The 143490-nt window shown below is 40.7% G+C and overlaps 10 protein-coding genes and 1 pseudogene across 12 annotated transcripts in view; 6 read left to right on the forward strand and 5 right to left on the reverse strand.

Moving 5' to 3' along the window:
- Window positions 1-2827: 2827 nt before the first annotated feature.
- LOC115373266 (uncharacterized) lies at window positions 2828-6080 on the reverse strand. Its single transcript, XM_030071561.1, has 3 exons — window positions 5757-6080; window positions 5161-5492; window positions 2828-4462 (listed from the first exon to the last, which is right to left on the reverse strand). The coding sequence occupies exons 2-3, from the start codon at window positions 5358-5360 to the stop codon at window positions 3940-3942; spliced, it is 723 nt and encodes a 240-aa protein (XP_029927421.1). The 5' UTR covers window positions 5361-5492; window positions 5757-6080; the 3' UTR covers window positions 2828-3939.
- A 52-nt stretch (window positions 6081-6132) lies between these two features.
- Window positions 6133-14740, reverse strand: LOC115373265 (neurogenic locus notch homolog protein 1-like). Its single transcript, XM_030071559.1, has 9 exons — window positions 14452-14740; window positions 13107-13251; window positions 12095-12427; window positions 11412-11632; window positions 9881-10208; window positions 9144-9319; window positions 7189-7250; window positions 6843-6972; window positions 6133-6270 (listed from the first exon to the last, which is right to left on the reverse strand). The coding sequence occupies exons 1-9, from the start codon at window positions 14501-14503 to the stop codon at window positions 6233-6235; spliced, it is 1485 nt and encodes a 494-aa protein (XP_029927419.1). The 5' UTR covers window positions 14504-14740; the 3' UTR covers window positions 6133-6232.
- A 626-nt stretch (window positions 14741-15366) lies between these two features.
- Window positions 15367-20846, reverse strand: LOC115373878 (uncharacterized). Its single transcript, XM_030072494.1, has 5 exons — window positions 20633-20846; window positions 20154-20261; window positions 19904-20050; window positions 17421-18056; window positions 15367-16461 (listed from the first exon to the last, which is right to left on the reverse strand). Exons 1-5 carry the CDS (start codon window positions 20676-20678, stop codon window positions 15539-15541), a joined length of 1860 nt encoding a protein of 619 aa, XP_029928354.1. The 5' UTR covers window positions 20679-20846; the 3' UTR covers window positions 15367-15538.
- Window positions 20847-22208: 1362 nt separating this feature from the next.
- On the forward strand, window positions 22209-31960 carry tap1 (transporter 1, ATP-binding cassette, sub-family B (MDR/TAP)). Of its 2 annotated transcripts, none has more exons than XM_030071992.1 (13): window positions 22209-22471; window positions 23017-23349; window positions 24590-24785; window positions 25681-25795; window positions 25926-26056; window positions 26665-26870; window positions 27131-27328; window positions 27512-27640; window positions 28515-28709; window positions 28870-29043; window positions 29320-29482; window positions 30561-30697; window positions 31218-31960. In XM_030071992.1, exons 2-13 carry the CDS (start codon window positions 23029-23031, stop codon window positions 31440-31442), a joined length of 2190 nt encoding a protein of 729 aa, XP_029927852.1. In that variant the 5' UTR covers window positions 22209-22471; window positions 23017-23028; the 3' UTR covers window positions 31443-31960. The 2 variants fall into 2 exon arrangements, with proteins under 2 accessions (XP_029927852.1, XP_029927854.1); XM_030071994.1 differs by lacking the exon at window positions 22209-22471 and adding an exon at window positions 22577-22591.
- Window positions 31961-33422: 1462 nt separating this feature from the next.
- brd2b (bromodomain containing 2b) lies at window positions 33423-51091 on the forward strand. The gene is given in 13 exon segments (XM_030071991.1): window positions 33423-33560; window positions 38985-39273; window positions 40014-40151; window positions 41070-41118; window positions 41121-41213; window positions 41561-41724; window positions 42199-42696; window positions 43887-44015; window positions 44340-44585; window positions 44897-45150; window positions 46629-46936; window positions 49119-49247; window positions 49446-51091. Coding segments are annotated over 13 exon segments (2457 nt in total). The 5' UTR covers window positions 33423-33528; the 3' UTR covers window positions 49574-51091.
- Window positions 51092-59738: 8647 nt separating this feature from the next.
- On the reverse strand, window positions 59739-62746 carry LOC115373712 (uncharacterized; annotated as a pseudogene).
- A 3290-nt stretch (window positions 62747-66036) lies between these two features.
- LOC115373812 (vitelline membrane outer layer protein 1 homolog) lies at window positions 66037-73515 on the forward strand. The gene is made up of 4 exons (XM_030072386.1): window positions 66037-66246; window positions 67514-67629; window positions 71450-71756; window positions 73446-73515. The coding sequence occupies exons 1-3, from the start codon at window positions 66037-66039 to the stop codon at window positions 71754-71756; spliced, it is 633 nt and encodes a 210-aa protein (XP_029928246.1). The 3' UTR covers window positions 73446-73515.
- Window positions 73516-93940: 20425 nt separating this feature from the next.
- Window positions 93941-96535, forward strand: LOC115373713 (vitelline membrane outer layer protein 1 homolog). The gene is made up of 3 exons (XM_030072214.1): window positions 93941-94150; window positions 95412-95527; window positions 96148-96535. The coding sequence occupies exons 1-3, from the start codon at window positions 93941-93943 to the stop codon at window positions 96533-96535; spliced, it is 714 nt and encodes a 237-aa protein (XP_029928074.1).
- A 6059-nt stretch (window positions 96536-102594) lies between these two features.
- Window positions 102595-107937, forward strand: LOC115373783 (H-2 class II histocompatibility antigen, A-U alpha chain-like). Its single transcript, XM_030072356.1, has 4 exons — window positions 102595-102802; window positions 103371-103628; window positions 104843-105127; window positions 106370-107937. The coding sequence occupies exons 1-4, from the start codon at window positions 102748-102750 to the stop codon at window positions 106501-106503; spliced, it is 732 nt and encodes a 243-aa protein (XP_029928216.1). The 5' UTR covers window positions 102595-102747; the 3' UTR covers window positions 106504-107937.
- Window positions 107938-111431: 3494 nt separating this feature from the next.
- Window positions 111432-120178, forward strand: LOC115373905 (vitelline membrane outer layer protein 1 homolog). The gene is made up of 4 exons (XM_030072538.1): window positions 111432-111830; window positions 114021-114133; window positions 118077-118383; window positions 120042-120178. Exons 1-4 carry the CDS (start codon window positions 111618-111620, stop codon window positions 120042-120044), a joined length of 636 nt encoding a protein of 211 aa, XP_029928398.1. The 5' UTR covers window positions 111432-111617; the 3' UTR covers window positions 120045-120178.
- Window positions 120179-122491: 2313 nt separating this feature from the next.
- The window catches only part of rftn1b (raftlin, lipid raft linker 1b), a 110278-nt gene continuing 89279 nt past the window's right edge, over window positions 122492-143490 (reverse strand). For both annotated transcript variants that reach the window (XM_030072469.1, XM_030072468.1), the window contains exons 8-10: window positions 132589-132692; window positions 128430-128505; window positions 122492-127662 (exon numbers count right to left, since the gene is read on the reverse strand). In XM_030072469.1, the coding sequence (XP_029928329.1) occupies window positions 126976-127662; window positions 128430-128505; window positions 132589-132692 (867 nt within the window). In that variant the 3' untranslated portion in view covers window positions 122492-126975. The remainder of the gene's footprint in view (window positions 127663-128429; window positions 128506-132588; window positions 132693-143490) is intronic.

The raw sequence follows: 143490 nt of genomic DNA on the forward strand, positions 1-143490 counted from the left end.
ATTGAATTAAGTGACTGTGGCTGTTGTGGCACCAAGTTCCCACGTCGTCATGGCGCAGTGAGACATGAGCGCGAGCCAGTTAATGTTTGGACAAAAAGTGTGTGACCCTAAAAAAAAAAGGAAGAGATATATTTTAATAAGGCTGCTTTGGTGGCTCATATCAACCCTATAATCGCATTTAGGCATGTGCGTAAAAGCTGCGCCCTGCATGCGTAAAATCGTTCTTTTATCATTTCTTGATGCCAGTTGCCACCCGGGTGTAATTTCCCAGACTGGCCAAAGTGTGCGTGTGGGAACAGGACAGCCACCTCCAGCCTAAACCCCACTCCTTTAACGATGTATCGATTCTAACAGGTAATAACGTGTGAACAGAGACCCCGGCTCCCTTTTCCCACGAGAAAGAGTCAGAGGACTTTCTCCCACGTCTGCCAAACCGTAGCAGCTAAACTCCAATTAATTCCCATGAGAAATATTAGGAGGACCCTCCGCCGCGTCTAGGAAACCGGATCAACTTGGGCTAGAAGGCAAACAGGATTACATTAACCCATTCAGTCTGGAAAACTGGCTGCCACACGCCACCCATGCAATAAATTACAGCAAGTTTATCCTCAGGCCCACCGCTCAGGCTACCCACTGCTGTCTCTATAGGTCAAACACACGTCTTCTTTCCATTATTCATATTTAATGCATTTACTGTTAAATAATGTATTATGCATTACACAGAATACTACAGGCTAGTCAATGTAAATACACCATTATTTGTTATTTGTTGCTGAATGTTGATTTACAGGAACATCTGCACCGAAAATGCAGATTGAGAGAAAAATCCAGCACCAAGTTGGCACTCAAGTCTTTTATTTATTAAATGAATCAACAACAGCTTCTATAGTGGACAAATGTGATGAGTCACCCGAAATGAAATGATCACCAAGGTGTTAGGACGCGCTTGTTATGGCTGCGGCGCCTGCTGGGTGTCTGATGACTCCGCAGGTTGGAAAACCTCAAGCTGAGCGATAGAAAAACCTCAGCAGCTTTACATCAACTAACGAGACAGAACATCATCAATTAATGAAAGAATAATATATTTTAGGAGGAGGAGGTTGAGGGCTGTTTCATGTTGCAGGCGCATTTTCAAAGCTTTGTATCCACGTTTCATCTCCTGCCCCACAATACTGACACCTAGGTGAGGGAGCAGGGATCCACACTTCACACCTGTGGCTCAGACGTGTGCCACAGCAAAGACGACACCCTGCAGTTTACAGTTAACTGAAGGCTGTTTAAGATTTTCTGCCTTAATCCCACCACACTCACCCACAACACTTAATCCCACTCAGTTACATTAATCCAAGAGGCAAAACTATATTACTACATCTACATTCATTATCATTTCAAGGTAAACATCACATCAGTCGGCTGTTATTATGTTCAGTTTATTATGTTAAAAACTCATTTTTATTAATCAATAAGGTGATATAAAGTTACACTGATAATTTGCATAAGATCATCATCATGAAGCCACTTTTATTTCCTGAAGTGTGGCAAACAGGGTTTCACTACACTGCTGCTTCCTGTGAGAAGGACAAATGAGGGCTATGAAGTGTTAAAGCGCATCTACCACGTGTGCGCAAATGTGCCTGCCCAGTGAGCGTGTGTGTGTGTGTGTGTGTGTGTGTGTGTGTGTGTGTGTGTGTGTGTGTGTGAGAGAGAGAGAGAGAGAGAGAGAGAGAGAGAGAGAGAGAGAGAGACTTTTAACACCTACGAGGTGTTGGCGACAGTATTGAGGCCACCAGGCGCCGTGTGCCGACGGGAAACAACACCTCCCCCCGTCAGCAGCAGCCTCTTAATTATTCTAATAGAATAAAGTCTGAATTCTGGCAGCTTGTAAAAATCATTTGGTCTTCTTCCCAAGGGAGAGCAGTGGAACAGAGGTTCCCATCGCCTCACCTCACCGCTCACCTCAGTATCAGCTGTCCACTGAGGTGAAAAGGTTGAATCACGTCGATCAGACATTAAATACTAAGAGCTGGTTTCTCAGGATAAGACAAAGGGGGAAAAAATAAATAAAGCGGATGAATATGCATGAGGCCCCATACTCATCCCTGTATGGAATGAGTATGGGGTTTAAATGAGTTTAAATTTCAGCCAAGTTTTATCATTATTATTATTATTATTATTATTATTATTATTATCATCATCATCATCATCATCATCATCATCTGCAGTGTGTCTATCACCCCAGCTGAGGGGAACTGGTGAACTGTGACAGCCATACATTTGGAAAATTTATTTGACCAAACCAATTTGGTCTCACCTTCACATTTGGGTTAAACATTCCTTCAGTCTGAATATTTCCGTCACACCCTCACCTTGGCCACTTGGCACAAACTGTCACCTGCTTGGAGGACATATTTACATTATCAGAAGCATCACCAGGATATGTCACACTCACCCGCCCACCCACCGCCATCTGGCCCTTTTCAAAGATATGATGTGTGGACTACAATACACCAGATCATGTTTACAAATTTTAGATGAAATGAATGAGCTACAGTGGCTGCTGCTGAGTTGCAGGACAATGCAGAGGAGCTGTTTCATAACACTAAACTTTTATTTTATCCAAAAGCTTCAGAAGTGCAGCCATACTATGTGCCACAAAGCTATACATATATAAAATACTGAATTTACTGTTTAGAGAGTGATGATAATGAAAGTCCCAACAGTGCTGCATTTATCAATGTCATCAACAGAAATGTTAACATTTCTTCTTTTTAAAAATTCTTTTATTCTTTGAGTTTCTTTATACAAAATGACTGATTCTGATCTAGGACAAGACTGACATTCAATTGAAGGTGTGTTTGACTTAAAAAAGTCATCAGGTTATTGCATGTATTAGCAAGGATTTTGACAATTACAGTATGTGCAATTATACACACAAATGTATTTTAAGTCACACTTTAATATACTGCATTTATAATGTGAACACAATCTGTAACATGTCAAGACAACATGCATATATTTGGTACCAAAAAATTCAGAAAACTGTTTAGCATTTCTGCCACACACACTGGCTTTCATCACACAGACAAGTTGTCAAGTGGTTTTATAAAAAGTGATAATTAAGCCATGAAAGAACTGGTGCAAGAAGCACTAAAAGTAAGCAGTAGCTGTTAATCTTTGGAACAGATAAGAGTGCTGAGCGTCTCCAGATACAAAATCATTTTTATCTTCTGTCTGTTATCTGCGTGCTTTGGGTTGGCATAACATGTGCAAAGAAAAGTGCCCAATGCAGGTTTAGCAATGTTTTGAATAATCTCAACAAGTTGTAATTGGTCAGGTTCAGCAAATCAGTTTGGCTGTGGTGATATCAAGAACAAGACACCTCCCTGAAGTGTGTGTGTTTCTCTTACACCCACCAACATTAGGATAATGAGATCTGCCTGGCAGTAAATCCAAAGGAGTAAACCAAGGAAAAAAAAAAAATCATAAACGAGAAAATTAACAAAGTAATCGGGGAAGGATCGACTCCAAGATTTCCATACTGATGTGACAGGGATGCAGCAAAAAGCCTGAATTACACACAACAAGCAAATCTCTCAGACAATACCAAACACATGCATGTTGGGGAATTGTTTGGGTGCCACGATGATGAGTTAATCAAGACATTCTGGGACTCCCTCCAGTTTTGGGCCCTAAAAAGTAATCTTTCTTCACTTCCTCATATTGTGTTGCTTGGCCTGTGTTTTTGCATTGGGCTGAGCAACAAAATACATCTAATACCTTACTATAACCCAGGCCTTCCAGTCATTAGAGCTTACTATAGCGCTGCAAATTGCTGTATTGTTCCAATCATTTGTTTTTCGGTGCTAATGTCATGGACTGAATGGAAAGGAAACAGGCGCTGGAAAAAAACTGAGGAAATTCATTGCTTGCTCATCTTCTCTACAAGGCCGTTTGTGTGGAGTCGGCACTGTTGTTCAGCCTCTCACTCCTCGGCTTCTGCTCTGAATTTGTGGCGCTCGTCGGCGCCTGCTCAACTCTGCTGGGATTGTCGTTGCTATCTACAACTGGCTGACGATCTGGTTGGGCGGCAGCATCTGTGGGAGGGGGAACAATCACTCTTCCTATGGGCTCGCTGGGTAAAGTTTTGTCTGTTACTATTACGTAATTGGGCTCAGGCTGGGGGGCACTGGAGCGACGCTGCAATGCATGCTGGGTGCACGAGAAGGAGCGCTGCCGAGGCGCAGGTTGGGGTGTGAGGAAGTGAGGCGTCACCGCTCTGGGGACGTCCTGCACCCGCTCGCGATCCTCATCCTCGGCCTCTGAGGTCACCTCCTGTAACGTGCTGATCGGTCGAGGTGAGCGGCCCATGACCCTCGGAGGGACCAGCGCTGTTGTTGATTGGTTGAGCTGTGGTCGCCAGTTCTGCTGGGCGGGGTACTGCACTCGGCCCATGGACCAATCACTGACAAGAGAGGAAGGTAATTAGATTGGGACACATGAGCAGGAGCATCAGCAGAATCACTTTGCAGAAGGATAATGAGTACAGAATAAAACTCATAATAATAATAACACTCTGCTCATAACACAATTAGTAAACATCTCACTAAATCCTAAGGTACAGGAGTATCTGTAACTGGTGCATGTATTGTATTTGAAATAGGGCTGGATGATAGGATGAATATATTGGATTGTGCAATGAGCTGAATCCATTCCATGGCTAATGGAGGGTTGTTTTCACTTTGCACTTCTCAGATCCTGTCTGCAGGTCCTCAGGGTTTCCTCCTAATGTATTGAACTTTGGCAGCGTGCCACAGTTCAATTTCTACCACGAGTTTCAGATTCATGAGAAACAAAAAATTGCAGTCACAGTATTTCACAAAAATACCATACGGCTAATCTATGGCACACTGCTGCAATACTGACACAGCCACCACAAAATAGAAAGGTTGTTAATATATAGTATTGATTTAAATAGATCTCTCAGCTAAGAAAGCGAAAGTAAAGCTTACATTTCCACAGTTGTCCAAACTCAGATGTGTTAATGACAGTGTTTATTAACAGTAACTTAATAATTCATAATCCATACACCGGCAGTTGGGGGTGACGGTGGCTGATGGGAATATTGTGACACATCACTAAATCCCTGGTTTGAAACTTTACCTTTGTGGTGGTGGGGTCATGTCTCGATGTCCTATGACCCCAGAGAAGGAGGCGCTTCTCCCCGGCAGGCCCGGCGATCCGACCCAGGGAGTGTACATCAGAGCGCGCTCCTCCCACAGCATGTCGTTGGCCGGCTCCATGGGAACAGGCCCTCTCTGGACTCGGTGAGCCAACAGGAGCTCCAGGACCTGGTGGTGCATCCCTTCTCTGGCCACATCGATCGGACGACGTCCCCTCCGGTCGTGCAGTTCGAGATTGGCGCCGTTAAGGAGCAGGAGCCTGGCGGTATCATAGCAACCGTGGAGGGCGGAGAGGAATAGAGGTGTCTCGCCCTATCAGAGAGAGAGCGGCCTCATGATCATAACAAAGTCCGATGGCATTTGAGGAATGAAACAGGACAAGGATGTGTAACTCTGGCAAACCGAGGAAGTACTTTAAACAAAATACTAATGGCTTTAAAGCTGCACAAGGCAGAATTTATTATTATCTTTTTTTTTTTTTAAATGGAACGTGCAGCTTTTAAAGATTGGGGTATGCCAGTCAGAAATCTTTGGTTGCTTTTACAAACACAGGAAAAGACAGCATTCAGATATTACCTTGTTGTCCTGCAGGTCCACAGCGGCCCCATAGCGAATGAGCGTTCTTGTTAGGGAGAGGTGGTTTACTGAGCATGCCCAGTGCAGGGCTGATCTCCCTGGGAGAGAGAGAGTGCGTTCAGAGTGGAGGGAGGTGAGGGGGGAAAGAGGGGAGGGAGGGAGTAAGTCAGCCAATGAACAACCAATACACAACAGAGTCAAGCCCAGATGGTTAAGAGAGGGAGATGGAGGGATCTGGAAATGAATTGTTTCAGCCTGAGTGAGAAAGAGAAACAGAGAGAGAGACAGAACATGACATAAAAAAGTGGAATAGATGAGGAATGGAGAACAAAATGAGGAGACAGAGAGGAGAAGAAAGAGATAGACAGAGATAGAAGAACAGCTCGAAGAGACAGCAAGATCGAACGGAGGGAGGATGAGGGGACAAGCAGCAAAGTTAATATGTCCGTCGAAACAAGTTTGGGCACTTGAGCACATTAACTTTGTTCTGAGTCAGAGGAGGGCAGCAGGGGTGCTGGAGACGGAGAGGAAGGAGGTAGGGAGGCCATGGAGAAACAGAGCAGGAGAGGTGGGACACAAAAAGAGGACGTGAGAGAGACGGGGTAAGTTACAGCAGTTACTCAACCCCTCAGTGCGTCAGAATTAATAGACTGGTCATGAGCCGTTACGATAAGGCATTGATGTATTTTCCTCAGCTATCGATATGTCATTTTTCTTCTCTGAGATGTAATTTATAACATATTTTCCTTTGGGTCTTATGGTGGGTTTTACCTTGTTTTACCCTGTTTTATCCTGTTTTACCCTGCTGGGCTTGCCAGGTGCATGATGTTTGCTTCATCTTGGCAATTCAGGGGTCAATTTTCAACCATTTTCAATCAAAGGAACTCTCAAATAGTTTCATGAGATCAGGTAAACTTTAAGATACTTAAACTGTCCGACGCTGCAACCCGTATTTGCTGTTTTCAAGCAGGTAAAAACCAACAAACACCGAGCATTAATGCAGATACAATCTGATCCAGGTTTGCGGTTCAGGCAGACACTCTGGTGTGCTACTATTCTTTGGTAACTGGGAAAGTGGGGCAATACCAGTGTGATCTGTGTTGTTGACGGGCACTCCTGCTCGCAGCAGCTCCAAAACGACTCTGTCCAGCCCGCTACGCACCGCCCGGATCAGAACCACGGAGCCATCGGGACCGCACCACTGCACAGGGGCCGACTGTCAACAAAGGCCAGCCATGATTAATGTGTGACACACTGCACAAAACAACACTTATTCTAAAATGCAATGATAAAAATACACAAGAGAGAAAAATATAATTTAGTGACACTGGAAATCTAAAGGACCAATAGAAATATCTCAGAAAACAAATCGAAAATAGCACCAGCTGCTCAGAAAAGGCATGTCAGCCTGTAAAGTAAAAGTAGGACAGACCTGCTGGGGAGGACTGAGCAGAGGAGGAGGGATGGCGCTTCTCTCCCATCCTCGGGGCGGAGCTGAGGGAGAGCAACAATCATTTCAGGTGAATCTGCAGCTCAGACATTAAGGCTATAGATACTCACATGAATACTGAAATCGGAAAGTTTATATGTGGGAGATGAAGCACTCATACGTCCTTGTACCGTGTTGTGAAACTCCAAGATGCCTACATTTATTGCACCTGGTGAAGAAAGTGACTGTTCTGATAGATGGTAAATAAGGAAAAGTCATAGCATTTATTGTCAGTGTCATATGTTGCATGTGCGAGCAAATGTATTGTCACGTAAATTCGGTTGTTGCACTGTTGGTGTGAAGCTGACTTTGTTCACCTCTGTACACTGCACATCTGTGGTTGAACTATTAAAAAAATATAAGATATAACTGTTTATGTTTATATTTATATTTATATAGGCTGTTTATATTTATCCATATATACTGTTTATAGTGATACATACTGTTTATACTTATACATAGTGTTTATATTCATATATACTGTTTATACTTATATATCTTATTTTTTATATTTACACTTCTTTTTTTTTACCTTGCTTTATTTATTTATTTAGGCTTATACCGGGACCTGAGTCCTAATTTCGTAACACTAACATGTAAATGTGAGCTGGTATGACAATAAAGTTCCTTGAATCCTTGAATCCTTGAAAAAAAAGCCAGCCTTCAGAGACTACAAGTGGCATACAATGACGCTCTAAGGATACTTTTAAAAAGGCCCAGATGGACTAGTGCGAGTGAGTTGTTTGTGAGTGCTGGAGTGAACACGCTGCAAGCGGTTCTGAGAAATGTAATGCACAGGTTCATCTGCCGGTTAAATGATTCTGAGAATCAAATTGCTGTGGCACTGGTGAACATTATGTACAGTGACACACGCTGCATATCTCACTTCTGGGGGCACTGGTATAAATGCCTCAAAATGAGTCATTAGACTATTCTTTTGATTTGATTTGATTTTTTTTTTTTTTTTGTATGGACCTTGAGTCTGGAATAAAGCATATCTATCTATCTATCTATCTATCTATCTATCTATCTATCTATCTATCTATCTATCTATCTATCTATCTATCTAAATGTGTGCAATGTGCCATAATTTATCTCATGATAGGGAAATATGATGTGGGTACAGTCCAGCACAGCAAAATCAAATATCACAATATCTTTGACCAAACACTTCAATTTTGACATTGTGACAATATCATAGGGATAAGAGATTTTTGCTGGACAATCATCAGCTTGGTCATGTGTGATGATCAAGCAGGTAGAGACAAATAATATAACAGCTAGAACAGTTTTATACGTCTGCATTGGCTTTAAAACCAGGAAAAGACATCAGTTGCGCTGTATCACGATATTTCAGCATCTGAAATCCCAGACGATATCTAGTTTCACAAGATATCGACACATCACCCTACTATTTATTGCGATGTTTTATGTTTTAATGTCATGTTTTTAGGTAATTTATTTCATTTTACACATTATAAAATATAGTTGTTATAGTGGTTTGTTTGTTTACTTGTTTATTTTTTTCTCGCCCTTTCTGTTTTCTCTTTTGTTATTTCATGTATGTAAATTAAGAGAGAGCAAAGTTTACCGGAGTCAAATTCCTTTTATGTGAACGCATACTTGGCTAATAAAGCTGATTCTGATTCTGATTCTGATTATTTATTGGTTGAACAAGTGAGAGTGAAGGGATTTCTGTGGGATTTCATCGTTTTAAACACTTTGCTGTTTTAAGCATACGACAACAAATCTGCTTTGTTGTTTTTTCCTGTTTGAGAACTCTGGACACTTGAGTCAGGCAGGGAATCACAAGTGGTGTGTTTATCCAGTCAGTCAGTCAGTCAGTCAGTAAAAAACATCCACTCCTCCTCACTCCACTCTCCGAGAAGTTTCCTTACGCTGAATGTTCCTGCGGGGCTGCGAGTGGCCGGGCCGGTAGTGTTTCTGCTCCTGGCTTCTGTGGTCACAGATTGAGGCGTCCTCCTGCCGCCTGGAGCATCGCGCACTGATGTCCTCCATTGAACTCTGGGTAAAGTCCGTGTCACTTCCTATATCCAGGTCTCGTTTGAGCGGTCTGAAAGCCAAGCGGAGTTTTGGTGTGAGGCCGTGAGAAAAAAAGGCAGTCTGCTGCGGTGGCAGGCCGTTCTTTCCTGCTATTGTTTTGTTTTAGTTTTAATTTATGCACTTGGGGAGACACTGGAGAGCAATGAAACATGCATAAACACGCATGCACAAAGGATTATTGTACTAGTATTTTAGTGGTAAATTCTCCTAAAAATAAACTTCCCTGGTGGGATTATAGCTGTGGAGGACATGGGCATACTGTGACCCTACTCTCTAGACATGTTTTTAATAATGGCATGTTATTGTATTGTCCTGTTTTGTTGAATTTGTATTGAATATGTGTCTCTTACTCTTGATTCTATACGTTTTAATATAACAAAGAGTTGATTAAAAGAGGCACAATCTACTAGGCATTTTGTTATTTATCATCCAGGGTGAACTCCTAATAGAATAAACTAAATAAAAAAAGAAACCAGTGTATAAATACATTCTGTGTCTGTCTGCAGTGACATCATTGTTCTCACAGACAAAACATCCGCTCTTGTCCGTCCTCCAGACGAGCTTCACTCACCGCATTCGGATGGCGTCCTCCCCCAGCGGCTCCCTCCTCCTCTTCTTCTCTGCCTCCTTTGCTTTTTTCTTCTTCTTCAGCCCGTTCCTCTCCTTCTCCCGGCTGGATCGGACCCTCTGCTCCTGGTGGGCCGCGTGCTGCGTCCAGGCCTTGGCGCTGCCATCGTTGTCGGTCACAGTGGACCGGTGTCTCACCCTGTTGCCGCCCTCCCTCTCCGCACGCCGCTGCCTCACCCTCCTAATCACCAGGAAAACCACCAGGGCCAGCACCAGGGCCAGGCCTATCGCTATGGCGACCACGGCCCATAGCCACGCAGGGGTCGCATCTTCTAGAAATTGGATGGAAATTTCATTTTATTAATTACTGGATAGAATAGTGTTCAGTTATAGGTATTACAGGTATTAAAGGGATTGATTGTTCAATACCTTTAAGTCAGATCATATGAAACATGGGGACATAAATTTTATGTGGGCCGCTCACATTAACTCTGAATGAAATGATGAATATGTGCACAAACAAAGTTAAAAAGGCTCTGTACTTTTGTCAATAATTCAGAAAACATCCCCTAAAAGAAATGAAGATGAGGAGACGTTCTCTCTGTTCCCTCTTTTTACAATGCATGATAAAAAGAACAAGTAATAATTTGTGAGGGAGGAGACATTTATTGGCTCTTCTTGGCTAAAATCTTAAAATTCGTCCTAACTGGCGATTACATTTTCAATACACATCCATGGAATCCCACTCTGTTATTTATTACATGTAGTTTGCTGCTTGGTCTTAACTATTGCACAATACAGACAAACAGATGTAACCCTTCTCTTTCTCGTCATTATTTTTTAAAAATTTTATGCTATTATTATCTTTATTATGTATTTCATATAATTTTGGGGTGTGACGTGCTGGATGGAGCTGTAGAGACACTTGAATTCCCCTTGGGATTAATAAAGTATTTGTTATCTTATCTTCTTAACAAAGCATGAATACTTGAGAACAGCTGTAGAACAACTGTTATCCTAACTTTATCCAAATAATTTAGATATCCACATTTGTGATGAGATAATTCTTTAACAGGATGAAGATGTGGTTAAAATAATGAAGTGCTCTTGCTACTGGCTCAAAAATGTAATCTTGATACTAAGTTGTCAAGGGTAGAGTTAGACTAACTAACCATCCAAGTCCAGGAATAAATATAAAAAATAAGTTACATATATTTATATTTTGACCATCTTTACCATTCAAGTTGTGGTTTTTTGGCCCCGCCCACTGAGGTTAAACTCAACTAATGGATTTTTTTTCTGCCTCAGAGAAATATTGCAAAACCAAAACTCCAGCCTGTGACAATGAACATCCACACACTGGAAATGGTTCGGTGTTTTATATTGTTTTAGTTGGATGGAATTCAAAGCTGGATGTGTGTGTGAGAGAGTATGCCTGCTTTCACACCCATACACACTCACAAGTGGACTCACACACACACACACACAGTCTACACAGGACACGTTTATGCGAGAGACAAGACGTGTTGGTCTACCTTTGGTTTCCATTTCCACCTTTTCCTCCTCTCTACTTCCTATTTCCTCTCGGACTCCTCTAATATTGATGATGGCCTTTAGCTCGGGCAGGGAGGGGAGCGTCCTGGGCTTCGGCGACATGACGGCACGCAGGAAGTTGCCTGCCTCGCTGGCGTGGGGGAAACAGGTAGAGGGAAGACGGGAGCATGGCCTGTTGTCCACTTGGAGGAAAAGGAGGGAGCTAGGAAAGAGAGAGAGAGAGAGAGAGACGGAGAGAAAGAGAAACAGTAGGAAAGAGAAGAGGATTCAGAATTAATAAAGTCCATAATGTGGATGAGCTGCTTGAATACATGCAGCCATCAAGTGCTACTGCAACACAAATATATAAAGAGTTTTAAAGGATTCTGTCATCCACCGTATGTAAAAAGTGACCCTTACAATGATTGGGTTCACAGAATATTATAATGTAATAATATAATTAAACAAAATATTGCACACCTGGGACTGGGTTGCTAACATACACCCTTCCTTGGAAAAACAACAAACCTTTACTCTTCAGAACTTCAGGCATATTTATGTTATTTTTCAGCACATATGTTAAACATATAACATTTTGTTGGAGTATTCCTAAAATGACAATACAATTTAAGCCATTTCTTATTAAAATATCTTTTTTTTTTTTTTTAAACATTTCCACACTCACCCATTTGAGTCCACTGACGACGCCTGAGCCAGCAGGTCAGCAAGCTGCTGGGGGGTGAAGGCGAACAAGTCCCTGTTGGCGGCGAGGGGGGCGGAGCCTCGGAGTTTGAGTGACGTCTGGAGGAGCACACTGAGGGCCCAGAGCAGCGAGCTGTTGGTGAAGCTGCCGCGCTGCAGGGGGATGTGGGTGTGAAGGACCAGGGTGCCTTTGGCCCACAGGGGCTTCTGGTTTCTGAAGCAGTCGCTTCCGTCCCAGCCACAGGGGGCGCTGTTACATCCGTGCTCACAGTGGGAGTTGGCGTAGTGGTCGCGGCAGTACTGGATGTGACCCGGGCTGAGGCCAGGAGGAGAGAGACACAAGTAGGGAGCAGACGGATGATTATGATGACTAAATGATTCACTTGTGTTCATAATTTTCAAGGTTTCATAGGTTTTCATAAGTTTTCCACTAAACAAAGTACAAATAAAATAAAAATAAATAAAGTAATAGTAAATAATACACTAAACAAAGTGTAAAATATTGCTAATAGTAGTGATCATGCATTTGATACTACTATAACATAATATAATGTCCTCTTTGGTACAACATACATTTGTATTTTTTATTTATTTATTTTTTTTTTAAAAAGCAACATGCTGTATGTTGTGTTTATATCATCATAAACACATTATCATTAACATGTATTGAAAAGTAACACAAACATGCCTTGTCCTAAAGAAGACACATACATGTGTAAAAAATGAGTGTGCTAGTGCTATTACTCATCATCATCATCATCATCATTTCTGTAGTCCTTAAAACTTTTTTTATGGTGCCAAGAGGATTATGAAGGACAAACATAATTTTGGTATACACTGACTAAAAAAAAAAAGAACACAACAACAACAAAAAAATCTTAATCTTTGTCTATGAAATGTGTTTGTTAATGAAAGACAGTGATCAAGCTGAAACAGACGTTGGGTTTCTCTGACTAGAGATGGAGTCGGAGACTAAAGGTTTCGGGTTTCCTCACTTGCAGTGGCCCTGGGCCTTCAGGCAGTCGAAGCCGTCTCTGAGACACTCGGGGTGCAGACACTCTTCGTCACATGTCTTGTCTCCAAACTTGGCCTGACAGTGTTTGGCGGTCACACACTGGCTCCACGGACTACTAGAGGCAACTGTGGAGGCAAATACAAATTAACACAGAAAACTGGCATCACAGTCGCATATAAACTGTGGACTCCTAACTTAATGTTTTTGTTGTTAAGGTGTGTATGAGGTGAATTTGCAGGGATATGTGGAATAAACGTGCAGTGTTGGATTATATGTGAAATCCTTTTGTCTCTGGCCTGTGTGCTGGCATGGGCTAAGTATGGTATCTTGCCAGCAAAGTGCATCTGATCAATAATATTGGCCCTTCAGACGGAGTAATAGGACGTAGACTGAAAATGATGAGACGTTTTTGACTTTTAGTTTAGTTTTCTGGACCCAATAAGATGCTTCTGGTTTCTAAGTCAGCAGTGTTAATTTAAATCAACGTCTCAGACATGGAACTAGCTGGCCTACATATTCCAGCCACACATTGTCTGAGAGCATTAGCAACTATTCATAACAATGCAGGCCAAGCCATGAAAGGTGGGTCCTGATATGGACCGTTAAAGGGAACAGGAAATGGGCCTGACACAAACAGGAAGTTTCCAGAAGGAGCGAATAGCAACAGGAAATGGAGTGGGCCGGGACTTGATAAGGGTCGAAGGTCATCGCTGTGGCAATGAGGAATGTGATGGAATTGGACAATGGACTTGGCAGGTGTGTGCGGGAACATAAAATCACAACCGCGAGAGAGCATGAACAATGGAGCTGAAATTAGAAATGATTTATATATTCTTTTTTTTTTTTTTTTTTTTTACATTTTATCAGCAAAATGCACCTTCGTGGTACATGGGGAATAATTAAACACTGACAATGACATAAAGGGAAAAAAGACACAATTGAAAACTGTGGACAAGCAAGCCTGAGAGATCTGTCCAAAGAAAATGAATCGTTTTCTTGAAAATACACACTTTTAACCAAGTTTTATCTGTATCTTTGAACAGACCATCAACTAGGAGTGTATGGTTATGGACTCTCATGGCATTTAGGAAAAAAATTTCCATAACATCTTCAAAATATATGGTTTCATTCCGGACAAATTCTATAATTGGGTTCAGTTTTTATATAATAAAAGCATGTGGCTCCTTCATTCGCTGTTACCGAAATGGTGGGCTGATGCTGTTTTAACCCTCCAAGCTGCAGTTTGTCGACACTTGTAACAGGTGGCATGCATCATGATATACAGGATGGATCATAAACATCTGTAGATAGGATGATTCACTCACCTTGGCATATCCTGTTCAATCCCAGGAGAAAAAACGTCCACAGAAGCAACATCTTTGGGCCGCTCGGATGCCTAACAGCAGGACTTTTCTCTCTTTTTTTCCCCCTCCGGACAGCGGGATCAGGGGTCCGGTCCAGTTGTTTGTTTCGACTAAACCTGGTTATGACCTCCAGAAGCTCGGTGGTGACTACCTGCAGGTCTAGCTACACTCCTGCTGGTTTTCACAGTGAAACCCGTGTGAACAGCCGACTCAGTGTGTATCCTTCACCACCACCACCTTCCAGTGCTACCTCCCAGCCCACTGTGTCCACTCACTCTTTTTCAGAGGCCCTGCGGATATCTGGACAACTTCCTGCCACTGTGTGGAGAAGAATAGGAGGGCGACGAGCGTGTTAGTGTGCATGGGTGTGTGTGTGTGTGTGCACTTGTATGCATGTGAGCATGTGTGTATTTGCGCTTGTTACTGTGTCTTGTTTGGATTCAAACGCGAGTCCAACACAGAGGATCCAACACCTGTTATTTCAATGCACAGAACGCAATTGGATATGAGAGGGCGGCTTGGCTTGAATTTGACCTTTCACGTGACATTTATTGAAATTCTAAATAGGTCGTAAATGTCGGAGTAAGATGAATATGTATTAAAGTATAGTTTAACACAGACACGGTTTTCCTTTTATTCACAAACCGATCATAGTGACTAAGAACGAACCTCAAAGATTTGAAATCTTATTTGACATAGCCTTTTCCGTTACAAAAAAAAAAAAAAAAAAAAAAACATCTTTCACACAATAGCTCTTAAATCATTTCACAGAACTAAAAAATCCGTTCGGTAAGGTTAAGAGCATGTGACTGTTTCAGATCTTGTGAAACAATCAAGCGGCAATCGATTTTCGGTTAAGGTAACCATTACCCATCGCCTTTTTAATCTCATTGAGGACAATTAATCTGGCAAAGTCACTGCCTCCATGAGACACATAGAGGGTTCTGCTGCAATGTGTATATGATCATGCTGTATCTAATGAAGTTATACTGACGCTTACTTAGCATGTAACTCCATATATAGACCTTTTTTCTCCATACTACCACCACTATGGGTCACCAACTTTGTCCGGATGTGGCCCTGGACCTTCTCTTTCCATGCAGTATTCCTCCCAAAGTTCGTTAAACAAGTTCCCTGTCGCATTATAAGAGCAACCTTGATCCTTCTTGGGATCGCACAGTCTCAAGTCCATCTTTTTGAACACAGCGCAGAACACCTGTCGAGAGAGCGGGGTGGTCTGCTTCTCCAGGCAGTGGCTGTGGTAATGCCTGTACACCTCAGACATGTTTGAGAACACGGGCTCTAGATACAGCTTGGAGATGGATGTCCCGCAATAGTACGATGGCACCTTCGGTAAACTCTCCAGGAAGTCCTTGAGGAACGAATGCTCCGAGGCTTTGCGAGACTTCCTTGGCAGTCGCTTCTTAGCGTTGTCCTCTGAATCCTCCTGCTGGGCCACTGCAGTTTGTGCCCAGTTAAGCACCGACCACTCTCCAATCCCCAAGGTGGAGAGGAACATCTTTTTGCAAACTTGTTTTCTCTCACCGTCGACTAACAAATGATACCGCAGAGAGACAGATCTTCTTGATTGAGTCCATGGAGCTCGGGTTCTTTCCACAGGGTCCCGGTCGACTAGTCCGGCCACGTAGACCTTTCTCTGAGACCAGTTCATGCGCTGCCAGAACCCTTCGAACAGCGACTGCCTAGTTTCTTCACTGATGTCAGCGCAGAAGCGATTTGATGCCCTTTTGCAAGCGTTGGACGAGCATCTCGGTCCCATTGACCTCTTGTCTTTCGTCACCGTTGCGCCATCTTTTTTGCGCTTGCTGATGTACGGTTTGCCCTCCATCCTAAGCTGCTTCTGCCGGTTTTGCTTCCATGTAAGTGGCTTAGCAACCCTCGATTTCTTTCTGGCCGGCCCATCTGGTTCTGGTGTTGTGCTTTTTTCTTTGTCAGTGGCATTATCTTCCTCTGGAAGAGATGTCAATGTCATTAACATTAAGAAGCCGTTACTGTGACAAACTGGGCTGTATTAGAGCACTATGTGTGGAAATGTGTTGAAAATGTTATATTAACAACTAAGCAGGGAAATGTAAAGTGTATGTTTTTTACTAATTCTAACATTGCTCTATCTCTACATTAGCCTGTTAATTACATTAGAGATGAGGTCTTGTGACTGGATAGTTGAATCTCCAGAAAAATCCCCAGACCAGCTTGGGAAATCTGGACAGGGAGAGCGGATGAGTAAAACTCTTCATCAACAACTAAAGTTGAGATGCCAGTGAGTATCTGACTTTTACTGTGTCTACACCGAGCAGAGCAAATTTCAAAAAAACATTTTTGTAATCCATCCACACTATACCACACTGTCATTTTCAGGGATTTTCCAGAAGCCCACCATCCACATCAGAACACCCCAAAATGCTTATAGTCCTGTGCAGAGCTGGCACGGGTTTACATGCATGGCCCGTGCATGACCAATACCAGATTACAACCAAGATCACACGACAATCCCATGTCAGCATTTTCAAAAAGCTTGTTATTTGTCCTATACAGGCTACAACGTGGGACTGGCATTTTAAAATCCAAACACTGGCATGTTTTTGCAGGTGTAAAACATTGGCTTAGTGTGGAGAGAAGGCCTCTGCGCCTCTAATGTGTGCAAAACCAATGACATAACCCCTGACTGGTCAAGATTGTCTTGTACCACTAGAAAATTTTAATTCTGACTTTGAAAACTGAAAATATTTTAGCACTGACTAAAGATTTGACCAAATCTGCACTTAATTATGGACATGGCCTCATGTGGACAGTAACAATCAGAAACCAAATTTATCACATATATTAATGTGGATTAGTGCATGGATTAGTATACAGAGCATACTCACACACTCCTCTTTATAAATGAAGAGTTTTTGAAAAACACTCACCTTCCTGGGTCTTTTCCTCAGTATTACTGACGGCAGGAGCAGGGTTCAGTTGTGGGCACGGTGGGATCACCTGCTTTTTTTCTATTTTATTTTCATTTGAGTCACTCTTTTTTGTCAATCCTTTTTGCGACCAGTTGAGAACGGACCACTCTCCTACCCCCAATGTGGATAAGAACATGTTTTTACACACTTGTTTCTTTTTGCCATCCACCATCAAATGATAGCGAAGTGAAACTGATCGTCGTGACTGTGCCCCCACCGCTCGAGATCTTTCCACGGGCTCCCGGTCAACTAGTCCTGCCACGTACACTTTCCTCTGAGCCCAGTTCATGCGCTGCCAGAATTCATCAAATAGTCTCTTCCTGGTTTCTTCAGTTATGTCGCTGCAAAGCCGGTTTGATACCTTTTTACACGTGCTAGAGGTGCATCTCGGTCCCATTTCCCTTGGTTGTTTTATCACAGTCTCGCCATCTTTTTTTCGTTTGCTTACATATTCTTTTCCCTCCATCCTCAGTTGTTTTTGCTTGTTCTGTTTCCACTTTGATGGTTCTGCCACTCTGGCTTTGGATTTCTTCCTGGCAGGACCTGCCTTCTCCACAGCGGGGTTTCCATTTTTGGCAGCCGTGTTAAGGTGCGCTGTAAAAGAAATAGCTGGAGTCATTACTGGGGTTCAGATAAAAGCAGCGCTCCTCCTAAGAGTTGTGCAGGCAGTAGTGTAAAATAGATCGGTTCTGTTTTGAAGCAAAATTTTCTTTAGTGCATAAACATTCGCTGAGTGAGTCAGGTACATTTCAAAATGAACACCTGGGGCAGTTATGCAAAATCATACATTGGAAATGATTACTTTTTAAGACTAAATCAGGACTTTTTTGTGATGAAAGAATTAATAATGGTTTTCATCATTCTGTTACGCATCTAATACTGCAACATAATCCCACCCATGATGAATGTTACTAATTTTAAGAATTTTAAGCTTGTACATGGCTATATTGCCTAAAATTTGTAGAACTACTTTTTCTATTTGTTCCATGAAACATCCATAGCAATGTCAATTAAATTAAGAAACTCTGCATGCAATAAAAAAAACACAAATGTGGAGGACATGACAACCCAGCAGATCTCGCAAAGGGTTATGTGTTGAAATGTCAACCTAATAAATCAATAACATGTGATAATATTGTGGCTGCGGGAAGTCTGTCCTTGTTTGTTTGTTTGTTTTTTTCAAGGTGAATCACTGCCTGCACCACAGAGAAGACAGAAAGTAGTGTGTGTGTGTTGCTCTTTATCACGCAGCAGTTTCAAAACAATGTCAAAGAAATACATGTAATGTCACTACAAGGAATTCAGGAAGATCAAAATGTCAATACTGACTTTTACTCGTTTGAAATGAATCACCTAAATTGATGAAAACAATAAATACACAGAGACTTGTATGGTGACATTGCTGCAAAAACTAGATTGCACATACAGCATCTACACACTGACACTCATGGTAGAACAAAACTAGGGCCTCACATACAAAGAATGGCATATTGTGCATGCACTAAAACACATATACGTATACATATTCAATAGCTGTAGGTGCTATGCATTGAAAGAGTTATTTTCAAAGTGATAATATAGAAATCAACCTAATAACTACAGCAGCTTAATGCTAGCTGAGCGTGCTTGTTTCAAGTTTGGATATTGATCTGGATATCAGAGGGCATTGTTTAGCAGTTGATCCATGTCATGTGATAACCGCATGGATAATCTCATGACCTGATTATGGTAAACTTGCATGTAACTGTAACTCGTAGAGTGCAACCTCAAGACACTTTATCTCATTTTCTGTGAGTCTCTGCAGCCTGGGGGACTTCTGTTTCTATAGTCACATTCAGAGTACGCTGTTAAATCATATATACATGCAGGGCTATATGTGGTGGGTGATAAAGATGCATATACTTAGGCTTACTGTACAGAACAAGAGGTAATAATATTTATTCAGTGCTTCCACTATTGCAATTAAAACACAATCTAACCACCTTCAAGACACTACTCTAAAAATGTGGGTCTATAAGTTGTATTTAGGGCTGCAACTGTTTCTTTTTATTGTCAGGTAATCTCTCAATCATTTGTTCAGTCACTTACTTGATTGATTAATTGATAATTTAGTTCATACCATGTCAAAAATCTTGACAAATGCTCATCGGGTGTTGGTAGAGCCTTCCTTTAGTCTAACCAGCAGCCAAAAAATCCAAAGTATTAATCTTATGATATGAACAGAGAAAAGGAAGACAATTTTAATATCTTAGTGATCTCACTGAAGATGTGATTAGCAAATTCTTGGGATTTCGATGTGATAAATGACTCAAACAATTCATTGATTATCAAAACAATAACTGATTCATCTTCTATCCAAAGATTGATTGATTAGTGGACTAGTTGTGTCAGCACTAGTTGTATCTACTGTGGCATAGGACTTTAATTACACTCTTACTTACTGGTATCAGTGGCCAGAGGCACTGGGTTCTGTGGTGGGCACTGGGGAATCATCTGTGGCTCTGCGATTACTGACTGAGACCTTTTCTTGGAAGGTCCATCTTTCTCCAAATCAAATTTCCTGTTTGCGTCAGTGAGATGTGCATGGTCTGGGGAAACAGCACATGACACCTTGTTATTATTACATGGCACTTTTTGCTGTGTTGCACTTGAAAGTTTATCACAAGACCCGTTTGTTTACCTCATACCGACCTGGTGGGACGTGGTGCAGCCCAAACGTCTCAGTGACTGTAGGTCTGTGTACGGGGGGGTCATTGGTAGGTTTTGGAAGGACACCAATATCCTCCATTGCTGCAAAGGCTAAAAGCGAGGAAACAGGTTGTTTTTAGCCTATTGCATCGAGTAAAACACTGCTTTCATGATGCAGATTATTTAACAGTCAGCGACTAGCCAGCTTGTCTATCCATTCCCAGCCTGACGCCTATTAAAACATGTTTTTTTTTTCATCCATTTTTTGACAACAATGCGAAGGTTCAAATCCAAATCCAGATGTTACCGAGCGCAGAAGTAGGCGCTGCAGGCCTGGGAGCAGTGGACAAGGTAAAGCAGAAAACTCTAATGTTAGCCGGAGCACATAATTCTCCATTTTTCCTCCTGGCAATTTCCGAGCAATTACTCCTGTGCACTACAATAAAGCCATGAACATATTTTAGTCTGGCGCATATGCTTACACAGTGTTATACATTTGAAAACGTCTCGTAGACCCGTCGGTTCCATCCAGATCGAGGCTGCGCGCAAATCAGGATTTGCCCTCTGCCGTTTTTATTGTTTTTTAATTTTCTCACTCCATTATTGTTGTGACAGAGTGAAACCCAACATCTGTCAGCGCTGTGCTGCGGGGTAAATGCTGACAAATATCTCAAGTGTCGGATATGAGGTGCTTCCCACTGGCAGCTGCCATGTCGGAGCATGCGCACCAGCGTCCGAGGTGGGAGCGAAATAAATAAATAAATAAATAAACAACATCCAGCCTGTCCGTGCTTTACCACTGTGAAAATAAACGAGTGAAATAAAATAAAACTGAATAAGAAACTAGAAATTAAACATATTCTGCCACTACTGCTACTGCTACTACTATTTATAAGTTTCATGTAGTCAGACAATGTTTTATTTTGTTTTATGTCAAAGTTTAAACTGTATTTGTATTTTCTTCACATGTTGGAAATACAATTAATTTAATTTATGGAAATATGTGAACTTTTACACACACACACACACACACACACACACACACACACACACACACACACACACACACACACATATATATACATACATATATATATAAAACACCATCTATGTGCCAGAATCCAACATAGCCTGTATTCTGGGCACTCAAAGTCAGGCCACATACTATTAAAAGCTTATTATTATCATGTATTATATCATAACACATACTGTTGCAATAATTCTGATACTACTACTACTATTACTACTACTAGTAGTAGTAATATTACTACTACTAATACTACTACTACTACAAATAATAATAATAATAATAATAATAGTAATAGTAGTAGTAGTAATAATAATAATAATAATAATAATAATAGTAATAATAATTAATTCGATTCTATATTTTCAGCATTGTTTAATGGTCTTTCATTTTTAATAATATTTCAAAACATACAAAAGCTGAGTTTTTACTTGTTCATGCATATGGCAGCTTTAGACTGCAGTAACACATTCTCAGAAGGCTGCATTTTGTTTGAAACTATATTTCTCTCTCACTCTCTTTTTCTCTCTCTCCTTGCAACGTCGTTACTTAAAATTGTTTTGCCCATGTCATCCGTCTCACATCAAAGGAGGACTTTTGGAAAAGGAAGGAAACTATAAAGGAAGTCCAAAGTTTCTGGTGGGGTCTCTAGTTCCTGGGTTATCTTAATTGGCCACAAAGGTTCAACTGGCAACTTGTGCATTTCTTTGAGGTTAAAAATATAAAACCTCCATCATGTTTATGGTATAACAAAACGATAATTAACTGTTTTTTTTTTTTTTTTTTTTTTTTTCTTTTTGTGTCCATGAATGGCAAAATAACGTTTAAACCCCACGCAACAGTTAATGAATGTTGACATTTCTCGAATCCCCACTGAAATATTCGCAGATAGATAGATAGATAGATAGATAGATAGATGCACTGGAATATTGCATTGAAAAAAAAAAACAAAACAAAAACCAAATGCAGTTCCAACGCCTCGCCGCTTGATGTCGCTGTTGGACTGGACATTATCTGCCAGTCACAAGATTCACAACACGACAACGTGCGTACCTCTGCTTATCATTTCCCTAGCCTTTTTACATTACAGTTTTCCACTTTTAAGCATTTCGGCAGAAGAAAATGGATAAATTAAAATGCTAAAAACAAGCTGAGGGTTCGTCCTTGGTTCTCCGACGCTGCGGCAGAGCACAGGGGCTTTCCGACGGCCTCCATAAAAGGTCCACTTTCGGTTTTGGTCTCCTAGTAGCCGGCTCCACTTGGCGGCGAAAGCAACGTGAACTAGAAAAGACGTGTGAGTATATTAACTATCTTAAAATTAATCTACGAATAGGATTTTAATTCGTCTGGCGCTGAGACTTTAGTCGTTTCAATGTCTGAGATGAGCGACAAACTCGGTTGGTCAACAGGAAAAGTAAGTCGGACTTGATCTGCTGCAGTTACAGTAGCGTGAGAAACACTCCTCCAGTATATAACTGGTTTTAGCCTAGTTTTGACTTGATTATGCGGGTATTTGTAATTGATTTTTGCTTGGCTTATGAGTTTGGATTAGTGTTGATGTCCTTACAACGCAGTGTTTCCGAGAAATTAGACTCGCAAGCTTGCAAGTGAAAGCGAAAGTAGTCGCAGAATGCAGTCTGGTGGCAAACAAAAGTAAATTAATTCACCTAAATACCAGTGAAGGGTATTTCCAGGTTCAGCTTGTGTCCACATTCTAGTCTTTGCTCTTACAAGGAGTCAATATCCCAGATAACCATGTACTGTATTCTCTAATGACCACTGTGTGTGTGTGTGTGTGTGTGTGTGTGTGTGTGACCCTCATTGTCCTTGTATTTGCAGAGCCTGTGCATTATGCAGAAGATGAGCTACTTCTGCCCTTTGCTCTTTGTCTGTGTGGATGTGTGTGTGGTGCACGCCATCCGCCTGACCCAGCTCTCACCTCTCCTCCACCCCCATCCCTTCATCACCTTGTGGGGCGGAGGGCTGCTGAGGGCCTGGCTCCTCCTCATCCTCATCTTCAACTACCCGGGAAGCCCGCCCTGGATGAGCAGCTTCAAGGGGCTGCAGACCCTAGCCGTGCTGTGCTTCCACTACCCAGCGTACATCAGCCTGCTGTGGGCGCTGGGGCAGCCCGCCCTGGAGGAGCTGTGGGGGTGGCACTCCTGGCAGAGGGTGGGTGGCTTAGCTTTGCTGTTGTATGGCGTCGCTGTGTTTGAAATCGAGGTTGTTTCTACCATGACTCACATCCTACCAATGACAAATGTAGCGGAACGACAGGTGGCACTTTGCATCATTCAGTCTCAGTAAAGCAGGGATCTAAGAAAGTCACCCATGATGCATTTTGGGCCCTGCAGCATGATTTAAGTATGCATTCATGTGCTGCTGGGTAAATTCGACACCTAGAACATGCAAGTTTGGTGCCAAAAGGCGACATACATAGTTGATCTTGCAAGTAAAATATAATTTAATCTAGCTAACAGAGTAATAAAGCTGCTTGTAAATGTCTTTTATTGCTGCTGACTGACACAAAACTTGATTTTTATTTTTATTTTATTTTTTTGGGTTAGGGTTAAGCTGTGTAGAGAACGTTACAGGTTATAATTGCATCTTAACAAGGAAGTACAAGAAGCAACATTTTCTCTGACTCTGTCAACTTTAACAGCCGATATTGAATATCATTTGTGGGAAATTGGCAAACAATATATAAATATATATTTTCTGATATATTTGACTGTACACAAACACAGGCAAGAAACACTTTTTTTTGTATCATCAGTTTGTAGAAATCTGAGACACTGGCACAGTACAAGTGTTGTTTTTACATAGTTATCTGCCACATACTCAGTCTTAAAATCTTGCTTTCTTTTATGAAAAAAATGTGCCAGTGGTGTGAGATATAATGTCTAAAAGGTGGCATCACAGTAGACAAGTCCACTATCAATCAAGACACTGCAACTTAAAAAAAAAAAAAAAAACTTTAAATGAGCTGATTTTTCATACGAAACAAGCAGATTTATCTCACCTTGTTTGTAGGTTTTTGTTACATTTACTTTAAGTGCAAGATCTCAAGACTCACTACAAAAAAGGATGACTTGTTTTGTCAGGGAGGGTAATGAGATTCAAACTGGAACAAGACTGAAACGGAAACCAAACTTTGCTGGAGGCGTTCATTCCAGAATGAGAAATCTGCCATTTCAAGGAAACGTAGACATCCAAGTAAAGCTCATTTGCCAAACACAATAAAACAAAACATAAAAGTTAGCAATCATTATAAAATCTCCGCCCTCTGCTGACCAACATTTCTCATGAGTCAGCTGGTTTGCTGAAGCACGGACTGATGCGTTTGGTGGAACACTGTTTGTTTTTGTGGATTTAAGACATTTTTGTGCAAAGCCTGTGATTTGTGTTGCAGTTGTTGCAGAGCTATGGTGTGACGGTGGTGGCCTGGCTGTACTGGAGCCAGTACGTGTCCTCTCTGTTCAAGAGGAAGACCTCGGGGGGGTCCAAGGAGAACACCGGCGCCTCCCTGAAGAGACTGATGGGATACATGCTGCCCTTCAGTAGGCGCTTCGTAGTTGTAATTGCTTTCGTGGTTCTCTCTTCTTATGGTAAGTTTGGCCTCACCTGCCCATAAATGGATGTTCAGATAACATAAGAGAAGCCAGAGGTTTTAACACAGTTTACCAACAAACCCAACAGTGTATGGAGCCCCAAGCCTCATTTTGAAGATTATTTAGTGATTTAGGCTTTGAAGATAACTGGGAAGCTTTAAACGACTGCAGTCAACTCATCTTTCATATGGCAGAACCATTCACTGAATTAAGGAAGCACAGAAATCTGACTGGTTGTTGATGGACTGTAAAAACTTTAGCCATCATTTGCTGATGAGATTTCCATGTGGTATCATTTCCAGTACAGTTCTGTGCAAGATATGCCTACAAGGCTTAAAATTTGGGTTTTGGTTACATGAGGGCTTTTGTCATATCAAGGCAGTTTTTAGCAAATGGGCAATATTTGCATATCAGTTTTCTTTGGGATTCATAATAACACATTACTTGTGCTGACTTGCTGATTGCATTTCTTGCAGTGTGAAGACAGTGTGACGAGTAGGATTAGGAGTTTCCACTCTGATTGCTCTGATTGAGGTGTCTTGGACTGTCACCAAATGGCATTTATTAGTCTTGTTGTGGTTAATGGTGCCGTTATAACCTTTGATGCAGCATTTTGCAGCATGCTTTTCTCTGCAAAGAAAAATTCACCCTATCACCAGGAAGTTGTTGCTTTGCAGATTCCCCTTGCAACAATGATATGCATTTAACCCTTTAACACACCCTGCTGCCAGACAGAGGGGCCGGAGTGCAGAATTGGTGCCTCCAGACACCAACACTGATCCTGAAGTTTTGATGTCGATGGATTTAAGTGATGATTTAAACCTGCAGTGACAGAACAGTGCGGCCAGGCCTCGCTGTTTCTCCACTTACAACCTGTGCTTTCTGACTTCAGGTGAAATGGCTTTCCCTCAGTACACCGGTCGCATCTCTGAGTGGATCACAAATGAAGAAGAGTCTGGTGCATTCACAAACGCCATCATAACCATGACGCTGCTGACCATCGCCAGGTAATGACGCTGCTGTTGCATAATAAAAGAGCCAGAGATACAGCTGAAGTGTTTCAGAGGGTTTTCCACTGAAATGATTTGATCTTGTCTTTATTCTCTTTCACCCCACCTCCCCCCACGTCTCTCACAGTGCTGTGCTTGAGTTTTTATGTGACCTCACCTACAACGTCACCATGAGCCGCGTACACACCGCGGTCCAGGGGCTGGTCTTTCAGGCTGTGATCAAACAGGACATTGCTTTCTTTGACTCCATTCCTACAGGTGAGCTATGTGCCCAACACACTGCACACAGGACACACAGGATGCACACACACACACACACACACACACACACACACACCTCATTAAGAGTGATCTTTCTCTGACAATACAAAGGAGTGTAGGACACAGAGGAGTTTCAGTCACAAATGAGTTGTCAACCTATTTTTGCACCATGGTCATTAGAGTTTTGCATTTTTCATTAGTTTCTATTTTTATTTCATTGTGACTTTTTGTTTTCAATTTCATTGTAGTTTTAATTCATTTTTAAAGAAGGTTTGCTAGTTTTGTTTTGAAAATGGTTCATTTTAGTTTAGTTTTTGTTTGTTTCAGGGTTAATTTTAGTCATTTTCTGTAATATATGGTATTTGTCAGGGTTAGAAAAGAGTTTTAAAAAGTCAGACAAACTGTTGCATAATAATAACTCAACAAAACAAACATCATGACGTTTAAAAAAATATTCACAGATGAACAACAAAATAAATTGACTAAGACAAAAAACAAACTAAATTTTCTCTGTGATTTTGTTTTAGGTAGTTTTGTAAACACACTATTTAGTTTCAGTTAGTTCAAGTCCTTTTGACAAGGCTAACTCTCATTTCACATCCTAGGTGACATGGTGTCGCGTGTCACCACGGACACCAACAAGACGAGCGAGTCGCTGAGCGAGGAGTTGAGTCTGCTGATGTGGTACATGGCCCGTCTCAGCTTTCTCTTCATCTTCATGGTGAAGCAGTCCTGGAAAATCTCTCTGCTCACTTGCATGGGGCTGCCCATCGTCTGGGTCATACCAAAGCTGACTGGCTACTTCCACCAGGTGAACATGACTCTGTTAGCTTGCATACATCTGTCGCCTGTTTGGTGACGCATTTTTCTTACAGAGACACTTTGAACAATCATACAAAGAGATAAATGCATCATAGAAAAGTATATAGTAGTCAATGCAGCCACAAGATATGTTGCATTTTGACTAGTGCTAGGAAAATCACTAATTTAAGCAGAAGTAGATTAGTATTTTATAAACATTCCTTCATTCAGTCTGTCAGTGTTTTTTAATCATTTTAATCTGTGTGTCAGGTTATTGCAGTAAAAGTTCAGGATTCGCTGGCCAAAGCCAACCAAGTGGCCACAGAGACTTTCTCCTGCATAAAGACGGTGAGGAGCTTTGCCAACGAGGATGGCGAGACAGAGCGGTACAGACAGAAGCTGGACGACACTTACGCCCTTAATAAAAGGGAGGCAGCAGCCTACGCAGCCTCCACCTGGGCCAACAGTGTGAGTAACAAACTGACCTGGATCATAAAATGTTTGGGAAAAAGTCTTTCAGTCTGTGGCAAGCCCCACTTATCTACTACTTCAAGAAGTTTAACACATGTTTCAAGGCTTTCCAGTTTCTTTAATGTACATACGCAAATTGTGAGTGGCATTGAACAAAGACCATTGATTTCATCCTCCCAGATGAGCAGTTTGGCCCTGAAGGTGTGTATTCTGTACTACGGCGGGACGCTGGTGACCAGTGGGACAGTTAGCAGCGGAGACCTGGTGTCATTTGTCCTGTATGAGCTGCAGTTCGCCTCTGCTATTGAGGTGAGGCCACACATGAGGATAAAGGAAATAAACTAGAGGGGAAGACCTTGCACATCATATTCCCATTTGACTGGCGACTGCAATTAGTTGACTTTGAAGTAAAATCTACATTGTCTCGTTCCATGTGTGGGAAATGGAAGCAAAACCTTTTTTGTCATCTTTTATTTTGAGGCACCCTATCAGCAAGTCTTTGACCTTCACCAAAACAGAAGCACCATGTTTGAGTGATAAAATGTACAATGTCAGCATGACCTTATCCTATTGCTTTCTCTCACACTTATTCACAGCTAGACCCAGCACAAAGTTTAAAAAGTTGAAAAAGCATGAACACAGAAATATTACTTAAATTGAGGTAATCTGCCATTTTGCAGAAAACATGAACATAGCTGTTTGATACTGTTGCAGATTTGCATAATTTCCATTCATACATCCAAAAAAGTGTGCTGTTAGATGTCATGTTATCACATATATGACATCTAAATGCACTCATATGTAAATAAAGTGAGTTTTTTTTTCCTTGGTTAATTATTAATCAGAAGATCGAATCATAATTCTAACTGTAAAACATCACCCTTTGGTAACATGTTCTCCTTCTTCCTTATATTTAAGCTCCTTCCAAAAATAAGTTGGCACCACTAGAAATAGACATATCAAAAAGAAGCTAGCACCAAGCTTGCATCATTATTTCTAACTATTTTCATAACGGACATGCCAAAATGTGGGTTTCACTTTGCCCCTGCTCAAGCATTAGAAACAGCATTTTTTTGCCAGGGAGAATTCAGTGTTCTGGGAAAAAAAAAAAAAAAATAAAATAAAAAAATAAAAAAAAAGATGACCCTACTGTGCTCCCTGTTCATTGCCACCTCTCTTGCAGGCTGTTATGCGTTATTACCCGGAGGTGAAGAAGGCGATCGGTGCCTCTGAGAAGATCTTTGAATATATGGATCGAAAGCCTGAGATACCCCCAGACGGCACTTTAGCTCCTGAAAATCTTATGGGACACATTCAATTCAAAAACGTCACATTCACCTACACTGGCAGGAATGAAAAGGACAATCCTGTGCTGAAGGTACACACACACACACACACACACACACACACACTGCATTTTTCACTTGGTCCACTTTTGTCCTTATCTGTCTCTGTGTGCATCTAGCCATCGATTGTTACTATTCCTGTAATTAAAGAGATTCAGCTTAGGTCTGCTCTCCACTCTCTGTTCACACCAGGATGTGTCTCTAGAGATCAAGCCCGGCCAGATCACCGCCCTGGTGGGGCTTAACGCGTCAGGGAAGACCACCTGCGTCAAGCTGCTGGAGAGGTTTTACCAGCCACAGAAAGGACAGATCCTCCTGGATGGAAAACCACTGAATAGCTACAAGGATGAGTACCTGCGCACCAAGGTAACTGCTCAACAGCATGAAAACACGACATCTCTTCTTGGTTATCACAGTCTGGTTACAAAAATATTGTGAGTGCGCTATGGCCCTGACAGTGGCACTTTTTTACTCCTGCGCTCATTGTAAGCGCATTCTGCGGAACAGCTTCAGCTAAATGCCTAAAATTAAAATCAAAATGTGCATTTGTAAAGATGTGCTTAAAGGGAGAGGGGTTAAGGTAACATCGGAAACTACGGCTGGCGGTAACTGATTTTTCCTCTTCTTCCCTCTTGTTTTCAGATCTCTGTGGTGAGCCAGGACTGTGTGCTGTTTGCTCGCTCCGTGAGGGAGAACATCAAGTATGGCTGCGAGAGCATGTCTGACGACGAGATGCACAGGGCTGCCAGGCTTGCTAGTGCCCACACATTCATCACCACTGATCTCTCTGACGGATATGAGACAGGTCTGGGCCAGAAACTGAGGGTTTAGTGCAGTGGATCCCAAAGTGGCTTCCATGATCGGTTTCAGAGAGACCCAAGCAAAACAAAGAATAGTTCAATTTTACTTTCAGCTTACTAGAAGTTAATATGGATGTATAAAAAATGCATGAGGCGATGACTATGTTGCTCCGTGCCCTCTCTTAACATAGTATTTCTTAATATATGAATTTGTTGACATTAAACATTTAAGGCAGCCCTGCTTGCTGTACCAAATCTGGATGGCATACTAAGTCTTAGTGGGCATAAGACTGATTCTTTTAACTGACTTGATTCTTAAACGCTGTATGACAGTAGTGAGTCAATTAATAATATCTAATATCAATATCTAATATCCCCAAAATGTTGTTGGATAGAGGATGATACTGGGCAATTTTGATGACCCTGTGACCTTTCCCGTGGCACCACCAGCAGGCCCACTGAGGCACATGATTTTGAAATAAAGCCTCTTGTTACTGTGCCTTTTGCCAGATGTTGGCACTGACTGCAGGCCTGGACAGCTCATTCTGGCGCTGGGCAATATGGCCAAAAAACCTTTCACTGCTGACCATTTTGATTTAGATTTTTCTTGTTTTTTACTCTCTACTGCCACTAACTGAGGGGAATCATTGCAGGTGTGATCATGTGATCATTTCTGGGCATGCAAATCGTGTGCATGAGTGAATTGGGGCTTGTTTGACAGAGTGCTCGTTGTCTATTATAATGTTATAAGATAAGAAGTCAAAATCTTGACTCTAGAATTCAAACGTTTTATGTATCAATTGGAAATATACATTTGAATTCATTGATTCATCGCATAACACAAGTTCACTCGGTCTGAAACAATGTCTGATTCAGCAACTGAATGCCCGCTAACTCAGCAAACAAACTGCATGGTGTGGAACTTGCATCATGCATTTTGTGAATTGATTTTACATGTTCACTTTTAGTAAGAATGGGGTCTTTACTGTGATTTGGGCCCTTGAGCCATTATGCACAAGACAGCTGTATTGCAGATATGTTAGTATGTGCTGCACATTGACTCTGTGTCATGTTGTTGTTTAGATGTTGGGCAGTCGGGTGCCCAGGTGTCTGGAGGCCAGAAGCAGCGCATTGCCATCGCCAGAGCTTTAATCAGACGGCCTAAAATCCTGGTGCTGGACAACGCCACCAGTGACTTGGACGCAGAGACTGAATATCAGGTAGGAAAAACTTCAGTGGTTGCATATTATGTGTATTGGTTCATCAGAATCAGAATCAGAATACTTTATTGATCCCCAGGGGGAAATTACTTTTTGTTACAATAACAACTCCCACTCCAAGTGTACAAGTAAAAAGAGCAAATAGTCAAGAAAAATAAAGAAAGGAATATAAATATAAATATATAGAGAGTAAAAAAAAATGTACAAGTGCAAACATGGACAGGAGTTATTGCACTATAGGTTATTGCACATAAGTATGGTATTGAATATGGATTATTGCACAGAGGGAATTTGCACAAGAGTTAGTTTATGGGGCCAGCCCACTGACTCAGAGTGTCTGACACTCAGAGTGAGGAATTGTACAGTTTGATGGCCACAGGCAGGAATGATTTCCTGTGTCGCTCTGTGGTGCATCGTAGTGCGATCAGTCTGGTGCTGAAAGAACTCCTGTGTCTGACCAACTCAAGTTCATGTTTTGCTCTTGTCCTTTAGGTAACACTGAGTGTTTCTTATTCCACAGGTGCAACAAGCTTTGCTAAATGACACCAACCACTGCTCGGTGCTGCTGATCTCTCACAAGGGAGTGGAGAAGGCCAACCACATCGTCGTGCTCAATGAAGGGATGGTGCATGAGGAGGGAAGTCACGATGAGCTGCTGAGGAAGGGCGGACTTTACGCTGACCTGGTCAGAAAGCAGAATCAGGCTTTTCATGGCAAACAGGATGACAAGAGAGATGCACACTGATTCTCCCACAACTCTGGAGGTGGTGGGCCAGAGGTCAGAGGAACAGGCTTGTGGCAGGATGGTTGCTGGGTGGATGCACAACCAGTGCACGACCAGTTCTGCAGGCAGCTCTTATATGTTGGTGTAAATGAGAGCGAACACACTTCAGCTTACTCAAACTTTTTTTTGTTGTTTCCTTTTCTGCAATATTACTGTTAGGAGAAAAAGGCCACACCAAACACCCCATATTTCTCAATAACTTTTTTTTAGATTTGCTTCGCTTTGCAGATTTCTTTAAACCACAGCTTAATGAAATCGGAATCAGTTACTCGTCCATATACAATGTTGTTGTTTTTTTGGTAACTGTAATAAATGTATTTATTTTTCAGATTTGTCCGTTTGTTACTTATTTTATTTGCATTTCCAGGTATGCTCTACATTTCCTTAGTTGTGTAAATATTGTTTATCCTTATTTCCATTACACACACCTCCTTGTGTGCTGTGAAAGTGATACATCTGAGAATTTGTGAAAATAAACTGCTAGGACTCTTCCTGTCCTTGTGGAAAACACTTTTGAATCTTTAAAATGACAGAGTTGAGAGGGTGTTTAGTCTGGTTTTGTGTTTGATTTCAAGCTTCACTTGTACCCAAAACACATGAGCCATACACACTAAGGTAAGTGTTTTATCAGTTATTTCAATTTATTATAACTGTTGACCAGAGGTATTATGGTTTTGTAATTTTCATGTTTTTTTTTTTGTTTTTGTTTTTTTTTTTAAATTTCAGTTAAGTTTCAGTTTGTTTCCAGATGGTGTTTGCTCATTTCAGTTTCATTTTTGTTTAAAAATGTTTAGTTTTAGTTTTATTACTTTCAGATTTATTTGATTCATTTAAAAAAAAATATATATATTAAGGGTGGTATTTGTCAGGGTTTGTGAAGGCAGACTCCCACTCATGTCGACGTCCCAGTCTCAGCATCAACGCCTCCTCATGCTTGTGGTGTGCATAAATTTCACCAAAATGTCAAAGACTAAAACTAAAAACATTTTCTATATATTTTTGATTTTGTTTGTTTTGTAAGTACACAAAAATGTCTCATTTAGTTTTTGCTTCTTTGTAGTCTAGTTTTTAAGTTAAACCATTTTTTTTTTTACACACATTTATAGTTTTTAGTTTTACTTAACTATAATATCTTTGCTGATAACCAATGCGTCACATTTAATAACTTAAGAAAATGAATTTTGACTACTCTGACATACAGTCCTGGCTTTTAACTTTCACTCTTTCTCAGCTTGTATGGTTTTGAGATTTTGGTAATCAAGGTGAGGAGAACTTAGGGTTCATATCGCAGAAAATAATTCTAATGCACCCAAAATGAACTCCAGAATCACATGCCAGATCTTATATTCAGAAACAAACAATACAGTTTGGGGGTTGAAAAAGCCTGAGAGGTCTTTGCCACCACCTGGTGTGTACAAGAGCACATGGCTCCGTTGTCTGCAGCCCACGTATTGTCGGCAGTTCATGGCTAAATGCACAATGTGACATACATTACAGTGCTTTATTCCCACGTTGCCGACAAAAATACAACCTTTCATGGCTTTGACAAAACCTGCGTCAGAGGATAACTTCAACAACAAAGGCTCCAGTGGGAACTCATCCCCCTGTCCTCCCATGCAGAGAATAAAAACACAAATCACTCCTCAAATGGCTCGGCTATGCGATGGATATTAATTGTGCGTAAAGCATGGAGCCATACTCTCAAATCTGCGACAATTCACGCAGCGCAACAAACACTACCTTTGTGTTTCTGCAGCTGCAACATGCAAGCGTCATGAGAATAGTACAACATGTTCCGCGGAGCGACTGCTGGGCGTGTGCCTCGGCGTGACGGACGTGCGTGTGTGGCCAATGAAAACGCTCCGTGACGCTGGTCGTGACCGGATGTACGCGGCACTGCCACGTGGGGGGTTTATATAGCGCCAAACGGAAGCATTTAGGCGCCATTTCGCTGCGGAGAGTGGCTCTTCGCACGTCAAACAGAAACACAGCGTCAACAGTACAGAGAAAAAAAATTGGATCGTAACAACAGTCCGGATCCACCCTGATGGAAGCGGCCATCAACCCGCCTAGAGACAGGTACCACCGGCGACATTAAGGTGTATATCTGTGCTTAGGGGCAGATTTTTATTATTATTATTATTATTTTTTTTTTTTAGCTTTGCATTTTTGCAGCCTCTGAATCTGGACTGAATGTCAGCATCTCTGGCTCAGTGTTAGCTCTCCGTTAGTAACGCTAGCTTGTGAGTGAATGGGCTGATTTGCAGGTTAACTGCTGAGTTAACTCATCTTAGTGCTGACTGTCTAGCCCGTTCAGGTGTTGTTGTTTTGTGTCTCTGTCGTCTTATGAAGCCGGTGTCTTCAGTTTAAGTAAAAAGCCCAAGCGGCAAGGCGAGTGACAGCTGCAGCCTCACCGGTCGGGTCAACCGGCTGCAGCCGCCGGCTCTGTGTCAACTTGCCCATTCATTGCTAACGCTCCGTGCTAACTAACCGGCCAGCCCCTGTGGCTGTCATGTACGCTAACTGGTAGTAAGTATTGCGTCCAGTTGTCTCTCCAATGTCTCCACACACAGCCCCCTCTAACCTGCCCTCAGTGACTCATTAGATATTGAAGTATTTGTTGCTGTCAGATGACACTAGCTAGGCTGTTAGCTTATAGCTGTTAGCCCGCAGCTCATGCTCCACAGCCGGCGAACAAAAGTCTGTGTGCCACGGGCAGCGTGATGGATGTCAGTAACACGCTGGCATGATGACGGTCTGACCTCCTTGTAGTGGTTAAACAAGAGCTTATTCTCTGCCTCTGTGGTACAACGTTGCTCTGCTGTGATTTTTTTTTTCGGCTCTGTCATTCCGGGGCTGTGTTTACAAATAACGGCGAGGGCGGGGCGTCGGAGCCACGCGATCTCCAGCTGTTGGGATTTAAATGCTAAGGCTAATGATTTTTTTTTTTTTTTTTTTATATTCCTAAGACACAATAATTAGTCATTAAGCGTTTGATTTTGATTCACTGAGTAGCCTCTATTGCACGGGTGTATTCCTCATGGCTTGGATGTTTTATTAGGACGGGTTATTTTGGTTGAATGGTGCGCCTGCATGCAGGTGGAAACGGAAGAGCGCACCTCAGGCGCCAACAGGGAACTGGGCAGCTGGATTTGTCATATTATCACTAGAGCTATTATTAATTACAGTGGTAATAATAATGATAAGGGATGTCATTCACGTTTTTACTCTCCAAGAATCGCGATAATGTCTCTTATATTATATGATGGCTGATGGCCTACAGGTATTTACCGCATAATGACTTATTTTGAGATATTTCTTAATCCTAATGTAAGGAACTGCTGCATGTCGGCATTGAGAGTCTTGTTGGAGTTGAAAATGAGCTCACAAGCTCAGCCCCTGTTTGTGTGTCACTGGGACAAATCTGGATCACATGCTCTACATGGAGGGGAGTATAGTAAGAAGGGATGATGGGGTTTATGGTGGAGAGGTAGCTTTCCCACATACAGCCCTAGAGACCTCCATGCTCCATGGAGAAGTGATGCAGGACAATGCTGCTTTGACAGCATGGCAAAGTTTTACATCTCATGTACCCAGTGTACATACCCAGTTTCCCCTCGGGAATCGATAAAGTATAATTCTGATATAATATCAAGGTTTTTTTTAGTCCTACAATTCATACTTGAGGCTAAAGGCAATCATGTTTTGCCTTCAGGGCCCCTTGTCTGGTTGTATGCTAAAGGGAGAAATTTTTGTTATATTAAAAAAAAAAACTCAGGTCTTGTCTTCTATCATATTTGATTTTGAACCACTTTCTTTTGACCGTGTTTACTGTTTTGTACCTCCTTATATTTTGTTTTATGTTTCCATGTAAATTATATTGTAAACAGAATGAGTGTTGTTGATAGCAGTCAGATCCGTGCAGAGTTTAACTGACAGAATTTTAGACACATAGCTGTCTCCATCTGTGTCCTTGTTGCATAACATTTTACAATGCCATCACCGAGGAGCATAACTGTAGAGTGTCCTCACCTGTGGCTCTTCCTGTTACATGTACACATTAGGCTTTTTCTGGACTCTGCAGTCTTATTTCTCCAAGTAGGATATTTGCTCCAGCATAGAAAAACTTTGAAGCTTACTCATGAAATGTTGTAGAATGATAAATGAAAGTATTTCACAATGCCCATCCCCTCTGTGAATGACAAGCTCCATACGTGCACCTCAGGTGTTTCTCTATTGTGTTGGCATGAATTTATTTTTCGGAACGTAGATTTCTTGTAAAGTGTGAGGACTTTCGATCTTTCATTTAGTTGACACTTTTGTCCAGAGAGACAGGAACTGCAGATGGCATGGCATGGTAGACCCGGGTCATATGCGATGAATTGAATGTACACGTGGAAGACAGGAAATAGGATGCATGTGTGTGTTTGTGTATCATGAGTTGTAATAATAATCTGCTGTTTGAGCAGCTAGACACAAAACAGTTTAGTTGATGGTCAGTTTATCAAACAGACATGGGAGTTGTCTGAGGTGGACAGGTATATGCTTATTCCCCAGCTAACCAAATGCAGTTGCCAATATAGGCCTAGTCGTGATGATACAGTAACTTGGCCAGTGTCAGTGCTCTAGAGTTAACCTTGTGAAGAAAAGATTCACACAGGATGGGAGATAGTTGTGTCTCGAGGGATGTTTTCTTTATGGCTGTCTGACAACAGTCTGTCTCGTCCAGGTGGTACGGTATCTGTTGCTTATGTAACCAAGTGACATAGAGTCAAAACTTCTTTAACTTACTTTGAGAAATTTACCTACATGAGATCCTGTCTGTTACTCTTCTACATGATGCATACCATCCTCCACATCACACACACAAGATTAGAGACATTATGAATCTCTCCCCAACCTGATACAGCTCATAGTTTTATGTCTGGTAAAAGATTACCCCACTGTGCTATGCTCTGCTCTTGCAGAAAAACTACAGTACCTCTGTCTGCCTTGTTCAGTCTGTAAGCTTGATTCCACACAGTCAAAATGTGTGGAAATAGCCAGGCTAACGAGTGCTGAACCTGCCAAATCTGAAGTAGGGACAGTGTGGCAATTTGAAATAAAGGTCTTGCACTGAAAAATGACTGTCTGCCATCGGGGCACACTTTGGCTTTGCCAGACGTAGTATAGAATAAAGCAAAATTAACTGTAAACACCGTCAGAGGCAGTGGAGATTATGAGAGGGAATATTAGAAAGTTAATACAACCACCTGATACAAGACTATATATTGAGTTTATGACAGAAAAAAAGATGCAGCTGCCAGGGTGTGCTTGTTTATTCTGAAAATTAAAAGATGTGAGGCACACTCATTGTTGGTTTCTACCACAGGCATAACACTAGTTGTAAATAGGGCTGGGTGATATGGGCAAAATCAAATATTGCAATATTTTTGACCCAATACCTTGATATTGATATTATGGAGATGACTACTGGTGCTTCACTAAATATTTGCACAATGACATTTTTGATAAATAATCATCAGTAATGCATTTTATAATAACTAAAAGAATAAACCCAAATAATAGTGCTGCTTGAACGGTCTAGTAAGTTCTGGAAATTACACCACCTTACTGTAATTGAGCCTTTAAAACCAGGAAAAGACAGCAATACGATACACATAATCCCAGATGATAGCTAGTGTCATATCACAATATCGATTAAAATATTGATATATATTGCCCAGCCCTGGTTGTAAATATATGTATACTGTATATTACCTTGATTCATGAAGTGTTTATGAACTGGTGCGATAAAGCGACAACCAATAGTTTGTTTTACCATGATCAAGGTAAATGTAATTTTAAGTCATATGGATTTGGGGTCTTACTGCAGCCTTATTATTTATAAAAGTACTTTTGTGTACTCCATTCAGCTGACGAGGATCCATGCTGGCGGTTCCTGTGACTGAGCTAAAAGTAGCAGCCTGTTGATAGAGTCCTAGTTTCCTTGACAGTGGGATAATCAAAGTCTTATTTTCACTGGCCGTGTAGTTTTCCTCAGTGAGTCGTGAGTAGCCAGCACCTTTGACGTCAGCAGATCTTCTGTGTGTGAGTGGGGAGGAGTGGGTGGCAGATTAACCAGTTGTCACATTGATAAAGTCATGCAGCAGTCTACTTTGCTTTACTGTGGTTAACTAGTGCTATTTATTTCACCAATGCATCTCTCTCTCTCTCTCTCTCTCTCTCTCTCTCTCTCTCTCTCCCCCCCCCCCTCCCTCCCTCCCTCCCTCCCTGGTCCTTCCTTTTCTTTGTATCCCCAAGGAAACATGGGTACACTGTTTTCCATTTGGGAAATTGACCTTTCATTCAGTAAAATCATGATTTTTATCAGAAAAACCTATCTCACATAGTAGAGAGGATCAGTTTTCAGTTGTTTTTCATTTGTTAATATATTATGGACTCTATCAATTTCTGTGCCATTTGCCATTCCTGCTGTGGTATGAATGAAAAAAATCTTCCTTCATCGTTGTGTCCTAGAAATTAGGGCTGCATGATATTGGGGGTGGGGGGTGGGAGGGACTGACATTGTGATCTTTTTAATTCCCTGTGATATATATTGCAATATGAAAAAATACAGGAATTTTCACCAGCTACATGTAGTGTGTTATTATTTAAATACAGATATACAATTAAAATAACCATAATTTTCATCATTTGGGTACTTCAAAAGTCTATCCTCTTCTAACAAAACAACCCTTCCCCAAACTTCTACCACACATGATTCAGGATTCCTTCACTTTCACTTTCATGTATACGACTTTGACACCAGCATCAACAAGCGGAGAGGGAACAGGTGACAGACTTGTGTCTCAGTTGTGTTATTTACATGTAACAACAGATTTATGTATAACCACCGGCTTTTAACCAGCACCGGGGTGACGTGCCACTGATAACTTGAATACACACACAAAAGCTGCCTCACGTAACTGAACGCCTGGTTCTATCATCCAGGCAACATTATCTGTGACAGTAGCAGCATAACATGCATGTTTACAGGCAGGAGACACACAGGCTCTGCATGTACAATGAAGCTCCAGTCACAATCATTTTTGATCAGTTTGTCAAACAACCAAATCAGGCAGCGCTCATTTTCAGGTTGTGGCTGCTGACTGGTGTCGTTTCGCTCGTTTGATAAAGTGATCAAGTGCACTCCCTTCACCAGAGCACAGAATGAACTGATCGCTGTCAATGCAGAGCCTTTGTGTCACTACAGACAAACTCTGTGTATCAAAGAACCACCAAATCAGACTAAATTATGTTACATCAGACAGACTTCTCTTTTAGATTAGTCATGGAAAATGAGAACCTTAAAGCTTTCCTTTTTGTATCAAGCAACAAAAAACGTTGTAGCGTGATGGGTTTGAGTTAATTTGCCTTCCTAAGTATCACACATCCTGCAATCTGTGCATGTCGAAACAATGTATCATGCATATATTTTACTTGTCTCCCCTTTCCTCTCAGCTCTCTAATTGGGCTGTCCAGTGGCGGGATGGAGCAGCACAGTGGCCCGGGAAAACGCATCCGCAAGCCTTCCCTGCTGTACGAGGATTTTGAGAGCCCCTCTCTGCCCCTCACGACGCCCCAGGTCCCCCCAGCCCCGCCACAACCCCCTGTGAGGGACCCCGGCCGGCAGGGCCGCATGACGAACCAGCTGCAGTACCTGCAGAAGGCCCTGATAAAGTCTCTGTGGAGGCACCACTTTGCCTGGCCCTTTCACGAGCCGGTGGATGCCTACAGGCTTAACCTACCAGTGAGTTAAATACAGGAGCTTTAGCAAGGAAAGATGGTTCCTTCACATTTGATTTGAAATTTTTTCCCCCATCTGTGTTCTGATGTGAAATGTTAAATGAAAAAAAGGAAGTATTGTGATTTAATTTGTTAGTCTACTGACTTTCCTCTGTTTTCTACTTAAGTTTGTAATTCCCTACATTTCTCAGAATGACTCTCAGCAACCAGGGCATGAACTTGCTCATCCCAAGCACAGACTATTTATGCCATTTTGCTCCAAGAAGTTAGATTTTGCCTTGTCTCACCTGCAGGGTTGCCATCAAGAATGAGTATTGGGTTGTCATTGCAGCCAGAGCCCTCACTCAAAACACAAAAGGTCATGTGGTAACATTATGGTCCACTGTGACTGTACATTATAAATCTGAGATGAAAGCTTTGGGAGCACTGTGTGGGAGGATACTGTGAGCTGACTCCATTTTTCAAGTTTGATCTTATATCTGTCCACTCTCTGCAGTTAAATCTTGAAGATGTGCTTGTTTTGATGAAGTTATTCATCAAAACAAGCCCATCTTTTTAGTTTGACAGGTAAACACACATCACTCAGAAGTTCCAGTCTGTTCGGGAAGTTCATTTGTCAGGCTGAAGTTGCTGAATTATGGATTTTGTCCACTTCTGTGGCTGATTCATAATATCAGACTCTCTGTTTGAAGCTTACTCTCCCTCTCCTCTGTTTCTCTCTCATTCTCCTTCTCCATTTCCCAGGATTATCATAAAATCATCAAACAGCCGATGGACATGGGGACCATCAAAAAGCGCCTAGAGAACAATTACTATCGCAGTGCCAGTGAGTGCATACAGGACTTCAACACCATGTTCACCAACTGCTACATTTACAACAAGGTAGGGACATTTTCCCCTTAACTCTACTTTTTATTTCTTCTTTTTTGTTTACCCTCTTTTTTCTCTCTTATAGCTATAATGGCATAACACACTCAAACACTGCAGTCTGCATTGTGCATTGTTGTAGAGAAAGTCAGTGAACAGCTAGGATCTACATTTCACACCGACACACTTTTTTACACCTTTTTCGATAGATTAAAATGCACAATATTATATTTTTATTATTTTATTATATTTTAAAAAAACAACAGCAAAACTGATTTCAGAAAAAATGGCATATCGAAAATTGAATTTAAAAAGACATTTTTAAAAAAAAGACTTTTTGTCTTTATTTGTAATTTTTTTATTTATTTGCATTTGTTTTGGTAATTTTCATGGACTTTTAACTTTTGTCTGTATAATTTTATGGTATTTATTTCTTGTCTTTTTAAACCCATTTTTGCTCATTCTCTGGCAATTTTTGTTTAGTGTATTTTTAGGTTATTTTCTTGTTGTTTTTACTAGTTTCTTGTTCATTTTTGACTAATTTCTTTCTATTTTGGTCATCACCTTCCCCCCCCATGTGTTTGAAAGAAAGCAAGTGAATTTGCTCAGGTTTCAAAGGGTTAATGGGGAGTCTCCTTTTTATATTGTGTCTACATTTCCTGTTGTGTCCTCCTTTGCTCGCCTTGCTTTATCCTCAAACTGGACACAATCTGTACTTTTTTTTTTTTTTTTTAACCGTTTATTTGAGAAAGCTATCCAAGCATGCGTACCTTTTGTCAGTGCAGTGATACTTCATTCTCAGACACATTCAGTTCTGAGAGAAGCCCAGTATAATTCACTATGTACTGATAGCAACTAATGTGAACTTCCATAAATGACACCATGAGGATTGCTACATCTTTTTTTTTTTTTTTTTTTTTTTTTTCTGGCCAGCCGACAGATGACATTGTGCTGATGGCTCAGTCCCTGGAGAAAATCTTTCTCCAAAGGTGGCTCAGATGCCCCAGGAGGAAATTGAACTGCCTCCTCCCGCTCCACGAAACAAAACCAGCAAGGGCAAAGGCCGCAAGTCTAACGGTGAGTCAGTTGCTGTGTGAGAATTTGAATAAAGCCTATTGTATCAGTGGAAAGCTTGGTGGGCATGCTAATGCTTGGATGTCAGTAAGGGAATTGGAGACCTCCTCAGTCTACTGTCAGTTTCTTTCCAATTTGATTACAACTGCTGCAGCAGTTATTTTCTCATATCTGTGTGCCACAAACAAATAAATGCAAAAGTAGATTTCAACAATTTGATGGAAAGCCTCATGTCTCACATGATAAAGGGCTTTGTCAAAACTGTTTAGCATTATATTTGAAAGCAAGGACTTTTGTTGCACATTATCCTTCAACCCAATTACATTTCTCCACTTTATTATGTCCCTCAGCATCAAGGGCTCACCAGGTGCCAGCAGTGTCCCAGTCAGCATACTCCCCTTCTTCCTCGGACACAGGAGAGTCCATGTTGGCCAGTTCTCCCCAGACTGTACTGACCAAAAGCCTGCCACCTGCCAACATTATGGGCATGCCTCCCACACAGCCCACCACCAAGGTACGGCCACAATGCACAATCATGATAAACATAATTTGTAGAACTGTCCAAAACACATTGCTTCACAAACAGTGAACTGGTAAGTAAAACAATAAGGTGACTTACAAAAGCATTTCTAGGCATCAGTTGAAAATGGTGTTAAAGATTTACTGGAGACACATTACACAGATTTATGTTGGGGATGTATTAATGCTTTCTAAAAGGCAGAGTGGCCCACATATGTAAGTTTATAAACAGTTTTCAGTGTTTTATTTTGTTAAGAAAAAATGTGTAGGTCAGTTGAATTGGCAGGGAAATGACTGTAGCAACATCATAACCAGAAACCAGCCACAATGTTGTCATTAACTTTCTTTTTTTTTCATAGGAATAATATCTCTTGTCTTTTTTGTAGTAATTGCTTTTGGTTGTATCACACTTCTGCCATCCTGTATATACAAAGCAAATGATTTTCCACCACTGTCATTCTCTCTGTAGAAAAAAGGTGTAAAGCGGAAGGCAGACACCACAACGCCGTCCACTATGGGCCTGACTGTGGGCATGTCGGGTGGAGCCCGCATGGTGGGTTTGGGGAAGGGAGGCCACGGTGGCCAGGTCCACGAGTCCTCCCCACTTACCCTCTCTTCGTTGGGGAGCATGAACATGGAGACGCCTCCTGGGATGGGTCTGGTCAGAGGCCCCACAGGTCCTGTCCTGCTCCAGCCCATGATGGCCGGCACTGGACGCAGAGTGGGCAGCGGACGCCCCATCAAACCCCCAAAGAAAGACTTACCGGATTCTGTCCAGCTCCAGCCCTCGAGGAAGGGCAAACTGAGCCCACAGCTGAGGTACTGCAGTGGACTACTGAAGGATATGTTGTCAAAGAAGCACACCGCGTATGCCTGGCCTTTCTACACGCCTGTGGATGCAACCGCACTGGGGCTTCACGACTATCATGACATTATCAAGTTTCCCATGGATCTCAGCACTATCAAGGTAATGTCTGACATAGTCTTAAGTAATGGATAGACTCGTAGAAAAACAACATTACAAATGCCAGTGTTTCCCCTTGAGTTTATTAATTGGTTAGTTGGATATTGAGTTGACTATAACATTAATATCTTCAAACTAATAAAACTGGCACAGCTGTGTTATCAGTGGATTAGTTAGGTGAAAGTGTGATAACTTATTAGGTTCCATTTTGTAGAACCACTGCTTGTATTTTTGGTCCTACAGCCAAGCTGGACCCACCCTGACACGTGCTGTGATGGCCTTGTGCCTGGACTCGGCACTTGGCACTGGCATTGCCGATATTTCTGCCTGACTTGCATCTGTTTCTGCCTGTAAGCTGGTCCATTTCAGTTTATATGCTGCAAAGTGCATAATGTAGACTGTGGTGGACAGCAAACGATGAAGGTGCACTGTAGTCAGATGTGTCACTCGTAGTTCACATCACTGTAGTTTGCTTTGTATTGAAAGTTCAGTTATTGTGGCGCCCCGGTAGCTTATCTAGTAGACCATAGTACTTGCCAAGGCTGAATCCTGAATGCAGCGTTCTGGGTTTGAATCCGAGCCCAGGCTGTGTGCTGCATGGCATCCTCTCTCTCCTCCCTGTCTTTCCTGCCTCTCTCTACTGTAACTATCAAATAAAGCAGAAATGCCAAAAATGTAACCTAAAAAAGGAAAACAAATATATGTTACTGAAACTCGGTGCGAGTGGTGGAAATGCATGCTTAGGGGACAAAAAAAAATTTTTCAAAAGATTTTCACTGTGTTCACTCATACTATGAGCCGTGTCACTGCAATTGAGTCAACAGCAGAGTGCAGCATGATAGCCTGAGCTGAATCTGCTGATAGATTTATCATAAACAGACAGATTTTACAGACAAATAAATAACAAAAGAGGTTGTGAAAATTCTGTGATACAACAAATTGAAGTTTACATGGGCGTATTTTTCTATTTAGTGGAAAATCATTGTTTAAAATCACTGGCTTTTGTCGGGATTAGGGGATAGCAGTTTGGGATATCTGTGGTAGGGGAAATACTGCTAGTGTTGTAGTTTTGATATTATGTAATATTGTTTGGGGAACAGAGGGCGCTGGAACAATAAGGAAAGTCAGATAATGTATTTCTTGTCCAGATGCTAACTGTGTTGGTCCTCTCTCCACTCTAAATGTTTCATCAGAGGAAGATGGACTGTCGTGAGTACCGGGATGCCCAGCAGTTTGCTGCTGACGTCAGACTCATGTTCTCCAACTGCTACAAATACAACCCACCTGACCACGATGTTGTGGGCATGGCACGGAAGCTGCAGGTCAGCTTATGAGTCAGATTCTACCGTCATGTCACCTTTTAAAACTATAACAACTGAGCCACATTGCTTTTGCAACATGTAGAAAGTAATTTGTGGATTACATAACTTATGTTATTGCTTCTAATGCTTACTGAGACTCCTATAAACCTCAAAGGTTTTTTAATCTCACCTGCACATCTTCTATGTTTTGTTTTTATATGTGCCAATAAATATAATTTAAAAAAAAAATAATAATGAAAAGAAATTACATTATATTTTCAGAAAGTTAAGTCTTTGCTCTCTATCCTTTTCTGTTCTCTCCTGTTTGTCCATCATGTCCCTCAGGATGTGTTTGAGTTTCGTTTCGCAAAGATGCCAGATGAACCGCATATGGAGCACACACCCATGTCAATGAGCGGCCACCCCTCCTCCTCATCATCCTCTTCTTCCTCCTCGTCATCTACATCCTCCTCGTCCTCTGAGAGTGAGCCCAGCAGTGAGAGTGAGGAGAGCGAGAGCAGCCCGAGCTCCGACAGTGAGGAAGAGCGAGCACATCGCTTGGCTGAGTTACAGGACCAGGTGTGCACACAGGTAAGACATCTTTGCTTTCGAATAATGATGATAACATTTATTTATACAGTGTGTTTCAGAATACAGCAAAAATGCAAGACATGAACCAGGAAAAAACGCAGCAAAATATGTAAAAGCCAGGCTGTTGAAATGTGTTTTGTGGATTTAAGATGATACTGCTTTGCATTATCATCTTGTTGCATTATTACCATCGAAAGGCATGTTAAATAAGCATAAATGTGCTTTATACATTCTATCTGATTTCCTTTTAGTTCAGTCATAGCATCTTACCTTCTACATAAATAGTCTTGTGGTGTTTTTCCTCTTCACAGCTCCGAGCAGTGCATGAACAGCTGGCTGCTCTCTCCCAAGGCCCCATCGTCAAGCCCAAGAAGAAAAAAGAGAAGAAAGACAAGAAGGAGAAGAAGAAAAAGAAGAAGCCAGAGAAGCATAGCCGAGGAGTCCGGGGTAGAGCTGGCTCGGAGGAGTGGAAGATGCCAGGCAAGACACTAAAGACCAAGGCTGCTAGAGGAGTTTCCACCCCGGGGAAGAAAGGCCCAGGGAAGAAGAGCAACAAGAACAGCAAGTCAGTTCAAACTTATATCTAATCTTGACTCTTATGAAACGTCCAAACTTTTTCTGCACCAGTTTCTCTGGTGTTGTTTCCGATTACCAATTGAAATGATGCATTGCATATTAGAGTTTAGACTTACAACAAGCATAAATACAAATTTACAAATATAGCATTGTATTTGACAGATTTACACATCTTGCCTATCTGTATATCAATTCTTAGTGCTTTTTCAAATGTTGCTGCTGGTAGCACATTAAAAGTTTATCATTGCAGCTGCTTTTTGTCCAGTGCATTAACATGCTTCTGATCTATGATCAGAGGCAATGAAACTCAAAGCACACTGGACCTCATTTATCAAAGTTGTGTAGAAAGGAGTGTAGATTTGATCATCAGGAAAGACATAAGAACTCCTCCACGTGCGATACATCAAACAGTCGCACCTCTTCAAAAGTGACCTGATTGAAGTTAAATCTGAATTCTCTTGTTGCCTATTGTTGCAAATTGTTTTGTTGAGTAGGCTGTACAGGCCGCTACGCCTCTTACAAGGCAATAACAAGCTCTGCCAGTAAGGCTGTACAACATGAAAATTCCCACCATCCTCTAATAATTATAATAAATGTAATGTAATAAAAATATGCCACATTGAAACATCACTTACCACTTCATTTATAGAACCTGCAACCATAATACTACATCTGCCCAAAAAAATCTTAAGAAAAAAAAAAAGAAAACAGAAATTATGCATGATTTCACCATTCTCATCATCTCTCATCCTCTCATCATCTCTCATCATCTCTCTCTCGCTCTCTCTCTCTCTCTTGCTCTGTCTCTCTCACAGCACAAGAGCTAGGGCATCACCTGTTGATCATCAGAGATTAGAATAAGTATGCAAGTTTATTTATTGACAAAATAAATAATTTTGTTAAGAAAAAAAAATCAGCTTTGAGAGTTGAGAAGTATGGACATCTGTTAAAATGTACTGAAGGTGCTGGATCAAAAAATAATTCATTTAGAAACAACCATTTTTCTGGCTTGCTCATCTGTTATTCTCTCCAACCAGACATTAGTTTGATCTTACCAATACGACAAAAGCGTAACTTGATAATACCGATCTTGTCAGTGAAATAAGTGCACAACCATTTTACACTCAGATTTGCTTCCTCCACTTTGATAAATGAGAATCAATGTCACTATCAGAAACTGTCACATCGTGTTTATAATATTCTTAACCATGACCTGGCAAAGGGACAACAAATGAAACTAAGCTCTTGGCTAACTCTGATCGAGGCCATCAAAAGGCAACATTTATGTCAAGCCCTGTGCATGGCCGCTTAACAATAAATAAACAAATACATAAAGTTTTGGTAGTTGAAATGGTGCTGAGCTGTTCACTGATGACTTTTTTTAACATCATGATCATTTATTGACTGGAGCAGCCCTACTTTTTTTTCCATCTTGCACTGACTGTATCTCCTCTTTTCATTCCACAGGAACACAAAGAAGCCGTTCTACACCCCACCGGCCTCCACGATGTTGCCCCACTATGACTCAGAGGAGGAGGAGGAAATCGTGCCCATGTCGTACGATGAGAAACGGCAGCTGAGTCTGGACATCAACAAGCTGCCGGGAGAGAAACTGGGTCGTGTGGTCCACATCATTCAGTCGAGAGAGCCCTCGCTAAGGGACACCAACCCTGAGGAGATTGAGATTGACTTTGAAACGCTCAAGCCGTCCACACTGAAGGAGCTGGAGCGATACGTCATGACCTGTCTGAGGAAGAAGCCCCGCAAGCCTTATGGTGAGTAAGGGAGCTGACGCAAGCCAGACAGGCAAATAGGGGCTTGTTTTGGTTTGACGGTGTCTTTTTAAGTCATTGGCACTAAGCTTTTTTTTGTTTGTTTTTGTAGTCAGTAATGGTTTGGGTATTGTTCATAGACAGCTCTGTAAATATGGGGACAGTTTATCAATACACAGCATCTGATACAACTATCCTATCCCTGCGTTCCAAATCGCATACTTATACTTTTTACTTTTAGTATGTACTGCAGCTGCCCTTACAAAGTATGTAGTTTAGTATGTATTGGGACATACTAATTCTTTTTTTCCCTACTAAATAGTATGGTAGTATGGGTATTGGAACGCAGGGAAAGTGTTATTTTTGGGTGTGCACCAATATAGGGTCCAGACTTTCTAACCTTACGCTTTTGCTGCAACTCTTCTTTTTTGCATCTCTGTTTTCTGGTACCAGTTGTAACTGTAAAATACACCCAGAGTTTTTTTTCCCCCCCTGACCAAATTTAACATAAAAATCAAACATAACTGAGGCTTGACACTAAAATGACTTGACGGTTAGGCTACATGTCATTTTTTCCCCCAGCCAATTAGTGTTCTTGACTTTGCTGCTGTATGTCCCCCCTCTTCTTCCATTCAGTTGTCTTGTCAGTCTCTCAGACACTGACTGACAGGCTGGTTTTCCTCACGAGTCGATAATGCTCGTTAGGAGCTTCTGTACTGAGGCCAACACAGGGTTATGAGAAGGCAATTATGAGTTAATTAATGATAGATGAAGCAAAAAATAAGTTTTGATGAAGTAAGCTTTTTATGACATGTGGTGGTTGGTATAACATTCAACCATTTCATGAAGATAATTTTCCAACAACACCAAGCAATGCAATTTACTAGGGTAACTTGGTTCAGACTGCAACTAATGTGCAGCCAGATGTATTTATCCCTATACCCACTTGTAGCCAAAGGGTAAAATGAAAGGATACAAGGAAGTTTATTGGTCATTATACAACAGGTTGTATAATGAAATTAAAGTGTGGTTCCCTCTTGATTGATTAATCAAGGAACCAATCATATATAACAGAAGACTTTGCACTTGGTGGCAATGATAATAAATTATATATACACATTTTTTCCCCCTAAAATGCACTGTATGCGTTATGTGTTTTTGTATTGTACACATACATTGAGCTAGAGCAATTTCAGCACACACTGTCAGTGGCACTCCAGAACTTCCTTTAAGTTCGAGTTTATTTAGTGCCCTTAATCAGATTTACAGGCCCACAGTTTAGAGAAAATCTAATCTTAATCCTCGATTTATTTATTTTATATATTCTAAATACTGCAAATATGAACTACTTCTTTGTAAATGTCATAACAAATCTGGAGTCTTTTTGTTTACCAGAAATGGTATTAACTAGCAAGGTTCCTAAGGATATCTTTTGTTGTGGGTGCAATGTATGCATGGGGGAAACGAGTTGGTAGGCAAGGTTTTGGGCGTGGTGAAGCCAGAAGCTTGGCACACACAGAGTGGTGATGGGGGGGTGAGTTTGATGGCAGCATTCATCAGTTCCTCCATCTCGTCTGTGAACTTCAAACGGGGGGTAGGTGACCTGGGACTGAACTGTTGCTGAGATTTGGACTGTGGTGTACCATCAGGACAGAGGTATAACTGACTAAGAGAGTGTAGAAAGTTGTCCTTTTGTAATTGAAGACTTTTTTTTTGGAGGAAGGCCATCTGCTCTTAAAAGGTTTCTGCAGCCCCAGAACAAATTAAAGTTGTCAATATCGTTCAGTCTTTTTAAACTGCTGGTTAGACAAAGTTATGCATTCAATTCACGCCGTCTGCTAAACTTATTAATTCCTCTTTCAACAGCTGGTAATGGCCTACTGATAAATGATTGAAAAGTTTTCGTAGTCTTTTAAGTAGTTCAGTGAAATCCTGCTTCAGACGCTCTGATTGCCCTCTGTGAATATTGTTGCTGTGTACATGCAGAATTAATTTATTACGTTCACTGATGGTTGGTTTAATTTGTCCCACAAAGCTCCAGAAGAAAGTTCTGGTGTCCCCAAACCACCCCTCCCCAGCACCGGCTCTGACTGCTGCTCTCATCTGCACTACCCTGTATTTACATTTAGGGGCACACTTGAACCCGGGTCTTGAGCAGCCTCACTTTCCTCTTTCTTTTGTTCAGCAGCGAAGAAAGCCAGCAGTGGCAAATCCAAAGAGGAGCTGACTCTGGAGAAGAGGAGGGAACTGGAGAGGAGGCTGCAGGATGTCAGCGGGCAGCTCAACTCTGGCAAGAAGCCCCCAAAACCTAAGGGTGAGCTTTCACATCCTCTTTACAATTCTCAATAGTCCTCTCACAACATACATGTTCCTTTTTTTTTTTTTTTAGATGTAAATGGTTGTATAATTATTGTCTTATAAAACATTTTATTACACTGTTTTGGAAAAGTAGGCTCTGTCTGTTGCATCAGTAGAGCTATAACCTTTTCTCGCCTCACTCTTCTCATCTCAGTGGAAAAGCCGAGCACTGTAGAGACTCACGCCCAGCCCTCGCGACTCAGCGGCAGCAGCTCCAGCTCGGACTCTTCCTCCTCCTCATCGTCCTCTTCCTCAGACACAAGTGATTCAGACTCGGGTTGAGAACCTTGCCACTGGTTAAACGAGGAAACACTAATGTCTCCCGATAGAACTCAGGGACTTGGGCTGGCCCAGGACACACAACACACCCTGAAACAGTAGTGGGCTGAGAGGGCGCCCCTGTTGGACACGACGGCGCCAAGCAAAGAAGACGAAGATGAAGATGGGGGGTTTTGTATGTGGGAGTGAGGGATGTGACAGAAGGTTTCTGTGAATAATTGTTGAACCCAAACACTAAATGCCTTGGTTTCTCCTCCACCCTCTATAAATACTTGTACAAAACGTATCTGTTTCTTTTATAAAGAAGAATTTTATGGTGAAGCCCCCAAAGAGGGAGGTGGAGTAATGAAACTATGTGGAGAGATGAGCCTTACTCCAAATCAACCCCTAGCCTCAGTCTTAATGACCTAGATTGTTGTCAGTAACAGCAAATTTATTTAAAAGAATAGAGTTGTTAGCAATTTGGCAGTAACCTCCCTGGAGCTCTGTTTCTCTTGCACTTAAACCCAGCTAATTTCCATCTGCACAACAGTGACTGAGCAGCAAATAATGGAAAGCCTAAGGGTCATTTTGGTATCTGCCACATGCAAGGCAAAATCTCTAGGGTTGGTTAGAGTTCAAGTTTGAGTAAGATTGTTGCTCTGTTATGTTTGCACCCATTGTTCTTGCTAAGTCTCATTCAGTTTGACATGAAGCTTAATGCTGCAATGTGGTAGACAGTCGTGAGAAACTCTTACTTTTGGCATTATCATAATTTACAGATTTTGTATTTAATTGATTTACTCATCCACTTGGTCTGGATTTCATGGGTACACTACACTGTAAAAAACCCACCAGCTTTTTTTTTTTTTTTTTTTTACATCATCTTATAAACATGACACTAATCTAAGCACTGTCTTGAACATTTTGCCATCAGTTCAAGTTCCCTTCTGATATTGTTCTTAACCTCTGGGTTTCTCTCATGTTACGTCACATGGCTGTTTCTTAGAGAGCAGAACGTAGAGCACTGACTGTATCTAAATATACTGTAGGTCTAACTTAAAGATATTTATGACCTGAGTGTGTAAAGTATTATGTTACCATTTCTTAAGACATTTGCCGTGCTAGAAAACTTGAAGGTTTCTAGGAGAGATGCTCTGGATGCTCGACGCTCAGAGCCTACAGCGTTCCTGTAGACAGAGACAGACTGGAGTTGAATCGGCCCAGTCCTGCCAGACCATACATAGTACAAGCTGTTGTTGAATGTTCTCTGAAGAAGAAACACTTGTATATACTTAAACTGTATTTGACTGTTGTACAAACAATTGTATTTCTTAATTTTCCTGTTGTCTTGGTTCCTTTTTTTACATGCCACACTTCCCATTTAAATTTCTGTAACTTTTAGTCCCATTATCTTTTCCTGGAGAATATTTCTTGAGCATTACTGGCTCTGATCGACTCTGATCGACTGGATTGCTGCCTCTCAGAAGCCTACCTACCTTTCATTTGACAGCTGTGTATATTAAAATAATCTGTTCTGTATAAAGCCTCGGATTCCTTGTGCACTGGAGTGAATGGGGGTTTGATATGCACATCTTAAATCAGGCTTGATCAGCTTCTCAAAGTTTCCTTTCATAAACCACATCAACCTACCTCTTTTGCATTTATGCTGCATTTTCATGTTAAAGAATTGACAAAAATGCTGTAATAAATACAAAAAATATAAATTAACAGCAGTATACTGTTACTGAAGTATACTGAAGGAAAATCATTGCTTTAAACTAAAGAAAAACATCACTCATGCAGTATAAGGCATGGTGTAGCTGCTGATTGACTTAGAAGAGGCATCCACAGTCAACAAACTGCAAAAATCCTCTATTCCCTGTGAGGTTTTGGTCAGATCTTCAGGTCATAAGAAGGCAATAAGTGCATAAAGCAATACTGGGGGTGTGGATCAAGTCCCTTAATTGCCCTGATGCAAAACACCCGTCATCACAGTTCATGACCGTGGAGTGTAGTCCCAATCCACGGTATAATAAGAAGCACTATACCTTTACACTCCTAGATGTGGTACTTATCCCAGTTCTACAGTAGGTGGCAGCAGTGGGTTATGTTACCAGATGAGCCTTTACTGAAGTGCCCTATCCATTTGCTGAGTGGAAACACTGCTGGCATTGAAGACAAGCAAACAGTAATTGGTTTCAGGCATGAAGAAGTTATTTCAGAATTTCGACCCTTTGTGTCACTGTCATGTAGACAGCGATAGTCTCAGCAGAGTGCGCCTGGCAGCACTGAGTCAGTTTCGGGTCCTGAAAGCCCTCGTGTGGAGTAACGGGGTCCGGAGTGAAAGCTCTTATAGGTTTCTTCTCGTGTCCAAATATGGCCCGATGAGGCCTCGGTACTTATCTGAGTGAATCATTTAGACAATATTTATAATGTTCAGCAACAACAGCAACTAGTGCCAGTGCAAATCATCCTCTGATACCAGGTCACCAAATATCAAAGGTATGTTTGTGATCAAACACAGTGTTTGCGATGCATTTAATCCTAAAGTATGTCCTCCACACTCAAGGTTAATATTCGTTGGTTTGTTTTTCTGTTCCAGATAGCCATAATCAAAAGCATATAGCCTATTTAACAAGCTTTCTTTAGAAATGAAATGTTCAATCAAATATAGAAAGAATAATTTGACCTCATATTTACCAACACCTTCCAAAATATCATGAATGATGTCAACAGCATAATTTTCTGCAGTAATGAAATATTGCAATGTATTGAGTATGCTCTTGATGCCAAATGAACAGGTTAATGTAGGATCATCTACCAAACTAGTATGATGTTGACCATTAAGAACTGGTGATCTTAAAGTCAAATGTGGGTCATCTTCTGAGAAAACTGACTGAGCTGAAGATTTGTCAGTTAAGCAAAATCTGCAGAAATTATTTGCACTAAATGACTCCAAGAACCCAAGAATGCTATGTATACCCAAGATATCGCCAGTAATTTGTGCAAGGGTGCCACGTACAGAAACCTCAGCAAATGGAACAGCTACCCCAGTAGTCTCTAATATTTTTAAGTCCTTAACTAAGGATTTGAGTATTTCATCAATTCCGTATTTCTTAGCATCTTATGCATGAAACAATGACACCAGATGGATGCTCATTAAGGTGGAAATCACCCTGGGGGGAAGATTTCTAAGGATGAAGTAAAGGCAGCCGACTTTTGCCCCTTTTCCACTAGTACCTACTCAGCTCGACTCGGCTCGACTCTACTCTGTTTAAGAGCTTTTCCATTAGGTGGTAGTACCTGCTAGCAGGTCCCATTTTAGCACCTACTCAGCCGGGGTTCTAAGCGAGCTGAGTCGAGCTAAGTCGAGCTGAAAATGTGACGTAAACGCCGTGCAGGCAACTGATTGGACAGGGAGTGACGAGAGCGACTCCTGCACGAAAACAAAACCTGACATTACAAAAAAAAAAAAAAACGGCAACAGCGGCCGTGCGCATTGATCGTCAGTGAAGTTGTCAAAGTCGGAAAATGGCAAGCAAACCGCTACCGCGGTCAAATAAAGACGTGGAGACTTTTCTGTGCTTGGTGGCGGCCCAAAGAATCCAGAGGGAGCTGGACGGTGCGCCGCCTTGCTATGACGACTCCACCCACGGCGAGGTGCTACTCAATTGTAATGGAAAACCACCTAAACCGTGTCGAGGCGAGTAGAGTTGAGCCGAGTCGAGCCGAGTAGATACTAAAGGAAAAGGGCCATATGTATACCTTTTTTTGAACTAAGAGAATTTGCACACTCAAATTCGTCATAATGCAGCATAATACAGCTGGATTTGGAGGGCAAACTTATTACTCGAAAACAAAGGATGACTTTTGAAGTAGCTGCCATCACTGAAGTCCTCATATTTGTCACTCTGAGCACATGTTTGCGTCATCTCACAAATATCTCCATTCTTGAAAATGAACTGGAGTGTTTTCAGTATTGGAATATATATGAACTTGTCATTGATTGGAACTTGCTCATAGTTTCCAGTTTTGCTATTCCTTCTGGAATAATAACTTACTCCTAGGTGCAGTTCAACTGGTTGTACTGTATCACATTATCTTTGAAATATTTCTTCCATTTGCTATCAGAATTCAACTGGCTAAAAGGGTTGTCCATGCTTTGGAACAACTCTTCTATAGCTGATCTGGAGGGATTGTCATCTGGGAGTACTCTTTGGGCAAACTGAATCGTAGGCAACTGGACTTGTATTTGTCTTAGGCAAGGCAAGGCAAGTTTATTTATATAGCACAATTCAACACAAGGTAATTCAAAGTGCTTTACAGAAACATTAAAAGCAACAAGACACAATTTAAAACAATAAAAACAGTCAATAAAAAAGGGGAATAGAAATTTAGAATGATAGGGAGGGTTAGGAAGGGTTAGGGTTTCCTAAGACAAATACAAGTCCAGCTGCCTACGATTCAATTTGCCCAAAGAGAACGATGACCTGGATAAATGAGAATATCCATAGTCATCTGGGAGTAAGTTCAATACTTGGTCCTGAATATTAGACTGGAAATCTCCCACAAATTCCTCTAAATTCTCAGTTGTAGAAAGAAGTACAGTATTTGGCACCCCGCTTCCCAAAGGTTTGGCTATAATGGAGGCACACATATCTTTTCTGTGAGATGACGCTGAAGGACCTGCTCCAATACTTTGCTTAAAATTTGGTTTGAGGTGCCTGAATAAAAGTAAAGCTACAAATTTAATGTTATTTTCATCAAGCTTCTTACCCTTCCTTCTTGCCCGTCTGGCAAGGAACTGATGCCTTTTACATTTTCAATTTATGTGGAATATTTATATATATGGAAGAAGAACTGGGTAGTTAGGCCTAACATGAGCAGCGCTAGACACCATGACTGTAAAAAAGACATCACTGTACTGGACACATTGTTTGACTAACGGGTGATCAGGTTGGGTTTCCATTATGCATGCCAAATGGTGCCAATCTCCTTTGATCTGACATCAGATGTGACGGGACAGTCGATATGGAGATAAATTTATGTGCTGATTGAAATAGTAGCATTGAATAGTGGTTTTTGTGGGTATTTATTGCATTGTTAATGTGCCTGACATTCTGGACACCTGCCTGTGAGATTTTGGTGACGTGTGCGCACTGTGCGCCGGTCAGCCAAACTTCCACTACACCAGCTGCGCTCCCCCTGCGCTGACAGTAGACCTGGTTTCCACTGGCGAGCTTTGAGTGCACCTCAGTGAAGCCTTTTGGCACGAAACACTCACTACTATGCCAAGCTGAATCTGTCGACATCTCCCCCTGCTGCAACGCCACTCCCATCTCAGCGCACCTCGGTGTGCCAAACTACCAAACTGATCGCGCCTCGGGTTGCGCTCCTCGAAACTAGCAGCACAGCCCAGTGCGGTGATGTCCAGTACGGTGATGTCTTGTTTCCAGTCATGGAGCCTGGCGCTGCTCATGTTAACTACCCAGTTCTTCTTCCATATATATAAATATTCCACACAAATTGAAAATGTAAAAGGAATCAGTTCCTTGCCATTTAGAACAGCGAATGTAAAAGCTTTTATGAACCAGATTTTGTTTAAATCTCTAGTGTGTTGTTGCATCAGTAAGTGATGGAGTCGAAAGTTGCAAAACAAACATGTATTTATATGAAGATGGCAAGGATTATCCTTTGAGGTAAAAACATTCATGAAAATTGGGGGCTTCACAGTTAAATTTATATTTGCTCATAAAAATCAATAACTTGAACAGACGGTGACAGAACTGGAAAAAGAGAGATGTGAGGCAGGTAGGTAATGGAACGACAGGGGAATGAGGAAGACGAATGTAAGGATAGATGCATGGATGGGTGGATAGATGGATGGCAGGTAGCTCCAGCAACATTCCAGAAGCCAAGACTGGCCTCATTGTCCTGAGTGTGTGTTGCTGCTGCTCTCTTCCTCCATGTCAATTGTGTAAACTTTCATTATGCCTTCGCGCAGTACATTTAAAGGTGAGGATAGGGGCTCATTTGATTGGTTTAATGTGAATCGGCTGTGTCAAACCCACTCCACGCCTTCTCTCCTCCCTTCCGCCAGTAGCAGGGACAGAGGTGGGAAAGAGGAGTACCTGCGCCAGCGTACATGGCGTGCCAAATTTGCAAAATCCACCTGTCCACACCCAGTTGGCGAAGCGCAAAGTAAATCCTTGGTTTACTTTCAGTAGTGTAATGGTAGTCTTTCTCTTTTTTATTAGATTGTACAAGACTTCTTGTTGATGTTTGGAGCAGAGACAGCCTCCAGGTTCCTGGGGCACTGGTTTTAAAGACAAGGCCATTTGAAATTTCCCCACTGTGGGACTAATAAAGGAATATCTTATCTTATCTTATCTTATCTTATCTTATCTTATCTTATCTTATCTTATCTTATCTTATCCGAGAGGCCAGGACCCTCAGAGAGACATCTATTCTGAAAAAACTGCTGATGTCTGTCCTGAATGAAGTCTGTCCTGAATTCAGATAATTAATGTGCCACCTTTGTCTCTCTGTGTGAGTGTGTGTGAATCGTTGATGTGTGTTTGTCCGAGTGCATGCTCTGTCTACTTCAGATCCAGGTCGTCGTGGTGTAGGTGGCTGTGTGGCCCGGGTCCCTGGCTGCTCTGGTGCATCCAGCTTGCCTTGGCGTCATCATCCCTCATCCGCCACCTATCTATCCTCATACATTTTATTGTTTGTTATCTGTGTTTACAACATCTATTGCACGTCTGTCCGTCCTGGGGAGGGATCCCTCCTCTGTTGCTCCCCTGAGGTTTCTTCCTATTTTTCTCCCTGTTAAAGGGGTTTTTCAGGGAGTTGTTCCTCATCCGATGTGAGGGTCTAAGGACAGAGGATGTTGTATTTTTCTGTAAAGCCCTTTGAGACAAATTTGTATTTGTGATTCTGGGCTATACAAATAAATGAAATTGAATTGAATTGAATTGAAAATTGAATCTGACACTGCTGATGAGCCAGGTAGTAATACAACAGTCATACTTCATTATTTTAGTAATGAACTGTCAAATAATCTCAACAACTTACAGATGAAAAGGAGCATTTGTGAAATTTCCCCAGATACCTTTGTTCTGCCTTTTAATAATAAATAACTATTAACAAAACATTTACATACACTGCAAAATTTTTCGCTGTGAATTCACAATAAATTATTTTTTATTTGCATGAGTTTTGCATGACTTTCACAGTAAGGATTACAGCAATATACTGTGAAATGTACTCACAGCAATTTACTGTAATTTCACATCTGTGATATTACAATGCATTGCTGCGCAAGCACAACTGTGTACTGTAACTTCACAGTTTCAATGACAAAGCAATTACTGTGATATTACAGTACATTACTGGGGAATTACAACCTTTTGCTGTACATCATTACAACAAGGCCCTGTACTTTTACAGTGTGTACTGTGAAAGTAATGCACAAGTTGACAGTAATTTACTGTGAATTTACTATGTATACTGTGGAAATCATGCAAAAATTGGCCAGTAATTTACTGTGAAAGTAATGCAGATGAAGTTTCCATTTACTGTGAATTTACAATCATTGTACAATTAACACACCAACACACAACTCTGAGGTAAATTCAATGTTAGCCCAATGGCATATTTATTTACAAATAAAGGGTTATTCAACATAAATGCCAAGAAATTCAATAATTCAAGAAATTCAACTTCCTAGTCCTAGTCAAACTTTTCAAAGCATCTTAAAATGCAGAGAAACTGTGCAGAAACTTGCCATTCAACTACCCAGCTGTGTCACAATAACAGTAAGAGGATGGGAATGAGGCCTACATGGCAAGGTAAGAGAGGAAGGGAGAGAGCGATGAAGGGATGTCGTGAAGGGGTCAGGCGCTCCTCTCAGTCTCAAACATTCTATAATCCACACGCAACAGCGTTGTACAAAAATCTTGAAGTGCAAAGTTGTCTTCAAAAAAAGTACAAAAAGAACTACTCAAAACTGAGCCTGACAACTGCTGCAGCAAAAAACAAAAAAACAAAAAAAAACATGATGCCCACTCAAAGTCAGTTAGTTTCCTCAAAAGATGCTCATATGAGGGTTCATTGTTGTCTGCTTCCTGGTCTTTGAGCCTCTTTCAGGATTGATGCCCAAGAAGTACCTGTTAATAAGCAAAGATAGTTTCAGTTTTAAATAGACTTTTGCATTGCAGGCAGCATTTATCAAGTTGAGTCATCATCCTTCATAATCTTATCATATGCACACTCAACAGTTCAGTAAAAGCATAATGTACAGTATTTAGGTATTCAAATTTAAATAACAAATGCTAGCGTTAGCTAGCTAGCGTTAGCTAGCCTATATCAGACCACACGGGCAAATGCTACAGCTAGCTAACGTTAGCTAGTTAGCTAATAGTGCTAATATCATTTAAAATACCATGGGTCACTGCAAACGTTATGCATGCAGCTCACCTTCTCCATTCAGCCCAGAACAGAAGAGGGAAATGGCCTCTTCAGGTTCAGTGCTGAGTTTGGTTATGTCATGTGACTTACCAGGGAATATTTGAATACAAAATTTCACTGTAATAATACTGTTGAATGCTGTGAAATCCTTGCATTTTTTTTTTTTTTTTTACTGTGTTGCTGTGATATTACAGACCTTGTTGTGACATAACAGGGTGTTTTGATATGCAGGATTTTACTGTAAAATAACAGTTAAATGCTGTAAAATCCAAGGATACTGTAGTTTTTACAGGTATTCATTTTTACAGGGGAACTTAATTACAACAAGTTACTGTAAAATAATACTGTTAATTATTGTGAAATGCTGGTAATTTATTACAGTGCACATTTGACTTTAAGATCACCAGTTCTTAATGATCAACATTATACTAGCTAAGAGCATTAATACATTGCAATATTTCATTACTTTCATGATATTTTGGAAGGTGTTGGTAAATATGAGGTGAAATTACTCTTTCTATATTTGATCGAACATTTCATTTCTGAAGAAAGCTTGTTAAATAGGCTATATGCTTTTGATTATGGCTATCTGGAAAAGAAAAACAAACCAACGAATATTAACTTTGAGTGTGGAGGACATGGTGGGATTAAACGCATCGCAAACACTGTGTTTGATCACAAACATACCTTTGATATTTGGTGATCTGGTACCAGAGGATGATTTGCACTGGCACTAGTTGCTGCTGTTGCCGAACATTATAAACCAGGGGTCGGCAACCTCAGGCGTGCGTGCCACAGTTGGCACGCCACAGCATAATCATTGGCACACAAAGGCTCTCTCAGTAGGCCTATCGTTTAAAATCACCCATCAAGGACAGCACCAGCTCATGAGTAACAGCGTGAGTTTGAGTGACAGCCAAAACTCTCGCCCACACGGGGTTTTTGTTTGTATTTCTACATTGTGCAATGTTAATGTTTGCTGAAACATGTTTACAGTTGGTATCCATACAGCATTGTTAGAAAATGTTTTTTTAAATAAAAAATAGTAGTAATCAGTTTTTTTGTAGTCATTTCTCCGTAAATATTTTTAGTGTTTCTAAATATTAACTCCATTAAGTGTTAAATTAAACATAGTCTTAAGTGTTAACTGTTAACACTATGAAAGAGTTCACATTACAGTTAACTCAAGGTGAGAGTTGTATTTTACTCTACATGAGATTATTATTTTAACTCCCCCAAAAGTTCAGTTTTAACTCCTGAGCAGGGTTAAAAGATCATCTCCCAGAAAAGAGTTACTTTAACTTTGCTCTAGAGTGTATTCGATGGTCTCATTCGATGGTGTACACTCAAATATAGTTGATATAAACTCACAGAGAGTTTATTCCAAAGACCAGAATTTGCTGTGTATGTAACAGCATCCTTCATATACAAATAATATTTAATGTATACATGTTGCATAACACTGATTCTTGAGACTTTGGCAAAAACATGTCCCACTGAGAGTTGTGCCAATTCCTTTGAAAAGGAATCACATTTTGTTATTTTAAATCAGGGTTGATCATCTGAGGATGTTCTGCACAAATATAACACATTTTTCATATGTTTGTTGATAATTGTATTAATTATTTGATTATGTACTAGGCCATTACCCACAAAAGCATGTGTCCTCTGACAAGATCTTATCATTTCAATTTAATATGAAACTGTGAGTTTTTTAATACATCTTATGATGCTCTAACTTGGACAGCAGGAGGACACTGTAGATCCCCTGAATCAAGAATTTGATCCTCTGGGGGTTCCACCTCCACATGTCCTGCCAGGTGACATTCCTCTCCATTGCCTGTTCCCATCTCAACCAGGCACCCTGTTGTCGCATTGCCACGGTTTTGGTCACCCGCTCTTCTTCCACTGAAGTGCACACCTCCGCTTGCACCAGTTTCTGTCTCTCCCTCCTGCTGGCAGTGTCATATCGGCCACATGTTGAACTCCCAAATCCTGCTCTGCCCTGCTCCACACTCCCAAGAAGGGCCTTGTGCTGAAGTCGAGCTTCTGCCTGCTGGACTGCCCCACCTGCACTCCACTTCCTCCCCGTCCTCACCTCGATCCCTGCACCAGACACTTTGGCGTCTCTCAATCCGGTGTACTGCAGGTGTTCTCGTGCTCGTGCCACCATGAATTCCTCCTTGACTGAGCTGAATGGAAGCCTGAGCTTATTGCTGTTCCCATAGAATGCAACGCTGCTCAGGCTGTGTGGCAAGCCCAGCCATCTGCGCAGACAGCTGCTCACCTTGCGCTCCAAGCCTTCCACTACCGTCATGGGGACTTCATAAATGAGTAGAGGCCAGAGGATTGGGAAGATGCCGTGCTGGTAGACCCATGTCTTGAATCTTTCAGGAAGTCCTGACTTGTCCACAGCTCTTAACCAGCGCTCCAAGTCGGCAGTAGTAGCCTTTATGCAGGCTGCAGTTGAAGACCTTATCAAGGCTCTTCACAGGTTTTTCTGTAACAGATGGGATCTGGTCTTCACCCAGCCTGAAGCGGAACTTGTCAGTGACGCTCCCCTTCTTCAGAACCAAGGATCGGGACTTTGCAGGTTTGAAACTCATATGTGCCCATGTCATGAGCTTCTCCAGTCCCTGGAGGATCCACCTGGCTCCCGGCACTGCAGTTGTCACGGTTAGGTCATCCATGAAGGTCCTGATGGGCGGTTGCCGCACTCTTACTTGCTGAGAGGCCCTCAACACTCCATTTCTTGACCAGCATGTTCATTGCCAGCGAAAACAGGGTCACCGAGATGGTACAGCCGGCGATTATCCCCACCTCCAACTGGTGCCAGTCCGATGTTAACTGGCCAGTGACTCTCAAGCTGAACTTACCATAGTAGTCCAGGATTAAATCTGTCACCATCTGGGGTACATGGTGCTTCTCCAGTGCAACCTCAACCAGCTTATGAGGTATTGAGCTATAGGCATTGGTAAGGTCCAGTCACAGTACAGTCAGGTCCCCTTTGCCCTCTCTCGCCTCTCTGATAAGCTGGGTGACCACGCCTGTGGTATATATGAGATGAAAGAGTGAATTGAAAAGAGATTTAAAACTAAAATCCACTGATTTTTAATTATATTTACTTTAAATTCATGCTTGCCAAAAACGTGTTCCAGGTTTTTGTCAACACAGTCAGATATTTATATGCATTTAAATCAGACAACTACATGGTCAGCCATATTCCTGAGGACCCCTTTCCACTCTGCTACATCCACTGAATTAGGCAAGACCACACAAGCTCCTGTAAGTTTGCTATTTTTTCAGTAATTTTCACATATTTATTGATATAACTAGTGTCACAACCATGATGCGTCAACACTGTCTCCTTTGTATATGGAGAATTCTTCTAAATTGTCTATGGATATTCTCATTTATCCAGGTCATTGTTCTCTTTGGGCAAATTGAATCATAGGCAACTGGACTTGTATTTGTCTTAGGAAGACGTTTCGCCTTTCATCCAAGGGGCTTCATCAGTTCGTATGCATCGGTCTTTCTGGTCCGCACTAGTCTGACCAAGACAGTGGAGTAAGGTCCAGGACCAGGTATTTGACCATTATTATGGTCTCATGTGAACGGCAGTCGTGAGGTGCTGGTTTCACTGGACCATTGTTGTGGTCTGGTGAAGCGACAGTCGTTAGAGTCAAGTGAAACCCTGGTGAACAACGATCATTGAGAGTCGTCTGAGGTTTATTTGTTGATCCTCCTGGGTACCGATGAAAGGGCAACATTGTAAATCGGAGATAGGTGGTGCCGCAGACCCTCTCCCCTGTTAAGGGATGGTTTTTCCACTGTCACATAGATGGCTTCTTTTACTCCTCTCTCAAACCATTTGTCCTCCCTGTCCAAAATCTTAACATTGCTGTCTTCAAAGGAGTGTGCCTTATCCTATAGATGTAAATAGACAGCTGAGACTGGACCTGAGGAGTTCGCCCTTTTGTGTTGGGTCATGCGCTTGTTCAGTGGTTGTTTTGTTTCCTCAATGTATAAGTCCTTGCATTCCTCACTGTATTGGACAGCATATATTAGGTTGCTCTTCTGGTTGTGTAGTATCCTGTCTTTTGGATGAACCAGTTTCTGCCTGAGAGTGTTTCCGGGTTTGAAACTTACAGGGATTTGATGTTTGTTAAAAATCCTCCTGAGGTTCTCTGAAACCCCAGACACATATGGAATCACAATATTTTTGCGTTTGTCTTTCATTTTCTCAGCATCCTCAGTGTTGGTATTCTTTCTGGAGCATGTTTTGCCAAAAGTCCAACTCGGGTAGCCACAAGTTATCAGGGCTCCCCTTAGATGTTTGTGTTCTTCAGCTTGGGCCCGAGTGGAGGTTGGTACGTTATCTGCCCTGTGTTGCAAAGTTCTGATAACTCCCAGTTTGTGCTCCATTGGATGGTGTGAGTCAAAAAGAAGGTATTGGTCTGTGTGAGTGGGTTTCCTGTATACCCCAATGTGGAGGCTCCTTTCCTCATCAAAGTGCACATCACAATCCAAAAACAGTAAGTGGTTGTCTTTACCATCTTCTCCAGTGAACTTGATGTTTTTGTCCACTGAGTTGATGTGATCAGTGAAAGCCTGTACATCTTGGGTTTTGATCTTTACCCATGTGTCATCCACATACCTGAACCAATGGCTTGGACGCGTTCCTTTGTATGAGTTTATGGCCTTGCGTTCTACCAATTCCATGTATAAATTGGCTACAATGGTGGATACTGGTGAGCCCATAGCACAGCCATGCTTTTGCCTGTAAAATTTACCGTTAAACTGGAAGTATGTGGTGTTGAGGCACAAATCCAGTAACTGGCATATCTGGTCTGGATTGAGATTTGTTCTGCCTTGTAGGGTCTTCTAAATTATGTCACAAATTTAGGCAGTCCAAGAAGAAGAAGGAGTCAGAGTTAGCTAGCTAGAGTGGGAGAAGAAAATGGCTCCTGTGTAGAATTCATGCATGGCATCCAAAAAAAGTGTGTTTTTGTCAACACTGTCAGGTGCTCTGTCTGACAGTGGTGACACACAGTATGACAGTGTTGACAAATCATCCTCAGTGGAGGCTGAAATATAATTTAGGATTACATTAAACAGCATTAATAGTGTTGTTTGTGTGTACTATTGTTTATTTAACATCTTTATTAACAATTTACATAATTATTTCTTCTACATATATGTCATAAAGGCCACATTTCCTAGGTGTGATGTATGTGTGTGCGTGTATATATATACATACATACAAATCTAACTAACTAAGTCATAAAAATAATTTTGCATAATTTCATATAATTGATGATTTACTGATGAAACACTAATGTTGCATGCATTTTAGGAAATTAAGGTGAGGCAGGAGCTGTCAGTGGATGAACAAAGGAGAAGAAACAGGAAATATCAGAGAAAGCGGAGGGAAAAAATAAAATATATAGTGATCCAGAGTTAAAGGAGGAATATCTGAGAAAGGAGAGGGTGGAAAGTTGGAGGAGAGTAGAGGAAGGGAAGATAAAGAATGTGTTCAATGATATTCAAAAATGTTATTTTTTATATTAAATTGAAATAATTAGGCTCACATGAGGCAAGAGTTTTTAAAAGTGCACACGTAAAACAGCATAAAAAGTGATTAAAAGGGAATATTCAACATTTAACAACATTATTGTGTACTTAAGGTGAAGACACAATGTTATAAATGCTCTAAATCTATATCAGACCAAACAAATAGGAATAATTAGCTTTTTATTGTGTCTGAGTGCGTTGACATAAATTAAGTGATGACCAGAAAAACACATATTTTATGAAAAAATTACAAAGTCAGGAGGTTGCACTGAATCATTACTTGATTGCTGAGAACTTCTTCTATAAACATATAAGTATAGTTTTCTTATTATCTGATTATTATTATTTTTTTTAATTTTTTTTTTTATTTTCAAAATTTAGACCCATTTTATCCAAATTCTCAAGAATCAGTGTATTATTTAAAGTAGGCTATTTGTACTTTGAGTTTGATGTTGTATAGGCCTACAGTTACACTTTATAATTTAAATGTATAGGGGCTATGCTTTTTAAGTTGCATTATTCTGTGGCATAGTTTCATTTCATTTTCTTATCTTATCTAACAGGGACTGTACAGCTCAAACATATACTGTATGTCACTATTTGATGCCATATCTTGCTTTGTTTTTTGTTGACACTACAGTAAATATGTTTTTTGAAGAATAGTTTGATGTAGTTGGATTACTCAAGGTAGTTCCTCTAGTTTTAGAGCTTATTTTGAGTTTCTAGTTTTTGTAAAGCTACTTTGATGGACTGTAGTGAAAATAGAACAGTGCGCAAAGAAATTTGGTTAGAGGATTATTGCTTTTAATACCATTATTTAAAACATATGAACATGCTAAGGGCTCAACACTACAGCAAGTTTCAAAGGAGCATAAGAGAGAAAGATTCTAATTGGAATAAATGCCAGAACAGATATTTAAGCTGTGAATTAAAAGGTTACTGTATATATATATATATATATATATATATATATATATATATATATATATATATATATATAGTAACCTTTTAATTTAGTTTAGTTAGTTTAAATATCTGTTCTGGCATTTATTCCTTATATTCCTTATTAGCACATATCAAATCAGATAATGTGTGATATGCATGTGTAAACAGAATAATTCAAAGAACTTGCAACTGACTTTATTTCATGTCTTTGTGTGTGTAATGAACTTGTGAATTTTTATAGTGATATCTGAAAGTAAAATTTTGAACCCCTTTCACTTGTGTGTTAAAGGGTGTTTTTTAGTATTATATTGTCATATATAGGTGATTTTCAAAACTTTCCACCAATGGGATTCCTTGGGACTTTTTTTTCCCTCACTCAGGACAAACTGAGGATACAAAATCAGTTGAGTTTGCTTCTCTTGCAATTTGGCCTAGGTTGACCCCAATTTTGGCCTAAAACTAGACTACAAACAATTATTTGCAAATACTGCTTTCCCCGGATCCATCAAGGTCACTTTGCGTAACGCAAAATATGATTCATGCTGCAGTGGTGGGAGGTCTTGGCCATCATGATCATGATCACAATGTTTAATGTAGACACGACTTTGGCAAAAAACATGTCCCACTAAGAATAGTGCCAATTCCTTTGAAAAGGGATCACATTTTGTTATTTTAAATAATCAGGGTTGATTATCTGACGATGTTCTGCACAAATATAACACATTTTTCATATGTTTGTTTATAGTTGTATTAATTATTTGATTATGTACAAGGTCAGTACCCATAAAAGCATGTGTCCTCTGACAAGATCTTAACATTTCAATTTAATATGAAACTGTGAAAAAAAAAATTTTTAAATGCATAATATATATATATATGAGATGAAAGAGTGAATTGAAAAGAGCATTTAAAACCAAAATCCATTGATTTTTAATTCTATTTATTTTAAATTCGTGCTTGCCAAAAATGTGTCCCAGGTTTTTGTCAACACAGTCAGATATTTACATGATTAGTCCAGGAAAACAGGAATCTTTGCTATATTGCTCGAGAGACATTCAGGCTTCTTTTGTTGCTGAACCATATTCTGTGGATTATCAGTGTGCATCAGCACTGACATGCACTCTTCTCTCTTTAGTGATTTAGAAATGGAAGCTCAGCCTGTTCATTGCATGTTTTATTGCATGCTTTATTAGATTTGCTGCAGGTTGTTCAGGGTGTGCACGGGCTGAGTGCTGAAAATGTACATGTATAGGGAGATAGCACGCACCAAGCAGACCCAGTGACTTTGCTTTTCAGAGAGGCGCTCCTCAGTCCACCAGCAGCTGCCTCCTCCCCATGCCAATCATCGATTCTGTAAATGATTCACTCTGATGAGCACCGAGGCTCATCAGGCCATTTTGGAGGCAAGAGGAAGGCTATAAGAGTTTTCACTTCGGACCCCGTCACTCCACACAAGGGCTTCCAGGATCAGAAACTGACTCACTGCTGTCAATATGGCCGGTCTGTTTTACACCCTTCTGGCTGCGCTGGCTGTGTTCTCCCCTGGGCTGTGCGAGAAGACATTTTTGCAGAGTGCCGGTGTGGCGTTTAAAGACAGACCTCATACCTCGGTGCTGACAGTGTCCAATGGAGAGCAGTGGGGAAACTGGACCTGGCCAGAGATGTGTCCTGACCAATTCCTTGCTGTTGGCTTCAGTGTTAGGGTAAAAATACAGACTCATGCTTTTATTTCAAATATCATATTATTAATGTTTTTCACTGATGTGCTGATAGGTAGTCTATCATTATCATCTGTAACAGCCCAGTATTTATTTTTAATGTTGCAATATTTATTTTTACTTTATTTTTTACTGTCAACTTTGGCAGATGGTGGACTTGGCACCTGCATTTTACCGAAATGACTCAGATCTGTATCAATATTAGCAGTTACTGTAGGATGATATCAGATATCAGTATTGTCCACACAAAGAGACAGACATGCCTATTATTATCAATTTTCAAGCTTTTGATTACCTAACCATAAACTAATGTGCCACTTTAAACGTTTTCAAAGTTCATTTTGCTTTGTTTTCATAAATGCAATGGCTCATGATAAAAATAACATTCTTCGTGATGGTTTACAAATAAATGTACATCAGTCAGATAAGGCATTTATAATAAATTCTAACACTACACCCACACACATGCACATCAGTCACAATATTGGGATTACAATAGTTAGGAGGCTACTGGCTGATAATGCTATATCTAAGTCAAATGAATTAATTTTGAGGTAAATAAGTGTAGTTGTAAGGCCATGACTGGAATAAATCCACAACTGGCTGGAAAAGTGAAGGACTTTTGAAAATGCAATAACTTTAAACTGAACAACTTAATCAAATCACATTTTAATCTTCGTGTCTACATTAAACATTGTGACCACACACATTGTGTGTATAAAATTCAGGGGAAAATTTAAATTCCTTAAGAAATCTGAAGAAGGTTTTTGGAGCCAAGGCACAATATGACACTTGGATCAATGCTCATACTGCAAGCTTTCTTATCTCTCCAGCTGTCCATCTTGTATGATGGCCCAGACTTCCCAGCACTGCAGCCTGGATAATATTTTGTGTAACGCAAAGTGACCTTGATGGATCTGGGAAAGCAGTATTTGCAAATAATTCTTTGGATTTGTGGTTAGTTTGCATGAAGCACAAGCTGGGTGGTTGTTACTTGAACAAATCAGATATTTCCAGGTACATTCTGATGGTATCTGAATAAATTTTTTAAAGAGCCTCCTCTGTGTTGTCTAAACTTGTGCTTTCCAACACATTTGTCACAGACATACCATAGAAAATAATTACTCTTTGACCTAAATCTGAATTTTTACAACACATATAGAGGTTGCTGAATTTAAGCAGAAGGTAGTTTAACAAGAAGCCTAATTAGTTCTGTGCATGGGTTGATTTTTTTTCTTTATTGTCCCTACAGGTGGAGCATTTCCAGGGGCCCAACGTGGATGACACTGCCTTGAATGGAATCCGCCTCTTCTGCTCCAAAGATGACAGCAGAGACTTCATGTACACTGTCGAGTCTCACACCGGATAGTAAGTCCCATGAAGCCCAGCTTCTTGCTCATTTAAATGGGCGCAGCCACCTTTTAAACCTTTCATCCCCAACTTGCATCAAATGATAGATGCTGTAAGATCATATATCAGCAAACCACCCTGCCACTTCCTCATGGTGTATGTTTGCCAGGAATGTTTTAACAATATGTTGAAATAGTTTTGATTCACCCAGTATATACCCTTACGGAAAGAAAATATATTTACCAATATATGAAATGCAATGTATTGTAATGTATTAGAATATATTACATTTATTTATTCATATATGTTTGCATATATTATATATATATATATACAAACAACAATGTATAGAAATATATTATATATTTGAAAATGTCTCAGAAATAAATGGTGTAATATATAGGTGAATCATATATGTGGCATAAATTTATATATTGTATCAATATATTGCAATATATGTTAATATATGGAAAAATACAGCAACAATTGCGCATTTCATATATTTGCCATATATTGCAATAAATATATAATATATGTGTTCATATATTGATTTTTATATGTATAAAAGTCCTCCATAATGTATTTACATTTATGTGATGAACACTGGGTTAATATATTTATAAATACATGATCTATGACATTCCAATTATATGGGAACATGTATTGGAAATATACGTAAAATTACAGCTGCTGCGCAGCGATGGGTGGGGTCCAGGCATTTTTAGGAAGATGCTGCTCAGTGATCAGTCACACTCACGCAGTTTCGAGCACATGATTAAGATGTTCACATTACAATGTGGATTCTGCACCAGTCGAGGTTTGAACTTGCAACCTCTGGAGCTAATTGGCAAGTAGCAGCTCAATAGCAGCTTGACAATTTGACTAAGCCAGGGGTTACATCGTGTTTTCCTGAAACTGAATAGATACCAAACATAGCAAAATAAAATTGTTCTGCTTGCTCAATCATGTTGTAACTAGAATATCTGCTGGAAAAAAAAAAAAAAATTTATGGACTGATAATTATACTTCTACCGACTTCTCAGTCATTTTTAACTGGCAGATGTTTCATTTCAGCTGGGGGTGTGTCATTCCAATTTAACATCAGCTCCGATTAATGTGGCTATGCAGCAAAAGTAAGGACAGTAAGCAGCCACATTAAGGCTGAACATAGTTATATAATCACCTTTTCAGGCTGTTATCAATTTACCTCTGAAATAAAGACAACAGTTTTCACAGATGTGTTGATTTATTAAAAGTTCATTTCAATGTACAGACGCAAACAAACTGACAAATTAATTAAATAAATGGCCCAGGAAACTCATAAAGACTAAACAAATGAATAACGATTAATAGGCTAATTAATAACTGATAACAATATATAGCCGCACATCTCCGTGGAAAATCTTACAGGTAGCCTACTGTCCGTGGTGCTGACTCCACTGAGGCACTTAATTATAGAAATTAAAATTCACGGAGGATCTTGTTTAGCTCTTGTTTACTTAAGTTGAGAAATCAGCTGTTTGCCTGGTGTTTGTCAGGTAGTCTTGTAGACATTTGACAGATTGCTCGGTCGGATCTACACAACGTAGTCTCGTGTTATAATTTTAAAAAATTTCAAGTACCCCCTGGAGTTCCGCTAAGTAGCCTACCCCAGGCATACGCATACCCCCATTTGAGAAACACTGATCTAGAAAACAGGGAGATGATGTTAATTTGTTTTTAACAATGATTGATTGGCTCCATAAGTGAAAAATTGATGTTTAAAAATGCAATTTTTACATTGACTCCAATTGTTCACATGAGAGCAAAATTCAAAATGCTGTCAAAAATTCAGTTTTTGAGATACAATTCTGAAATTTGCCACACATCATCAACCATGACTCCAGAATTTTGTCATTTTTTTCATGAACATTGAAGATTTATTTAGCAAGACTTTGCAGGTATATGTTTACAGTAGTGTTTACAGTAAGTCATTTTGATGCACTGTAGGCTTAATTTTTGATAAATCAAAAATCTGTGAACATCGTTTGTGTAGGACAGTCTGAAGATGCTCTGTAGCAGGTTTGGTGACATTTGAGCAAAAATTGTGGGAGGAGATAGGTTTAAGAAGTTTTACAGTTTTTGAAAAAAAAAAACAGAGTGATGGCTTCATAATTTTCAGTAGGTTTAAATGTACAAAAGTTTCTTCTATATTGAGGCTACAGTTTGATGAAAGTTGTGAAGCTGTAGCACATATGGTTGATTTGTTATGAATTTTCAAAGTTTTGAACTTTAGAGGCTTGCTATAGCGCCACCATCAAGACTACTGGCTTGAGTTTGCAGCTGAAGTAATCTGGCATGGCACTGGACCTTTGTGCAAAGTTTGGTCAGTTTTCACCCATGGGAAGTATGATTTCCTTGGAAGAAAGAAGAAGAAAGAAAGAAAGAAAGAAGACCTGGGAATACAATAGTGTCCGGTGTCCTAAGCTGCCCGGACCCTAAATATATGCCATGCGTGGTCCATGCATATGTTATGGTTGTTTACTGGAAAATATGCAATGTTAAGAAAAATCCCAATATCTTCTTTTATATATTATGTTGCGATATATATCCATATATGGTATATGCATATATTGCAGTATATTTGAACATATAAAGACAAACTATTGAATGTAAAAATATAGTGCCGTTTTTGGTCTTGATTGCAATATATTTTTTTATATGTATCAATATATAGACATGTATGGTCGATGCATATATTTCAATATATTGTAAAATATAAAGACTAGTTCCCGTATATGGAAATGTATTATCTAATATATCACATGATATTTTCCAGTATACTGCAATATATTTTTGTTTCGTAAGGGATAGCGCCACCATCAGGACTACTGGCTTGAGTTTGCAGCTGAGGTAATCTGGCATGGGACTGGACCTTTGTGCAAAGTTTGGTGAGTTTTCACCCATGGGAAGTATGATTTCCTCAGAAGAAAGAAGAAGAAAGAAAGAAAGAAGACCTGGGAATACAACAGTGTCCGGTGTCCTAAGCTGCCCGGACCCTAAATATATGCCATGTGTGGTCCATGCATATGTTATGGTTGTTTATTGGAAAATATGCAATGTTAAGAAAAATCCCAATATATTTTTTTTATATATTATGTTGCGATATATATACATATATGGTATATGCATATATTGCAGTATATTTGAACATATAAAGACAAACTATTGCATGTAAAAATATAGTGCCGTTTTTGGTCTTGATTGCAATATTTTTTTTTTATATGTATCAATATATAGACATTTATGGTCTATGCATATATTTCAATATATTGTAAAATATAAAGACTAGTTCCCATATATGGAAATGTATTATCTAATATATCACATGATATTTTCCAGTATACTGCAATATATTTTTGTTTCGTAAGGGTACAGCAATGTGGAAATTTCAACCTGTAAGACTGAAAATGTGTAAATGGCGGCAACATTACACTTTCCCTTGAAGATGCTTTTTTTTTCCTTTTTTGCCTGTAACTTAATTTGCTGCCGTTTGTTTTGTGTTGGCCAAATCTACGTTCCAAATCTAACAAGATGCTTGATCTCAGTGGGACTAACCTGGCTATGTAAAGGTTAAATAAGGATTCAATAAATAAAATAAATACTTCGAAAGCAGCAGGCTGCAGGAGGTTGGCAGCTTCCCATCGCATTTAGGAGCAGAAATGAAAGCGCTCTTTCTGCCAGGATTGCAAATTAGGTGTTCAGATGTTGAAACTGCTTGACGTCTCTCCAGTATCTCCAACCCACATCTTGGATCTTTTCTTACTGTTTTTCCACCCCTCCCTCCTCTCCTGCCCAGCTTCGGTGACTGGTCCCAGCCTCAGTACTGCCCCACCGGAGTGCTCACCTCCTTCCAGCTTTGTGTGGAGCCCTATCAGGGCCCGTCTGGGGACGACACGGCCGCCAACAACATCAAGTTCCGCTGCAGCAGTGACCCGATCCTGGAGAGTACCGGCGCCATCTGGGGCAAGTACGGTGACTGGAGCCAGGGGTGTGGCGATGGTGGGATTTGCGGCATCGACACCAAGATGGAGGAGTACGACCCCAACGGGGACAACACCAGCCTCAATGATGTCCGCTTCTACTGCTGTGCCAAGTCTGAGTAGGTGAGACGGAGGGGTGCAGAGATAGGAAGCGAAGCCCAGACAGAGACAGCTGAGTGCTTAGTCCACACTAAACAGGTCTGAAGCACTTCATTTGAATTTTGGGCTTTTTCTCCTTTAATCTGGTTAATTTGGGATAGAGCCCAACAGATACTGCTGCTGTCCAGTATTATTGGCTGATATTTACTCATCACAGATACTGGCATCTGCATATATGCTGGCCAATATGCAAAGACAAGGAGGCTAAATTTAGCTGTAATAATCTTTTGAGATTATTTCAAGAACAACACTCTCATTAAATAACCATACAGGGCAATGCGGTTTAATTCAATATCACAATAGTCATGAGGCAGTTTATCAATATCACTGTAAATCATATGATTTATGTGTGCAAAATCACATTAAATTTAGATTTATTCCAAGTTAGATGTTCAGCAAAACTCTAAAATTTTCAAATAATATTCTTTGAAATGTTTCCTGTGTCATTTGGTCAGAGATTTTAAATTGAAATGTGCTTGTTACCATCAGTTTTGACAGCAGAAATATGTGTCAATATCCCAGAATCACCATATCGTCACAATCTGACTCCAATATTGAATTATCCCCCAGTGATATTTGATAGTTTGCTCAGTAGACTCCATATTGTTTACAATATTTTGTGTAGCAGTGAGCTGTCAGCATATGTCACCTGAGCAGATGGTGGCTCAGATTGTGTTAATAAGTTAAGAAGTTTATTGTTCTACAACTGCAAATATGATATCCTCATTACAAGTATTTGACTCCCACATTTGCTACAAATGTGGGAGTCAAATATTGTCTGACAAATAGTTGTTGAAGTTTTTATTCTCAAATATTGATATTAATACCAGCCACAAAAATACTGGGCTTCCACCACCAAAATCCCTGATTTTAATCCTAACCTGCACTGAGATACCTGGAAATGAAGAGCTCAATCCAGTTTATTAGGAACGAGAGTGCTCTCCGAAGCAATTAGAGGAAACAACTCAAAAACTGCAAAGTTAATGACCAGACAGATGTTGGAGTCTGGTGGCCAGCAGCATCCCCACTGATGCTCATGTTCATTTGATTCTTCATATGTTCTTAAAAGAAGATGAATCAGGGCAAAGGCAAGGTTTGTTTTGACTCTTCCCGTTGCCAGAATCTGTGGCTGAGGAGTGAAAAATAACTCAGATATGCAGGCTACTTGTGAGTCCACATTACCTTCTTAATACAAGCCCTGGTTGGCTTGTAATTGGATGGTGCAAATCTATGAAACACGCACAAATGCAAAAAAAATTGCTGTAAACTTTCCCACAGTGATTCAGACCAAAGAAAATGATGTGTGATCTCATTGGCTGAGGAATCGGATCCCGCTGTGTCTCTGCTGCTCTGTTTTCCTCACCATCTGAACATGCCAGAGGAAAATGGCCTGCCCATTCTCATTTTATAAAGAAAAATAATAACCAAGGCCATTCTGTATCTAATCATAATTTGGGGCTCATGTTTAATATCTGAGGCTACTTTGGGTTTATGTGGATAACTGTGAATACTAACATGTCTGATTATAGCTGTACATGTTGCACGAGGATGTTCTGACATTTGAAGAGTTGCGAATATGAAATGCTTTATATTTCAAGTCTAACAATAGTGTGATGGCTTTTATGAATACATGTTTTTTGTTTTCATTTTCAGTGATCAGCTAGGATGAACATCGACAAATCATAAACCCTGAGTTTGTCTCCATCACCCTGAACATAAAGGCATCGAATAAAGTTAACCTTTACTCTACTGTTATCTCTGGTTGTGTCATTTAATATAATCTCTGGTACTGTCTATAATAAAAAAAAAAAAAAACTAAAAAAAAAACAGGAAAGTAGATCAAAATTTGGACAAGAGCAAAATTTGCTGAAACATCCAGAGGCCTCAAAATCAAATCTGTGGGTCACCTTCAGCATCAAAAACGACAAAAGACGAAGCGATGCAACTTCAAATCAAACGCTCACCTGAAGAGACACTCGCTGCATCAAGCCTTCCTTCCTCACCTCACCTATGTGACATAGGCCACATTTCCTAGGTGTGATGTGTGTGTGTGAGTGTATATATATACAGTGGTGGAAAAAAGTTTTCAGACACCCCATGCATTTGTGAAATATTGCATTAACAAATCACTCTTAGGTCTTCAAGTGCAATTTATTTTAGTACAGTCACAGCCAAAATACTAAACAAATCCTAAAAAAGCCGTTAACAAATTAAAATTGATTGTTTCCATAAAAATACATTTTGAGTATTGGGTCATTTTGGTAACAGTGATGAAGGTCGTTTCTTTTTATTAAAAGACACAATTTTTGTTGCCAAGCTTCGTGTCTTTATAAAGCCAGCACATTTGAAAGTTCTTTAGACACAAAAATGGCTAAAACAAGGAACCTAACGCAGGAGGATAAAGATTAAACTGTCAAGAATTTAGTTTTGTTAGTTTTTCTTGTAAACAATAAACAAAAAATATAATTTGTATTTGTTTGTATCTGTCTAATGCAGCCACACCTTTTGAAACACAAAAAATATTTTTTCCACACATATTTCATGATAATATTTGAAATTGTGAGATTGTGTAAAAATTTAAGGGTGTCTGAAAACTTTTTTCCACCACTGTATATACATACACTATATTACCAAAAGTATTCGCTCACCTGCCTTTACTCATACTATGAACTAAAGTGCCATCCCATTCCTAACCCATAGAGTTCAATATGATGTCGGTCCACCTTTTGCAGCTATTACAGCTTCAACTCTTCTGGGAAGACTGTCCACAAGGTTGAGGAGAGTGTTTATAGGAATTTTTGACCATTCTTCCAAAAGCGCATTGGTGAGGTCACACACTGATGTTGGTCGAGAAGGCCTGGCTCTCAGTCTCCGCTCTAATTCATCCCAAAGGTGTTCTATCGGGTTCAGGTCAGGACTCTGTGCAGGCCAGTCAAGTTCATCCACACCAGACTCTGTCATCCATGTCTTTATGGACCTTGCTTTGTGCACTGGTGCACAGTCATGTTGGAAGAGGAAGGGGCCCGCTCCAAACTGTTCCCACAAGGTTGGGAGCATGGAATTGTCCAAAATGTTTTGGTATCCTGAAGCATTCAAAGTTCCTTTCACTGGAACTAAGGGGCCAAGCCCAGCTCCTGAAAAACAACCCCACACCATAATTCCTCCTCCACCAAATTTCACAGTCGGCACAATGCAGTCTGAAATGTACCGTTCTCCTGGCAACCTCCAAACCCAGACTCGTCCATCAGATTGCCAGATGGAAAAGCGTGATTCATCACTCCAGAGAACGCGTCTCCACTGCTCTAGAGGCCAGTGGCGGCGTGCTTTACACCATTGCATCCGACACTTTGCATTGCACTTGGTGATGTGTGGCTTGGCTGCAGCTGCTCGGCCATGGAAACCCATTCCATGAAGCTCTCTGCGTACTGTACTTGGGCTAATCTGAAGGTCACATGAAGTTTGTAGCTCTGTAGCAATTGACTGTGCAGAAAGTCGGCGACCTCTTTGCACTATGCGCTTCAGCATCCGCTGACCCCTCTCCGTCACTTTACGTGGCCTACCACTTCGTGGCTGAGTTGCTGTTGTTCCCAAACGCTTCCATTTTGTTATAATAGAGCTGACAGTTGACTGTGGAATATTTAGGAGCGAGGAAATTTCACGACTGGATTTGTTGCACAGGTGGCATCCTATGACAGTTCCACGCTGGAATTCACTGAGCTCCTGAGAGCGGCCCATTCTTTCACAAATGTCTTGTTTCACAGTCTGCATGCCTGAGTGCTTGATTTTATACACCTGTGGCCAGGCCAAGTGATTAGGACACCTGATTCTGATCATTTGAATGAGTGAGCGAATACTTTTGGTAATATAGTGTACATGCATACATACACACACACACATACACACACACACACACACACACACACACACACACACACATCTATCATCCAGCTATCTATCTATCTATCTATCTATCTATCTATCTATCTATCTATCTATCTATCTATCTATCTATTTATCTATATGTATCTATCTATCTATCTATCTATCTATCTATCTATCTATCTATCTCTATATCTATCTATCTATCAATCTATCTATCTATCTATCTATCTATATATATCTATATCTATAGATATAGATATATATAGATAGATAGATAGATAGATAGATAGATAGATAGAAATATAGATAGATATCGATATATTAACAAAATGTTGTACTGCAATAAAGAATATGCACATTACTATAACACTTTTCTTACCGCTCCTCTCTGATACAGCTGCCTGTAGTATTTCCGACAGATGTTCACTTGTGTGACTTTCATACATGTCTGAAGAACGGGGTTTTTAATGACCCAGTTGTCAGTGATATACTGTCCAACCATGTGTAGTTACTCCAGTGAACTCTGCGCTGCTTCAGTCCTCTTGTAGTTTAGCCTTCACGTCTTCATAAAGTTTAGGTAACACTTTTTGCCTGAAATGTGGTTGACTAGGCATGTCATGTTATTTATTTATTACGTTCACTGATGGTTGATAGATAGATAGATAGATAGATAGATAGATAGATAGATAGATAGATAGATATACTTTATTGATCCCAACCAGGGAAATTCTGGTGTTCCAGCAGCAACAGTAGAAACATACAATAACGTTAACTAAAAAAAGAATAAAGGCTAAATATATACAATAAAGACTATAAAGACTATAAGGGCTAACCTAAGGAAAAGAGATACGAGATGTGAAAATATACATATGGAATGAATATGACAATATACAGATGGAACTGAAGTATATACATGATTGTATAGATTGTATAGATAAGGAGAGTTAGCATGAAACCACGAAACCAAGAACCAAGTGGCAGAACCTGACGCCCGGTAATGGGATTCAGGAGCTAACCGACTTGATTCGGCCTCTTAAGGAATCACCACTTCCCCTTCAGTCTGAAAAACAGTGTGGATGTATATTAACCTAGGATGTAATATATAGATAATAAATAATAAATAAACAGTTAAGGTGCTGGGTAGTGGAATAATAAATAAACAGTTAAGGTGCTGAGTGATGTATAATAAATAAATAAACAGTTAAGGTGTTGAGTAGTGGAGTGTTAAAAACAGAACTACACAGCAGACAGTTGCAAGTCTCTGTCTGACAGATGTGAGTTATTGTACAGTGTGATGGCTTGTGGCAGGAATGATTTCCTGTATCTGTCCCTTCGACAGATACAGCGGAGCTGTAACAGCTCCGCTGGTTGGTTTAATTTGTCCCACAAAGCTCCAGAAGAAAGTTCTGGTGTCCCCAAACCACCCCTCCCCAGCACTGGCTCTGAAGACTGACTGCTGCTCTCATCCGCACTACCCTGTATTTACATTTGGGGGTACACTTGAACCCGGGTCTTCAGCAGCCTCACTTTCCTCTTTCTTATGTTCAGCAGCGAAGAAAGCCATGTAATTTACAGATTTGTATTTAATTAATTTAACTGAATTTTAATTATTTTTACTTACTTTTTTTTTTAACTTACTTTTTTTACTCTTATAAACATGACACTAATCTAAGCACTGTCTTGAACATTTTGCCATCAGTTCAAGTTCCCTTCTGATATTGTTCTTAACCTCTGGGTTTCTCTCATGTTACGTCACATGGCTGTTTTTTAGAGAGCAGAACGTAGAGCACTGACTGTATCTAAATATACTGTAGGTCTAACTTAAAGATATTTATGACCTGAGTGTGTAAAGTATTATGTTACCATTTCTTAAGACATTTGCCGTGCTTAAAAACTTGAAGGTTTCTAGGAGAGATGCTCTGGATGCTCGACGCTCAGAGCCTACAGCGTTCCTGTAGACAGAGACAGACTGGAGTTGAATCGGCTCAGTCCTGCCAGACCATACATAGTACAAGCTGTTGTTGAATGTTCTCTGAAGAAGAAACACTTGTATATACTTAAACTGTATTTGACTGTTGTACAAACAATTGTATTTCTTAATTTTCCTGTTGTCTTGGTTCCTTCTTTTACATGCCACACTTCCCATTTAAATTTCTGTAACTTTTAGTCCCATCATCTTTTCCCGGAGAATATTTCTTGAGCATTACTGGCTCTGATCGACTCTGATCGACTGGATTGCTGCCTCTCAGAAGCCTACCTACCTTTCATTTGACAGCTGTGTATATTAAAATAATCTGTTCTGTATAAAGCCTCAGATTCCTTGTGCACTGGAGTGAATGGGAGTTTGATATGCACATCTTAAATCAGGCTTGATCAGCTTCTCAAAGTTTCCTTTCATGAGCCACATCAACCTACCTCTTTTGCATTTATGCTGTGTTTTCATGTTAAAGAATTGACAGAACTGCTGTAACAAATACAAAAAATGTAAATTAACAGCAGTATACTGTTTGATAGATAAAACTTAGCTGACCATGAGAAGGAAAATCATTGCTTTAAACTAAAGAAAAACATCACTCATGCAGTATAAGGCATGGTGTAGCTGCTGATTGACTTAGAAGAGGTTTTGGTCAGATCTTCAGGTCATAAGAAGGCAACAAGTGCATAAAGCAATACTGGGGGTGTGGATCAAGTCCCTTAATTGCCCTGATGCAAAACACCTGTCATCACAGCTCATGACCGTGGAGTGTAGTCCCAATCCACGGTATAATAAGAAGCACTATACCTTTACACTCCTAGATGTGGTACTTATCCCAGTTCTACAGTAGGTGGCAGCAGTGGGTTATGTTACCAGATGAGCCTTTACTGAAGTGCCCTATCCATTTGCTGAGTGGAAACACTGCTGGCATTGAAGACAAGCAAACAGTAATTGGTTTCAGGCATGAAGAAGTTATTTCAGAAGTTCGACCCTTTGTGTCACTGTCATGTAGACAGCGATAGTCTCAGCAGAGTGCGCCTGGCAGCACTGAGTCAGTTTCGGGTCCTGAAAGCCCTCGTGTGGAGTAACGGGGTCCGGAGTGAAAGCTCTTATAGGTTTCTTCTCATGTCCAAATATGGCCCGATGAGGCCTCGGTGCTTATCTGAGTGAATCATTTAGACAATATTTATAATGTTCAGCAACAACAGCAACTAGTGCCAGTGCAAATCATCCTCTGATACCAGGTCACCAAATATCAAAGGTATGTTTGTGATCAAACACAGTGTTTGTGATGCATTTAATCCTAAACCATGTCCTCCACACTCAAGGTTAATATTCATTGGTTTGTTTTTTCTGTTCCAGATAGCCATAATCAAAAGCATATAGCCTATTTAACAAGCTTTAGAAATGAAATGTTCAATCAAATATAGAAAGAATAATTTGACCTCATATTTACCAACCCTTTCCAAAATATCATGCATGATGTCAACAGCATAATTTTCTGCAGTAATGAAATATTGCAATGTATTGAGTACATGCGCGCGGGAACTACTTTTTGCCAGGGGGTGCTGCGTATGGGGGGGCTCCCTTTCTGAAACGTTAACGTTAGCTCCAGCTGTAGTGTCCCCCGAAATATGGTCAAAAAGAGCCCGCTTCGTAACACAGAGAAGGCGACTTTATGAACGGGAAAGTGAACGTTATGTCAAAAAAACATACTGATACGTATCTTTGCGCATTTTTAAGTGGTTATACGGAAATGCGGGACCTTTTCTAGTGGGTATACGCCGTATACCTGCGTATCACGTAGACTACACCACTGATTTGGAGGCTAAACTTTCAGTGACAGACAGACAACCAGCTGTGCGAGCGCAGCGCAAACAAGAGAGAGAGAGTTGCAGCAGTATCCCGCTGTGCTGGCAGACTCGGCAGCAGGGACGGTTTTTGCTATGGGCAGTGCAACTGCCCAGGGCGCAATCTACTTGGGAGCGCACGAGAAAAAAAAATCGCCAGTTTTCTAGACTACAGTATTGACCCGCACATGCCGCGGCACCATCAGTCGGCATCAGGCTGGCCGGCCGCGGCACCGTCCGGTACCGCGCCCACCCGGTCAGGTCTGCCGGATCTGACAGGTGAGCTGCCTGATGCTGGCCGGTGCCGCGGCCGGCTCGCCTGATGCCCACTGATGGTGCCGCCTGATGTGTCTCGGTGTGATTGCCCCTCTGCACGCGTTTTACATGTTTTTCGTTTTCCTTGCATTAGGTGCAGTAGATTAATACACGTTTTACTTTCTCCCCCTGTCCACACCCTGACTGCCACAATCAAGTCATTTTCAAAAGAAAATGACTTTGAAATGTGGTAAAATTAATTTGACATTTATTCCACCCCTCCTCAGCAGGGGGTGCTGCAGCACCCTCAGCACCACCCTTCCCGCGCCCTTGATTGAGTATGCTCTTTCTCTTGATGCCAAATGAACAGGTTAATGTAGGATCATCTACCAAACTAGTATAATGTTGACCATTAAGAACTGGTGATCTTAAAGTCAAATGTGGATCATCTTCTGAGAAAACTGACTGAGCTGAAGATTTGTCAGTTAAGCTAAATCTACAGAAATAATTTGCACTAAATGACTCCAAGAGCCCAAGAATGCTATGTATACCCAAGATATCGCCAGTAATTTGTGCAAGGGTGCCATGTACAGAAACCTCAGCAAATGGAACAGCTACCCCAGTAGTCTCTAATATTTTTATGTCCTTAACTAAGGGTTGGAGTATTTCATCAATTCCGTATTTCTTAGCATCTTATGCATGAAACAATGACACCAGATAGATGCTCATTAAGGTGGAAATCACCATGGGGGGAAGATTTCTAAGGATGAAGTAAAGGCAGCCGACTTTTGCCCCTTTTCCACTAGTACCTACTCAGCTCGACTCGGCTCGACTCTACTCAGTTTAAGAGCTTTTCCATTAGGTGGTAGTACCTGCTAGCAGGTCCCATTTTAGCACCTACTCAGCCGGGGTTCTAAGCGAGCTGAGTCGAGCTGAGTTGAGCTGAAAATGTGATGTAAACGCCGTGCAGGCAACTGATTGGACAGGGAGTGACGAGAGCGACTCCTGCACGAAAACAAAACCCGACATTAAAAAAAAAAAAAAAAAAAAAAACAGCGGCCGTGCGCATTGATCGTCAGTGAAGTTGTCAAAGTCAGAAAATGGCAAGCAAACCGCTACCGCAGTCAAATGAAGACGTGGAGACTTTTCTGTGCTTGGTGGCGTTGCATTAACAATGCAATAAATACCCACAAAAACCACTATTCAATGCTACTATTTCAATCAGCACATAAATTTATCTCCATATTGTCTGTCCCGTCACATCTGATGTCAGATCAAAGGAGATTGGCACCATTTGGCATGCATAATGGAAACCCAACCTGATCACCTGTTAGTCAAACAATGTGTCCAGTACAGTGATGTCTTTTTTCCAGTCATGGTGTCTGGCGCTGCTCATGTTAGGCCTAACTACCCAGTTCTTCTTCCATATACATAAATATTCCACACAAATTGAAAATGTAAAAGGCATCAGTTCCTTGCCAGACACTGGGCATTTAGAACAGCGAATGTAAAAGCTTTTATGAACCAGATTTTGTTTTAATCTCTAGTGTGTTGTTGCATCAGTAAGTGATGGAGTTGAAAGTTGCAAAACAAACATGTATTTATATGAAGATGGCAAGGATTATCCTTTGAGGTAAAAACATTCATGAAAATTGGGGGCTTCACAGTTAAATTTATATTTGCTCATAAAAATCAATAACTTGAACAGACGGTGACAGAGCTGGAAAAAGAGAGATGTGAGGCAGGTAGGTAATGGAAAGACGGGAATGAGGAAGACGAATGTAAGGGTGCTTTCAGACCTGTGGCCCGTTTGCTTTGTTCCGATTCAGGGGCTAAATCGATACAGTTGTTTCGTTTTTCATTTGGGGCGTTTGTGTTCACAGGGCAGCCGTCTGTAGCGGGTCAAAGCTGTAAACAAATGCCATGCGCGAACCAGCTGTTCTCTCATTGGTCAGAAATTACCCCGAAAGAAGAAGTTTCCTCTTCCGTTCTTACCCGGAAAAAACAAAAACCATGGAGCATCTTCAGCGTGTGTGGCTAGTTTGTTTCTCTGTGTTTCTGTGGTTAATGTAGTGGCGGTTCTGCCCATGTTGCCGCCTTAGGCGAAATTACTGCCTTGCGCCCTTTCGTGTTACTACTCCTACCTACTTTTTATATGGACAAAATCTTGTTTGAATAAAAAGCCACCGGCCACGGCACCGGTCGGCATCAGGCGGGCCGGTACCGCGCCCACCTGGTCAGGTCTGCCGGATCTGACAGGTGAGCGGTGCTGATGATTTTTTTTTTCTTTTTTTTTGCGCTTGTGCCACCCCCCACATGACATGAAAAAAAATGCCCGCTTCGCCCATGCCTAAAACCGCTACTGAATGTACCGGTGTTCTGTAACGGAGGAAAACATCCCGTTCTACCAGGAATCAAGACTGCGCAGGGAAAATATACTGCATCTACTGAGAAAAAGACGGGCCGCGACAAGGAATTGCCGACGAAGATGGGCTCTGACGCTGAACCACAGTTATGAGTGAGTTGTGTCGGTTGCTGTGTCGATTCTGTTCTCACTGCAAACGCACCGCTCCAGGACTCAAATGGAATCGAGCCGAGACCACCTCTTCTAGGCGATCTCGGCCCGCTTGTTTTGTCCCGCATCCGAGCGCGGTTGTTGTGTTCACATATGTCCAAACGAACCAATCTTTAGGGGGAAACGCTCCCTGTTTCGGAACAACGGCTCCAAACGGGACAGGTCTGAAAGCACCCTAAGGATAGATGCATGGATGGATGGATGGGTGGATAGATGGATGGCAGGTAGCTCCAGCAACATTCCAGAAGCCAAGACTGGCCTCATTGTCCTGAGTGTGTGTTGCTGCTGCTCTCTTCCTCCATTTCAATTGTGTAAATTTTCATTATGCCTTCGTGCAGTACATTTAAAGGTGAGGATAGGGGCTCATTTGATTGGTTTAATGTGAATCGGCTGTGTCAAACCCACTCCACGCCTTCTCTCCTCCCTTCCGCCAGTAGCAGGGACAGAGGTGGGAAAGAGGAGTACCTGCGCCAGCGTACATGGCGTGCCAAATTTGCAAAATCTCCCTGTCCACACCCAGTTGGCGAAGCGCAAAGTAAATCCTTGATTTATTTTCAGTAGTGTAATGGTAGTCTTTCTCTTTTTTATTAGATTGTGCAAGACTTCTTGTTGATGTTTGGAGCAGAGACAGCCTCCAGGTTCCTGGGGCACTGGTTTTAAAGACAAGGCCATTTGAAATTTCCCCACTGTGGGACTAATAAAGGAATATCTTATCTTATCTTATCTTATCTTATCTTATCTTATCTTATCTTATCTTATCTTATCTTATCTTATCTTATCCGAGAGGCCAGGACCCTCAGAGAGACATCTATTCTGAAAAAACTGCTGACGTCTGCCCTGAATGAAGAATCTGACACTGCTGATGAGCCAGGTAGTAATACAACAGTCATACTTCATTATTTTAGTAATGAATTGTCAAATAATCTCAACAGCTTGCAGATGAAAGGGAGTATTTGTGAAATTTCCCCAGATACCTTTGTTCTGCCTTTTAATAATTAATAACTATTAACAAAACATTTACATACAGTACAGGCCAAAAGTTTGGACACACCTTCTCATTCAATGCGTTTTCTTTATTTTCATGACTATTTACATTGTAGATTCTCACTGAAGGCATCAAAACTATGAATGAACACGTGGAGTTATGTACTTAACAAAAAAAGGTGAAATAACTGAAAACATGTTTCATATTCTAGTTTCTTCAAAATAGCCACCCTTTGCTCTGATTACTGCTTTGCGCACTCTTGGCATTCTCTCCATGAGCTTCAAGAGGTAGTCACCTGAAATGGTTTTCCAACAGTCTTGAAGGAGTTCCCAGAGGTGTTTAGCACTTGTTGGCCCCTTTGCCTTCACTCTGCGGTCCAGCTCACCCCAAACCATCTCGATTTCGGGTTCAGGTCCGGTGACTGTGGAGGCCAGGTCATCTGCACTCCATCACTCTCCTTCTTGGTCAAATAGCCCTTACACAGTCTGGAGGTGTGTTTGGGGTCATTGTCCTGTTGAAAAATAAATGATGGTCCAACTAAACGCAAACCGGATGGGATGGCATGTCGCTGCAGGATGCTGTGGTAGCCATGCTGGTTCAGTGTGCCTTCAAATTTGAATAAATCCCCAACAGTGTCACCAGCAAAACACCCCCACACCATCACACCTCCTCCTCCATGCTTCACAGTGGGAACCAGGCATGTGGAATCCATCCGTTCACCTTTTCTGCGTCTCACAAAAACACGGCAGTTGGAACCAAAGATCTTAAATTTGGACTCATCAGACCAAAGCACAGATTTCCACTGGTCTAATGTCCATTCCTTGTGTTTCTTGGCCCAAACAAATCTCTTCTGCTTGTTGCCTCTCCTTAGCAGTGGTTTCCTAGTAGCTATTTGACCATGAAGGCCTGATTGGCGCAGTCTCCTCTTAACAGTTGTTCTAGAGATGGGTCTGCTGCTAGAACTCTGTGTGGCATTTATCTGGTCTCTGATCTGAGCTGCTGTTAACTTGCGATTTCTGAGGCCGGTGACTCGGATGAACTTGTCCTCAGAAGCAGAGGTGACTCTTGGTCTTCCTTTCCTGGGTCGGTCCTCATGTGTGCCAGTTTCGTTGTAGCGTTTTTGCAACTCCACTTGGGGACACATTTAAAGTTTTTGCAATTTTCCGGACTGACTGACCTTCATTTCTTAAAGTAATAATGGCCACTTGTTTTTCTTTAGTTAGCTGATTGGTTCTTGCCATAATATGAATTTTAACAGTTGTCCAATAGGGCTGTCGGCTGTGTAGTAACCTGACTTCTGCACAACACAACTGATGGTCCCAACCCCATTGATAAAGCAAGAAATTCCACTAATTAACCCTGATAAGGCACACCTGTGAAGTGAAAACCATTTCAGGTGACTACCTCTTGAAGCTCATCGAGAGAATGCCAAGAGTGTGCAAAGCAGTAATCAGAGCAAAGGGTGGCTATTTTGAAGAAACTAGAATATAAAACATGTTTTCAGTTATTTCACCTTTTTTTGTTAAGTACATAACTCCACATGTGTTCACTCATAGTTTTGATGCCTTCAGTGAGAATCTACAATGTAAATAGTCATGAAAATAAAGAAAACGCATTGAATGAGAAGGTGTGTCCAAACTTTTGGCCTGTACTGTATACACTGCAAAATTTTTCGCCGTGAATTCACAATAAATTATTGGATAAGTTTTGCATGACTTTCACATTAAGGATTACAGCAATATACTGTGAAATGTACTCAAAGCAATTTACTGTAATTTCACACCTGTGATATTACAATGCATTGCTGTAAAAGCACATCTGTGTACTGTAACTTCACAGCTTCAATGACAAAGCAATTACTGTGATATTACAGTACATTACTGGGGAATTACAACCTTTTGCTGTACATCATTACAATAAGGCCCTGTACTTTTACAGTGTGTACTGTGAAAGTAATGCACAAGTTGACAGTAATTTACTGTGAATTTACTATGTATACTGTGGAAATCATGCAAAAATTGGCCAGTAATTTACTGTGAAAGTAATGCAGATGAAGTTTCCATTTACTGTGAATTTACAATCATTGTACAATTAACACACCAACACACAACTCTGAGGTAAAGTCAGTGTTAGCCCAATGGCATATTTATTTACAAATAAAGGGATATTCAACATAAATGCCAAGAAATTCAAGAATTCAAGAAATTCAACTTCCTAGTCCTAGTCAAACTTTTCAAAGCCATCTTAAAATGCAGAGAAACTGTGCAGAAACTTGCCATTCAACTACCCAGCTGTGTCACAATAACAGTAAGAGGATGGGAATGAGGCCTACATGGCAAGGTAAGAGAGGAAGGGAGAGAGCGATGAAGGGATGTCGTGAAGGGCTCAGGCGCTCCTCTCAGTCTCAAACGTTCTATAATCCACACGCAACAGCGTCATACAAAAATCTTATAGTGCAAAGTTGTCTTCAAAAAAAAAAAAAGTACAAAAAGAACTACTCAAAACTGAGCCTGACAACTGCTGCAGCAAAAAAACAAACAAAAAAACAAACAAACAAAAAAAAAACATGATGCCCACTCGAAGTCCATTAGTTTCCTCAAAAGGTGCTCATATGAGGGTTCATTGTTGTCCGCTTCCTGGTCTTTGAGCCTCTTTCAGGATTGATGCCAAAGAAGTACCTGTTAATAAGCAAAGATAGTTTCAGTTTTAAATAGACTTATGTATTGCAGGCAGCATTTATCAAGTTGAGTCATCATCCTTCATAATCTTATCATATGCACACTCAACAGTTCAGTTTGGTTATGTCATGTGACTTACCAGGGAATATTTGAATACAAAATTTCACTGTAATAATACTGTTGAATGCTGTGAAATCCTTGGATTTTTTTTTTTTTTACTGTGTTGCTGTGATATTACAGACCTTGTTGTGACATAACAGGGTGTTTTGATATGCAGGGTTTTACTGTAAAATAACAGTTAAATGCTGTCAAATCCAAGGATACTGTAGTTTTTACAGGTATTCATTTTTACAGGGGAACTTAATTACGACAAGTTACTGTAAAAATAATACTGTTAATTATTGTGAAATGCTGGTAATTTATTACAGTGCACGTTTGACTTTAAGATCACCAGTTCTTAATGATCAACATTATACTAGCTAAGAGCATACTTAATACATTGCAATATTTCATTACTGCAGAAAATTATGCTGTTGACATCATGCATGATATTTTGGAAGGTGTTGGTAAATATGAGTTGAAATTACTCTTTCTATATTTGATTGAACATTTCATTTCTAAAGAAAGCTTGTTAAATAGGCTATATGCTTTTGATTATGGCTATCTGGAACAGAAAAACAAACCAACGAATATTAGCCTTGAGTGTGGAGGACATGGTTTAGGATTAAACGCATCGCAAACACTGTGTTTGATCACAAACATACCTTTGATATTTGGTGATCTGGTACCAGAGGATGATTTGCACTGGCACTAGTTGCTGCTGTTGCCGAACATTATAAACCAGGGGTCGGCAACCTCAGGCGTGCGTGCCACAGTTGGCACGCCACAGCATAATCATTGGCACACAAAGGCCCTCTCAGTTGGCCTATCGTTTAAAATCACCTCTCAAGGACAGCACCAGCTCATGAGTAACAGCGTGAGTTTGAGTGACAGCCAAAACTCTCGCCCACACGGGGTTTTTGTTCGTATTTCTACATTGTGCAATGTTAATGTTTGCTGAAACATGTTTACAGTTGGTATCCATACAGCATTGTTAGAAAATGTTTTTTTTTAATAAAAAATAGTAGTAATCAGTTATTTTGTAGTCATTTCTCTGTAAATATTTTTAGTGTTTCTAAATATTAACTCCATTAAGTGTTAAATTAAACATAGTCTTAAGTGTTAACTGTTAACACTATGAAAGAGTTCACATTACAGTTAACTCAAGGTGAGAGTTGTATTTTACCCTACATGAGATTATTATTTTAACTCCCCCACAAGTTCAGTTTTAACTCCTGAGCAGGATTAAAAGATCATCTCCCAGAAAAGAGTTACTTTAACTTTGCTCTGGAGTGTATTCGATGGTCTCATTCGATGGTGTACACTCAAATATAGTTGATATAAACTCACAGAGAGTTTATTCCAAAGACCAGAATTTGCTGTGTATGTAACAACATCCTTCATATACAAATAATATTTAATGTATACATGTTGCATAACACTGATTCTTGAGACTTTGGCAAAAACATGTCCCACTGAGAGTTGTGCCAATTCCTTTGAAAAGGAATCACATTTTGTTATTTTAAATAATCAGGGTTGATCATCTGAGGATGTTCTGCACAAATATAACACATTTTTCATATGTTTGATTATAATTGTATTAATTATTTGATTATGTACAAGGCCATTACCCACAAAAGCATGTGTCCTCTGACAAGATCTTATCATTTCAATTTAATATGAAACTGTGAGTTTTTTAATACATCTTATGATGCTATAACTTGGACAGCAGGAGGACACTGTAGATCCCCTGAATCAAGAATTTGATCCTCTGGGGGTTCCACCTCCACATGTCCTGCCAGGTGACATTTCTCTCCATTGCCTGTTCCCATCTCAACCAGGGACTCTGTTGTCGCATTGCCACGGTTTTGGTCACCCGCTCTTCTTCCACTGAAGTGCACACCTCCGCTTGCACCAGTTTCTGTCTCCCTCCTGCTGGCAGTGTCGTATCGGCCACATGTTGAACTCCCAAATCCAGCTCTGCCCTGCTCCACGCTCCCAAGAAGGGCGTCTCTCAATCCGGTGTACTGCAGGTGTTCTCGTGCTCGTGCCACCATGAATTCCTCCTTGACTGAGCTGAATGGAAGCCTGAGCTTATTGCTGTTCCCATAGAGTGCAATGCTGCTCAGGCTGTGTGGCAAGCCCAGCCATCTGCACAGACAGCTGCTCACCTTGTGCTCCAAGCCTTCCACTACCGTCATGGGGACTTCATAAATGAGTAGAGGATTCTTGGGAGGATGCCGTGCTGGTAGACCCATGTCTTGAATCTTCCAGGGAGTCCCGACTTGTCCACAGCTCTTAACCAGCGCTCCAAGTCGGCAGTAGTAGCCTTTATGCAGGCTGCAGTTGAAGACCTTATCAAGGCTCTTCACAGGTTTTTCTGTAACAGATGGGATCTGGTCTTCACCCAGCCTGAAGCGGAACTTGTCAGTGACGCTCCCCTTCTTCAGAACCAAGGATCGGGACTTTGCAGGTTTGAAACTCATATGTGCCCATGTCATGAGCTTCTCCAGTGGAGGATCCACCTGGCTCCCGGCACTGCAGTTGTTGTCACGGTTAGGTTGTCCATGAAGGTCCTGATGGGTGGTTGCCGCACTCTTACTTGCTGAGAGGCCCTCAACACTTCATTTCTGCCAACTTGACCAGCATGTTCATTGCCAGCGAAAACAGGGTCACTGAGATGGTACAGCCGGCGATTATCCCCACCTCCAACTAGTACCAGTCTGATGTTAACTGGCCAGTGACTCTCAAGCTGAACTTACCATAGTAGTCCAGGATTAAATCTGTCACCATCTGGGGTACATGGTGCTTCTCCAGTGCAACCTCGACCAGCTTATGAGGTATTGAGCTATAGGCATTGGTAAGGTCCAGCCACAGTACAGTCAGGTCCCCTTTGCCCTCTCTCGCCTCTCTGATAAGCTGGGTGACCACGCCTGTGGTATATATGAGATGAAAGAGTGAATTGAAAAGAGATTTAAAACTAAAATCCACTGATTTTTAATTATATTTACTTTAAATTCATGCTTGCCAAAAATGTGTCCCAGGTTTTTGTCAACACAGTCAGATATTTATATGCATTTAAATCAGACAACTACATGGTCAGCCATATTCCTGAGGACCCCTTTCCACTCTGCTACATCCACTGAATTAGGCAAGACCACACAAGCTCCTGTAAGTTTGCTATTTTTTCAGGGTCACATATTTATTGATATAACTAGTGTCACAACCATGATGCGTCAACACTGTCTCTTTTGTATATGGAGAGTTCTTCTAAATTGTCTATGGATATTCTCATTTATCCAGGTCATTGTTCTCTTTGGGCAAACTGAATCATAGGCAACTGGACTTGTATTTGTCTTAGGAAGACGTTTCGCCTCTTATCCAAGGGGCTTCATCAGTTCGTATGCATCGGTCTTTCTAGTCCGCGCTAGTCTGACCAAGACAGTGGAGTAAGGTCCAGGACCAGGTATTTGACCATTATTATGGTCTCATGTGAACGGCAGTCGTGAGGTGCTGGTTTCACTGGACCATTGTTGTGATCTGGTTAAGCGACAGTCGTTAGAGTCAAGTGAAACCCTGGTGAACAACGATCATTGAGAGTCGTCTGAGGTTTATTTGTTGAACCTCCTGGGTATCGATGAAAGGGCAACATTGTAAATTGGAGATAGGTGGTGCCGCAGACCCTCTCCCCTGTTAAGGGATGGTTTTTCCACTGTCACATAGATGGCTTCTTTTACTCCTCTCTCAAACCATTTGTCCTCCCTGTCCAAAATCTTAACATTGCTGTCTTCAAAGGAGTGTGCCTTTTCCTTTAGATGTGAATAGACAGCTGAGACTGGACCTGAGGAGTTCGCCCTTCTGTGTTGGGCCATGCGCTTGTTCAGTGGTTGTTTTGTTTCCCCAATGTATAAGTCCTTGCATTCCTCACTGCATTGGACAGCATATATTAGGTTGCTCTTCTGGTTGTGTAGTATCCTGTCTTTTGGATGAACCAGTTTCTGCCTGAGAGTGTTTCCGGGTTTGAAACTTACAGGGATTTGATGTTTGTTAAAAATCCTCCTGAGTTTCTCTGAAACCCCAGACACATATGGAATCACAATATTTTTGCGTTTGTCTTTCATTTTCTCAGCATCCTCAGTGTTGGTATTCTTTCTGGAGCGTGTTTTGCCAAAAGTCCAACTCGGAGAGCCACAAGTTATCAGGGCTCCCCTTAGATGTTTGTGTTCTTCAGCTTGGGCCCGAGTGTAGGTTGGTACGTTATCTGCCCTGTGTTGCAAAGTTCTGATAACTCCCAGTTTGTGCTCCATTGGATGGTGTGAGTCAAAAAGAAGGTATTGGTCTGTGTGAGTGGGTTTCCTGTATACCCCAATATGGAGGCTCCTTTCCTCATCAAAGTGCACATCACAATCCAAAAACAGTAAGTGGTTGTCTTTAACATCTTCTCTAGTGAACTTGATGTTTTTGTCCACTGAGTTGATGTGATCAGTGAAAGCCTCTACATCTTGGGTTTTGATCTTTACCCATGTGTCATCCACATACCTGAACCAATGGCTTAGAGGCGTTCCTTTGTATGAGTTTATGGCCTTGCGTTCTACCAATTCCATGTATAAATTGGCTACAATGGTGGATACTGGTGAGCCCATAGCACAGCCATGCTTTTGCCTGTAAAATTTACCGTTAAACTGGAAGTATGTGGTGTTGAGGCACAAATCCAGTAACTGGCATATCTGGTCTGGATTGAGATTTGTTCTGCCTTGTAGGGTCTTCTAAATTATGTCACAAATTTAGGCAGTCCAAGAAGGAGTCAGAGTTAGCTAGCTAGAGTGGGAGAAGAAAATGGCTCCTGTGTAGAATTCATGCATGGCATCCAAAAAAAGTGTGTTTTTGTCAACACTGTCAGGTGCTCTGTCTGACAGTGGTGACACACAGTATGACAGTGTTGACAAATCATCCTCAGTGGAGGCTGAAATATAATTTAGGATTACAATAAACAGCATTAATAGTGTTGTTTGTGTGTACTATTGTTTATTTAACATCTTTATTAACAATTTACATAATTATTTCTTCTACATATATGTCATAAAGGCCACATTTCCTAGGTGTGATGTATGTGTGTGCGTGTATATATATACATACATACAAATCTAACTAACTAAGTCATAAAAATAATTTTGCATAATTTCATATAATTGATGATTTACTGATGAAACACTAATGTTGCATGCATTTTAGGAAATTAAGGTGAGGCAGGAGCTGTCAGTGGATGAACAAAGGAGAAGAAACAGGAAATATCAGAGAAAGTGGAGGGAAAAAATAAAATATATAGTGATCCAGAGTTAAAGGAGGAATATCTGAGAAAGGAGAGGGTGGAAAGTTGGAGGAGAGTAGAGGAAGGGAAGATAAAGAATGTGTTCAATGATATTCAAAAATGTTAATTTTTTATATTAAATTGAAATAATTAGGCTCACATGAGGCAAGAGTTTTCAAAGTGCACACGTAAAACAGCATAAAAAGTGATTAAAACGGAATATTCAACATTTAACAACATTATTGTGTACTTAAGGTGAAGACACAATGTTATAAATGCTCTAAATCTATATCAGACCAAACAAATAGGAATAATTAGCTTTTTATTGTGTCTGAGTGCGTTGGCATAAATTAAGTTATGACCTGAAAAACATATTTTATGAAAAAATTATAAAGTCAGGAGGTTGCACTGAATCATTACTTGATTGCTGAGAACTTCTTCTATAAACATATAAGTATAGGTTTCTTATTGTCTGATTTTTTTTTTTTTTTTTTTCAAAATTTAGACCCGTTTTACCCAAATTCTCAAGAATCAGTGTATTATTTAAAGTAGGCTATTTGTACTTTGAGTTTGATGTTGTATAGGCCTACAGTTACACTTTATAATTTAAATGTATATGGGCTATGCTTTTTAAGTTGCATTATTCTGTGGCATAGTTTCATTTCATTTTCTTATCTTATCTAACAGGGACTGTACAGCTCAAACATATACTGTATGTCACTATTTGATGCCATATCTTGCTTTGTTTTTTGTTGACACTACAGTAAATATGTTTTTTGAAGAATAGTTTAATGTAGTTGGATTATTCAAGGTATTTCCTCTAGTTTTAGAGCTTATTTTGAGTTTCTAGTTCTTGTAAAGCTACTTTGATGGACTGTAGTGAAAATAGAACAGTGAGCAGAGAAATTTGCTTAGAGGATTATTGTTTTTAATACCATTATTTAAAACATATAAACATGCTAAGGGCTCAACACTACAGCAAGTTTCAAAGGAGCATAAGAGAGAAAGATTCTAATTGGAATAAATGCCAGAACAGGTATTTAAGCTGTGAATTAAAAGGTTACTATATATATATATATATATATATATATAGTAACCTTTTAATTTAGTTTAGTTAGTTTAAATATCTGTTCTGGCATTTATTCCTTATATTCCTTATTAGCACATATCAAATCAGATAATGTGTGATATGCATGTGTAAACAGAATAATTCAAAGAACTTGTAACTGACTTTATTTCATGTCTTTGTGTGTGTAATCAACTTGTGAATTTTTATAGTGATATCTGAAAGTAAAATTTTGAACCCCTTTCACTTGTGTGTTAAAGGGTGTTTTTTAGTATTATATTGTCATATATAGGTGATTTTCAAAACTTTCCGCCAATGGGATTCCTTGGGACTTTTTTTTCCCTCACTCAGGACAAACTGAGGATACAAAATCAGTTGAGTTTGCTTCTCTTGCAATTTGTCCTAGGTTGACCCCAATTTTGGCCTAAAACTAGACTACAAACAATTATTTGCAAATACTGCTTTCCCCGGATCCATCAAGGTCACTTTGCGTAACGCAAAATATGATTCATGCTGCAGTGGTGGGAGGTCTTGGCCATCATGATCATGATCACAATGTTTAATGTAGACACGACTTTGGCAAAAAACATGTCCCACTAAGAATAGTGCCAATTCCTTTGAAAAGGGATCACATTTTGTTATTTTAAATAATCAGGGTTGATTATCTGACAATGTTCTGCACAAATATAACACATTTTTCATATGTTTGTTTATAGTTGTATTAATTATTTGATTATGTACAAGGTCAGTACCCATAAAAGCATGTGTCCTCTGACAAGATCTTAACATTTCAATTTAATATGAAACTGTGAAAAATTTTTTAAAATGCATAATATATATATATATATATATATAGATATGAGATGAAAGAGTGAATTGAAAAGAGCATTTAAAACCAAAATCCATTGATTTTTAATTCTATTTATTTTAAATTCGTGCTTGCCAAAAATGTGTCCCAGGTTTTTGTCAACACAGTCAGATATTTACATGATTAGTCCAGGAAAACAGGAATCTTTGCTATATTGCTCGAGAGACATTCAGGCTTCTTTTGTTGCTGAACCATATTCTGTGGATTATCAGTGTGCATCAGCGCTGACATGCACTCTTCTCTCTTTAGTGATTTAGAAATGGAAGCTCAGCCTGTTCATTGCATGTTTTATTGCATGCTTTATTAGATTTACTGCAGGTTGTTCAGGGTGAGCACGGGCTGAGTGCTGAAAATGTACATGTATAGGGAGATAGCACGCACCAAGCAGACCCAGTGACTTTGCTTTTCAGAGAGGCGCTCCTCAGTCCACCAGCAGCTGTCTCCTCCCCATGCCAATCATCGATTCTGTAAATGATTCACTCTGATGAGCACCGAGGCTCATCAGGTCATTTTGGAGGCGAGAGGAAGGCTATAAGAGCTTTCACTCCGGACCCTGTCACTCCACACAAGGGCTTTCAGGATCAGAAACTGACTCACTGCTGTCAATATGGCTGGTCTGTTTTACACCCTTCTGGCCGTGCTGGCTGTGTTCTCCCCTGGGCTGTGCGAGAAGACATTTTTGCAGAGTGCCGGTGTGGCGTTTAAAGACAGACCTCACACCTCGGAGCTGACGGTGTCCTATGGAGGGCAATGGGGAAACTGGACCTGGCCAGAGATGTGTCCTGACAACTTCTTTGCTGTTGGCTTCAGTGTTAGGGTAAAAATACAGACTCATGCTTTTATTTCAAATATCATATTATTAATGTTTTTCACTGATGTGCTGATAGGTAGTCTATCATTATCATCTGTAACAGCCCAGTATTTATTTTTAATGTTGCAATATTTATTTTTACTTCATTTTTTACTGTCAACTTTGGCAGATAGTGGACTTGGCACCTGCATTTTACCGAATTGACTCAGATCTGTATCAATATTAGCAGTTACTGCAGGATGATATCAGATATCAGTATTGTCCACACAAAGAGACAGACATGCCTATTATTATCAATTTTCAAGCTTTTGATTACCTAACCATAAACTAATGTGCCACTTTAAACGTTTTCAAAGTTCATTTTGCTTTGTTTTCATAAATGCAATGGCTCATGATAAAAATAACATTCTTCGTGATGGTTTACAAATAAATGTACATCAGTCAGATAAGGCATTTATAATAAATTCTAACACTACACCCACACATGCACATCAGTCACAATATTGGGATTACAATAGTTAGGAGGCTACTGGCTGATAATGCTATAATTCATCTAAGTCAAATGAATTAATTTTGAGGTAAATAAGTGTAGTTGTATGGCCGACTGGAATAAATCCACAACTGGCTGGAAAAGTGAAGGGCTTTTGAAAATGCAATAACTTTAAACTGAACAACTTAATCAAATCACATTTTAATCTTCGTGTCTACATTAAACATTGTGACCATGTGTGTATAAAATTCAGGGGAAAATTTAAATTCCTTAAGAAATCTGAAGAAGGTTTTTGGAGCCAAGGCACAATATGACACTTGGATCAATGCTCATACTGCAAGCTTTCTTATCTCTCCAGCTGTCCATCTTGTATGATGGCCCAGACTTCCCAGCACTGCAGCCTGGATAATATTTTGTGTAACGCAAAGTGACCTTGATGGATCTGGGAAAGCAGTATTTGCAAATAATTCTTTGGATTTGTGGTTAGTTTGCATGAAGCACAAGCTGGGTGGTTGTTACTTGAACAAATCAGATATTTCCAGGTACATTCTGATGGTATCTGAATAAATTTTTTAAAGAGCCTCCTCTGTGTTGTCTAAACTTGTGCTTTCCAACACATTTGTCACAGACATACCATAAAAAATAATTAATCTTTGACCTAAATCTGCATTTTCTCAGCAGATACGCTGGTTGCTGAATTTAAGCAGAAGGTAGTTTAACAAGAAGCCTAATTAGTTCTGTGCATGGGCTGATTTTTTTTCTTTCTTGTCCCTACAGGTGGAGCATTCCCAGGGGCCCGACCTGGATGACACTGCCTTGAATGGAATCCGCCTCTTCTGCTCCAAAGATGACAGCAGAGACTTCATGTACACTGTCGAGTCTCACACCGGATAGTAAGTCCCATGAAGCCCAGCTTATTGCTCATTTAAAGGGGCGCAGCCACCTTTTAAACCTTTCATCCCCAACTTGCATCAAATGACAGATGCTGTAAGATCATATATCAGCAAACCACCCTGCCACTTCCTCATGGTGTCTGTTTGCCAGGAATGTTTTAACAATACATTGAAATAGTTTTGATTCACCCAGTATACAGCAATGTGGAAATTTCAACCTGTAAGACTGAAAATGTGTAAATGGCGGCAATATTACACTTTCCCTTGAAGATGCTTTTTTTTCCTTTTTTGCCTGTAACTTAATTTGCTGCTGTTTGTTTTGCATTGGCCAAATCTACGTCCCAGATCTAACAAGATGCTTGATCTCAGTGGGACTAACCTGGCTATGTAAAGGTTAAATAAAGATTCAATTAATAAAATAAATACTTTGAAAGCAGCAGGCTGCAGGAGGTTGGCAGCTTCCCATTGTATTTAGAAGTAGAAATGAAAGCGCTCTTTCTACCAGGATTGCAAATTAGGTGTTCAGATGTTGAAACTTCTTGACTTCTCTCCAGTATCTCCAACCCTCATCTTGGATCTTTTCTTACTGTTTTTCCACCCCTCCCTCCTCTCCTGCCCAGCTACGGTGACTGGTCCGAGCCTCAGTACTGCCCCACCGGAGTGCTCACCTCCTTCCAGCTTCGTGTGGAGCCCTATCAGGGCCCGTCTGCGGACGACACGGCCGCCAACAACATCAAGTTCCTCTGCAGCACTGACCCGATCCTGGAGGGTAATGGCACTGAGTGGGGCGAGTACGGCGACTGGAGCCAGGGGTGTGGCAAAGATGGGATTTGCGGCATCGACACCAAGATGGAGGAGTACGACCCCAACGGGGACAACACCAGCCTCAATGATGTCCGCTTCTACTGCTGTGCCAAGTCTGAGCAGGTGAGACGGAGGGGTGCAGAGATAGGAAGCGAAGCCCAGACAGAGACAGCTGAGTGCTTAGTCCACACTAAACAGGTCTGAAGCACTTCATCTGACTTTTGGGCTTTTTCTCCTTTAATCTGGTTAATTTGGGATAGAGCCCAACTGATACAGCTGCTGTCCAATATTATTGGCTGATATTTACTCATCACAGATATACTGGCATCTGCATATATGCTGGCCAATATGCAAAGACAAGGAGACTAAATTTAGCTGTAATAATCTTTTGAGATTATTTCAAGAACAACACTCTCATTAAATAACCATACAGGGCAATGCGGTTTAATTCAATATCACAATAGTCATGAGGCAGTTTATCAATATCACTGTAAATCATATGATTCATATGTGCAAAAACACATTAAATTTAGATTTATTCCAAGTTAGATGTTCAGCAAAACTCTAAAATTTTCAAATAATATTCTTTGAAATGTTTTCTGCGTCATTTGGTCAGAGAATTTAAACTGAAATGTGCTTGTTACCATCAGTTTTGACAGCAGAAATATGTGTCAATATACCAGAATCACCATATCATCACAGTCTGACTCCAATATTGAATTATCCCCCAGTGATATTTGATAGTTTGCTCAGTAGACTCCATATTGTTTACAATATTTTGTGTAGCAGTGAGCTGTCAGCACATGTTAGCCGAGCAGATGGTGGCTCAGATTGTGTTAATAAGTTAAGAAGTTTATTGTTCTACAACTGCAAATATGATATCCTCATTACAAGTATTTGACTCCCACATTTGCTACAAATGTGGGAGTCAAATATTGTCTGACAAATAGTTGTTGAAGTTTTTATTCTCAAATATTGATATTAATACCAGCCACAAAAATACTGGGTTTCCACCACCAAAATCCCTAAATCTAATCCTAACCTGCACTGAGATGCCTGGAAATGAAGAGCTCAGTCCAGTTCATTAGGAATGAGAGTGCTCTCCGAAGCAATTAGAGGAAACAACTCAAAAACTGCAAAGTTAATGACCAGACAGATGTTGGAGTCTGATGGCCAGCAGCATCCCCACTGATGCTCATGTTCATTTGATTCTTCATATGTTCTCAAGAGAAGATGAATCAGGGCAAAGGCAAGGTTTGTTTTGACTCTTCCCGTTGCCAGAATCTGTGGCTGAGGAGTGAAAAATAACTCAGATATGCAGGCTACTTGTGAGTCCACATTACTTTCTTATACAAGCCCTGGTTGGCTTGTAATTGGATGGTGCAAATCTATTAAACATGCATAAATGCAAAAAAAAATGCTGTACACTTTCCCACATTGATTCAGACCAAAGAAATTAATGTGTGATCTCATCGGCTGAGGAATCGGATCCCGCTGTGTCTCTGCTGCTCTGTTTTCCTCACCGTCTGAACATGCCAGGAAAAGGGCCTGCCCATTCTCATTTTATAAAGAAAAATAATAACCAAGGCCATTCTGTATCTAATCATAATTTGGGGCTCATGTTTAATATCTGAGGCTACTTTGGGTTTATGTTGATAACTGTGAATACTAACATGTCTGATTGTAGCTGTACATGTTGCACGAGGATGTTCTGACATTTGAAGAGTTGAGATATGAAATGCTTTATATTTCAAGTCTAACAATAGTGTGATGGCTTTTATGAATACATGTTTTTTGTTTTCCTTTTCAGTGATCAGCTAGGATGAACATCGACAAACCGTAAACCAAGTTTGTCTCCATCACCCTGAACATAAAGGCATCGAATAAAGTGAACCTTTACTCTACCGTTATCTCTGGTTGTGTTATTTAATATAATCTCTGGTACTGTCTATAATAATAAAAAAAAAACAAAAAAAAAACAGGAAAGTAGATCAAAATTTGGACAAGAGCAAAATTTGCTGAAACATCCAGAGGCCTCAAAATCAAATCTGTGGGTCACCTTCAGCATCAAAAACGACAAAAGACGAAGCGATGCAACTTCAAATCAAACGCTCACCTGAAGAGAGACTCTCTGCATCAAGCCTTCCCTCCTCACCTCACCTATGTGACATAGGCCACATTTCCTAGGTGTGATGTGTGTTTGTGAGGGTGTATACTGTACACACACACACACACACACACACACACACACACACACACACACACACCTATCTATCTATCTATCTATCTATCTATCACTGATTCTTGGGAATTTGGATAAATCACGTCCCACTAAGAAAAATGCTATTTCTGTTGGAAATTTACAACATTTTAATGAATAAAAAGAATCAAGGGCATAATCAGGGGGTCCTTTGCACATTTGTAAGGTTCTTTTACAGGTTTATTTTTAATTTTTTATTAAATTAATGATTATATGTTGGTCCATGGCCTACAAAACCAGTTGTCCTCGGATAGGTGATAATCATTTCAAACGTGATGAAAACAACAAAAAGTAATAATTTCATTGAATAATATATTTACCACATGAAAGAGTACATCATAATATGTATTAAAAACTACAAACGATGAGTTTTGAACAATATTTACTATTATTTTGTGGTTGCTCAAAATGTGTCCCACATATTCGTCATCACCGTCAGATATTTATGTAAAAAAAAAAAAAAAAATACTAATAAAAAAACTAGGGCTGAACGATTAATTGCATTTGCGATAATATCGTGATATAATAAAACGCGATTTCCTAACAGCAACTTGCGCGATTATAAATTGGTCACGAGACGCGAGCTAAAGCGAGTGGAGCTCTCAGCCGCACCAACTTTTCATCCTGACCTTTAACCTGCTGCGTGATGGCCTCTGGCTCAATGGAGCAGTCAGACACTGACACAAGTGAGACTTTGGTCTCGAAGAGGAACAGCACGTCGGTGGTGTGGAATTATTTTGGTTTCAAAAAAGATGTTGCGCAGCGGTAAGTGTTGTGCAGAACATGCCGTGCTACCGGTGCTACTTCACGGGGAGACACTTTCAAACATTTCGGTCAGTGATCCCTGTCTTGAGGTATTTTGCTTGCAAGGTGCACTGGTGCTCGGCATTTTGGCCAGACAACTGTCATATATGGTTTTGTGGGTTTTTTTTAAAGTGCTGGAACAAGTTCGTAGTGTCACCACAGTGTTCTGACTGCTCCGTTGAGCCAGAGGCCGTTGCGCAACAGCTGGGATCTCCACGAGGAAAAACATGTCTGTATCACAACAGACAACGCATCAAATATGGTGCTGGCTGCACAGCATAGCTGCCAACACTCCCGTTTTTCCCAGGTTTCTCCCGTACTTCAGACTCATCTCCTGCCGCCCACTCATTTTGTCTTTTCTCCCGGGAATCTCCCGTAATTTACAAGCCCCAATTTTGTTTGTTAATAATAATGAGAAATGCACAATAACAAAGGTTTTATTTTGAAAGCGATTTTACTACTCAAATGTTGGCAGGTATGCTGCACAGCTGAATGAATGGATGAGGCTCCAGTGTTTTGGGCACACATTACATCAGGGGTCACCAATCATGTACCATGGAGGGCCGAGAGGCTGCAGGCTTTCATTCCAACCAAGATCGGGGTTGGACTAAATGTGTGCGGAGCTAAACGTTTGACTCCGCCCGTTGGCCATCTGGTTAGGGTTAAGTGAAGGGTTAAGGTTAGGGTTAGGGTTAGGGTTAGCAACCTCTTCCAGTCGCTTGCTATTGAGCAAGTGGGCGGAGTCAAACGTTTAACTCCACCCACGTTGAGCCACTCCTCGATCTGCGGACTGCAGTCAGGGCAGGGTGATTTCACTGATTAGCTCCTCCTTTCTGATACAAGGTGAGGTGATCAGTGAAGTCACCTGGTGGAGATCTTGGTTGGAATGAAAACCTGCAGCCTCTCGGCCCTCCATGGTACATGATTGGTGACCCCTGCATTACATCTTGCCCATGGTAAGTTATCATGTCGTGTGTGTGTGTGTGTGTGTGTGTGTGTGTGTGTGTTACTGACTTGGGAGCAGTAAGATACATATAGTTTTAATTTATTTTTTTTTTCTTAAGACTGTAAATTTTGCACACAGTGTTTAAAAAGTGCATGCCTTGTGTTTTTACTTTTTACACCACCTTTTTCTTACAGTGACTTTGTTTAAATTACTTAAATGCACAGTGGCAAAACCACAGATTTGTTGTTCTTATGTTTCTGTATTCTGTAATGAGCAGTGAAATAAAAAAAAATGTCATTTATTTCAAGTCATAGGCCTACATCTTATAATTTAATTCTAACAAATTGGCCCAGCCTATGGCAAAAGAACATTGTATACAAAATGTATCAAATATTGTGTTGGTCAAATTTAAATAAATCATTTAGATTTTACTGGGGGGGAAAAAAGAGGATAAAATAATAATAATAAAAAAATCGCATATTAAACGCAATCGCAATACTGGGGGGGTCGCAATTAGATTATTTTCCCAAATCGTTCAGCCCTAGTTTATTTCGCTCATGCGCAAACTTTGTACTTTGTTTTTGTGGTGAGCCGCGGTCACGGACGGATGCGGGCGGACCAGCTGAGAGGAGGTTGGGGAGTTAGGACCACAGCTCCAATCTGACGGCTGCACGTGTGGAAGTGGAGCAAGTTTCCGTTAAGGGTCGCTTTCGGGAGCTGTTTGTGTTCAGGTCCCTGCTGCTGTTCCTTCCTGCCGGACTGCTGGTGGCGGGCGAAGAATGGGAAGATGGGAGAAGACAGGAGAGATTGGGGATACCAGGTGTTGGTGTGTGGGGAAGAGGGGGCAATATCAGGTGGGGAGAAGGCTGAACTTATGGCTAGATCTTTTGTTAAAGTGCATGAGCTGGAGAACCTGTCTGAAGAAGGAATACGGAGGAGGGAAGTTACCTTGAGTCTCCATCCAGCTGTGATAGGTAGGAAGGAGGGGGGAGATAGTGAATTGGATGAGCCCTTTACCTTAGCGGAGATGGTAAGAGCTATATATATATATATATATATATATATATATATATATATATATATATATATATATATATAAATACGGACGGATGCGCTCCCCCTGTTAAGCACGTTACATGTTGCTGTTGTGCTGATGTGTGCGTTTCTGACGATGTAAGTGCATTATTTATATTTATAGCAATTTTACTTTGTACTTGTGTCTGTCACTATTGTTTCAGAATTGCACAGTTCTTTAAAGTGGGGTAATTCGAGTGTACCGGCCGAAAGCTCGATACACGAAGCCATAAACAAGTTGTAGATACAATACCTTTATTCTCAGATGCATTCAGAAACTATTGCTGTAGCTACTCGCGGTGGCGTCTGTATTTAACTGCTGCGGTGCGGCACGTTTCTCCTGCGTGCCCCTCACACCACTCTGGTCACGTGACTCCGGGGCAAGCAAGTTATGTCCCCGGGCCTTATTTCAGTGTCTCAGCATGCCACCTTGTGGACGAACTGTGTAACGGCCCTTTATTGATGGAGTTTCTCCTAGCTCTAGGCCCAGTTAATGCCTATTAGTAGTGAATATTATTTGATTGTTGCCCAGCATTTTAGTACACTGCATAACTGTTAATAATACATTACAAACGGTTTGTTTACTGTTGTGTTATGTACATTTGTGTAATTATGCAAGTAACATTCAAATTGTTACAGATTGCTATTTCTACTGTAAACTTATGCATATTCTGTATCTCTGTTTACAGAAAACCACACACACACACACACACACACGGATTTCAGTTGGATTTCAATAAACTTGTTGTACTACAACTGAAGGTTGCAGCTGCTCTTTTAGCAGAGTACATAGTCAGTGCAGGACAACACTAGCAAGAAACGCACACCGTCTTCACAGTTATGGTCAGATTTTCAGGTCATAAGAAGGCACCAAGTGCATAAAGCAATATTAGGGGTGTGGAACAAGTCCCTTAATTGCCCTGATGCAAAACACCTGTCATCACAGCTCATGACCGTGGATTGTCGTCCCAAAGATACCCCAAAAACTTGGAGCTACTCAAAGATGGTTATACACTATACAGTATAATAAGAAGCACTATAGGCTACCTTTACACTCCTAGATGTGGTAGTTATCCCAGTTCTACAGTAGGTGGCAGCAGTGGGTTATGTTACCAGATGAGCCTTTACTGAAGCGCCCTATCCATTTGCTGAGTGGAAACACTGCTGGCATTGAAGACAAGCAAACAGTAATTGGTTTCAGGCATGAGGAAGTTATTTCAGAATTTCGACCCTTTGTGTAACTTTCATGTAGACAGCGATAGTCTCAGCAGAGTGAGTCTGGCAAAGAAACCTGTTCAGCGCACGGTGTGGAGGACCTGAAAAACCCTCATAATGAGGAATATGTTTCTAGTGCTGCTGGTTGTTTGCCTGCCAACACACAGTCAGAGTAAGTACTGTGAAAGTACATAATTCATGTTTGTCATGATTGCTGTTTGCGCAGAGAACAAGAAGATGTTTTGGTTTTCATTTTTGCCAGTAAAACATTTTTCTGGCCAACATCAGATGAGAAAATCAAATATGTTTGTACCTTAAGATGATGAAAGCTGATGTATCTTGTAGGTAGGGATGCAACATGTTATCAAAGAGACGACTGATGTTTTGATTAATCAAAATAAAATATCAATTTTCATCTGCTATATCATTTATTGAAACCAGGGAAGGACACCTTTTTTGTCTGCTGGCACATCCAGAAAATTCCAGCCATTCTCACTGTTTTACAAGCCAGTTTATAACAGAATAGGACCTCCAAACTGGCTACCTGCCCAAGTGGCTGTTACATTCAAGGCCAACACTTTATCAGTGGTGCCTGGTGTTAATTTTGCACATTAGTTGAAACCTCACCCTATTTTTAGCGTTAACTTGTGCAGGATTCCAACAACAGATTTGCTTGTGAAAGATACTTCAAACAAGACATCAGGGTGACAATGGCCTTTCTGCCCTGCACTAAACCACAGGCAAACACTTGCTCCGCTGGCTGATCTTCTGCCAGAGGAACTTGTCATCGGATGCTCAGTACGATTTGGAGTATGATGGCGACGAGCTCCTCTACGTTGACCCGGTCACTTATGCGATAGTGCAGCGCCTGCCAGAGTTTGCAGAGCAGTGGACTCCCGATCCCCAGCTGCCCGGGGACACCTACGTGTCCATAGGAACCTGCTTATACAACATCCCCACCTGCATTAAGGGAGAAAAGAACCCTCCAGAGGCCATCGGTGAGCCTGCCTCTCACTTGGACCTGATTTGAAACAATGATTTTCTGTGGACTGCTTGGATTTTTTTTATATAATTAGTGGCACTCTCCTTATGCAACACCACTTTTCACTGCAATCTAACTTACAAGCAAGCATTTCATAAAATCAATCTAAAATAAATATTCAAATATCAGGAAATGTGACAGCAATGAAGGGAATATTAAAAAGCCTCCATTGTAGTGGCGGAAATAATAAATAAATATAACAAAACAGGTGTAAGTTATCACTGCCACCATCATAAGAAACAGTTTTATTTCACAGCTTTGTTTTGTAAAGAAAAGGAACAAAACAAATATCACCGAGAGTGGCTCAGAAAACAGCTCCAGGCTCCCAAACAAACAAATTGATAAAGCTGCTGCTGGAGAAACACGAAGTTTTCTTGTTTAATGCAAGTTGATAAGGAAAGTTTCCCCGTGTGTGCTTAAAACGGGAAGAATCGTGTCTGTAGAAACCAGTCAAACTTTGTGGTTAGGCGACAATCAGGCTTGCACTATCATGTGGCTCGAGAGCTCTTTTAAAACTCAGTTTATAACTTTGCATTGGGACAGTTAATAAGTAGCACTACACTTAACACAGTAATAATAATAAACTTGATTAATACAGCATAGCACTTCTCTTAAACATGGTTTGCAAAGTGATTTACACAGTCAAACAAAAGTAACACAAGAACTAAATGAAATATAAAACACAGCTATTCCTGTACCACAGAAAAACCTGTCAAAAGTCAACATTATAACTGTTTTTTTTTTGTTTGTTTTGTTTTTTCAATAAATCCACACACTTTGAATTTAATTTAACACTTGATCCAGAGCCATAACAGCTCTCCAATCAACATTTCAGTCGCTGAAAAAAGTGCCACTTTTAGGCTGATTACAACCATGATTCTGTGCCATGACTGTGATTTTTACAGAGTGAACAGACTGAACTAGATCCGTATCCTGCAGAAATTTTTCAGTATCGATAATCAAGTGTTAATTAAATGATTTAGAGTTGGCTGGAAAGTTGTTTGTTGTCTTATAGAGCTGACATGGCTGTGGAGCTGCTGGATCTTAAAGTGTAAAGGTGTAGCACTTGTAGTGTAGAAGTACTGACACTATGCTGGTTAAATTATTCATTCACCATTTATTCGCCTTTACCTGTCAAATATGCATCGATCCATGCCTCCATCCCCTCAGTGGCACCCACTACCCAGATGTACCCCAGACAGCAGGTAGAGCTGGGAGTCCAGAACACCCTCATCTGCTGGGTCAGCGACTTCCACCCCACGCCAGTTTCCATCACCTGGAGCAGGAACGGGCAGACGGTGGGGCAGGGCGACGTCAGCCAGACGCAGTACTACTCCAACAAGGACTTCAGCTTCCGCATCTTCTCCTACCTGAGCTTCACCCCCCAGGAGGGAGACATCTACTCGTGCACCGTGGAGCACATCAGCCTGTTCGAGCCCCTCACCAGGTTCTGGGGTGAGTGACGTCGGCCCGTGATGAGTCCCGGTGATGACGTGGTAGAAATGGTGGCATCCAGTTCATTTGCAGCTACAACACCATCCAGGCGTTAGTCGACTCACTTTGTTAAAAAAAGATGAAAGTCATTACGGGGGGGATGTTTGTTAGGTGTGATACATGAGAAAAGGGGGCAAAAAATATGCCTGAGATGTGTTGAAAATAGACTTAGAGACACACAATTGTTTGCTAAAATACCAAGTCATTATTGGGCTTTTATTTTGTAACAATCACATATTAGCCAGCCATCAGTGTCTACTGCCAGTTTGATGGAGGTTGCTCCTTGATCTAAATTAATAAGAAAAATCAACATTTTTATTGCTTATTTTAATGTTACAAAAGCATGATCCTTACAAACAAAACCTGTTTAATGCATTAAGTGCCATATTACATTCATGTATTATAAGATATAGGTCAGAATTAGTGTCCCTCTCCAATATCTGTTTTATATTGATGTGAAAACTTCAGACAACTGTATTTATTCAAGTTTCTCACCAAAAACAAAAGTTTACAAGATTTCATTTGAAAAAAAAAAAAAAAAAAAAAATCATGATAACAAAATAATTTACCTTTGCCCAGTACTCATTTTTACTGAGTAGAGCTTGAACACATCATGATGTAACTCGATGCAGCCTCTTTAGTGAGAACCAGGTCTCAGGAACCTGTGATGCTGTTCCAACATGGAGGCAGTCAAGGTCCTCGTCCCTGCTCTGTCCTGACTTACAGGCCTCCTTCTGCTCTCGTTAAATAGCACAACATGTTTGGCTCGTTCCACCGGGGAAATGGTCGGTACCACGAGAACATTTCACAATTGTGTTCTCTCTCCCTTCCTCCATCTTGATACCACAGTTTGCACCTCGCAAACTGCGGTATCACACGTTTGTGTCACAGTAATTTTGTCTGGATGCTCCACAGTCCACTGTATAGTTTTATACAGCTGAATTATAATAGTTCATCTTGGAGACTGCGAGATGGAAGACAGAACCGTGACTCAAGACCGTGAACATTTGTACCGCGGTTTCGGTGTAAATGAGTTAAATAGCCTGTCAGCACAAAATATCAACTATCGGCAGCCTCAGTGCAAAAATATAGCCAGGATTAATCCACATTGTTCGAGATCTGGTAGAAACTATTAGTTAATCTCTCTCTCTGTATGTGTGTGTGTGTGTGTGTGTGTGTGTGTGTGTGTGTGTGTGTCTGCAGAGGTTGAAGTGCACACAGACCACCAGGTTATGGAAACAGCAGTGTGTGTTTGCGGCGTGCTCCTGGGGGTGATGGGAGTTGCCGCAGGAGTCTGGTTCATCAGGAAAGCCAACAGGTCCCTCTCCCCGTTGTAAACCATGAAGAGGAAGAGTGGTGTCACTTATGTCATCTCCTTCGTATTTTATCCTAGGAATTTTTCTTTGTGGAGTGATGTTTCATTATTATAAGCACCATCAGAGTTTTTACTTTAGTCCACCCTTCACAGTTTTTTAAGTTTCCTAAATAAACTCAAACCTCCTCCTCAAAACCTCAGCACATTTAGCTGCTCTCTGCATGTTTATTTTTCTCATTACAGAAATGAAAATTCAGTGCTGGGCTTTATCCTTCATATTTTGGCATGTTCTTGCACAGCAGTGGCTTTATGCCCATTGTGTTTGTAATGTACAAATAAAGCACATCGACCTGTACGTTATCATATATAGTGCTGTGGGTCAAACGAAACACAGCGTCTGAAAAAAGAAGAGAACAATAAGCCATCCGTGTTGTTTTTTAGGTGTTTGTTAATCCCTCAGAAATAATAAAATGCAGATGTAACCACTGGCACATTCGCACAGTCACCCTGCCATCAGTTATTACTAACTGGCAAGGCTTTTGGCCAGAACGGTGCTCCTGCAGCTCCGGCGTGACATGAATGATAAGTAAATAATGTTCATCATGTTTGCATCTTTGTCTTTTAATGCTGGCACAAAATGGCAGCGCTCCAAACAGCTTCAGCTTTCTGTCAGGTTTACTTTGGCTCAGGCTTGAATCAAATTATGCCCCCAGTGATGGATGAGATAGCTGCCACATTTTAACATGTGGGCAAACTTGAAATGCTGAAAATACTGCAGCACTGAGCTCGCAATCACGCCGTGTGTATTCGACGTCGTAGAAATAATTCATACCACCGGACTGAGGGGAACGTGTGTGTGTTACATGTCAATTTGAAAATGGCACGTGTGGGAGTATTGTCAACACCAAGCACAAAAGAACAAAAGTGAAATAACAAATTGGGTTACAGTGGAGGCTGTTGAGTGATAGATCTGACATCGGAAACGCAGTGGTTGCCAAGACATTTGTTCAAGTAGATCAACCACATTTCTCTTGTTCTTGTTACAATCTGATGTGCCAGGTGGTGCTGAGATTATCCCGTGTTAAATAAGTGATGGAAAAAACAAAACAAAACTCAGCTTCAATAAAACCTGAAAAAGCACCGCACTTTGGTAACTCTCTATTTCCTTTGACACAGCAGCATGCAAGGTGCAATTTTGCCTTTTTGTGAAATATAAACAATGTTCAAGATGGAGTCATTCCTTCCTACGTTCTCCAGCTCTGTATATTTTCACATACACATCCAATCAGCCAATCAAATCGTCTAAAATCAGCCTGTCTGCATTTCCTGACAGAAGCTGCTGAATGGGTGGCAGCAGGCAGAGTGCTGGTTGGTGAACCATCCAAACCAAAGAGGAGCACAAATGAGAAAGTTGGCATTTACATTACAGCAGGTGGTTGATCCATACTGTTGGTTAACTTTATATAGTCCACCTTTATTATTATTATTATTATTATTATTATTATTATTATTATTCTAAGTCACAGTCTCTGCTGGTTAAATTGTTTAATTTATAATAAATATGTTATGATATATCAATTAGTTAGCTGAAGTCATCAGTATTGTTGATATTGTTCTTGCTTTTCTTGACCCATTATACAATTACTACTGCTTCATCTAGATTTCTGTTTTATCCTTGAATCTTTCATGTCTTATTATACGTTTTGATTTGATCTACCACCTTGTTTTGTGCAGCTATTGTTTTCTTGTCCTTATTCATGCACAATGAAGCACTTTGTACGCTGTGTTTTAGAAAAGTGACATAAAAATACTTAGTTCATGTAGATGTTTGACAATACTGAGACTATTCTGCACAAGCGATGAAGTGCATCTTAATTTGTTACCAAACTAGTGCAGAGTATTGTAAATCAAACTGTCACTCAACCAACTAGTGAGCTACTGCAAAGAGGACAAAATATATTTTTCCTCAAATACTTCCAGTTATGAATGGAGCAAAAGTGCAGCGCTGGTTGCAGTATATAAAGTGTCACATCTACAGTGGTTACATCTACATCCACATCTCCATCTGGACTAAATGAGCTCCTTACTGTTTCAGATGGGCATGTAGATCAGTCGATTGGCTGCATGTGAGTATGATGACAGTGTTACAGATACAACAACATACATGACTTCAGGGGCATGATCAGTGCAGCCCATTACAGCTGTCAGGCTTGGAAAACGGCTAAAAGAAAAGCTGAAGAAGAGACTCTGCAGATACAGAGCAAGATCCCTCAGAAAGAGCACTCTGGATAGAAAAGGTGCATTTTTCCTCTGTTTCCTCCAAAATTTTAAGTCATAAGGATGCAGAAGCAGGTGTGAAGGGAGACATTATGCTCCTAACGGCTCCAGTTCATTGGACTCATTTGCTTCATTGGTGCAAGGAAATGATCCTGTTCTCCCTTCTCTTTTTCTTAATGACATGATGAAAACTGCTCAGCTCATATCTTTCTGCACTGATAGTCTGCCTTGAAACAAGATCTGTGTCCAGCAGATCATTTTGCTAATCGTTCCTTCTGCTGATTTCTGCACCCCGGTGCCTCCAACTGTCAGAGTCTGTCTGACCAAGTGGGCTGACTAGGGTGCAAATATGACCGTTTTTGACCACTCAGGAACTGATACACGTGGTCAAAAATCCCTCCAAATACCTTAGCACATTAGGACACCAAGACCTTGTGGAATACAAAAACTGTTAACAAAAACTTTTGACATTTGGAGATTTCTGTAAGAATGAAATGACCAATATCTGCTCGTGCATGCAACACGAGCAGATATTGGAGGGAAAGTTGCAAAACATTCACAAGCTCCTCTTCAGTCCAAAGTTTTAAGTGTAACTGGAAAACAGGTCCAGTGCACCTGTGAAGCCCAAATTATGATTCATGAGGTCACCATACTGCATCTCTGCTCAAAAACAGGATGCTTTTACTCGTTGAAGTTTTTGTTAATGCCTACTGGTTCAGCCTTAAATCACCAGTCAAGATGCACTGTTTTCCTTAATGTAGACATAATGGAAATATTATATAAAGATAAATAAATGATAATAATAATAATGAAAAACAAAACAAAACAGTAAAATCATTTACTATTAAATAGGTGAAGATTCTGACATGGAAAATGGCTAACTTGGTGGAAACAGAGGTGTTTTAACATTCATTTTCATGCAACTATTCGCTTTTATGAGAGATTGTTCCAGAGCACAGGCAGTATCTATGATAATTGTGTCAGCTGGTGGAGAAAATGAAAAAGGTCATCATATGTTATAACCTAACATTTTCTTGGCATGTTGCAGGTCTGACTTCAGTCCATTACACAGTTAATGACGGGGTATTTCCATGTGATCTTTGTGAAACGTTTGGTTTTCCTGCTGGTTAAAGCGCTTCAAAAACAGGCCGTCGAAATGTTTCTGAATACAGAGGCACGAAACAAAAGCTCGGTTATCATGTTGTGATGAGCTGGTGAAGCCGGTGACTTCCTCATCTTCCCGTAGAACAGCACCTCTGTGTCTCCGTCCGTCCTCAAAAACCCTCCAGCCCACAAAAACAGAAGTCCGCCGAGCGTCACTTCCCAATATGCTGCCAGCCCTGCGTGACCTGCAGTGGGAGGGAAGCACAGCATCGTGGGAAGGCAACATGCTGCTTGTTTATTATGGAACTGGCCTGCTGACTTTCCAGAGCCCCCACTTTATCATTTTTGTCAACCAAGGACTTCAACTGCTCCACTATCCTTCAAAAAGTGTCATAATTTGTCCTACTTCTGCTGTGAATAATACTGTGAGAGCAGCACACATTTGTCACTTGGTAGCTGTCTCACTGAGAAACAAACTAATACCAGCATGAAACCTATTTCACTGTGAAAATGCACACTCTTTGAAATAGAACATTTGTGTATGCTGGATACGTGAAATACATTTTTACTCCAAAACACCTCATGTCCACACTGGAGAGAAGCTTCGCCTAAAATTTATTATTCAGTATCACTTTGTTAATCAAAAGTGTTATCATTTTGTCAGCTTGCGACATAAGTGACCTTTTATCCTTTTAAAAGTGTTAGTACTAATTCCATTTATGTGCTGTGAGTAATTTTGTGAAAGTAGTTGTCATAGTTAATTTTTATTTTTTAGTGGATTTCACCTTTAGAAAAAAGTGACAACTGCTCTTGACCATCATCTGCATGCATCTGCTGCAGTGTGAAAAAGAACTTATGCAACATATATGCATTAAATATTATTTGTGTATGAAGGATGCTGTTACATATTATCTGCAGAGTGTCAGTGTCTGAATATCTAGGAATGAGCAACACCAATTCCTGTCCTGCTCATATTTATATTTTAATTTTGGTCGGTTTTGTGTAGTAAGTTTCAAAACCCCCTGGGCTCATGATAAGCATTTCAAAACCCACAGAGTCATTTTCCACAATATGTCATAGTCAGTTTTATGATGGAGGTTGTTTTTCCCTTGATTCATGAAAAATTTAATTTCTCCATTTTCATATGACGCCAGTGATAAGGTGTGATTTTTTTGAGAGTATTCAGACAAGGGAAAAAAAAAAAAAAAAACATTTTCCACCTTTTCTCCTTATCTCTTACTTACTTACCCAGCCACTGTCTGTCACACATGATTAGTACAGGAAAACAGGAATCTTTGCTATATTGCTCGAGAGACATTGGGGCTTCTTTTGTTGCTGAACCATGTTCTGTGGATTATCAGTGTGCATCAGCGCTGGCATGCTCTCTTCTCTCTTTAGTGATTTAGAAATGGAAGCTCAGCCTGTTCATTGCATGTTTTATTGCATGCTTTATTAGATTTGCTGCAGGTTGTTCAGGGTGAGCACGGGCTGAGTGCTGAAAATGTACATGTATAGGGAGATAGCACGCACCAAACAGACCCAGTGACTTTGCTTTGAGAGGTGCTCCTCAGTCCACCAGCAGCTGTCTCCTTCCCATGCCACTCATCGATTCTGTAAATGATTCATTCTGATATGAGCACCGAGGCTCATCAGGTCATTTTGGAGGCGAGAGGAAGGCTATAAGAGCTTTCACTCCGGACCCCGTCACTCCTCGAGAGGGCTTTCAGGACCAGAAACTGACTCAGTGCTGTCAATATGGCTGGTCTGTTTTACACCCTTCTGGCCGTGCTGGCTGTGTTCTCCCCTGGGCTGTGCCAGGAGAAGACATATTTGCAGCGTGCCGGCGTGGCGTTTAACGGCAGACCTTACTCCTCGGTGATGACGGTGTCCAATGGAGAGCAGTTTGGAAACTGGACCTGGCGAGAGATGTGTCCTGACAACTTCTTTGCTGTTGGCTTCAGTGTTAGGGTAAAAATACAGACTCATGCTTTTATTTCAAATATCATATTATTAACATTTTTCACTGATGTGCTGATAGGTAGTCTATCAATATCATCTGTAACAGCCCAGTTAATGTTGCAATATTTATTTTTATTTTATTTTTACTGTTGACTTTGGCAGATGGTGGACTTGGCACCTGCATTATACCGAAATGACTCAGATCTGTATCAGTACTAGCAGTTACTGAAAGGATGATATCACATATCAGTATTGGCCACAAAAAGAGACATGCATGCCTTTATTATCAATTTTCAAGCTTTTGATTGCCCAACCATAAACTAATCTGCCACTTTAAATGTTTTCAATAGGGCCGTAGTCAACCAAGGAAAATCTTGGTTGACTGAAGTCCTGAAATTTTGACCAAAAGTCAACTAATTGGGGGGCGGTGGGAATACAAAAAAAAAAAAAAAAGTTACTATTTTTAGATTAATTAACTGGGCAGTAGCCTACCTGGTAGCCTTGTCCGCCTAAATGAATTATAAAGAAACATAAACAACTAGTATTTGCAGTATATATAATCGTTTTTGATCTAATTATTTTACACTGATTGACACACTGGAGTCGGTCGGCTCTGACAGCATTGCATCACGTGCACCTACGCAATATCATAGCCTATGATTTCCAAAAATAGTACTATGTCAAGCTGCCGTCGTTGCGGGTGTGTGCGCCTGCAGTTATAAAACGATTATTAGACTAAAACTTTGAAATGTGCCAATTCTGATATGATTATACTCAAAACTGACGGAGCAACCTAACGCAGACATGTTAGCTTACCGTTTTTAGGTGATATGCCATGATGGTCGTTGAGCTGTGATACGCAAACTGTTGTTTGCAAAGTTTGCATTCGACTTTTTTTCCATCTATTTTGGTAAAATGCTGCCACACTGATGATGTCTTTGACATGGTAGAGGACTAAATGTTCATTAAACATTCTTAATTAAGCAAATATTCGGAAAACCAGGCATAATTTTTTCTTCAATTCAGAACATAAAGGCCTACCTATCTGTCTCCGCCAGTGGCTTGGGCTAATCCAAAATTGTGAAAACAAGGGGGGGTTTCTGATGTCAAACTGTTACCTGTGAAACAGGGTGTTCTGAAAACACCCCCATGAGCACTTAGTGCTTTAGTCCTGATAAAATTAACATGGCAAATAATCGACCAATCAGATTTTGGTCGACCAAGAACGTATCGACCAATAAATCGACCAGTTGACTAACAGACTACAGCCCTAGTTTTCAAAGTTCATTTTGCTTTGTTTTCATAAATGCAGTGGCTCATGATAAAAATAACATTCTTTGTGATGGTTTACAAATAAATGTACATCAGTCAGATAAGGCATTTATTATAAATTCTAACACTACACCCACACACGGAGAGCAGTCACAATATTGGGATTACAGTAGTTAGTAGGTTACTGTCTGATAATGCTATAATTCATCTAATTCAAATGACTTAATTTTGAGGTAAATAAGTGTAGTTGTATGGCCGACTGGAATGAATCCACAACTGGCTGGAAAAGTGAAGGGCTTTTGAAAATACAATAACTTTAAACTGAACAACTTAATCAAATCACATTTTAATCTTCGTGTCTACATTAAACATTGTGATTGTGTGTGTATATAATTCGGGGGGGAAATTAAATTCCTTAAGAAATGTGAAGAAGGTTTTTGGAGCCAAGGCACAATATGACACTTGGATCAATGCTCATACTGCAAGCTTTCTTATCTCTCCAGCTGTCCATCTTGTATGATGGCCAAGACTTCCCAGCACTGCAGCCTGGATAATATTTTGTGTAACGCAAAGTGACCTTGATGGATCTGGGAAAGCAGTATTTGCAAATAATTCTTTGGATTTGTGGTTAGTTTGCATGAAGAACAAGCTGGGTGGTTGTTACTTTCAGATACTGTCAGGTACATTCTGACGGTATCTGAATAAATTTTTTTAAACAGCTTCCTCTGTGTTGTCTAAACTTGTACATCTGTCACAGACGTATCATAGAAAATAATTACTGCTTGACCTAAATCTGCATTTTTACAACAGATATGGAGGTTGCTGAACCATAAATGTAAGCAGAAGGTAGTTTAACAAGAAGCCTAATTAGTTCTGTGCACAGGCTGATTTTTTTTTTTTTTTTTTTTTTTTTTTTTGTCATTACAGGTGGAGCCTAACCAGTACGCCCTGGATGACACTGCCTTGAATGGAATCCGCCTCATCTGTGCCAAAGATGGGAGCAGAAGCTTCCTGTACTCCGTCGAGTCCCACACCGGATAGTAAGTCCCATGAAGCCTGGCGTCTTGCTCATTTAAAGGGGCACAGCCACCTTTTAAACCTTTCATCCCCAACTTGCATCAAATGACAGACAGATGTTAAGATCATATGGGTCATTCTATAATTTCGGGACATCTTACGTCCCTGGGATATATCTTGCATGAATTTTTAGTAAAACTTAAAAAAAAAAACATTTTTATATTGACAGTTGATCATGTTTTCACAAATACAATGATTATTTATTGTAGAAACAGCCATTTATTAATTAAAAAATGGCTATATATCACTAAAATCTACATTTTCCCTCTATCCCTTTTCAATCACAACCAACTGCTAATTAGCCAAAAAAACAATGAAAAGCACTTATTTACTTTTTATTTTGATAATTTTCCATTCATTAAGTAGAGATAATGATGACAGATAAAAATTTTGTGTCAATATATAAAATATTATATGCAAAATAACATTTTTTATGTGTGTCCCCGAAATCATTGTGAACTAAGTTACCCATTAAAAAATCCCTCCCAATAATGTCTGGTTTACGCAAATCATATGACCTTCACCTTGTGATGTCATTTCACCCTCAAGAAGACACTCAGCAGGCTGCATGTATGTTCTTTCTGCCTTTTCTTAAATATTTCTTATAAAGTAGTGTCTGCGTCAACGAAGCATTTAGCAAATGTCAACAATGTTACTCGAATATCATTTTTAAATTGTGTTTAATAATATTTTACGTAATTATTTCTGTAATAGTTTAAGAAAATCCTTCTCAAAAACGCCATGTGGTATTTGGTTGGAGGCAGTCATGTTGATTTAATGCCTGAAAACAGGAATAAAGTCAACTATGTTACCCATCAACTATGTTACCCGAGAAAGGTAACTGAGTTGACTAAGGATGACATACACTATATTGATTGATTGATACACTACACTGATGTTGGACGAGAAGGCCTGGCTCAAGTCTCCGCTCTAATTCATCCCAAAGGTGTTCTATCGGGTTCAGGTCAGGACTCTGTGCAGGCCAGTCAAGTTCTTCCACACCAAACTGGCTCATCCTCGTCCACTGTTGTGCAGTCATGTTGGAACAGGAAGGTGCCATCTCCAAACTGTTCCCACAAAGTTGGGAGTATAAAATTGTCCAAAATGTCTCGGTATGCTGAAGCATTAAGAGTTCCTTTCACTGGAACTAAGGGGCCGAGTCCAACTCCCGAAAAACAACCCCACACCATAATCCCCCCTCCACCAAACTTTATACTCGGCACAATGCAGACGGACAAGTACCGTTCTCCTGGCAACCGCCAAACCCAGACTCATCCATCAGATTGCCAGACGGAGAAGCGTGATTCGTCACTCCAGAGAACATGTCTGCACTGCTCTAGAGTCCAGTGGCGGCGTGCTTTACACCACTGCATCCGACGCTTTGCATTGTGCTTGGAGATGTAAGGCTTGAATACAGCTGCTCGGCCATGGAAACCCATTCCGTGAAGCTCTCTACGCACTATTCTTGAGCTAATCTGAACATCACATGAAGTTTGGAGGTCTGTAGCTACTGTATTGACTCTGCAGAAAGTTGGTGACCTCTGCACACTATGCGCCTCAGCATCCGCTGACCCCACTCTATGATTTTACGTGGCCGCTTCCACTTTGTTATAGTACCACTAACAGTTGATTGTGGAATATTTAGTAGCGAGGAAATTTCACGTCTGGACTTATTGCACAGGTGGCATCCTATCACGCAGTAGCGGTTTTAGGCACGGGCGAAGCGGGCAGCCGCCCGGGGCGGCATTTTTTCATGTCACGTGGGGGGGCGGCAAGAGGGAAAAAAAAAAAAAAAAATCATCAGCGCTGCAAAGCAGTTTTCTATTACCGCATTCATCTGAATATAAGACGATATTTTTTCCATTGAAAATGCCCTGAAAAAACGCCCTCGTCTAAGATTGGGGTCTAAGCAAATACTCATGTATTGTTGCATATGTAAATCAGTAGGTAGGCTTGCCTGATACCGCAATTACCGGCGAATGGCCGCATTGCGCAGTCAATAATCAACCATGTCGTCTGTGTCATTGTCTGTTGTGCTGCTGCAGCCACGTATGAACAAAAGCTGATTTATAATGAAAGGTACATATGGCAGTATGTGTGCGCCGCTCACCTGTCAGATCCGGCAGACCTGAATCAGGCCGGTGACGCGGCCGGCCCGCCTGATGCCGACCCGTGACGCGGCCGGCCCGCCTGATGCCGACCCGTGGCCTGACGGCAGCCGGTGGCTTTTTTAGGCCGGGGGGGGGGGCATGGAAGTGATTGGAACACCTGAATTCAATGATTTGGGTAGCAGAGTGAATACTTTTGGCAATATAGTGTAGTTGACACTTGACACCATATGTTATTGTAGTTTTCAGGAGTTAATTTTAAAATAAATTCTAATAATTTGTAACATATAATAAGAAATCAACACACTTTTGTTTAACCTTTTAAGACTTCAGACTGTTATATTGAAATTAACATTTTCTATAAATGCAGTTAACAAAAACTACAAGTGTTCCACTACAAACTAGTCTGGTTGGTATGTGTTTTTGATGTCACAATGATTCCAAATAGTCTTAAGTAAATCTAGTAAGAGTTGGAATATGCAGTATTGCTAACATAAAAGCAGTATAATATTAATAATTTACATTATGATTATGTTTCATCATATTTTTTCTAATGTCCAGTCAACTCTGTTACCTTAGTCAACTATGATACCACACTGTCAACTAAGTTAACATTATGTTTTATGTAATAAAAAAAAATGTAATTGTTTCCTAAAACCAAAGTAAATAAGTAGAAACTTTGTGGCTGAGAAGTATGTCATGCTGTATACTTTTTTCAACAGAATTACCTTGGATTTCAAAAGTTTTTGAAGAAAATATATAGACCATTGATTGCATTCTGTGAAATTGGGGGTTTAAAAGCAAAAAAAAAAAAAAAAAAAAAAAAAGAAGTTTGATTTCTTTTTTAATTGGCAATTAAAATTTAAAATATTGGTAAATGGACACATATTCTACCAGGAATAGTGGTTGTTTTAATATCTGTTATTTATCCAAAGTTACAATTTGACAGTTTTTGTCCGTAACATAGTTGACGAAATAATCAGTTAATATCGCCTTTTATTTAATAAATATCTTAAATCAATAATGCTGGAGCTTGCCAATTACTAAAAACATAACATTTAAACACTTCTTTGTCAGGGGAAAGTATTTATATTGGAAAACATTAACCTTTTTTTTCCCAAAAATTCTGAAACTCAAAATGTCCCAAAATTATAGAATGACCCATATATCAACAAACCACCCTGCCACTTCCTAATGGTATCTGTTCCTTTGCCAAGAAAGTTTTATCTGATAATGCAGCTACTGTCATGCTGATAGTGCTGTTGGTATCTATTTTGACTATTACTTCATGTGAATTTTTGGCATCCTTCAAAGTCCATGTTCATTTTAACCTTGTTAAGAATGCATTGAAATAGTTTTTATTCACCCAGTATACAGCAATGTGGAAATTTCAACCTGTAAGACTGAAAATGTGTAAATGGCAGCAACACTACACTTTCCCTTGAAGATGCTTTTTTTCTTCTTTTTTGCCTGTAACTTAATTTGCTGTCGTTTGTTTTGTGTTGGCCAAATCTACGTTTCAAATCTAATGTGATGCTTGATCTCAGTGGGACTAACCTGGCTATGTAAAGGTTAAATAAGGATTCAATAAATAAAATAAATACTTTGAAAGCAGCAGGCTGCAGGAGGTTGGCAGCTTCCCATCACATTTAGGAGCAGAAATGAAAGCGCTCTTTCTGCCAAGATTGCAAATTAGGTGTTCAGATGTTGAAACTTCTTGACTTCTCTCCAGTATCTCCAACCCACATCTTGGATCTTTTCTTGCTGTTTTTCCACCCCTCCCTCCTCTCCTGCCCAGCTACGGTGACTGGTCCCAGCCTCAGTACTGCCCCAGCGGAGTGCTCACCTCCTTCCAGCTTCGTGTGGAGCCCCATCAGGGCCTGTTTGGCGACGACACGGCCGCCAACAACATCAAGTTCCGCTGTAGCAGTAACCCGACCCTGGAGGGTCCCGGCACCGACTGGGGCGAGTACGGCCACTGGAGCCAGGAGTGTGGCGAGGGAGGGATTTGCGGCATTGAGACCAAGATGGAGGAGTACCAGTACGGCCTGGACGACTCCAGCCTCAATGATGTCCGCTTCTACTGCTGTTCCAAGTCTCAGCAGGTGAGACGGAGGGGTGCAGAGATAGGAAGCGAAGCCCAGACAGAGACAGCTGAGTGCTTAGTCCACACTAAACTGGTCTGAAGCACTTCATTTGACTTTTGGGCTTTTTCTCCTTTAATCTGGTTAATTTGGGATAGAGCCCAACAGATACAGCTGCTGTCCAATGTTACTGGCTGATATTTACTCATCAGAGATATACTGGCATCTGCATATATGCTGGCCAATATGCAAAGAAAAAGAGAATAAATTTAGCTGTAATAATCTTTTGAGATTATTTCAAAGACAGCACTGTCATTAAATAACAGGGCAGGGCGATGCGGTTTAATTCAATATCACGATACTCATGAGGCAGTTTATCAATATCAGTATAAATCGTATGATTAATGTGTGCAACATCACATTAAGTTTAGGTTTATTCCAAGTTAGATGTTCAACAAAACTCTAAAAATTTCAAATAATATTCTTTGAAATGTTTCCTGCTTCATTTTGTCAGAGATTTGAAATTGAAATGTGCTTGTTACCATCAGTTTTGACAGCAGAAATATAAGTCACAATATCCCAGAATCACCATATCATCACAGTCTGACTCCAATATTGAATTATCCCCCAGTGATATTTGATAGTTTGCTCAGTAGACTCCATATTGTTTACAATATTTTGTGTAGCAGTGAGCTGTCAGCACATGTTAGCTGAGCAGATGGTGGCTCAGATTGTGTTAATAAGTTAAGAAGTTTATTGTTTTACAACTGCAAATATGATATCCTCATTACAAGTATTTGTGTGAGGCAAATATTGTCTGACAAATAGTTGTTGAAGTTTTTATTCTCAAATATTGATATTAGTACCAGCCACAAAAATACTGGGCTTCCACCACCAAAATCCTTAAATCTAATCCTAACCTGCACTGAGATGCCTGGAAATGAAGAGCTCAGTCCAGTTCATTAGGAATGAGAGTGCTCTCCGAAGCAATTAGAGGAAACAACTCAAAAACTGCAAAGTTAATGACCAGACAGATGTTGGCGTCTGATGGCCAGCAGCATCCCCACTGATGCTCATGTTCATTTGATTTTTCATATGTTCTCAAGAAAAGATGAATCAGGGCAAAGGCAAGGTTTGTTTTGACTCTTCCCGTTGCCAGTATCTGTGGCTGAGGAGTGAAAAATAACTCAGATATGCAGGCTACTTGTGAGTCCACATTACTTTCTTATACAAGCCCTGGTTGGCTTGTAATTGGATGGTGCAAAGCTATGAAACACGCACAAATGCAACAAATCGCTGTAAACTTTCCCACAGTGATTCAGACCAAAGAAAATAATGTGTGATCTCATCGGCTGAGGAATCGGATCCCGCTGTGTCTCTGCTGCTCTGTTTTCCTCACCGTCTGAACATGCCAGAGGAAAAGGGCCTGCCCATTCTCATTTTAAAAAGAAAAATAACAACCAAGGCCATTCTGTATCTAATCATAATTTGGGACTCGTGTTTAATATCTGAGGCTACCTTGGGTTTATGTGGATAACTGAATACTAACATGTCTGATTATAGCTGTACATGTTGCACGAGGATGTTCTGATATTTGAAGAGTTGAGAATATGAATATGAAAAGTCTAACAATAGTGTGATGGCTTTTATGAATACATGTTTTTTGTTTTCATTTTCAGTGATCAGCTGTCCACTGGGATGAACAGACAAACCATAAACCCTGAGTTTGTCTCCAACACCCTGAACATAAAGGCATCGAATAAAGTGAACCTTTACTCTACCGTTATCTCTGGTTGTGTTATTTAATATAATCTCTGGTACTGTCTATAATAAAAAAAAAATAAAAAATAAAAAAAAAAAAACAGGAAAGTAGATCAAAATTTGGACAAGAGCAAAATTCATTGAAACATCCAGAGGCCTCAAAATCAAATCTGTGGGTCACCTTCAGCATCAAAAACAACAAAAGACAAAGCGATGCAACTTCAAATCAAACGCTCACCTGAAGAGACACTCTCTGCATCAAGCCTTCCCTCCTCACCTCACATCGGCGCGAGCGGCATGTTTTCATATCCTGTGTAATGAACCAATAAGCTCGCAGCAAAGTCATAATAAACGTGAGCACAAAATGGAGCCGCTGACACAGGCGTTTCCTTTCCTGCTGGAACCAAGGTAATTAAGAAATGACAAGAGAGGGGGGTATTAATTAATTTACAGTTTAAGGCCTGACGAAGGTTGATAAGGCAACGATTGGCACACACAGAGGTAATTGTGTTAATTAATCGGTGAGTAGTTAATCTGCTAACACAGAGTATATGTAGGAGGGGGTGGAGGGGGGGCTTGGAGACGTTATCAAACGTTGCAGTAATGGTTTTCAGAAGATATTGCAAGTCAAGGCACTGTGATTACAGTCTTTAACTCGGAGCTAAAGAGTGCCTCTCTGTTATGGTAATGAATGGACCTGGGCTGACCTCATATCTAAGTTCAAAGTATACTTACTGGAGTTGAGCTGCTGAAGTGCACTTGTTGGTCTGCTTGGAAAAATGGATATGGTAATATCAGCAGGCTGGTGTTTCATACGAGCGAAGGCCCTATAAGGAGTGAGCTCATTTCAAGGCAGGATGAAAATGTGCAGAATAATGTAAAATATACTCCTCATCACCGGCTTTAACAACTGTGCTGCTGCACATTGCACAGGCCCCTTGTTGTTTCCCTTGGTGCCATGAGGCCCGGGGAAATGTCACTAGATGGCAGTGCTGCGTCAAGAGTGACTGCATCCCTCATCTCAGCAGAAACAATAACTTTTATGACATGACACAGCCGATATGAGCGTCGTCGACGGGTTTACGAGCGCAATGAATTGTGGATCAATTCAGCAACATGCAACACCTGCCACAGCAATGCACCTCTTGACTCTCAGTGAGCCGCAGACATTAACGTGCCGCAGAAGCCCCCCCCGGGTACGTTAGCCTAATTGTGGTGCTGAATCAACCTCAGCTTCAGCGCCGTTACGGCATCCTGCACAGCAACGATGAAAACATTTTTAACTCACAAAGCAACTTCATTATTCAAAATAAGCTGCCCTCAGCAGGTTTGGTAGCATTACCTGTGGGCCCTATGTGGTGAAACCCCAGAGTGGAGGCTCTTGGGCTGTAACGCCCCGGGTCATAAGTTTAATATCCAAACCACAGGCACAAGTGTGGATTTCTGTCCAGCTTAGCGGCTCACCATCAGCCCCCACTCCACTCCAACAGCTATTATCGCTTCCTGTAGCGCGCAGAATGGATGTGTTGTGGTTTTGGTTGAAGGCAAAGCCCTCTCTTTAATGACCTTCCCCTCCCCTGAGCTCACAGCTCATGACTTATAGACTGTGCTGACCGTGTTGACTCAACTGTAAATATAGTTCCTTTCATAAACACAGAAGGGTTATTATTGTAGGTGCCGGCCTGGGTTTTTATGTGAAATATTGATGCATCGGGGACAGTTTTGGGGCTGAATGGTATTGTTTTGATGCAGGGATGCAATAACTATAAAGTTGATCTATGCTAAGGTTTCTATGGTAATGAAGGTAATAACCAGATGGAGCGGATTTAATGAAAAAAAAGGTTGAAGGTTCTGAAACTCCTTACTCTTTAAAAGAAAATAAGAGTTTGAGTCTATGCATCAACCCTGCGTACTGCACTTTGCTCTATCTTCTAGAGGGCTCTTTTGCTACATTCTGCCGACTGATGTTGTCATTTACTCTTTCAATTGCTATCTTTTTTTCTTTTTTTTCTCCAAGGGCAACATGAAAAGTCCTTCACATTGAGCCAGAACAAAACATCCCTGAGCATTTTCTTTCTTGCTGGTTAATGACAGAGGTAGCTGGAGCATTCGATGAGGTGCCAACCACCTTACCTGCTGATTTAAACACATTTTCAAGGTCCAGGAATTATGCATCTGTGTGTTTTTTTGTTTCTCAGATGTATAAAACTGAGACTGTGGTAATGAGACAAATGTGGAGTGGATGCATAATTCCTGAACAGGCTTTGTACTTGAGCATCTGAGGTAGGCAGCGATCACCCCACCACCTTTTTTCCCCCTGTAATCTCTTTAAAAAAAAAAAAAAGAAGAAGAAGCGAGGACACATGTGCACATTAAATATAAATCATTTTATAATATACAAATTGTACAGATGTCATGGACAATAGGAATGTGGACATACTCAGGATAGCAAAGATAAAGAGTACTTCTTCTTCTTTGATAGCAAACGCTGCTATGCAAGTGATCAAATAGCAGATGATCAAAGATACTAAACATTCAAGATGGCAGCCGAGGTGACGAAAACTGTAACATCAGACACGAAACCTAAGAATACATTTTCCAGAGGCTGTGAGCAAGCTAAAGTGACAACATAGAGGAAATAAAAGAGGACTGTATCCTATTGTATCATGTTCTGTCATTTCTACTCTGTCCATTTCACATCATAGTAGCACACAGGAAATGAACCATTTAGTTTTTTTACAGCAAAAACGATTGCACCAGCGCCGCTACTGAGGCTCAGAGACAATTATGCTTATATACGACAGGAAACTGTATATAATTTGTTTTTTTACATGAATGAATAGGGGGCGCAGATGTATACTTATGTCTAGCATTAGTCAAAGGTCTCTTTCTTTTCACGGACGGCTAAGTTAACACGGTTCAGGACCATTTAACTGATGAAGTGTCAGATCCTGCCATGCTTTTTCTCGCCCTGTCTGTGCATTTTCTTTGTGTGATGCAGGGCTTTAAAAAAAAAACACACAGTTACTCACAATCCCTGGAGTGTACTCATGTCAGAGGTTGGACTGCACAGTAAGCAATCGGCTCTTATCAGGGAAAGATGGAGCCCTGAGGGTCATGACTGCAAGTGGGATGGACGGATACAGGGCCTGCTGTAATGTGCCCCAACTCCTGTCAAGGTCACAATAATCCATGTTCATGGACGGCCAACCGGAATACAGTGGGAGTCAGAAAGTTAAGTCAAATGAGATCACCTCGCCGCTAACTGATTTTCCAAGCCCCGCTCCCATAGCTAAAGTACAATGTGCTCTTTCTGCTTTCACAGGATGCCAAAGGGGAATATATGTCACAGTCACAGATATAAAAATGAATAATGAGTGCATGTCTGGACTCTCTGGTGCGAAAAGGCAGAATACTGATAGAAGTAAATTCATAAAAAAGAAGGATGACAACTCAACGTTTATCTCAACACCGGGAAAAATGGATAAAAAAAGAAGGATTAAATCTGGAGGAATACATTGAAGGTTCAGTGGGGAAATTTCTCAAATATTCATAATGATCTCTTTAGTTATCTGATATTGCCTTTCATTATTCATATTTGTCATAGTCTTGCAGGAATATGAAAGTGACAACCACGTCACATTTTCTCCCCCCAGCTTTGATGCAGCGGGCTAAATAAAATATTTGTCAAATCCAATAAGTGCTTATTAAAGCTCAAACAGCCCAAAGCTAAAAGCAGCTGAGAGAAATGAATAAAAAAAAATGGAAAAGAAAATACCACAGATAATGTTATGATATGACTTCATATCTCAACTTGGTATCAGAGTGGTTATTTGCCATGGACGTGCAAACTCCTGTGTACAGCTGTGGAAAATCCATTCTGGTTCAAACATGACCCTTGACCTTGTCTGCCATTAGCCATGACCTCACGCTCACAGGTTTCAGCTCCATCATATTGGAGGGCAGGAGGACAAGGAGCATATGTTGCAGCGGGTCACCACATGGCGATCCCGCGGTCAAAACCCACGGCAGCCCTCGCGAGGTAGCTCGAAGCGTCACTCAGAAATATGCTGCAGCAAGCTTTAGCAGAACAGCAGAGGCAACACAAAGCCGACTCAAATCAACACAAAGAACAGAACGATCACAATGAAATTAAAAAAAAAAAAGTTACATCTTCAAAAAACAAAAACAAAAACAAAAAACATCCCAAACATATTACCTTCATATAGACAAACACAGAGCTCATCTTCAAATCTTAAAACACTTCAATCAGGACAATTTTCCCTCTTTCTGGTTTCCATAATCAAACAGGGAACAGTAAAGTTACCTTCAAAATACCAACACTGACTGTAGCATAACTTTCTTGTTTGACTATAACAAACATATAACACTTAAATCACAACTGTGCCTCTAAAAGACATTTCTAATAGCGGACTCGTGGGTCATTTACAATATAGTAATAAGGCTAAACTGGTCACAGTTTTATATTCTACTCTACACAAAACAATTTCCATTGTACATTGAAAACAAAATAAAATAAAACAAAATAAAAAAATCTCAACGGGCGATGACGTAATCGACCAGACGGGGCGCACTTACTCGACATCATCAATCATACGTGTCTGAAAATGAAGAGCTGCATCCCAAAATGAGATATCCACCATGGGAGAAGGTGACACTTCTTCTTACACAATAAAAGATTCAAAGTATGATAAATTATGTCCTTATGCATCAGGACAGTAGGTAGTTTGAGTCCTTGATTGACAAAATAATATTTTTTTTTTTTTTTTTTTTTTTTTTTTTTTACAAATGGGACATATTTCAGGCATATTGTGTCTTGAATTGTAGGTAATGTTGTTTTTTTTATGTGGATATGTAGCATTTTGGAACAGACCTCTTTAAATGCAGGTTATATTCTGCCAGTGCAAATCAATCCATGTGACATCAGCTTTAGATGAGAAGGTTATTCATTCGACACGCTGAGGTGTTCTGCTGTCAATAGCTCCCCCAATAAGTGACCCCCATTATAAATGTATGATCCCTGACAGATACCCCACTGACAAAATCCATTAGTGAGCTAATGAGAGCTATATGGCATGAATACCCCCCCACCCCCACCCCTTTCACACACATGCACACTTTTAAATGGAAAGTAACATGATAGCATGAAACAACACATTATGACTTGGTTATTGTCAGAAATGATGCCTGTTAAGAGGTGCTTAAAAAGCCGGAGGTAAAGTAATGAAAGAAATGTCGACGGGGGGACGTGGAATGAAAATGGACATTATTTTATATTAGCCTATTCATTTCTTTAAATTGACTTTCTTATGTGCTGCAGTCGCTCTCTCTCTCTCTTTCTCAATCTCACGTTAATGCTTTCTCTCTCTCTCTCTCTCTCGCTCAGTCTCTCTCTCTCAATTTCTCTCTCCTCCTGTCTCTATTTTGGTCTCAGTAAATAGCCAGCCTTGGCCCTGAATACGCAGCTTCCCCTTACTTCTATTTTGACGACTACATTTATTCATGACCATTAATTGGAAATGTACTTAAAAACTAAACTTTGGGCAGAAACACGCGCCACAATATGTAAACTCTAAAAGGTAAGTCGGTGTGTCTAAATATGGGTTCTGCCCCGGAGCTGCAAACATTCAGCTGAATTTCACATCCTTATCTAACTTGGCTTCAATATGGAACATTCTGTATGCAAGGTGAGCTTAGCACACTACACCAAAGAGTGATTATCGGCTCTCTTTGAAGCACTTGACGGCTTAGAGCTCAGCGTAAACAATTATCTCTTCACCTTACTTTGGATTGCCTGTCGCAACAAACGCCTTTACTATCACCTCTACCGGAGTTCTCCTCCGAATTCCCTCTGGAACAAGACGAAACTGTGGCACACAGGACAAAGGAACAGGAAATCATGATACAGTCAGTGCTCACACAGGACGCCTTTTGCACCTTCCGCGACACAACCTGCGTCTTCGATTCGGTTCTTTTCGACGGTGTGCTCGCGGCAGCTGCACGTCCCTTCTAAATGACAGTGGGCACCATCCTCGGTTTCACAAACTGAAGAGGCCACTCGAATTGATCCAGTGTCAGGGGAAAGTAGCCCTTGAGACGTGCACTGTCTAGGCAGAGCTCTTGGACAAGAAAATAAAACTCAGTGCTCTTTTCTCCCACTTTCTAGTGGCCACATCTTCTGTTTTCCGGGCGCGTCACCCTTTTCTTTAACAGCGAGCAAATGCTGCCCCTCTCCTGTCCATTGATATTTTCAGGAATGTTATACCCTCTATTTCTTTCAGGTTGGCTGTCTAACGCAACTTAGATAGGCCTGCGAGTTGAAGTTTTGTGCCGCATGGCAGTGAGAGTGATACCACGCTCCTTGCGCTGTTTGAGCTCTTGCTCTCTCTACTTGTGTTTGAGCAGAAGAAAAAAAGCCATCCTATATCTGATCCTGGTCTTATTCCAGACTCTCAACCCTATTAACGCTTGTTGATCCTCATCAGTCCAATCATACCTTCAATTATTCCAGTGACTCCAAGGTGACCGTCTTGCATCAGCATCTCCTGTTTTGGATATATACATTCAGTATGTGGGGTTATACAGTAGGACTGATGTCTGCGGGTACATGGAATTGCTCCATAGCTACTCTGTGGCAGATTGCGGGGGGACTTGAATACGAAGAAGGTCAGGGAATACGACATTGGGAGTGGAGAATGCTGCAGCGATAGGGATCCAAACCCCTTTGTAATTCAGATCAAGGATAACATTGTGTTCCAGGGCCGGAACGTGTCCTCAAGTCGGGGAATTTGAGAGGTAGGGTAGGGAAAAGCCTTGATTGGTCGCTCGGGACTACTCTTGAGTCTCTTCAACGCTTTGATTCGCTGGTGGGACCTGTGCTCCTGCCACAACCTCCTTAGTAATGGCCTCCACGCCGGCTGGATCTTCCTTCTCTGGTTTGGTGGCGTTTTCTCCAGCCTCTTCTTTCGTTTCCTCTGTGTCTAACCCATTTTCCAACACTGCCTCAACACGGACTCCCCCCTCATTCTCCTCGTCTTTGGTCTCTCTCTCTGTTTCGACAGTCACAACGGTTTCTGTCACTTCCTCCACGTCTCCATTTTCTAAATGCTCCCCATTCTCTCTCGATCCCATTCTTTCTTGTGTTGGCTTTTCTTCTTCTCCGTCTTCTCCTGTGCCGTTTTCCGCTCCTTGGTCCCTTTTCTCTGCACCTCCATCTTTAATTTTGTCATTCTCTACGCCGATTTCAATCCCATCATCAATCTTTCCATCTCCCTCACTCTTTGCCTCACTTTCTTTAGCTGTCTCACCCTCTTTACAGGCCTCTCCTACCTCTGTTGTGTTCGCCCTTTCATCTCTGCTCTTGGCCTCCTCTTTTTCAACATTTTCCCTCTCATCGAGAATCTTAGGATCTTCCAGATCCCTCTCCGCGGCTGCTGTTTTCTTTTTCTTCTTCTTGTTCTTTGCTGCGTCTTTGATGCAGTTCTTGTTGGACTTGCTTCGGGTTTTGAAGATCAGCTTCTGAAAAAGGCAAAGTTTACATGAACACGTTTGTGGAATTTTTTCTGTCATTCTGTCAATATGCTGTCGGGGCACGAGGCAGCGCGCACAGACTTAATTAAAAATGGATCACAATGGATTTAATATTGCACATGGATAACAAGCTAATTCAAATGAGTCTCATTGATGCAGAGAGGGAAATTGAGGCCATTTGTGGGGAAGTTATTGATGTCCTCAAGGCCTGCAGTCCGACAAAACAAACAGACAAATATTTCAAGCAATATATCCTAGATTACCTGAGCAACTTGCTGCAGGGATATACACACTGCAGGGATAGAGAGTGCTCTGAGATAAACAGCGGAGGAATGGGAAAGAAAATCTTGTGAATGCTAGCAATTCCCCGCTTGACTTTGAGGCTTAGGGCCTATTAGATTTGTTGTTGTGACGGCAGTTTAAATTCAGGTCACAGAGAGCATCAACATGGATTCATTCCGTTGTGGACAAAGGTTAGATTTAGAGGTTATCACCACTATTTGGGGTCATGGAGAAAGCATTACCAACCCTGCTTTCCCCTGCAGAATTCCTCATATCTCAACGAGAAAAGGGTTCATTCACATTTGTCCGATGCCGTGTCTATTTATCTACTTAAAACAAAAACAGCTGTGGAATCAAGGGTGGCAAAGGGGTGATGTTAGCCTTGGATATATGGCCAGCAGGTGAAGAGAACATCTACGAGGAGACCCAACATTAGCCAAGAGAAACACTGAGAGGAATGCGAGGTCATGTACCTTGGATTCCCTCCTCTTTCGGCTCAAGACAGGTCTCTGCAGGAAAACGATCTGTTTGGTGGACAGACTTCCATCACTGTAGGCCGAGGAAAGAGGCGCAGACAGAAACCGAGAAGGATGGGAAAGACAGAGAGGGAGATGGAGAGGGGGAGGGTGAGACAAACTCTAGAGCAAACAAGATTCTGAGATGATTTTGTTATTTCTTACATCAAACACTTTGACTGAACGTCTTAGGTATCAGTTCATCTAAAAACAAGTGAGAAAAAAGTGAAAATAAAGAGAAATATGAGTCATTTAAACTAAACAAGGAATTCATTTTTTTTTTTACAGCTTTATGCTTTTAAATAAACTCCATTCCGTGTCTGAAAAATTGAAGCAGAGAGACAAACACTCCTGCATTTGACTGAAAATATGGGACGGCAAATGGATCCATCCTCTTATTGGTCTCTTCATCCAGACAGTTAAATATTTTTGGACACTGCTGCATACTTTTAACTGCTGGGTTAAGAATACAGCCATGCCTCCTTACAGCTTTCATCTCTATGAGCTATTTCCTCCTTAATGTTCAGGTCTTGCAGGAAAAGACAAGATGCAAGCGAGGGTGAAAATGCCAAGAGGCTAACGCTCCTCTTTATCTGAACGTGTGGGTGTATGTGTGTGTGTGTGTGTGTGTGTGTGTGTGCTGTTGTTTGAGCCATCTTCTGCGTTCCTCAGAACATGAATTTTCTCTCGTCTGCTCAACATCCCCTAAAATAATCCCCCATCCCTTGCGCATGTCACACTCCTGTGTTCTGAGAAGGATAATCTGCACAAGTACTCGAGTTGACAGATTAATCGGGGCAGGAAACGCAGATTCATTTCTGAGTGGGCTTCCTGTCTCTCATGCTCGCTCTCGCTCTCCCTTTCTCTTCCGCTCGTCTTTGTCACGCACACCCCTTTTCTCAGCCAAGTGTGCTCTCATTAACTAGCTGTCCTCTCTGTTTTACCTCTACGCCTCTTCCTCCTTTGTCAGCCTCATTTTTGACAGCTTTATTATTCGTGTCTTCTTTCTTTCCCTTCTCTTTCGCTCTCACCTTTATCCGTCATGGCTTAAAAAAAGAGATATATAGTCCTCTGCTGCGATGAGACAGAGGTTCAATAACAACCGCATACAGCCGCACGCTCGCAAACGAGATGCACACTGGAGTTAAGCTGCATGCTCAACCTTGCACATGAGGAATGATGGCAAGTTTATGATCGCGGCAGAACCCTAAAAGCCCGCTACAAATCTTCCCTTTCTCAACATCAAATGGACTTGAGGCTCCTCCAGTAGAAGGCTTACTATCTAAACCATCCAAAGCCCACCACACCTTCTTTTTCTTTCCATTACCTCCTTCCTTCCATCGTTTATCCATAAGCTATTTTCTAGGCTGTCAGAATGCTGGACGGCTTCCTGGCGAATCAAAGCCGAAAACTAACTGGAGTTCCCGGCAAAAGCCCCAGCCCATTAAGCTAGAAAGGAGTGGATGGCTTAGAAAATTACAGGCCTTTACCGAGCCCAGTGTTGGCTGTCAGTGTCAGCCTCACTATTATAACTTGAAGCTTTATAGAAGAGCAATAGCCTGTGTCTATTTTTGTACAAATGTACCTGTTGGTGGCTTCATCTGTGGGAAAAAAAAAAAAAAAAAAAAAAAAACTCTGCATGCTGGGGTTGCAAAGTGTGTCTAAAAACATATAAAACTGCACAAAATTCAGCAAAAAAAAAAAAAAAAAAGGAAAAAAAATGCAATTAATTGCTAGTTTTATTCTCGAAAATTAAATTTTTACAAGATGGTGATTCTGCAATGTACGCTCATCAACATTCATGACATATCCTTTAATATCTGACTGACAGATACCAAAGTCACATACATGCAGTAATTAATTGTGTATGAACTCCATTACGTTTTGCTGGTATAAATATGTTGATGTGCTCTATAGTTTATAATGAGAGTGAATTCACAAATACTGAACACTGAAGATATAATTAACTTATACATTAATTGAACGCAGCGTGCAAGAATGCATGTTATGAGACAACGACGTGAATTAATGTTGCGTGGAGAAGCCATTGAGTCCCAGTTAGCATTAATTTCAGATGCTGCTGAGATCACTGACACTTATCCGACCCCTCCAGATGAAGAGCGGGCTGAAAACCCTCAGACTGCAGAAAGTGCGCGTTTGCAAATTTGCTATTTAAAAATGGAGGAGTCAACACCATAAAAACAAGTGTAATGAGTAGAGCTAATCTGAAATAGATCATCAACCATTATTTCGACGCAGAAAATGTTTTCGAGGCAGGGAGAGAAATGAGCTCTGTCTTGTACTGTATCTAGGCCGACTCTGATTAATTAGCCATGTTGCTCTGTTGTGTTGTGGCATTTTGAAAGAGAAGAAAGAGGGAGGGAAGGCAGAGAGAGAAAAAAAAAAACAACACGGCATGAAAATAGAGAGGTAATTAATCAGCTACACTCTGAAACGGTCACAAACATGACCAGCAGAGGTAGCAGCACAACAGACACTCTGTCAGCGCGCTGATGGAAACGCTACATGCACACTTCATTAGCGTGACATAACACATCACAGCCAACATTTTGTTGATGCACCAGCTTTTTTCCATCATCGTATCTTAAGACTAGCTTTTATTATAAGACGGTTAGCGCGGCAACATACAGTAAACTGTCATGTTGTGCATTTTATTAGAGTAAAACGTTTAACATAGGATGTAATACTGAGGCTGAGCGATATAAAAATATATTGCAGTTATTTTGACAGATATATATGACATCTGCACCCAAAAAACATCTAACATCAGTAGAACATCAGTAGAATATAATTTGAAAGCAAGGGCATCGCTGTAGCACCACAATAATTCATTTATAACCACACATTTTACTTTAAAAAATGGCAGCTGATGCAATTTGGATATTGCACTTACTCATATTTTGATTTCAGTCTTATTTCAGTTCTTCATCTTTTTAATATTGCTTACTGTTAGTGGGCTAATGCATATACTGGCTTACTGTAACTAGTTACAATGGGGATTTTTACGTGTGGTTCACTGGTAACGTGTTAAAGAATAATTTGACTGTATGTGTTTTGGCACAACTGGCCATAATGGACTTTTACTGGAATTATTATTTATTGCCATGTGGCTGTGATCATGGCAACTCTTTTCCTGCCATCATTCGACATTTGACCGCGGGTGTAAAATGTTTTGGTATTAGTTTATTAGTAAAGCACTTTCCACTAACGTTTCATATCAGAGTAAGCTGTTTTGAGTGAAGCTTTGAAGTGCCACAGAGAACACACATGGGACTCACGTTACCATTAAAGGTCTTTGGCCATGTTGGTTTCAAATATTAGCATGTTGTCAGCATTTTGACTAATAAAAACGACGAAAGAGCCGGTCTGAGGCGAAGCGCTGAAGCGTGACTGAGAACATGGGAGGCCTTTGACCATAAGCGGATGTACACTCATACAGCAGTCATGACAGATGAGTCAGCACTGGCTTAGCGGAGGAACCGTTACATTTCTGTGAGGAGATTTTCCGCCGACAGACAGAGCTGCTGCTTTTAAACTTTCACAAGTGCTCATTCGCTTGAAGCTGTACCTAAATTAGTACAGATTTAGGTCAGTTTCTTCCAAACTGCATTCTCTTAAATTGGCCACATTTCTCCGAACAAAAACTTGCACAGAGGAAGTGCATCCTACAAAGCCAGTTTCTGGATCACCTTAGGTGTATCTGTGGCCAAACCGCTGCAATGTTACATCTGAAAATTGACTTTGATGAGATGATTTCATTTGTCAGTACTCCTTAGTTATTTTTTTTGCACTGTACATTGTTAATCTCATGTGTCTTAACAGGTTTATTTAATGCTTTAATGCTTTTTCGCTGTGACTATATCTTGCTGTTCATACTTTACTGGAAGTTTCATCATATCATCAGATCATATTTAATTCACACTGTGCTAGAGGTCTACAATATATTTGCGTTTTCCATTTTTCCAGATTTTGTCTCATGCAGGCCTGAGCCAGACTTGTCAATGTTGTTGCAATTAGTACTGTTCACCCATAGAGGTCGATGGACACCACAGATCACTCGATGCCCCTTTAATAGCCAAATGAGAGTCATTATTACCTGTTAGTCTTGATAACGGGCGTGGGCAGCACACAAGTGAGTCTCCAGCCAAACGTGGCGAGGGACTGGAGTAGAGGAACGTAGTCTGCCTTCACCTGCAAACCCTGCGGAGAAAGAAAGACCCATTTTAAATCACAATGCTTAAATGTTGAATGCGGATAGGGAGCTGTCAGGTGATGCAACCCTGTGGAGGTCAACAGCGGGCACCTGTGGCTGTGAACAGCTGATTGCATCACTACACCTACAGCTTGGCCGCCTCAGTGGAATTTAGTACACAGTGTATTTCTCTGCAGGGCTGGAAGCTGTTTCTTTCCACCACTAATACCTGGCTGGAGCTGCGTTCAGAAATTGCCAGCTTGTTCGATAATTATCATAATTATCAGTGTATTTTTTGTGATTTGCACACGCACGGTGGAAGCTGCAGCATTGGCGGCTGCCTGTTAACACTGACATCATCTCTGTGCAGTGAATTTTCATGGGACTAGTTTCCTGTGACACAGTGATCTAAATTTGGAAAGCAATCGACCTCATCAGACTATTTGCTTGTACTTTGAACATTACTGAACCGACCCACACCCACACCAACGATAGTCTTTCAAGTATCTGTTTTTCTAGTCCAGTTGTTATATATTTAGCCATTATCTATGCACATAAATTTCCTTAGTGAATGCTGCAGGCTCTTGTTGAAAGATTTGTGATGCAGCTGGAAAGCCTCTATTCGACAGTCTGTAGCAGTCTACAGTCTACATGGCTGGTCTCACACTGACCATTTAGGTTGTGCTGAATGTGGAAATGTGTTATTCTTGTGCACAATGTTGTTATGCAACTGTGTAAGTTTATGTAGGCTAAAATCTATAGGCTTCTGCACCAGTATGGCCAAGAAAGATTAGTGCAGCATCCGGAACTGCCTTCTACATTCCCCCCAGTGTAAGCATTAACACACACACACACACACATACACCAAGCGGCAGTTTATTTATTGTGATTACAGATCAGTGTCGCATCACAGTGTGAGACGCAGCCGATCGCTGTCAGCCACACTGACATACCCCAAAGATCTCAGTTAAAAAAAAAAAAAAAAAAAAAAGAAATCCTTCTCAGATGTGAACACTTCACACATCTTGGCATTGTTTGAAAAGTTTTCGTCAAAGTGGTGTACAGATAAGGACAAAAAAAGACAAGAGAAAACAAACATAAATCAAAAACTTGCTCCCTGGTTGCCACATGACAGCATGGCGACTGATTCCATTCATGATGGAGATTGTCAGCACAGTTGGAGCATGTCTCGGACCAAACAGATTTCCTGTGTGAAACTACCGGGTGTGTAATAAACATTTTAGCACAGGCTGTGCTATCAGCATGCCAGCGAGTCATCTGCGATGGCATCAAAGTCTCGATGACACATGTTATGATCGAGAATTGATTAAACTTTACATGCATTTCTGATTTGAGAGGAAGGCCTTTTTTTTTATTCTTCACTCACAAACATGCACACACACACACACACACACACATACACACACACACACACACACACACACACTCAGACATAATGACGCTGCTGCTCACACAGGAAGTGTATGTGGTTTCCCATGTTCGACTTCTCTGCACCTGCCCTGACTGAAACACCACAGCGCGTGTCTGCCAAACTGCACACACGCAAACAACACACACACATTCGCACGCACACACACACACACACACCCTGCTGAGGGCTTCCCATTCTCACAAGGATGCCCAAAGTTTGTAGACTATGCAAAATAATTTAATTCAATTCAAAGAAGAAGGGTAAAAAAAAAAAAAGTCTCAGCCTTTTTTACATGAATTCCAGACAGTGAGACTTGCTGGTGTGCGCCAGTTTGTGTCTTCTCAACTGTAAAAGAGCAGAGACACGGGAACACATCACACCTACACACACACACGCAACATTAGCCTTTACTGTACTGTGAATGTGTTCTCTAATTAAAGCTACACAAGGGCAGGTTTTCATGTAAAACTACACCTGCCTTATCAGCACCCATCATAAAAAGAGGCTGCAGAGGAGAAGAGAGCCCCGTTCTAATTAAGACCCTGGATATTAGTCCTATTTGCTCAGACGATATTCAAGCATGTGGTCTCCTCGCTGCGCACAGGAAGTGGCGAATCATAACTTGAGAGCAAAATACAAATTGCTAACTAACTGCAAACCAAACTCATCAATGTTAGACCTTTTGCCTCTCTTGTCCACTTGGTTTCCTTCGATATAGAGCGTGACCAGCAGTGGAAAAATTACCTACATCTTTAACCTAAGCATAAGTGGTAACATCATGATGGAAAAATACTCCAGTGAAAGTAAAAGTCCTGTATTAGTGTTACCAGTAAAATACAATATTTTAAATGAGGAATGGCCGCATTGATGCATTAATGCAGTAAGAGGTATTTTAATGTTCCTACTGCTCTATAAGATGCTGTTCACGTGCTTGTTCACACTGTAACAATGCACCACATTTGATGTTTTGTATGAAAAAGCTTTTTCTAACTCCAGCAGTCCGATGAATGTAGAGCAGCAAAAAGTATAAGACTCCCCCTGAAATGTGGTGCTGTATAAAGTGAAAAAAAAATCTCTCTAAATTGAAATATATGAGTAAAGTACCAGTGCACTTACAGTAAATACAATACTGAGAGCATCACAAGTGGTCTAGTCTCATCTTCAGTCTTAAAAATCTTGTTTTTTTTTTTTAAACAAGGTAAAAAAAAAAAAAAAAAAAAAAAAAAAAAATGCAAAAGCAAAGAGACAATCCCACTTGTTTCCAATTTGTTTCCAGAATTTTCTTGAGTCAAGTGTCATCGTCTTGATCCGAACAGGCTGATCTGCCTTAATCTGCCTTGTTTTGACATATTTACACTGATTTGATTTGACAACAAAAAATGCACAGCAGTTGCAATAGTGAAACACTTTTCATTACAAAATTACAGACTGTCGAACAGCTTGGTCTTACACTTGTTCCCAGAAAAAAAAACAAGTGAAACTGCACTGGAATCAAGTGAGATTATCTCATTTATCTCCCATTCCACTTGTTTCAAGAAGAATAGGATTTTGAAGAGTGAATATAAGTCTAAATAACTTGTAAAAATAGAGATTTACGCAGTGCGAAATTGCATTACACGATTTCTGGATGCTTTTTCAAACGGTTACCTCTTGCTGCCATCTGAAGCCACCGGGATGTGATGTCGCCGGGTGCGGCTTCAACACTGATAACGCGCACCGCATTACATATGCAAGAAGTAATGAACCCCGCGCTCAAGTGACATAATGAAACATGTTGTCGGCGTATATATTACCCAGCGCCGTCATGCATGCTGAAACACACTAGTAAGGCATATCAAAGTGTATTTTTTTTCTTTAAAGATTAATTTTATGACATTTCTTCTTTGACATTGTACTTATGCATCCTTTTAATGCGGCCTCCCTGTAGCACAGGAGCGGATGGTATATGCAATATGCATACAGGTTACTAATGTACTCTATTGTGTCTCTGTGAGCCGTGTTATGACTGAGATTTGTTGTGTATTGTATCACTTAGTGTTTCAGTGATAAAGGAACTGGCTGACTACATGCGCTTTATTCTCCCGCAGCATTAGTATTACCACTGCTTTAACTTCTGCAGCCAGTTAGGAGATAGTGTGGAGATACAAAGAGAAAGAACTGCAAAGACAGAGACAATTCACAGAAGGAGAGGGAAAATGATCAGCATGCAGTGCACAGTAAATTGTGAGCCAGACTTGAAGTCAAAACACTTAAACCCACTCCACCAGACAATGGCTCATTTTTCTTCTACAGTTTTCTTATTGACCAGGATGACAGAACATCTCGTGCCTCAAACAGGCCTTTGGCATTAGCATATTAAAAGCCGGCTGCAGCCCATCGCTATGAGCTAATCACCGGGACACAAAACTCTGCTCTAACTATTATTTACACAAGCATTACTTGGCCAGTTCCTAAGGGAGCGGCGCATCTACATTTTTTAGGAGTTTATGTTGGATCCACTCCCAGAAACAGGCACTTTTTCAATGCCTGGCTAGAAAGTAAATTGAGAAATAATTTTGCTGTAATGGCTTTCTGTTCTTTGGAGTAGGTGAGAGTTAATCACAGTCTCTGGACTCTGGCTCTCTCCTCCCTCTGACTTATGGCCAGCCACCTTGCCGCACCAGCGCTCTGCACTAACCCACGTGCCCAAAAACAGACTAAACACACTGTCATTGTTATCGTATATGTTATCTGAATGCCTACAAATCAGAGCCACAAATGAAAAGGACAGTGGAGCTATAGTTTTTGATAATAAAATCTATATTTCTCTCCCTATCTTTAGCTGTAATCATAGAGAAGAAGTTAAATTGGCTCCACATCCAGAACTGCCAGGCCCAGTCTGATAGACCAGATGAGACACCTCAGATGCAAATTTGGTGGACCTGTGTATCTAAGACGTATTATAAGATGTATAAGACAATATTTCTGAAGTGTTGGCTTTTCTTGTAAAGGAAAGTGTAATTTTGTCTCATGAAGATCCACCAACATTTTATCTTTTTGCACATATTCCAGGTTGTGTGATTAGGGATGGAAATGAGTGCGCATGTGCAATATCAGCAAGGCAGGTATAAGAGGAAGAAGTACTCGCAATATCAAAGTCTAGGACAGAGGGAGCTCACACTCCCAGATTTCCAGCTTCAGACAGTGATCAATACATAAAGGTGGGGTAAAAATATACGATTGTTACCATGGATATGGTTGGAGGCGCACATGCACAGCTGGCAGTGTGTGCACATGGAACTTGGGATTGAAAGACTAGTGGATCTCCACAAGACACAACTGCTTTCTCTCTTGCCAAATAAATAGCCCTCCAGAATTGCTCCTTGAGATGGAAACGCTCAAAAAAAAAAAAAAAGCTCTTTGCTTTCAAATCACCAGGTAGCCAGATCCACACTTCACCGGCAGAGCACTGGACTGAAAAGGTTGTGTGCTGAAGTGTGTAAGCTGCTCATGCGGCCTTACACCCAGCTGGACCAGGCCACTGTGGGTCTGGAACCCATCTGGATTTTCACCTAAGATCACAATACTCCCTAAAGTGTGGAGGAAAAAAACATTATTTTTACTGAAAATAGATGGCCTTCCACTTTAACAAAGGCCTATGTTACAAAAAAAAAAAAAAAAAATCTAAACAAGGAAAGGGTTTTGATGAGTATACCATGCATGCCTTGCTGAAGGGCAGTGGTGGCTGTCGATGAAGGGTAGAGCATTCGTCAGTCACTTTCCCTGCCGCAATTTTCGCAGCCGGTGTTGGTATTCCAAACGGCAGCCCTCCAGTCACAAACCCACTTCTCCAACCTTTAAAAATTTAGCTGCTCTATCTGCAAACTATTGTTTTTAGCGACAGGTAATTTTGGGGCTGTGTTATCAGGAGTGCGGCGCGGTTATACCTAAGACAAATCTTGCAGTCCAGGCCTGGCAGAGAAAGCGGAGAGCTGGGGTTAACCTGAAGTTCAAAGTGCACTCAGCGAGTCAGATGAAGAAAAACACAGGTCTATTGTTTTGCTGAAAATTTCCTGTAGCGGCTTTGCAGCGCAGACACAGCAGTCCGTGCCTCTGTTTTTCACCAGTTCTGAATATAGCTTCAGGTTTACAGACCACACAGGTCAGCGGGTTTACAGAAACAATAACGACAATGCACAGGCCTTTAAAAAAGTGCATTCAAACAGCAAATGTTCCTGATATGCTCCTTTGACTCTGGTAGTCAGTGGCGGTCTATTTTTTGAGGGAAAATTATAATTTTCCCACTGACATTCAATCAAATTTGTGGCAGGATAATGTCAGCTTTTTAACGACCATCTAGTCATCACTGCCTTGTTGTGAACACACATGATTTATGCATTAGATTATGTATCCAGCAGAGGCAAATCCTAGTGTTACCACAGTGATTGTTTTGCTAAATAGCCGGCTGGTCTTTTAACACTGTCAGAAATCAGTTGTCTGATTAATTACACCACAAAAAATATCTCTGTTTAAAAAGTCATTTATTCTCATAGTGATGCTTAAAATCTTGTTTTTCTCAAAACATGGAAGAGAGAATCCTACTTGTTTCCAATGTTAATACACTTGATTCCAGATTTTTTTTTTTTTTTTTAAATCAAGAGTCATTGATACTTGTGAGCTGATCTGCCTCATTCTGTCTTGTTTCAACATATTTATATTTGCTCCAACACAAATCCATGAAACAAGTGAAACTGCAGTGTAAACAAGTGGGATTTCCTCCTCATCCCACATGCAGACTTCTTCAACTGTTTTAAAAATATATGCAACAGCAAAGATTTCAGGACTGAGTGTGAGATTAAATTACCCTTTTGGTAGTGTAGCTGAGGTGAGTAAAGGAGTAAAAGCTAAAGGCAAAAGTTTCCTCTGTCACACTAACCTAAATTTGGAAACCGGTCTACCTCACTGGGCCAGTCACTAATAATTCTTATTTAAACCCATGCTCTATGCCCACAGCACAATCTTTTTCAGCTACTTCTCTTTTCTGCCTGGTTGTTATAATATATAAATTAACTATCTGAGCATTTGACAATGTTCCAGTGCCAGCTGCAGTTGCTAGGAGACTTGGGATGCAAATACAAAGCCTTTATAGAAGACAACCGGGGGGCCACATGCGGCCTGACGACCTTCATTTTTTTTGCGGCCCCCAGGTGAATTTCAAAATTTGAACAGAAATGATTGACTGACTCTCATTTACTTTAAAGGTCAATGCTTTCATTTTGGCCAATTGGGGGGAGCCACGATGTAGCTTGGAGGTCGGCGTGGCTGTGGGTACGCCGCCTTGCGAGTCACCGCGGCCCCTCATGGTGACTTAAAATATTTTGTGCCACTTAGCCCCATAACAACTGCCCATCCCCGCTCCACGCTCCATGCTGTTACGCTCATATTCTGCAAGTTGCTGGTTGCTGAACCCACGTTTCACCCTATAAACAGCTTCCAGAGCCGAAACCCCTCGGATGTCAGTCATCCGCCGAGCTATCGGCATCATCATCGCGTCATGTGACAGCGCGGGCTCGATCTCTCACTCGCAGGGACGGTGCAAATTACTCTGCCTCTATCTAGGTCACCTCCCTTCTCACCTCCGTCAGAGAGGATAGAGATATCATGGCCGAGGGATACGCCGCCGTGATTACTTCTCTGCCACCCCTGCTGTTCGACATGTATATATACGCAGGCTGGAGCGCGTACATACGTATTGTGTGGAGCGTAAACACTGAAAATGATGCATTAGTCATGACAATAGAAATAATACAAATCTCCATCCTGTGCTGATTGACTATTTAGGGGAAGATATTCTGCATGAGGCGGCGTCTCTGTGAACCTGATTTCAAGCAAAAGATAAAAATGAGTGACTTCCACGCACACATGCACATGCACACACACACACACACACACACACACATACACACACACACATTCCAAGTCTGAGGTGTCCTCTCCACATCTTAAAGTTTCCTCTTCAAAGATTCCTCGGTGCCATGCTGATGCTGTGATGTGGGGCCCTAATCTCATTTTAGACATAATTTGGTTTCTCGAGACTGTGAAGTGCTGCTCTTCAAAGCCCGGGGATGCTAGTGAATTCCAGGAATGAGTGACAACAATGTCAGCGCTGTTAAGCTCCTTTCACTTGCCGGGGCTTTGGACCGCTCTTCTTTAAATTCGAGCTCCACTGATATTAACTTTTAAGGTGTCATTCTGCCAGAGAAGACAATTTTCTCAAAACTTCCCCTCCAATTTTTTCTGGTTGTCTTTTGAGGTGTGAGCTCTCAAGATCAAGGAATGAGCAATCCTGTGACAAAATCGAACCGCACTGCCTCCTGAGCTGGCTGAGAAGAAATTGTGCCTCATGTTAGCGTGCCTATAGATAAAAAAACACAGAGATGAAGAGGACAGTCAGAACCTGTTATGTCGGTGCGAAAAAGGGCAGCGCCGCAGCAGGATTAGATGCTAAGCCCATGTAAATCTTGACTAAACAAAACACAAACAGCTCCTTATTGAGCCTTTGTCAAGGTCCTTCATTAATAGTTAATATTCCAAGAGAGACAGGGTAGCCGTTTCAGCTTTCAATATTTTACATTGTGTTGACGCTGAAAACAAACAGGAAGATCACTCCAGAAATTAGAGCTACAGTACGTGTTCCAGCAATGCTGATAACACCCAGAGAAAAAAAAAAAAAAAAAACACTGCAAAAATATCAGTGTTAACCAGTCATTTAGCCTCATATGCATTCCTAAAATCTAATTTTTATTCAATCAAGTGAAAAATGACCGCAGGATGGCATAATCGCACGTTTCCAAAGCGAATCAACCTGAAAATGTCTTGAATCAAGTGTCTAATCTGCCTTATTCTGCCTTGTTTTGCTAGATTTATACAGAGAAATACCTGAAACATCACGCTGGCTGATTTTTTTGACTCTTGTTTTAAGATTTCCATGTCTGAATATGAATATATGACTTGTTATTTTGTTTTGCAGTGCCTGGCTTTTCTTGGGGGAAGCCAGGGAGCTATTTAACCATCTTTCTTGTTTCCCCCTATTTCACATTTTCTTAATTATGTATAATGCTTTGACACAAATGTTCACAGTGCAGGAATGCTTTGCGAACCGGTGTAAAAGCATCATTGCACCCTTGAGGACGTCCTGATGTGTGACTCTAGGTGCTGCACTGCCGCCTCGCTGCATCTCCACGCCTTCATCGGCGAACAAAACACTCAGGCTGGGATTACAGCTACAGTGAAGGATCTTTTGAGGGAGATCCTATGGAGAACAACGGTCAAATAGCTCTACATGGAATGATTATGGTGCAATAAAGAGTATTTTGAGAACATCTGCAAAACCATCCAAGAAACATCGGCGTAGCCCTCAGTGGTAGTTACGGGATATCAGTCCATCTTTTAATAAAACACACAAACACGAGTTGTTGTTTTTTTCTCCTTCACTGTTTTATCTGGATACAGAAGGAGTGCGCCGGAAATACAACAACTTCCTGCTAATGTACTTTGCCTCTCTTGATAAATAAATTCTCCTTGGGCTCCAGCAGCAGCTCTTGGCAAGCAAATGTATTAAGACCAATCCTAATTGAGGTCTGAGGGAGACCAAGTTTTGTTTTCTTGTTGCTCCTGCGAAGCTCAATGAAAAGAGAGAGGGCTTTCAGTACATTAGGTTGAGAGCAGCTCATATATTGATTTTCCCGTAGGATACAAGAGACGAGAGCGAGGTCCTAATTGGAGTTTCATAGCAGAGACCATGATGAGTTATTCATCCTGAGTGCTCCACCACCACCCATAAGGATCCTATTCAGGTAATTTTGCTCATTTGCTGCAAAAGAAAATGCCAGCAATTTGTAACTGCCGCATCTTGAAATGTATTTAGGGCATCGGTCCAAAATCTGCATTGTGTTCGTATTTTTTGAATTAAACGGTCCAAAAATGTTCAACTTAAGTGCACATTTAGCAGAAAAGGACAGGGGCACTATTTGAAAGAGAGTCGCTGTTGTGGATTAAATTGTATTACAGCTAAGTTAATTAACCTTGATGTAGTATATTGTGCTGTCATGTCACGAGAGAGCCTGAAAGAGTCCAAGGCCTCAAGAAATGCAGCCAAGTCGCCAGCAAAATATGTTGGCATTTCACGTGTCTGCAAAGAAAGGATAGGATTTTCAAGTTTGGTGACGAATAACTGAGTGAAAAACCCGACGTCAGGAGACAGGTGGGCTGCATGACACAATCAACAGGACTCGGCTCCTGGAGGCCGGGGTTCATGTCCTGTGTCAAGCAAGAGCTGTACTCGTTTGTAGCTAATGCACTGCAAAAACACAAAATCTTACCAAGATTATTTGTCTTATTTCAAGTCAAAAATGTCTTATTACTAGTCAAAATATCTCATTACACTTAAAATAAAACATGATCACCTCAGAAGTAAATTGTTTTTAGACGATTTTCACTTATTCCAAGTGAAAATTCACTTGAAACAAGTGAAAATTTGCTTGTTTGGCAAAATTTGCCAGTGGAAAAAGTGAAAATTCACTTGAAATAAGTGAAAATTACCTTGAAACAAGAAACAAATTTTGCCAATGAAACAAGCAACAATTGTCTAAAAACAAGTTACTTCTGAGGTGATCATGTCTTATTTTAAGTGTAATGAGATATTTTAACTAGTAATAAGACATTTTTGACTTGAAATAAGACAAATAATCTTGGTAAGATTTTGAGTTTTTGCAGTGTGTTAGCTAGCTAATATTCGCAAGCGTTAGTTAACGATTTATAACGTTAACTATGACCTTTTCCTAACCATAACCATGACAACAAACCCTCTCCTAAACCTTAACCATGACCTTTTCCCAGTGTTAACCATGATGACAAACCTTTTCCTAAACCTTAACTGTTACCTTTTCCTAACATTCACTATCATGAAAAACCTTTCCCTAACCTTAAACATGACCTTTTCTTAACTTTAATTATAATGAGAAACTTTTTCCTAACTTTAACCACCACGACAAACCCTTTTCCTAACCCTAACTATGACCTTTCCTTACCTTAACCAAGTAGTTTTGGTAGCTAACAATGCTAACAAAGCAAGCACCGATGTCTAAAGTAGCTACCGAGCTAACATTAGCTAGGATTTGCACACGCACAAAAGTTATTGGACATGGACTCCGCCACATTGGCTCCAAGTCTAAATGTTGATATGCAACGTATTTTTGTTCAGAAATGTTGACATTTGAATGTGTCTGTTGGTTTGCTGAAACATGAAATGGAAACATTTTATTCATGTGACTGGATGCTGACGTTATGCAGTGCTCAATATGAGTGCACTGTGCACATTTGTATTTTATTTGCAT

Source organism: Myripristis murdjan, chromosome 16 (assembly GCF_902150065.1).
Source record: "Myripristis murdjan chromosome 16, fMyrMur1.1, whole genome shotgun sequence".
Taxonomy (NCBI): domain Eukaryota; kingdom Metazoa; phylum Chordata; class Actinopteri; order Holocentriformes; family Holocentridae; genus Myripristis; species Myripristis murdjan.

Excerpts from the sequence above, each read along its gene's own strand:
- LOC115373265 (XM_030071559.1), bottom strand. The coding sequence starts at position 14,503 with ATGTTGCTTCTGTGGACGTTTTTTCTCCTGGGATTGAACAGGATATGC. Across the intron at positions 11,633-12,094 it reads TCGTCAGTGGACTCAAATGG|CTCCCTCCTTTTCCTCCAAG; the intron begins GTGAGTGTGGAA and ends TCTCTTTCCTAG. Across the intron at positions 6,973-7,188 it reads TGCTCAGTCCTCCCCAGCAG|TCGGCCCCTGTGCAGTGGTG; the intron begins GTCTGTCCTACT and ends CTTTGTTGACAG.
- LOC115373713 (XM_030072214.1), top strand. The coding sequence starts at position 93,941 with ATGGCTGGTCTGTTTTACACCCTTCTGGCCGTGCTGGCTGTGTTCTCC. Across the intron at positions 94,151-95,411 it reads CTGTTGGCTTCAGTGTTAGG|GTGGAGCATTCCCAGGGGCC; the intron begins GTAAAAATACAG and ends TTGTCCCTACAG. Across the intron at positions 95,528-96,147 it reads GTCGAGTCTCACACCGGATA|CTACGGTGACTGGTCCGAGC; the intron begins GTAAGTCCCATG and ends TCTCCTGCCCAG.
- LOC115373783 (XM_030072356.1), top strand. The coding sequence starts at position 102,748 with ATGAGGAATATGTTTCTAGTGCTGCTGGTTGTTTGCCTGCCAACACAC. Across the intron at positions 102,803-103,370 it reads CCTGCCAACACACAGTCAGA|GCAAACACTTGCTCCGCTGG; the intron begins GTAAGTACTGTG and ends ACTAAACCACAG. Across the intron at positions 103,629-104,842 it reads GAACCCTCCAGAGGCCATCG|TGGCACCCACTACCCAGATG; the intron begins GTGAGCCTGCCT and ends CCATCCCCTCAG.
- LOC115373905 (XM_030072538.1), top strand. The coding sequence starts at position 111,618 with ATGGCTGGTCTGTTTTACACCCTTCTGGCCGTGCTGGCTGTGTTCTCC. Across the intron at positions 111,831-114,020 it reads CTGTTGGCTTCAGTGTTAGG|GTGGAGCCTAACCAGTACGC; the intron begins GTAAAAATACAG and ends TTGTCATTACAG. Across the intron at positions 114,134-118,076 it reads GTCGAGTCCCACACCGGATA|CTACGGTGACTGGTCCCAGC; the intron begins GTAAGTCCCATG and ends TCTCCTGCCCAG.
- LOC115373878 (XM_030072494.1), bottom strand. The coding sequence starts at position 20,678 with ATGGAACCGACGGGTCTACGAGACGTTTTCAAATGTATAACACTGT. Across the intron at positions 18,057-19,903 it reads GCCTCTGGCCACTGATACCA|CGCACCTTAACACGGCTGCC; the intron begins GTAAGTAAGAGT and ends TTTCTTTTACAG. Across the intron at positions 16,462-17,420 it reads TGAGGAAAAGACCCAGGAAG|AGGAAGATAATGCCACTGAC; the intron begins GTGAGTGTTTTT and ends CATCTCTTCCAG.
- LOC115373812 (XM_030072386.1), top strand. The coding sequence starts at position 66,037 with ATGGCCGGTCTGTTTTACACCCTTCTGGCTGCGCTGGCTGTGTTCTCC. Across the intron at positions 66,247-67,513 it reads CTGTTGGCTTCAGTGTTAGG|GTGGAGCATTTCCAGGGGCC; the intron begins GTAAAAATACAG and ends TTGTCCCTACAG. Across the intron at positions 67,630-71,449 it reads GTCGAGTCTCACACCGGATA|CTTCGGTGACTGGTCCCAGC; the intron begins GTAAGTCCCATG and ends TCTCCTGCCCAG.
- LOC115373266 (XM_030071561.1), bottom strand. The coding sequence starts at position 5,360 with ATGCACCACCAGGTCCTGGAGCTCCTGTTGGCTCACCGAGTCCAGAGA. Across the intron at positions 4,463-5,160 it reads ATGACCCCACCACCACAAAG|TGATTGGTCCATGGGCCGAG; the intron begins GTAAAGTTTCAA and ends CTCTCTTGTCAG.
- tap1 (XM_030071992.1), top strand. The coding sequence starts at position 23,029 with ATGCAGAAGATGAGCTACTTCTGCCCTTTGCTCTTTGTCTGTGTGGAT. Across the intron at positions 23,350-24,589 it reads GGTGGCACTCCTGGCAGAGG|TTGTTGCAGAGCTATGGTGT; the intron begins GTGGGTGGCTTA and ends TTTGTGTTGCAG. Across the intron at positions 29,044-29,319 it reads ATGAGTACCTGCGCACCAAG|ATCTCTGTGGTGAGCCAGGA; the intron begins GTAACTGCTCAA and ends TCTTGTTTTCAG.